Source organism: Leptodactylus fuscus, chromosome 5 (genome assembly GCF_031893055.1).
Source record: "Leptodactylus fuscus isolate aLepFus1 chromosome 5, aLepFus1.hap2, whole genome shotgun sequence".
Taxonomy (NCBI): domain Eukaryota; kingdom Metazoa; phylum Chordata; class Amphibia; order Anura; family Leptodactylidae; genus Leptodactylus; species Leptodactylus fuscus.
The window spans coordinates 10,923,826-11,049,206 of record NC_134269.1 but is presented as its reverse complement, the minus strand read 5'-3'; the positions used below and the strand labels follow the sequence as shown (position 1 = coordinate 11,049,206).

General features: G+C 41.9%; 8 protein-coding genes across 8 annotated transcripts; all 8 read left to right on the top strand.

The window, feature by feature from the left end:
- The first annotated feature begins 4,286 nt into the window (after positions 1-4,286).
- On the top strand, positions 4,287-16,319 carry LOC142204414 (extracellular calcium-sensing receptor-like). Its single transcript, XM_075275726.1, has 8 exons — positions 4,287-4,304; positions 5,553-5,827; positions 7,838-8,129; positions 8,208-9,035; positions 9,454-9,681; positions 11,709-11,826; positions 14,537-15,421; positions 16,255-16,319. The coding sequence occupies exons 1-8, from the start codon at positions 4,287-4,289 to the stop codon at positions 16,317-16,319; spliced, it is 2,709 nt and encodes a 902-aa protein (XP_075131827.1).
- Positions 16,320-17,228: 909 nt separating this feature from the next.
- On the top strand, positions 17,229-27,270 carry LOC142204412 (extracellular calcium-sensing receptor-like). The gene is made up of 8 exons (XM_075275724.1): positions 17,229-17,271; positions 19,071-19,177; positions 21,061-21,116; positions 21,674-21,965; positions 23,585-24,418; positions 24,718-24,945; positions 25,037-25,160; positions 26,360-27,270. Exons 1-8 carry the CDS (start codon positions 17,229-17,231, stop codon positions 27,268-27,270), a joined length of 2,595 nt encoding a protein of 864 aa, XP_075131825.1.
- A 309-nt stretch (positions 27,271-27,579) lies between these two features.
- Positions 27,580-38,823, top strand: LOC142204411 (extracellular calcium-sensing receptor-like). Its single transcript, XM_075275723.1, has 7 exons — positions 27,580-27,635; positions 29,333-29,525; positions 32,160-32,426; positions 33,372-34,202; positions 35,883-36,092; positions 36,700-36,823; positions 37,910-38,823. Exons 1-7 carry the CDS (start codon positions 27,580-27,582, stop codon positions 38,821-38,823), a joined length of 2,595 nt encoding a protein of 864 aa, XP_075131824.1.
- Positions 38,824-43,957: 5,134 nt separating this feature from the next.
- LOC142204410 (extracellular calcium-sensing receptor-like) lies at positions 43,958-57,696 on the top strand. The gene is made up of 7 exons (XM_075275722.1): positions 43,958-44,119; positions 49,367-49,611; positions 52,532-52,823; positions 53,501-54,331; positions 54,817-55,044; positions 55,152-55,275; positions 56,792-57,696. Exons 1-7 carry the CDS (start codon positions 43,958-43,960, stop codon positions 57,694-57,696), a joined length of 2,787 nt encoding a protein of 928 aa, XP_075131823.1.
- A 5,942-nt stretch (positions 57,697-63,638) lies between these two features.
- LOC142204409 (extracellular calcium-sensing receptor-like) lies at positions 63,639-79,232 on the top strand. The gene is made up of 7 exons (XM_075275721.1): positions 63,639-63,840; positions 68,612-68,858; positions 72,893-73,184; positions 74,032-74,859; positions 76,118-76,345; positions 76,563-76,686; positions 78,325-79,232. Exons 1-7 carry the CDS (start codon positions 63,639-63,641, stop codon positions 79,230-79,232), a joined length of 2,829 nt encoding a protein of 942 aa, XP_075131822.1.
- A 15,862-nt stretch (positions 79,233-95,094) lies between these two features.
- LOC142204408 (vomeronasal type-2 receptor 26-like) lies at positions 95,095-99,043 on the top strand. Its single transcript, XM_075275720.1, has 4 exons — positions 95,095-95,103; positions 96,054-96,281; positions 96,440-96,563; positions 98,121-99,043. Exons 1-4 carry the CDS (start codon positions 95,095-95,097, stop codon positions 99,041-99,043), a joined length of 1,284 nt encoding a protein of 427 aa, XP_075131821.1.
- Positions 99,044-104,087: 5,044 nt separating this feature from the next.
- On the top strand, positions 104,088-111,037 carry LOC142204407 (extracellular calcium-sensing receptor-like). The gene is made up of 6 exons (XM_075275719.1): positions 104,088-104,242; positions 104,588-104,879; positions 105,694-106,521; positions 107,612-107,839; positions 108,894-109,017; positions 110,115-111,037. Exons 1-6 carry the CDS (start codon positions 104,088-104,090, stop codon positions 111,035-111,037), a joined length of 2,550 nt encoding a protein of 849 aa, XP_075131820.1.
- Positions 111,038-113,710: 2,673 nt separating this feature from the next.
- LOC142204406 (extracellular calcium-sensing receptor-like) lies at positions 113,711-120,455 on the top strand. Its single transcript, XM_075275718.1, has 6 exons — positions 113,711-113,865; positions 116,126-116,417; positions 117,007-117,822; positions 118,328-118,555; positions 118,936-119,059; positions 119,548-120,455. Exons 1-6 carry the CDS (start codon positions 113,711-113,713, stop codon positions 120,453-120,455), a joined length of 2,523 nt encoding a protein of 840 aa, XP_075131819.1.
- The last annotated feature ends 4,926 nt before the right edge of the window (positions 120,456-125,381 follow it).

The window sequence follows — 125,381 nt, the reverse complement described above, 5'->3', positions numbered from 1 at the left end:
TAGGTAGTCAAGAGTCTATAGTGTTCTCTTTCCGCAGCTAATTGTTGGGGTTGTTGGATGTTGGACCCCCAAAGATCAGATATTGATGACCTATCTTATGGTTCGGTAGTCAATGGTTTTGGTCTGGACAACCCCTTTTAGAAATATTGGAAGAAAGTCATTGCTGTCTCTATAGGCCAGTGCCATAGGGGGCACCATTTGGGTGCTATACATCCTCTGTGCTATGATTTAGATTCTTATTTCCATGTTCTTGAAAAAAATTTATTACAATTAAATTCTGCATTGATGTTTTGTGAAGGAGCAGATGAGACACACAACATGGAGGAACAATTCTAAAAAACCACCAGAGAGAACTCCAGCGAATTTACAGTAGTCATCTGTTCTTTGCACTACTATGTATATATTGGATTTTGGTGCCCTCCAATGGATGTTTAACCACAATACATTTTATTATTATTATTATTATTATTATTATTATTATTATTATTATTATTTATTTATTTATATAGCACCATTAATCCCATGGTGCTCTACATTATTATATTAATCCCATGGTGCTCTACATTATTATATTAATTCCATGGTGCTCTACATTATTATATTAATTCCATGGTGCTGTACATTATTATATTAATCCCATGGTGCTGTACATTATTCTATTAATTCCATGGTGCTGTACATTATTATATTAATCCCATGGTGCTGTACATTATTATATTAATCCCATGGTGCTGTACATTATTATATTAATTCCACGGTGCTGTGCATTATTATATTAATCCCATGGTGTTGTACATTATTATATTAATCCCATGGTGCTCTACATTATTATATTAATCCCATGGTGCTGTACATTATTATATTAATTCCACGGTGCTGTGCATTATTATATTAATCCCATGGTGTTGTACATTATTATATTAATCCCATGGTGCTCTACATTATTATATTAATCCCATGGTGTTGTACATTATTATATTAATCCCATGGTGCTGTACATTATTATATTAATTCCATAGTGCTGTACATTATATTAATTCCATGGTGCTGTACATTATTATATTAATTCCATGGTGCTGTGCATTATTATATTAATTCCATGGTGCTGTACATTATTATATTAATCCCATGGTGCTGCACATTATCATATTAATCCCATGGTGCTGTACATTATTATATTAATTCCATGGTGCTGTACATTATTATATTAATTCCATGGTGCTGTACATTTGGGGGTTACATACAATACACAGAATATACAGGTAGATATAATACTAACAGTGACCGCCTGGCACAGTGGGGTAGAGGGCCCTGCCCGTGAGGGCTTACAATCTATGAGGGAAGGGGGGTAGAGACAGAATGAGAGGGGGAGACTGTACAGATGGCGGTGCGGTGATAGTGTTATTGGAGGTTGTAGGCCTTCCTGAATAGGGGAGTCTTCAGGGCCTTCTTGAAGCCTGTGATTGTGGGGGTCAGTCTTATGTGTCGTGGTAAGGAGTTCCAGAGTATGGGGGATGCACGGGAGAAGTCTTGGAGACAGTTGTGTGAGGAGCGGATGAGAGCAGAGCGGAGTAGGAGGTCATTGGAGGATCTGAGGTTACGTGTGGGCAGGTAGCGGGAGATGAGGTCAGAGATATACGGAGGGGACAGGTTGTGGATCGTTTTGTATGTTAGTGTTAGTAGCTTGAACTCAATTCGCTGGGCTATAGGTAGACAATGGAGGGACTGGCAGAGGGGAGCAGCCGATGAAGATGGGGGGGGTGAATTAAACGAGCAGCACAGTTTAAGGTGGACTGGAGGGGGGCGAGGACATTTGCTGGGAGTCCATGGAGAAGGGAGTTGAGTAGTCTAAGCGGGAGATTATGAGGGCCTGGATGAGCATCTTGGTAGTTTCAGGATTGAAGAAGGAGCGGATTCGATGGATGTTCTTGAGCTGGAGGTGGCAGGAGGTGTTGGGGGGGTTTGAACGTGTGACTTGAAGGATAGGTCAGAGACCAGAGTTATCCAAAGACATTGGGCCTGTGAGACAGGGGGAAGTGGGGTTCCGTTAACTTTGATAGTTGGGTCAGGTGGAGGGGCCATACGGGGTGGGGTGAAGATGATGAACTCCATTTTCTTCATGTTCAGTTTGAGAAAGTGGGAGGAGAGGAAGGAGGCTACGGCCGCTAAACAATCTGGAACTCTGGCCAGCAGGGAGGTAATGTTTTATTTCGTATTCTGTATTATGTAAAAGTATTGACATTCATTTTTGGAAAAATATATAAAACCCAAATCCAATTCTAATGTCAGCTATATCGTTGTATGTTGTACATCACTCTGATGTGGGTGTTTTTAGAGATTCTATGGCTTCTTCTTGCTTAAAATGTCTAAGTAATAAGTGACCAGTGTAGAATGAACCCAAAAGCCTTCAAAAAACTTTTTGTAGGTTCGATTCACCATTTTCCAGGTACAAAAAATCGTAATGATATCAATGTCACCACTCAGGCCTGTGATTGGGAGGCAACTGATCATTTTTAAATATTTTTTCTTTTTTGAATACAGGGAAATATGTTTTAAAAAAATGATTCTGGCACAGTTGGAATTTTTTCTCTAGCTGTAGCATTCTCGAGAAATCAGTGCTGTTATTTTTGGTGCCTAATATGTAGGGTTGAGTCGATCTTGAGATTTTAGGATCGATTTTAAAATCCTATTTTCGATTATTTTCCAGCCGATCCCGATCGTGAAATTGCTCGATCGCCGATCGGGATCCAATCTTTCCCGATCCCAATCGCTCAACTCTAGCCAATGCTTCTCTATGGGAAAAGTCACTTTTAGGGTTGAGCCGATCTTGAGATTTAAAAATCCGATTTCCAATCATTTTCCAGCCGATCCCAATTGCAATTGTGAAATTTGCTCAATTGCCGATCGGGATTCGATCTTTTCTGATCCTGATCACTCAACCATACTAATATCCTATTTAAGCTCTGTACTGTTAAGAGGGTGGTGTCAGGCAGAAGCAGAGAAGGGGTTTGTTTCTAAGTTCTGACATTGGCTGCCACGGATTGAAGCTCAGAATCACACCCCCTGCCTGACACCTCCCACCTCACATTACAGAGCTTAAATAACACCCAAAGGCACCAAAACTAACTACCCTTGTTTCTCAGGAATGGTAGGGGCCAAAGAGAAAATTCCAACTGTGCTGGAATCAGTGGAGATGCTGGGCCTATTAACAGATATGGAGCACTTCAACTGGGGAAAGTGGTAAAAGGTCCTTTAAGTTCTACAAAATTATTTTAGAATGATTTTCATTTGTAGGACAATGTAACATTCCCTCTTTTTCTGTTTTTGAACTAGCCCCAGTAACAGGAGAAATATAGCCTCCTTATACTTATTCTATGGCTAATCTGTGTCCCCTGGGATCCAGTAGCTTGTTACAATCAACAGGCTTGCTTAAAAAGAAACTTAAATAATCAATAGCCTGCAGAGCCCAACTGGGCCCTGAACCACAGGGCATCCTGGTGTGAACAAGGCCCGACAGTTAACTTCACTGCCGGGCTACACCACCAACTGGGTGCTCCCTGTTACCTCAAAGGGAAGCTGCCTCTGCAGGACAGAGCAGGAGCAAATGAATTCTAAAGCCTTGCAGCTACTCCACTGCAAGACAAACATAAACTATGACCGTGTGCTCCCAGTAGCTTACTGGGCCGTACCCACCACAGCCACCTGCTGTTGCAGCACCGTAGGTAGCAGACAGGCTGTTTGAACAAAGTCCTAAATAAAGAGCCTAAATTTCGGAAGGGCGACCCACTTCCATAACACATAGGACACAGATAAGAACATATATCAGTGTTGGGCCACACACAGAGCCGCAGCACCACACACAGTGTAATTAGAAATGAAACACTAACATACTAAACGTACTTTGAATTGAGGCTAGAGCACCGGGCTGCCAAACCAGCCTCCTTAAATGGAGGGAAGGCGGGCGTGATCAGCCAGCCCAGCTGTCCAAGCCAGGTGCTCATAAGCTGACACCACTCTCAATCAGAAGACGGACCATACCCACCGGGTGCAAAGGGATTAACCCCTGCTATGCTGGGCTGCCAGCAAGAAGGAGGGAATGACAGTGTGTTACGGCGCCACAACAGAGGAACGGGCTGCGACCCGACCCCTAGGCCGCATCTGAAGCACTGTCCTAATACACCTCCTAAAGTTCCCAGGACAATGTGGTTCACTTGACCACCGGGACAAGGTTCTTGCTCTTGTTCTTGCCTTTGGTGGGGTAGAAATCAGAAGCCTCTGAAAGAAAGATGCAGTGGTATCCTCAGGTGGGAACCTTGGTGACTGAAAAGAAGATATTGAAACCTTGGTATTGCCATGGGTTGCTTCCAAATCCAGGAATATTTTTTTTTTCTTGTGTAGAAGAAGGTTTACAATAAAATAGTCCTCAGATAATTTGAGATATTTTTAAACTTTAATTCTAACAAAATCTGAGAAAAAAAAATTACCAAAACAGTATTTTGATGACAAATCTAACTCTTTATATACTTATAATTTCTTGACACAATGACACATTAAGATATTAAAAAACACATGAAGTAAACTGGATAATCATCAATAGTATCATAAATGACCCTTAGAAATTCCACTGTGGTTTCTAAAGTGTTAAGAATTCCCAGTGTACAATTGTTACTGGTGACTGCCAACTGGGGAGATACCATTGAAGCTTGCGACTAGGGAATGCTCCTTGGAGACTAATTAGTTTGACCAATAAAGGGATGAAGATTGTGAATAGCATAAACCAGTATGCACAGGGTTAATATAATTTTGTAAATTTTTTTATGATGTTATATATAGAGATAGAGATTCGAACTAAGAATTGATGTGAAACCGAGGTTTACTTCAGAAGCTATGACTTAGAAGGTTTATTACCTAGATCCATCTGTCCTCAGTATTTACAGAATTTACCATTTTTGAAATTTTTGAAAAAAAAAAAAATGAAATTGAGCATTTAAAATATAATCTAGAGGATATTATATTTGAAATTCATTCTGTTTTTGGAAATGGTGAGTAGAATTGGCCCACAATTGGAATATGAAAATATATATTTACTATAAAAAAAAATATTGAAAAAAATCAACATAATTGGGATAATAAAACAAAAAATAAGGCATTTATAAGATGTAAGATGTAAGATTTCCAATTTTTTTTCAAATTTTGTTTAACGTTGGCTGTTTTTATTTTAATTTTGTATATCTTTTTCGCTAGATAGGTTATTACTGATTTGTGCTTAGATTTGGTAGTTATTTTTGGTTTAAAATCTGGTAAATTTTGTGAATTTATGTGAATGTATATATAACTGGCCTGTAGAGTGTTAGGTTTTTTTTATTTTTTGGAGTTTTGTGCATCTTGCGCTTTATTACAAAGTACCAGAAGATATTTTCTCCAGAGATGGTATTTGTGTACACCAAAGCAATGTCACACATGTCAGCTGTCTTAGAATTTTACATAACAAACATAAAAATTGTCTAATTTTCTTAATTTTTTAATTTTTTTTTTGATGATCATTTCCTTAGGATTTTGGTATCAATGTACAAAAAGCTGCAACATTAAATCATCCATCTTATGAAAGCAAGACTATAGCACGATGGTTCCTCATCTTGTTCTACCTGGTATCTACATTCTGTTCTATGGACAACAGTGAGCCAAGATGTAGCCTGGACTCCACAAACCTGCAGGGAGAGACATCGCCCGGAGACGCAATGATTGGGTTTATCTTCCCACTTTTCCTGGCCAACGTCTACCAAGAAATTTACTTTACTGAAAAACCACCAAGGGCCTTATGTACCATGTAAGGATAGAGACATTTACATAGTTCTCCTCCTAGGCTACTATATAGGAAACACATTTGGGTTGATCTCTCCATCTCTACAGATACATATATGGTGACCATAGAAATTTAATCTTCTTCTCGTTTTTCTTTAGCCTAGAATACATTGTAGACATACATTTAATTTCTGGTCTTTATCACCACCCTGTAGTTCATACGTCACATTAGCTCTTCATATTTAGCTCAATTTTGTTTTTTGGAATTGCAATACCATTGCCAACCACATGGTGTGCTGTTACTGGGCAATAAAGTTGTTAAAACCAGGGCTGGTGCCAGGTTTATGTAGGCACTTGGATGACAGATCAATATTCTTTGGGGTGCAACACAAGGTCATACGCGTCACTAGACACGTACCAGACATACTACAGTGTACAAGTCATAAAAAATGTTGCAAATTTTAGAGCAAAAATCTATGATTTTTTAATTATGTGCACTGTACGCCACTTACCCCATAGGGGACATGTCCAAGGCCATGTAATAGTGAGGCCATCAGGCCCTTTAGGAATATCGTCATTCATTTCAGCTTTTTTGCATAAATATAACCAGCAATCTATGCCAACAAGGAGCTATACAGTATTTCTCTGTTCTATCGATGCCAAGTATGCAGTAAAGCTGCATTGCCAAACAAGATGTAGTTAAAAAACACCAGGGGGCAGTAGGCACTCCTATGATCATATCTTAGCACACCTCTGCCCACTAATAGTGGGACCGCTCCAGGATCAGTGGGCCCCTGTACTAGACCAGTTATGTCATCATCTGATGCTGTCCCTACATCAAACCCAATGTACTACCTAGGCAAGTCCAAGTTACAAGTTAATTTCCCAAGAATCCACTAATCATCACAAGTCCAGCTAGTGTCAGGCCCACTTGGGGACACCCCCCCCCCCCCCCCGAACGGAATACTGAACGTATTGACAAGTGGTGAGCACTGAGAGCAAACAGACCCCATAGACTATAAATGAGTCTGTGTTTTCCAAGCGATGTCCGCACGAGTCATGTGGAGAGGAAAGTAGTTCATGAAGTATTCTTTGTCTCTGCATGTTCCATGTGGACACCGTGTGGAAAACACATGGACCCCATTATAGTCTATGGGGTCCGTGTGCTTTCATAAGCTCTCCGCTTGTCAATGTGTTCAGTATTCTGTTCGGAGGGCCCCATGCGGACTCCCCAGTTGTGAACCAGGCCTCAGCTGTGCATGAATCCAAAGGTAGTATGGCAATGCCTCATGTTCTCCATAGATGAGACCTCTTCTTTGCGGCAACTTTCCACTCTAGCTCATAGGGATAGGGTCCTCAGTAGGCATGACAGAAACGACTCTTAACGAACAAAGTTTCATACAAGTTTCTCCAAAATTTCTGGTTTGGCCAAATCCAAAATGGGGGCTTGCAACCCATAAATCGATATTGTACTCTGGAGTATAATAATTGTAGGTCCTCCTACGGCCTTCTGTGTGACATCAGGAGAGCACTGACGCCACACAGAAGGTCATAATAGGCTAGGAGATGTTGAGAGAGGAGACCAATTGCAAATGTTGCAAGGTTCACCCATCACTAGTTCCAAGTAGGTTGTTTGGGAATGGAAAGGGGTTGTCCATGTGGAACAACAACATTTAGGACATAAAATGAGAGCTACGTATAAAACAGGGCAAGATAGGTAGAACAATGTAATTTTTTGAGTAAAATACTTCAGCTATCTTGGGCTCCAAGTATGAATATAATCCTGTTGATGGAAATGCCCCATGTATGAATATTTTTGAGGACCCTTTTTGCAAGATCTCCTTTCACTTTGCAATTTACATTGTTACTTAGTACGGTTAAAAAAAAAAGACATGTCCACCAAGTTCATCCAGGGGATGGGAAAGGAAATTTGCAAAAAAAATTTGTCATTCTTAAGATGATTTCTGCAAAAATAGACAAAAATAAGTTTATTGACTTTAGATACTCTAACATTATGGTGATTTTTATTATTAAGGTTTGACTTTGAGACATATCAGATGCTGCAGACCACCGTGTTCGCTTTGGAGAAGATCAATGATGACCCCCACCTTCTACCTAATATGACCTTAGGATTACAAGCGTATAATACTTGTGATGTGCCTCATCTGGACTTACAAGGAACACTACAAGTGTTGACTGGTCTTGATTCAGCTGTACCCAATTACCGATGTCTTCTGGGGCATCCATTGACCGCAGTTCTTGGAGCCTCCTACTCAACACATTCGATAGCCATGGCTCATATTCTTGGTCTCAGTGGATACCCTCAGGTAAGATCATTGTTGTATAGTATAGAGTATAGTATGTTGGACAAAATAGTTTTAAAACCCATGGGTCTTCATTAACAGATCAGCCAGTTCTCCACCAGTCCTCTTCTAAATGACCGGACAATGTTCCCTTCCTTCTTCAGAACTGTATCTAGTGATACATTCCAGTCTATGGGGCTTGCTCATCTTGTATTATATTATGAGTGGTCTTGGGTAGGACTCTTGGCTATGGACAATGACTATGGACAATATGGAATCCAGTTGGTCAAACAAGAACTTATTAAGGCCGGGGCCTGTGTGGAGTACACCGAGAATATTCTAATGAGTCAACCAGATCACAATGCCCCACACATTATTAAGGTCATTAAGAGGTCAACTTCCAAAGTTGTGGTGGTTTTTTGCAATGATGTTGAATTGGTGCCTGTTTTAAATGAATGGTTGAAGCAAAATGTCTTGAAGAAAATCTTCATTGCCAGCGATGCGTGGTCTACAACCAACATCTTCTCTACTGAAAAATTTTCTGATCTTCTCCATGGCACCCTTGGCTTTGCCTTTTCCAGTGGCATAGTTCCAGGATTGAAGGAATTTCTCAACAAGGTTCATCCCTCGGTATCTTTTGGAGGAGATTGGACAAAAACGTTTTGGGAGCAAACCTTCTACTGTAGATATGTCCACACCAGTGACTTCACAGCTTCAAAGAACTCTACAAAAGAATGCTTAGGAACGGAGAACCTGGAAGAAATCCAGAACAGCTACAATGATGTGTCCAACTTAAGATCTTCATATAGTGTATATACTGCTGTGCATGTGGTGGCCAATGCTTTGGAGGATCTTAGAAGGTGTCATCATAGGAATGGTCCATTTTCAAAGTCGAGTTGTACAGATAAAAATAATTTCATGCCTTGGCAGGTATTGGAGTTAGATGTCACTTCTTTCTAGGGTTCCAGGTTTCCTGAGAAGGTTACCTCTCTCGATTACCCCATATATGTGCCGATCCGAATGTGTATGAGTTATTAATAGGGATAGAGGAAATATCGCTGTTGGACACCTTGTATCTGCCCAGTCCTTAACTCCCTCAACATCTGCCATCAGGGGAGAGTTTGGAGTCCCACCTACACATCAGATGGTTAGGTAATCCCACCAGTATTAGTGGCTCCAGCCAACATTTATTTGATGTGTATGGCCAGTATAAGTGGTAGTGGGTTCCAACTTAAAGGGGTTTTCCGGGCTAAATGTATTAATGACCAATCCTAAAGATTTTTTTGGGATGTGTTCGGTGTTGACCGTATTTCAATATAAAGAAATAAGTTTCCGCGTTTGCCCACAGCTCCTACACTATATGAAGAAGGTGAAATTCCAACTTAATAGCGGCAGAGAATTTTATTTCAACGAGAATGGCGAGCCACCTGCAGCTTATGACATTGTGAATTGGCAGCTGAGTCCAGAAGGCAACCTATATCAGGTGAAGGTCGGCAGTTACGACACAGCGTCCCCATCTGGTGAGATGTTCACCATCAACTCAAGCTCCATCTTGTGGTCTACAGAACATTATCAGGTCTGACTAGCTGAAGATAGGGCTGATAGATACAAAACATATCATGTAGTTTAGTAAGGTTTATGTATTTTTATCATATATACGCCTGGAGAACTGAGAAATTAACTTTATAGGGTTGTTCAGGGTTGGGGAGAGGGATATTTTACTGACACTTCATCATGGCTGACCATAGACTAAATTTGGTACTACAGCTCATCCTTAGCAAATGTGATTAAGCTGCAATACCAGATGTAGCCTGTGAACAAGAATGGCGATATTTCTGGGAAATCAGACTTTTTTCTCATTTTAGACATTAGCCTTTAGATTTCTGCCGTGTAATATGTTGAGGCAGATTTTGGTGTCTTATTACAGAGGACCTTTCACCAACTCCACCAACGCCAAATCTTTGCATTATTGAATAGGCATTGCTCCACTGATTCCGACACAGTTGGAGGTTTTCTCCACCGCCCAACATTCCCAAGCAATGATTTCCCAATGCTAATATTTTACCATATAGTCAGGTAGGTGGTCCCAGACTGTCTGATCCAGCCAAGGACCACCCACCTGATAGTCCAATTCTAACGAATGCCATCCACACATTGTGGAGAAATATGCAAAGGGGGGAAATGCTGAAAATTCCAAAACCATTGCGAATTTGGAAATGGCAGCATATCAATAATACCTACAGAAACGCCAGCGGTTTCCTTATAGGTATAATGGAAGCTGAAAGTCCGCAGAGGAGACCAGTTTCTAACATACTGTTAAGAAGTTGGCCTACTTTCTTAGTAGGAATCTCCGGCACAGACCGACAGAAATCCAAGAAAAGAGAAGATTGCCTGTTAAGCAATGGACAGTCAACTCTATTATAGTCAATAAAGTCTTTTGGGATCCGTTGCTATATGTCATTGGACTATTTTGGTTCTTCTGGTGCTGCAGTGGACCAGAAGATCAGATAGAACTTGGCAAGTGTCAATGTAGCGTTACAATGGTCTAAAATAACTAGAGGAATGGCGCTCGCTCTACCAATCCTCTTACTTCCATGATGGTGGTTCCCTTGTCCTCCATCCATCTTTATTTTCCGGGTTCCAGCATGATGGTCTTTCCCTTTCCTCCATCCATCTCTATTTTCCGGGTTCCAGCATGATGGTGGTTCCCTTGTCCTCCATCCATCTCTATTTTCCAGGTTCCAGCATGATGGTGGTTCCCTTGTCCTCCACCCATCTCTATTTTCCAAGTTCCAGCATGATGGTGGTTCCCTTGTCCTCCATCCATCTTTATTTTCCGGGTTCCAGCATGATGGTGGTTCCCTTGTCCTCCATCCATCTCTATTTTCCAGGTTCCAGCATGATGGTGGTTCCCTTGTCCGCCATCCATCTCTATTTTCCGGGTTCCAGCATGATGGTGGTTCCCTTGTCCTCCACCCATCTCTATTTTCCAAGTTCCAGCATGATGGTGGTTCCCTTGTCCGCCATCCATCTCTATTTTCTAGGTTCCAACATGATGGTGGTTCCCTTGTCCTCCACCCATCAATATTTTCCAGGTTCCAGCATGATGGTGGTTCCCTTGTCTTCCACCCATCTCTATTTTCCGGGTTCCCGCATGATGGTGGTTCCCTTGTCCTCCACCCATCTCTGTTTTCTGGTTTCCATCTATGATGCCCCATGTCAATATGCAGCAGTCACATATCTTATTAACACATCATAGAGATGACAGGTGTTTTATTACCGCACAATTTAGGCTGTATTCACACTGAGCAACGCTGGCGTTTTTTGTGCTTATTTTTGCACATAGCGCCGTGTTAACGCCGGGCAACGCCACCGCAAAATAGCGCAGCATTCACGCGGCGTTAACGCGGCGCTACGCGGCGTACACGCGGCGTTAACGCGGCACTATGTGCAAAAATAAGCACAAAAAACGCCAGCGTTACTCAGTGTGAATACAGCCTTATATTGTATTGCAAAATTTATAATAAGTATTATAGACAATTTTGGAATTTCACAACCCGAAAAGATAATTCATCCATGATATGGAATTTTCTTGCTGTCCAGATCTCACGCTGCAGTGAAAGTTGTCTACCTGGCTTCCGAAAGGCTGAAAGGATAGGACAAGCCATCTGCTGCTATGAATGTGTCCTGTGTCCTCCAGGAGAGATCTCCAACCAGACAGGTAGAGAATCTGCAACTCTCCAAATCTGCTATTATTAGACCTGGGAAGAATATGCAAATCTGTCTTCCATGATGTAATTAGGAAGTCAGCTGCTGCCTCAGTATTGCAAACCAATAGAGGGCGCTCACTGGAATGTGCAAGCCTGTCTTCCCTGATGTAGGAAGACAGAATTTCAGTGAAATAACCCAATAAAGGTTGCTCCCTTTTGCATCATGCTCGACCTTCCAATTATTAGACCTGGTAAAGGTAAAAAAAAAAAAAAAAAGGTGTGTAAAAAAATAAACCCTCGTACTCACCTTCCCTCATCTGTCCCAGGCCGAATTTTTGCATTTTGCTTTTACCGTGTATTATATGGTGCATTAAAAAGGACACGGCAACGGGTCAATACGATTACAGTGATGCCATATTCATGTTGCTTTTATCAGATTTTACCACTTTTACAACTAAATCATCACTCTGCTTCGTCCCTGCTTTACCGTATACTCAGCTCTGCTGCATCTCCATTACTGTACATTGACTTGTTTATCTACTCTTCTGCTTTGTCCCTGCTTTACCGTATACTCAGCTCTGCTACATCTCCATTACTAATCAGAGCTAAATATACGGTAAAGCAGGGACGAAGCAGAAGAGTAGATAAACAAGTCAATGTACAGTAATGCAGATGTAGCAGAGCTGAGTATACGGTAAAGCAGGGACGAAGCAAAAGAGTAGATAGACAAGTCAATGTACAGTAATGCAGATGTAGCAGAGCTGAGTATACGGTAAAGCAGGGACGAAGCAGAAGAGTAGATAGACAAGTCAATGTACAGTAATGGAGATGTAGCAGAGCTGAGTATACGGTAAAGCAGGGACGAAGCAAAAGAGTAGATAGACAAGTCAATGTACAGTAATGCAGATGTAGCAGAGCTGAGTATACGGTAAAGCAGGGACGAAGCAGAAGAGTAGATAGACAAGTCAATGTACAGTAATGGAGATGTAGCAGAGCTGAGTATACGGTAAAGCAGGGACGAAGCAGAAGAGTAGATAGACAAGTCAATGTACAGTAATGGAGATGTAGCAGAGCTGAGTTTATGGTAAAGCAGGGACGAAGCAGAAGAGTAGATAGACAAGTCAATGTACAGTAATGGAGATGTAGCAGAGCTGAGTATACGGTAAAGCAGGGACAAAGCAGAAGAGTAGATAGACAAGTCAATGTACAGTAATGGAGATGTAGCAGAGCTGAGTATACGGTAAAGCAGGGATGAAGCAGAAGAGTAGATAAACAAGTCTATGTACAGTAATGGAGATGTAGCACAGCTGAGTATACGGTAAAGCAGGGACAAAGCAGAAGAGTAGATAGACAAGTCAATGTACAGTAATGGAGATGTAGCAGAGCTGAGTATACGGTAAAGCAGGGACGAAGCAGAAGAGTAGATAGACAAGTCAATGTACAGTAATGGAGATGTAGCAGAGCTGAGTATACGGTAAAGCAGGGATGAAGCAGAAGAGTAGATAAACAAGTCTATGTACAGTAATGGAGATGTAGCACAGCTGAGTATACGGTAAAGCAGGGACAAAGCAGAAGAGTAGATAGACAAGTCAATGTACAGTAATGGAGATGTAGCAGAGCTGAATATACGGTAAAGCAGGGATGAAGCAGAAGAGTAGATAAACAAGTCTATGTACAGTAATGGAGATGTAGCAGAGCTGAGTATACGGTAAAGCAGGGACAAAGCAGAAGAGTAGATAGACAAGTCAATGTACAGTAATGGAGATGTAGCAGAGTCCAGTATATGGCACAGCAGGGAGGATACTATCTACTCTTCTGCTTCCTCCCTGCTGTGCCGTATACTAGACACTGCTACATCTCCATTACTATACATTGACTTGTGTAACTACTAGGGTAGAGCGATTGGGATCGTTCCTGATCTTTCTTAGGCAGGATCGGAACCTGATCGTGAAAGTTACTCGATCGACGATCAGGATCCGATCTTTTCCGATTCCGATTGCTCAACCCTAGAACTAAGGATCACAGAGATATGTTGGTTCAGCATGCAGTTCTTTATTTTTTGCAGTACAAGCTTTAGTTTTTATTGGTACCGATTTTTGGAATGTATGAATTTTTGATCACTTTTGCGGGACAAATAACGCCATTTTTGGATAATCCAGACTCCAGTGCAAATTAATAGATATTGGAATAATATTTTTGTTTCGAAGCAAAAGTATATCTGCCTATGATATCCTTGATGAATGATGAGGGTGCTTATAGCAATGTACTACGATAGTTATAGGGCCTCTGTATGAGAACAAGCTGACATAGGGCCTTATTCTCCTATCCTAGTTTTTTTTTTTTTTTTTTTTTTTTATTACAAATCAATTTTGCATCAATATTACCTGAAGGAACAGCTGAGACACACAAGACAATTGCTAAGAATTTCCATTGTGTATTGAGCAATTTGGACGACCTCTCGAGACTACTCCAAACACTTTACTGGAACCATCTGTTCTGTGAAATTCTGTCAATTTGTTACATTTCATTGCCCTCCATGGGGATTTAACTATTATACAGATGTGTAAATCCAAAGGTTTTATTCATAACTTTATGAAAAGACCAAGTTATTGGCAATTTTTGTAAAAAAAAAAAATTAAGTAAGGTTTTTATATTGTAATTCCCATATCCTCATTTGGTCTATGCAGTGATATTTTATTGTTATTATTTTTTATTTTGTAGATTCTGTCACTTGTATATATTGTCCATGGGATGAGTGGCCAAATATGAACAAATCTAAATGCCTTCCGAAGACCATAGAATATCTTTCCTACGAAGACTCATTGGGGACAACGCTTACTGCCATCAGTCTTGGCTCCTTCTTGGCCCCCATTACCATCATGAAGTTGTTTATACGACACAAGAGCACCCCTCTGGTCAAAGCCAATAATTACTATATCAGTTGTCTCCTCTTGGTATCTCTATCCCTGTGTTTTCTTTGTCCTCTGATGTTCATTGGCTATCCCAAACCTAAGACATGTCTCCTTCGACAGGTAGCATTTGGCATGACATTTGCTTTATGTGTTTCTTGTGTGTTGGCCAAGACCATCATTGTGATCTTCGCATTTATAGCCACTAAACCAAATCTCTATAAGTGGATTAACCCCAAGGTATCATATCTGGCCATCGTAATGTGTTCTTTATTGCAACTTCTTCTATGTGTTACTTGGTTATCCCTTACGCCTCCATTCCCACAACACAATATACAATCCAAGTCTTCTGTGATCGTGGTAGAGTGTAATGAAGGTTCTCCAGTTGCCTTCTGGACCATGTTGGGTTATCTCTTCCTCCTGGCCACCATAAGCTTTATCGTGGCCTTTCTAGCTCGAAGACTTCCCGACAGCTTCAATGAAGCCCAGTTTATTACATTCAGTATGTTGGCCTTCCTTATTGTCTGGATATTGTATATCCCAGCCTCACTCAGTGCCCAGGGCAAGTACACAGTAGCTATGGAGATCTTTGCCATCTTGGCCTCCAGTTGGGCTTTGGTCGCCTGTATGTTCTTTCCTAAATGTTACATCATATGGTTCAGACCTGAGATGAACTCCAAGGAACGTCTTACAAAACGTAATTTTATCAAGTTAATATCAAAATAATGTAGAGATGAAAATGCTTGGCGGCCTTGGCCTTGGCCTGGAGCCTTCATGGCAAGATGTGCCTGAGACTAGCTTGTATGTGTGTTGTATAGTGTTGGGATAAATCTTAATCAACTCACAACAGTTCTTCCTTTGATCCAAGATCACCTCCACCACTACCATGCAAGTTCTCTTTCGGATTTTCATGGAGACATGGACCTCCCTGCAGATGAAGACGTCAATCTGTTCTGCTTGGGTACTTCCAGCAACTTTTCTGAACTTACAGGCCCTTGGGTCCAATCACAGGTTTCAATGATGACTCAAAGGTCCATGATGTCTAAAGAAGATGCCAGAATAGACCACGAGAGCCCATGATAGAAGACCAGATGGCAAAATAGACCAAACACCCAGGAGAGATGAGAAAAGATGAGTATGAGGGATAATTTTTCTCTGTACCTCCCTCCCCGCTAATTATACTAATGAAATTTTTTCAAAAATTTGTAAGGATCCCAAATTTGTTATGAACCAGTTAACTCATCTCTAGTCCCAGAAGTCCCACTGCTAGTCAATGCACCTCATAGGTCTCAGTGGTATTAACTCTACTAGATCAGGCCTACACAAATCTTCTAACACTCTGATTAAAGTATTCCCTAAGTTCCAAGTTTCATCCATGTTTTTGTCTGTCGTATCTGTAAATGTACCATCACTCCTATTACCAGAAGGTTGTGATTTAAAAACTCATTACATTACATGTTACAAGTCTGAAAAACAACCCAACCCTGGGATTCCATAAAGACATCTTCTAGCCTGGTTCTTACATTTCAGTGACAGAAGAACAATGCTTGGCCTTTTCTACAGATGAGCTCTCCTTTGAGAAAGTGGTTGTCTAAATCTTCTCAGATTTCTTACCCAACCCGCAGTGAATAGACACCAGCTTTGAGGATGTCTAATGCAAAATACCCTACTCCGTGTCTCTTCGGGCTTGTCTGAGGATTGTGGTAGGGATTTCACCAACGCATAGACCTCCAAGACCAGGGGTAGGGAATGTATGGCTCTCCAGCTGTTGCAAAACTACAGCTCCCGGTATACATACTTGCTCTGCTGTTCTTGGAGCTCCCAAGGAAGTGAATGGAGCATGTTGGGAGTTGTAGTTTCACAACAGCTGGAGAGCCGAAGGTTCCCTACCCCTGTCCTAGATCCTGAGATACATCTCCACTGCTTGATTTGCCTTCATGCAACTGGTGTGATAGCTTTGTAACGTTCTTAAAGGGGTCGTCCAGGCAAAAATGTTATATTTTAAATAGGCTAGGGAAGTTGAAAAAAATAAAATAAAATCATTTTCACCTTCACCTTACCCTGGTGCTCCAGTACCTCCTAGCGCAGTCTGGTCCTGTTGGTCCATTGCTGTCTTCTGGTTGAAGTTCACATTGCACATGACCACTAAGGCCAATAAGCAGCTTCAGCATTAGAGATCCAGGGCATCACAGCTGGAAAGCAGTTTCACATCGAGAAGACAGCTCAACAGAAGGACTGGACCACAATGGGAGGATTGACAGTGGCAGAGGGTTCACTCTGGGTCACACAGTGGCCGTCCTGATGTAGATCTGCTTTGGGTTGCCAAACCATGATTTATAGCAGTAGCAAAAGATCAGTTATTGTCAATTGGAGCACCAACCCAGAGAATTGTAGCACAGGAATAGGTGCAAAGACTAATGGATACCATGTGCTGTACAGTTGCAAGACTACTGAGATTGGACAGAGCGAGAGACCAAATCTCTACTTGACCAATTGTTGAAATCATGACGCAAGTCCTGTGCAACAAAGTGAACCACATCCATGAAGGTAAAAAATCGGCCTGCCGCCTTCATATGTTGGAGTAGACCAATGCCAAACTCTACAAGAAGTATTGCTCTGAAACTGGAGTGTGGCCAGAGACTGGCACAGACTGATGCCATTTGACAGCCCTAGAGGGTAAGACAACTGGGACACCATGTGATGTTGTGCTCTGACTGTGCACAAGCTGTCAAGAATGTTGCCCTGTTTGAGGTTCTTTGAGTAACCACCATGTTTGTAAGACTGAGGTAACCACCAAGCTTTGTGCCTTCTCTTCAATAAATCTGTTGCAGTACATCTCCTTTGTCAGTCTAAATTATTGTGCCACCCTTGAGTTCGGCCCCAGACATACCACTCTAAGAGCCAATGGTCCTGAAAAAATGGAAGTTTTTATATAATGACATATCTTATAGGTCCATAGACAAAAAAACAACAACTCTATTTTGAGATGAAGAACCACCAGTCAAGTACACTGAGTGGCCAAAAGTCATGGGAAGGTACCAGATGCACCATTAATAGCGAGTTGCCCCTCCACGAGCCCTGATATCTGCAGCAAGACGATGAGGCCTGGACTCTACGAGGTTTTGGAAGAGTTCTGGAGGGATATTCATCTATGCAGTCTGCACTGCAGCCCACAATTAGTCCTGTGTAGTTGGTGCTGGGTCCATGGAGTGGACACTGGTATCCACAGCATCCCATAAATTCTCTTGAGGTTGAGGTCGGGCAAACGGTTAGGTCAATTGAGGGTCATGAGGTCACTGGTGTGTTCATTAAGCCAGTCCCATGCCACCAACAAGCAATGACATGTTGCATTGTCCTGTTTGTACACAGCATCCCCATCAAGGAACTCCAACACCAGAAAAGGGTGCAGATGGTTTACGATAAGTTGCATGTATCGTTGATATGTGCACCCAGACAATTGGGCCCAATTGCGACCATGTAAATATGGCCCACACCATGATGGAGCCACCTCCCACCTGGACACGTCCCTGTTGGCATGCAGGATCCATGGCTTCATGGGGCCTACTCCACACTCTCACATGCCCATCGGCTCTGTACAACTAGAACCGTGATTCATCAGACCATGCCACATGCAGCAACTCTTCCATGGTCCAATAATGATGGTCACAGGACCATGCCAGTCTTCCAACTCTGTGTTGTGGCATCAGCAAAGGGACACGGGTCAGGCATTGACTGTTGAGGCCTATGCGATGCAGTTCTCGGCGTACAGTCCAGGTGGAAATGGGGTCCTGGTGCCCCATTTTCAAATCGGTGGTGATTTGACCCACAGTAGACCATCGAGAGCCCCGTACGACTCTGCAGAGGTAACGTGACGTCTGTTTATCGAACACTCATGGTTGACCGGTGCACTGGTTTACACGGCCGCCAACATTGTCTCTGAGATATTGCATTGTCTCTGAGATACTGTTGACCTTGGAACCCTAAATTCCCAGGTAATCTCCAAAGTGCTATGCCCCATGCGTCTTGCACCGATTTTCATCCCACGTTCAAAGTCACTTAACTCACAACGTGCTACTATGTTCACAAGACACCTGTCTGCATCAGACTGCTCAGATAACCGTAGGCCGCATCGCGGCACACTGTTTGAGCGTCATATTTGACACAATGGCACTGGGACACGCCATCCCGTGACTTTTGGCCACTGAGTCAGCTGTAGTCAGCACACATGGTCAAACACTACTTAAGGGCAAATTTAAAAAATGCTGTGATCAATGTTATATATTTAAAATATTTACATTAATAAGATAATTTTTTATTATTATTTTTGTCCGATGAATTATCTGCAGCCGTAGACGGGACGTCGCACAACCACTTTGTGCCCTCTCATGACAGTCATTATGTGACTTTTTTCACCGAGAGATCACAGCTGGGAAATGAAGACATGATGGTTCAGGTAATTTAATTTCCAGGGACCTTTTCCTCGTTCCGTAGAGAATCCTTCATTCCTTAACCCTTCAGTTTGAAGAGGAATTATACATATCCATTTACAGAACTAACAATGAGGAAGGGGTAGAACTAAAGGGTTAAGGTCAAAGCTTTTAGCTCCATGTATAAAAAGAGGTGGGAAATAAACAGTCGGGAGACGAAAGGGAAGGTGTAGCAAGATACGTCCTCTTACGTTCAGTCATCTTCTAGAGGCAACTTCTTATCAGGAACTGTCTTAGCTGGAACCACTTGATCCACCACCATTAATATCATCTGTCTGAATCCTACCTTCCTATACAACCTAAAACTACCCTTCTTCTCTTCTAAACTAACCTATGTACCTATGGTCCTGTCATCAGATCATCTGAAGACCACCTAACCTACAGACGTAGCACCTAAAGTACCTATGGTATTAAATCATGTCACTTTGGCCAAAGATGATTTTATGGAACCTTAGATTCGGTAGAAGATAGGAACCCAAACTTTTAGTAATGAAGACACATGTTTCCTAGGTGATGACCTCATACTTTCTTGAAACTCAATGAAGATTTACAAAATTCCAATGTAAAAACCTCCCACCAAGTCTCGTAATTTTAGGAAACCTGTATCTTTAATGTTTGCCTCGTAGGTTTGCCTGAAGGTTTGAGAAGTTCTGGGATTATCCTAGACCAAGACTACATTTTCCTACTTGGTGTGGGTATTCAACATGTAGGGGAAAACTGCTTATGGTTCACAATATACTTGTCCCATTCTTACTCTAGAGCTACAGGAATTGGACATGCCTAATGAAAGCATGGTGGCCAGGTTTTGCAGAGCTGTAGGTCGCATGACCATGTTCTATCTTATACTAACTCTCTGCTGCAAAGGCCAGAAATGCAGACTAGATATCTCAGAGCTTCATGGATTTACACAGCCAGGGAATATAATGCTAGGAGTTGTCCTTCCTCTTCATCTGGCCACAGATTACCACCCAACATCCTTCACTGAGAGACCACCTAGGACCACCTGCTCATTGTAAGTAGACATTATGTAGACGGTCTGAAAATTGTTCCTTCTTTTTTTTTAATCTTTGCCAGATCTTTGCAATCTTTCTCCTATAGCGTGTCTACCTTTACTTGATCTCCAAAATTTGGTCAAGGGCCTCAATTTGTCTTGGAACCAGTTCATGACCTGCTAACAAAAGCCTGATATTCGCCTCCTTCGTGCTGTAGGCCCCGTCCGTGTGTGCCATTATCATGTATAAGGCTAACCTAAGAACGACCAAGCACATGGCCTTTGTTTTTTCTCAGAATTAATTTTTCAAAATTCAGATTTTTGTCTTATTCAGAAAATTTAGATTTTCTGAAATTTGACCCCAATCCAAACATAGGGCAAAAAAAAATTAGAGCCATAAATGATTATAAAATATGAGCTCCTGTACATGTCTAGTAGGTATCACCGATAGAGATCTACAGTGATGTGAAGACTGTACAGCATGTAGGTTGGGTTGAGGTCTGGGCCATGACTAGGACATGACAACACCGCCTTTTTTCTTCGCCAGCCATTCTGTTATAGATTTGCTGCTGTGCTCTGGATCATTGGCCTGTTACTTGACCCAGTTTTGGCCAAGCTTTAGCTGATAGATAGATGGCCCTGGTCAACTCAATGTAAAGTGCCTACGTCTTATGGCTACAAAACAAGCTCACCACCACCACCATGCTTGACAGTTGGTATGAGGTCTTTATGAGGTTTTGCACTATGGTCAAACATCTGCACTTTGGTCTCGCTTGTCCAAAACGTGTTGTTTGAGAAGACGTGTAGTTTGTTAAGATGTATCTTTGCAAACTTAAGCCATACTGCCATGATCATTAGAGAAAGAAGAGGATTTCTCCAGACTACGCTTCCACACAAGCCATACTTGTTCTATAGTACTGTCATGTACATGAATATTGAGCACGTGAGTCTGAAATGTAGGTCTTGTGTTTTTTGATATTTGGGTAGTTTGGTGGGACATTTACTCCAGAGAAGATTGCCAATTGTCATGAATGTTTGTAAATGGGCAGCAACAATGACTGCTCTTAGATCATTGCTGATGTCTTTCCTCCTCTGCATTGTGTTAGTATATGACTGAATGCCTAGCCCTACTGATCTATGGGTATAGTGACTATGTTCACAACATTGCTGTGTGGCATTACTACTTGGTACAAGGTAGTCACCCTACAGGAAGAAGGGAAAGTGTACCTCTAGTGCCACCAAATGGGGTAGCTAGTCTATAAGTAAATATGGATATCATTAATTTGTGGATTTTTTTCCTATGTCGACATTGTTCATTTAAAACCTAACTACAATAAGCTCGGTTGGTGTGCCATATAATGTCATGGGGCATTACTGATATTTAGAGCTTGTAGCCATATGGACATTGTTGCTCTTTTAGTTGAACACATAGTTGACTGATACAAATTCTATTATATTGCTTTTATTTTAGCTTCCACTTTGAAAGCTATCAACAGCTCCAAGCAATGATGTTTGCCATAGAGGAGATCAACAAAGACCCTGATACTCTGACCAATGTCACCCTGGGCTTCCAAGCTTACGATTCATGTGATGTTCTCCACCTGGACTTAGAAAGCTCGCTGCAAGTATTAACAGGAACCAACTCAACCATCCCCAACTACCGATGTACTCCAGACGTGCCCCTTACTGCCGTTATTGGGCCTGCAGTCTCCACACATTCAATTCTGCTTGCACATATCCTTGGGATCTACAGGTATTCTCAGGTAACGCATTCATTGGTTAATTCTGCTGCTATCATGATATCATCTGTGATCGTTAGCAGTATTATAGTAGTTATATTCTTGTTGTCAGGGTCTGGAGTTTCTAGGTGGGGTGGCATAGACACACAAGTCCAGTTTCTTAAGTCCAAAACAAAGGTAGAGTTTATTTTCACTCAAAAAGTTAGTGTAGCAACAAAAGGAAACAATACAAAAATAAATCCCTGCCCAGCTAGGCTCTAACTAAACATAGAATAGGTTACCTCACCTAGAATAACAGAAATCCAAAAGCCAGTAGAATCACTCAGGACAAAGCTCCAAAAATATGAGCTCTCTCTTTGGCTCTCCATCAAGCTCTGCCAAAGTATTGCTTGACCTGACTGACTTACCACCTTTCGTCAGGTCAGTGAGAGGAGCTGCAATAGATGCAAAGTTTAGCACAAACCTCCGGAAGTAGCCAGTAATGCCAAGAAACACTCTGACTTGCTTCTTGGTCAGTGGTCTTGGCCAGTTCTGTATTGCCTCCACCTTATTGATTTGGGGCTTTTTTACCCCTTTGCCAATGACCTGGCCCAGGTACTTGGCTTCCTCCAGCCCTAAAGCACATTTCTCAGGGTTGATAGTAAGGCCTACCTCACTTATGGAGTCCAGTACTGCCTGCACCTTACAGAATTGACTTCCTCAGTCTGGGCTATGAATGATCCACATTGTCCAGGTAAGCCGCTGCGTAGTCACAATGTGGCCCCAAAATCTGGTCCATCAACCTCTGAAAGGTAGCAGGAGCTCCATGCAAACCAAATGGCATAACCCTTTACTGGAACAGACCTTCTGCAACAACAAAGGCAGTTTTCTCTTTGGCTTCCTTAGACAAAGGTATTTGCCAATAACCTTTTGTCAGGTCCAGTGTGGTTATGTACCTGGCATTACCCAACTTCTCAATCAGCTCATCAACCCTGAACATGGGATAAGCGTCAAACTTTGAAATCTCATTTAATGCTCCCTTATCCTGGGCTTTTGGCAAGAGGTTAGAGCATTGACGGTCTTCCTTTTCCTTCAAGGGATCCCCCTAGATCCCTTTACTTATATTTTGATCCTTAGCAAAAGATTTTAATATATAGTAGATGAAATAATCTAGCCTTAAGCTTTATGTTTATTCTTCATTTATGTATATTGTGGCAGAAATTTTGAAAAATTTAAAAAGTCAGTTTTTGGTCAGTATCATGGATCTCCATATCTTAAAGGTTTAGTTACCTGAATACTCTTATAATAGAGATCCTCCACTGTTATTTATTGGGTCTTAATTGAAGCCTTACCTACACGTGACCACCAAGCAAGGCACTGTCCTGGGAAATTCTGCAACACTACCACTGTCTACCATAGTAAACTGTTATACTACAACTGTCTACTACAGTATATCCTATACTAATGTCCTAAGGTCTAGTAGAGAAGCACTGGGGCTTAATAGATAACAGAAGGTCATCTCTGACATGGTGTCATCCACTCTGTAAGGTCTTTGTAGATTTCGAGCACCAATGTATTTGGCAAAAACAATGTTTTATTTTTCTGTAGGAAACAATAACCTAATAATTCAAGTATAATTTATATTGTTTATATTTTTTTAATAGATCAGTCATTACTCAACAAGTCGTCAGCTGAGTGACCACAAACAATTTCCTTCTTTCTTCAGGACGGTTCCAAGTGATGCTTTCCAGTCTTTGGGACTAGCCAAACTGGTCTTGCATTTTGGTTGGACCTGGGTTGGTCTACTGGCAATGGATAATGATTATGGTCAACAAGGGATTCAGATGGTCAGGCAGGAGATCATAAAAGGTGGAGCCTGTGTGGCTTTTACCGAGAACATTATGATGAATAAACCAGATCGCAATGCGCCTAACATCGTGAAGGTGATACGGGAGTCTACTGTCAAAGTGATCATTGTCTTCTCCACAGATGTTGACTTTATTCCAGTGCTAGAAGAGATGTTGAGATATGACATCACAAACAAAACTTTTGTGGCTAGTGAAGCTTGGTCTACGTCTAGCTTTCACTCCATAGGGCGGTTTTCGAGCCTTCTAACAGGTACCATTGGTCTTGCCTTCTACAGTGGACATATTCCAGGACTTAGCAGGTTCCTAAAAACAGTTCATCCAAATTCATCTTTGGAAAAGAACTGGATTAAGATATTTTGGGAACAAACTTTTAATTGCAAGTTCCTCCTCGAAAAGAACTTGACAAATGTTTTGGACACCACTGTAAATAAATGTACAGGACAAGAGAACCTGGAAAACATCAAGAATACCTTTACTGATGTCTCCAGCTTACGGACAACATACAATGTGTACACGGCAGTCCATGTTGTGGCAAAAGCATTGGAAGATCTGATGGAGTGTAGACTGGCCAAAGGTCATCCATTATCACGATATGGCTGTGCAGATATTTTTCGACTGACCCCCTGGCAGGTAATATTCATTATTGAATGTATACAGTGCCCCTTAGTCTTATTAGACCTTCTATGCCGGTCAGCGACATATGGTAATGTGAAACTGGCCCCCAAAATCTGTAAAAGGCCCACCTACACCATTTATAATACTGGTGTCCTATGATGTGGCAAAGTGGTTTACTAGCTTTTCAGACACCAGGGCTTGGGTGAGACATCTATGTCTGCACCGTCTATAGATATGCCTCGCGTTATATCTATCATACATGTCATCAATCTTGGGAATCTTCTAATTTTTCTTATTTTTTCCTCACTTTGAAGCTTCTCTACTATATGAAGAAAGTGAGGTTGAAACTAAGCGGTGGAAGAGAACTTTACTTTGACGAGAATGGAGATCCTCCCGCAGTCTATGACATTGTCAACTGGCAGATGAGCCCAGAAGGAACCATACAACAAATCAAGGTTGGCAGTTATGACGCCGCAGCATCCACTGGTGGCTTCTTTACCATAAACACAAGTTTGTTGCTGTGGGCGACTGAGGATCACCAGGTAAAGTAGCTGTATCGGAAATGTAGGATCTATCTATCTATCTATCTATCTATCTATCTATCTATCTATACTATGTATGCCTATTTTCCAGGTCCCTATGTCCGTATGTACTCCAAGCTGTCCATATGGGTTTTGGAAAGCAGCCATAAGAGGAGAACCAGTCTGTTGCTTTGAGTGTGTCCCTTGCCCTCATGGAGAGATCACCAATAAAACAGGTATGTCACTTTATTGTTCTTACATGTCAGGGCATACGGCAACGATAGATGACGGAATCTTTGCAATCTCTCTTCTTGAAGATGCATATCACTCATAGTCACTGAAAATCTTGAACCTGGAAAATTGGGTCTTCCCAGATATGGCAGTGGTGGCGAACCTATGAGACAAGTATCACAGGTGATATGCCAAGACATTTTGGATGACACACTGCGGCAGCTACTTATGGTGTTATTTCAATAAGCAGCTGCTGATACTTTTTACTCATCTGTTCATGCTCCTGACCTGGCTGCCCTCTGCTGCCTCCTCTAGGCGGCGCTACAATGACATCACAACGCTGAAGAATGCCGAGACGCTACATAGTGTCCCAGTCTTGTTCAACATCGGCAACAGCGCACCCTGGAGGTGGCAGCCAAGGGCTTCCAGGTCTGGAGTGTGGACAGGTGGGTAAAAAGTATCGTCCACTACTCTGTGTGGGGGTGAGGAGATAACAGCGGGTCATATACTGTGGGGGGGGGGGGTATAAAAAGTGTCAAACTGTGTGAGGGCCATAAATAGGGTGATCATATGCTGTGTGGAGGGAAGTAAAAAAAAATGGATTGGTATACTGCAGGGGGCAGAAAATGAGGTAAAAAATGGGGTCACCTTGTGAGGGCTACAAAAGGGTGTTATATACCATGTGAATGGCCAGAAAAAGGGTTCATATACTGTGTGATGGACCAGAAAAAGGGGGTCATATATCATATGATTTGCCAGGAAAAGGGGGTCCTATACCGTGTGATGGGCCAGGAAAAGGGGGTCCTACCCCCTAAAGCAGTTGTCCAACATTTTGATTTTGGTAACCGGCCCTCATCATGGATCATCAATATTAGAAAGGTGGACGAACTGTATCATCTTGGGCCCCCCAGAGGAAACAGTTCTGGGGTCCACCCTACAACTATTCAGAACATGTGCACATTACTTTTAGCTGCATCATAGTGTTTGTTGTTAACATACAACATAGGTCCTCAATGGCGGCTAATAAATGATTATTTGTGAATGTACCCACCCATGAGACATAGACCTAGGGGGTCCTGTTTAAGCGCCCACCAGAGGATCCTCTGGTACTCTGGTGGGCCAGTCAGATTTTATCGGTGGAAACCTGGTGGAACTCATCTTGTAATTTGGCACCACCACCTATATAATCTTTATTATCTTACAGATTCTCTGGATTGTATGAAGTGTCCTCTGGACCAGTGGCCAAATATCGAAAAATCCCAATGCTTTCCCAAAGCTATAGAATACCTTTCTTTTGAAGACCCACTTGGGACGTCCTTGACTACCATCAGTATATTGTCTTCTTTGGTCCCTGATTTTATTTTGAGACTGTTTGTTCGACATAAATCCAGCCCAGTTGTTAAAGCCAACAATTACTCCCTGAGTTGTCTCCTTCTCTTGTCCTTGTCCTTCTGCTTCCTCTCCTCCACCGTGTTCATCGGTTACCCTCAGCCTGAGAAATGCTTGTTCCGTCAGGCTACATTTGGCATGGTCTTTGCTTTGTGCATCTCCTGCATTTTGGCTAAAACAGTCATGGTGGTGCTTGCATTTATGGCCACCAAACCAGGCAGCAGTCTACGGAAATGGGCAACACCTCAAGTTTCTTACATGATAGTTTCTATCGGATTCCTGTTACAGTTTGTCTTGTGCATCACTTGGTTGTCCCTTGCACCTCCATTCCCACAGTACAGCACCCACTATCAGTCTATGGTCATCATAGTTGAATGTAATGAAGGTTCCTCCATCGCCTTCTGGACCATGTTGGGTTATCTCTTCCTTTTGGCCACCATCAGTTTTGTTGTTGCCTTCCTTGCTCGAAGACTTCCCGACAGCTTCAATGAAGCCCAGTTTATCACATTCAGTATGTTGGCCTTCCTCAGTGTCTGGATATCTTATATCCCAGCCTCCCTTAGTGCTAAGGGCAAATACACAGTGGCCATGGAAATATTTGCCATATTGGCATCCAGTTGGGCTTTGACGATCTGCATGTTTTTCCCCAAATGTTTTATAATACTTTTCCGACCAAGTCTGAACTCAAAAGTTAATATCATGAGGAAAGACAGAGATCATAGCTGAAAAGAGAACTTTAAGCCTCTTTATAATTTTTTTGTTGTTGAATATATTAAAAAACAGTTTTAAAAATCATTAAATTTCATCATTTTTAATACTGATAAAGTAAAAAAAAATCAATTTAACAGTCAAAAGGTCTGATTGGGGAATCTTAGACTTAGAATAATAATATTAGATAAAGGAGGATGGTGGACCCAATGTGTCATCTAACAGGTTTGACTTTGTCCAATACTAGGGGCTCCCATAAAAGGAACTTGACTTTGCTGCAGGAAGGCTACCAGGTTGTTACCTCTTAGAGTGGTCCTGGCATAGGGAATGGCTGCCCTGGGGTCACAAAAAGTCAATGAAAAAGAAAGTAAGAGAGTGGTCAGGTATGGTCCTAGGTAAAGGCTGGCAGAATATGTGAAAATACAGAAATCAGGCAAAAAGTCAGGGCAGGCAGCACAAGTATAGGTCAAGAACTGGCAGGGTCAGACTCAGGATATCAGCAGAACAAAATAAGACTAAGTATGGGGTCAAGAAACAATTTGGGATCATTATATCATAAGTCAGACAAAACATTAGCCGAAACCCTTGCAAGAACTTATATGCTAGTAACCTATGTTACTCAGGCACAGTCGTGCACATGACAGACACTTATGTACATAAGGATAAGCAATTACATGGTTAGGGACAAAAGAAAATGCTAAGAGAACAAAAGGACCGGCACATGCATGCTATAGACAGTCAGAGGAGAATGAGTGGTTGAAGTGGACTGTACATGGCAGCGAGGAGGAGAATATTCAGCTTGAAGGGGCTTGGAGGTAACTGTTACTGGCTGTCACTGAGTAGGAGAAGCAGAACAAAGTTTAGTCAGATTCAATCAATTACAGGCAGATAGAAATCCTAGATAGGAGTGGGGGGAAATATCTGTGCTGTGTGAGTCTTAGGACTGTGCGGCAGGTGCGGCCAAGGGATTAGAGTTGCAGCCTGTTCCGCTGTTCCAGGATTTTTGTGCTCACCCAATAAACTGTAAGACACTCCCTGATAATCTGAAAAATTTACATTCATCAAGTTTATTTATTTATTTTTGTTACCCAATATACACTCAAACTACAGCTATTGTAGCAATAAAAAAGAAAATCAAGCTGACTTATACAGTTTTAGTCTAATATTAACCGACCAGGTCACCCTTTTAGTGCTTTGCTATATTTCTTGAAATAGATTTAGGTTAATAAAAGATAAACAGATTTGTTGCCAACTACAATTACAATTAAGTCGTGTGCAGTAACATGATTTTGAAAAAACTTTGTAAGGAATGGGCAAAAAGAAAGGGAGGAGGAAACATTTCTGCAATTACTAACAATAAGAATGTGGGTGGCAACAGCAACACTGCTTCTGGTTTTAGTGGCAATGCTAGTAACCACAGGCAATTACCTTTCCCTAATAAAAGGGTATGTTTTGGATAAAACCTGACCACAACCACTACATGACAACACATAGGCACAGATATGATAAAAGTTATCTTTTGCCACACTTCTAAAAATAGCTGTTGCACCTAGTCCTGTTGACTGAGGGCCCAAAAGCCCTTCTGCCACATGAGAAGACACCAGTATTATTTTAGAAGTCGGGGTGCTATGATCTATTTCTTATGGGTTGTCTGACGGTGGACTCCCAAAATATTTTTCCCTGTTGGGCCCAAGGAACCTCAGTCTGAAACTGGTATGATTCTATGGAAGTATCTGTAGTCCTAAGTACATATAACAAATATGAATAATTGTAATGGAGGCCGCATCTGCTCGGCTCATTGATATTTTCTCCAGGGAAGATCTGGAAAATTCTACCAAGTAGTTGAATTATACAATTATGTCGAGGATATATAAGGAGGTCTGCAGTGGTTGTGAGGATAATACTGACCTGTTCTACAGGATAGACGATCACAGGTGCCTGGGATATGACAAGGACGATTCTGGATATTGTAAGGAACAGGCAATATCTCACACTATCAATCATTCCTCTTCTATCACTTGGCCTCATTGACTTTCCATTGAATAATTACATTCACAGGAATCTTCTTCACTCTTGAAAGGATGACCATCACTGTACCAAAAGTCATATGGACCCTTGTCCTTTGCCAGCTCATGCCAGTCTTCCATTCTGATGATCCACGCTGCTGGTTGGAGGTGGAGCAGATGGAGGGTATATCACAAAGTGGAGATATTATATTCGGAGCCATGTTGCCTCTTCATTTGGACAAAGTTTACCAACAAATTTCTTTTCGAGTGAGACCTCCGGCGACTACCTGTACAATGTAATGATTATTGAATTTAGATTCTGCTATGTTGCATTTTGTAGACTTGCGATGCCATTTCTTACACTAAAATTTCCTCTGCTTGTGCTTTATCATCTATGTGGTCACATTTATAGCTTACACATCTCATGGGGACACAGTACAAATATAGAAGAAGAGAACGTACCCTGGCCCGCCACCATAAACATGTAGTCAATCAATTTTCCTTCAGTTCTATGAAAAAGTTCATGCCTTAATATTACAATAGGTTGGGTCTAAACACTGAATAAGGTCTCCTGTAATGTGCTGTATGTGACAATGGACAGTCTATAAATTGGTCATTATGTTGGGGTCTGAGATGGAATCCATTATGAAAGATCATTGGTTTCTCAAAGTTCCTCCATTGTTCCAAGTACTTTGGATTAGTCAGTTAACACTTCATTGGCCCCAAGTATATACTCTGCTCAAAAAATAAAGGGAACCCTCCAATAACACCTCCTAGATCTGGATGAATGAAATCTTCTCATTGAATACTTTGTTCTGTACAAAATTGAATGAGATGACAACAATATCACACAAAAATCATCAAAGGATAACAAATTTATTAACCAATGGGGGCCTGGATTTGGGGTCCTCCCCAAAATTAAAGTGGAAAAACACACTACAGGCTGATCCAACTTAGATGTAATGTTCTTAAAACCTGTCAGTATGAGGCTGAGTAGTGTGTGTGGCCTCCACGTGCCTGTATGACCTCCCTACATCACATGGGTATGCTCCTGATGAGGTTGCAGATGGTCTTCTGAGGGATCTCCTCCCAGACCTGGACTAAAGCATCTGCCAACTCCTGGACAGTCTGTGGTGCAACGTGACATTGGTGGATGGAGCGAGACATGATGTCCTAGATGTGTTCAGGTCTGGGGAAGAGGCAGGCTAGTCCATAGCTTCAATGCCTTCATCTTGCAGGAACTGCTGACACACTCCAGCCACATGAGGTCTGGCATTGTCCTGCATTAGGAGAAACCCAGGGCCAACCGCTCCAGCATATGGTCTCACAAGGCGTCTGAGGATCTCATCTCAGTACCTAATAGCAGTCAGGCTACCTCTGGTGAGCACATGGAGGGCTGTGTGGATCTCCAAAGAAATGCCACCCCACACCATTACTGACCCACTGCCAAACCGGTCATACTGAAGGATGTTGCTGGCAGCAAATCACTCTCCATGGTGTCTCCAGACTCTGTTACGTCTGTCATATGTGCTCAGTGTGAAACTGCTTTCATCTGTGAAGAGCACAGGGCGCCAGTGGCAAATATGCCAATCCTGGTGTTCTGTGGCAAATGCCAAGCATCCTGCCCCCCATCTGTGGACATTGGGCCCTCATACCATCCTCATGGAGTCGGTTTCTAACCCTTTGTGCAGACACATGCACATTTGTGGCCCGCTGGAGGTCATTTTGCAGGGTTCTGGCAGTGCTCCTCCTGTTCCTCCTTGCACAAAGGTGGAGGTAGCAATCCTGCTGCTTGGTTGTTGCCCTCCTACGGCCCCCTCCACGTCTCCTGGTATACTGGCCTGTCTCCTGGTAGCGCCTCCAGCATGTTGTAGCACAGACTGTCCAGGAGTTGGCAGATGCTTTAGTCCAAGTCTGGGAGGAGATCCCTCAGGAGACCATCCGCAACCTCATCAGGAGCATGCCCAGGCGTTGTAGGGAGGTCATACAGGCACGTGGAGGCCGCACACACTACTCAGCCTCATACTGACATGTTTTAAGGACATTACATCAAAGTTGGATCAGCCTGTAGTGTGGTTTTCCACTTTATTTTTTTTTTCTGGGGGGGAGAGGGCTCCAAATCCAGGCCTCCATTGGTTAATAAATGTGATTTCCATTGATGATTTTTTGTGATTTTGAAGTCATCACGTTCAGCTTTGTACAGAGCAAAGTATTCAATGAGAAGATTTCATTCATTCAGATCTAGGAGGTGTTATTGGAGGGTTCCCTTTATTTTTTTGAGCAGTGTATGTCTATATCTGAGATACTGAGATTAGCCGGAGCTGATTCGTGGTTGGGTCAGTTTCTGAATATAGGACTCTAGGAATGGCTAGTGCTATATAAAAAGTGAGAAATAAGTTCTTATATTAAAGGAATAGAAACTTTAATACTTGAAGCTTAAGGGATATGACTCTTTCTAGATCATTGTGGACCTCTTCTTTAATGTTGGAGTTCATGTCACATAGATACTATGATATAACTAGTTTTGACATACAGATGTGTTCACTTTTAACTTAGATCAGATTTGGTTAAGGACACCAATGTCTCAGGAAACTAAGAGAATACAATATAGTAACTCGATACCAAAAAAGTCGGATCCCACAACGCAACCACCATGTAAGATCTGTGATCTGTGCTTGCCAAGGTAATACCCTTCCCAGCAGATCTCGCTGTCTGGTTACCTCTGAGAGTGGGATTAGTGCGCTCACCGGCTGATAACTAGCCACTAGTGTGTATATACCCAGGCTATGCAATGATGATGTCATGGTCATTTGGTATTCAGTCAGTAAAGATGATCAACTTTAAGTATTGACATTTTATTAATTGTCTTTTTTAAGGTTTCATCTTGAGACTTATCAACAGATCCAGGTTCTGGCATTTGCGGTCCAGGAGATAAACAGTAACATCGATATTCTGCCAAACATAACTTTGGGTTTCCAGGTCTACGACTCTTGTAATGTTCCTCATTATGACTTGAAGGGCATCTTACAAGTACTGTCCGGAGCGGGCACTGTCATCCCCAACTATCGATGTGTTCACGATAATCTACTCTCTGGTATCATTGGACCAGCCGTCTCCACTCATTCCATACTTCTTGCTCATATCTTGGGATATAACAGATATCCTCAGGTAGGACTGAGAAAGAATTTATTCTAAGAACAAATATGGATGTATCCTTCTTCATCCTGCTAAAAAAAAATTAACAAAATTTGATCCACAAGTTTAGGGTTTTCCAAAATGGTGCAATAAAAAAGTAGAACTTGTACAAAAAACAAGCCCCACTATGGCTATGTGTTAGGATTGGGTCCCGCAGGGTTCTCTCTCAGCGCACAGCGCCACCTGTGGGTCAATCTAACTCTGGCCCTTGGCCTCGGGCAGTGAGGTGTCTGGAGTGTAAGTCCAGCTTTTGGCCTACTGAGCTTGCTCAGACATTTTGGAGCCGCTCAGAGGCTAAGTCCCGTTTTGCCCATACTGAGCATGATAGGTGACATCATGGCCACCGCCCTCTTGGGCGGGGACTAGCCTTTATATGGTTTGAGCCGACGCCCGCCCAGTGCTCACATTTTGCCTAAGTACCTTGAGACAGGAGGTTAGGGCCAGGTTCCAGTTAATGGTAGGAGCAGTCTCTAGAGATCTAGGTAGGATTCCCTAGCCCTGCCAGAGGGAATCAGTAGCCATTTAACTGTCTCCTCACTTTGTAGCTCCTAGCTGTTGCAGGAGCATGTTTTGATGCTGACCTGGGGTGACGGTTAACCCTTGGCAGCCTTGCTGTTTTAGCTGTACTGTGCACCTGTCCAATGAGGTTAACTGGCAGGGTGTTGTTGCAGCTTGTTCACATTGTGTACCACACCAGATGACTGCCAGTGCAGTTTAACTGGTAGTACACTGTTCAGACCTTACAGGCACCCCCCAGAACCGTAACACTATATTGACATTAAAATGAAAAAGTTACGGCCTCTATAATGTGACATCTGCACCCACTAATCTCTAGATGTCTCAAGTCAAGAGAGAAGGTGAGGAACACATTTGAACAAAACACTTGGGTTTGATATAAATTTATCAATTTTTTTCCAGGTCAGTCATTTCTCGACTAGTCGTCTTCTGAGCGACAGGACAAAATTTCCATCTTTCTTCAGGACAGTTCCCAGCGACGTCTTTCAATCCCAAGGACTAGCCAAGCTTGTGTTGTATTTTGGATGGACTTGGGTGGGCCTTGTGTCTGTTGATAATGACTATGGCCAGCAGGGAATACAGCTGGTCAAACAGGAGATAACCAAGGCAGGAGCTTGTGTGGCCTTCTCCGAAAATATTCTAATAAGTCAAGCTGACCGCAATGCTCCACACGTAGTGAAGACCATCAAGGAATCCACGGCGAAGGTGGTGATTCTTTTTTCCACTGATCTTGATCTGGCTCCCGTTTTGGAAGAAATGATAAAGCAGAACATTACAGGGAAAACATTTGTGGCTAGCGAAGGATGGTCCACATCCACTTTATATTCAGATAAGAAATTTTCACAGCTTCTCCCGGGTACCATTGGATTGACCTTTTTCAGTGGTATCATTCCAGGCTTTCAAGAATTTCTTTATAAGGTTCATCCATTGATGTCTTTAGGACAGAGTTGGGCAAGGTTGTTGTGGGAAGACGCCTTTGGTTGTTCTGTCATAGACAATAGACTGAATATAAGTTCTTCAGAGGCTCTCAAAAAGCAATGCAACGGGAACGAGTCTCTACGTAGTGTCCAGAACAGCTACACTGATGTTTCCAACCTTAAGACCACCAACAAAGTCTACATTGCAGTCCATGTTTTAGCCAAAGCCTTGGAAGATCTTAGGAGCTGCAGGGATAGCACGTATTTGATGAATAGAGGCATTTGCATGGACATTCGGAGTTTCAAACCATGGCAGGTAATGTAATGTCTAAAGGATAAAATGGTTGATGTTGGGGCTTAGTCACAATAAAATAGGAACAGAAAGCAGAAATACAAAAAATTGGAGCTTCTAGATTAAATTAATAAATAACGTATGGTTTGATATACCATGGAGGCTCAAGAGTCTTAGTAGACCAAGAAGAATTGAAGTTTAGAAGGTCTTGAATCTCTACTTTTATCATGATGAACTGTTAAATAGGAATCAGCATTGGCATTAGTGCATTGGCATCAGTCACATGCAAGATGCCATGAAGTGCAGAATTGTCCAATTTTGAGAAAGGGGTAATTGTGGGGTACCCCAGAAATGGTCGATCATTAAGGAACATAGCAAGCGAACTGAGTTACCCAAAATCGACAGTGGCCTATGTGATTACGAAGTGGAAATGAACAGTGATTGTCAGAATGTGCCCGAGTCGACAGACCCCCGAAACTGGTAGATACTAGAGACTGATGGGTGCTGGCCAGAGAAACCGCACCCAACCGATGGCTCACATCCACCAGGAGTTTCTGCAGGCATCTGGGAGTATTGTGTCGATCAATACCATCCATAAGGAAGCATCTGCTGAGGTCTACCAACTATTGAATAGGAATAAATGTTGTTTTTCTACTCTACCACCGGTGTCCAAATACTTATTGGTAGACAGTGTAGTAGTCACCAGTAATGTTTTATAAAGTTCTAGGCTTCCTCTCACTAAGTTGAATTGGTGGAGAACTTCTCAAGCAAATCTCACATGGTTTCTCATTAATGATCTTCAGGGCAAAGTTTGGCAAATTTGTTCAAAATTGTGTATACAATTATATTCATTTATAGGTAGTTATTTACTACAAAGTAGACACAGACCCTAGCACGAGTTTTGTTCTCTTTCATTGGTGGGTCCATATAATCCACTAGTGTTTGGCATTGTCTTCACCTAAAATGTCTAGGCTATCTACAAATGTGTCCATTAACTTTACTCCTCCATCGAGATATCGTGAGATGAAGGAAATATGATGACTAGAGATGAGCGAACAGTAAAATGTTCGAGGTTTGATATTCGTTTCGAGTAGCCCCTCAATATTCGACTACTCGAATCGAATATCGAACCCTATTATACTCTAGGGGGGGGGGGGGGAATGCTCGTTTCAGGGGTAGGCAACATTCAATCAAATTATACTACCTAGTCCACGAGTGAGGGTCAGGCTGGATCCTCCGAGCAGTCTTCTCCTTGCAGCGTCCCCGCGGCATCTTCCGGCTCTTCATTCACTCTGCCAGGCATCGGGCCTGGGCAGAGCCGACTGCGCATGCCCGCAGTACAAGCGGACATGCGCAGTCGGCTCTGCCAAGGCCCGATGCCTGGCAGAGTGAATGAAAAGCCGGAAGACGCCGCGGGGAAGCTGCACGGAGAAGACTTCTAAAGGTAGGAGAAGAACCAGCATTGATTGGCCGACTGTATAGCATTCGGCCAATCAATGCTGGTTCTGCATCAAACTTTTACATTCAAACAGCGAGTGGATTGAGTACAAGTATTTTGAATACCGTAGTATTCGATCGAATACCTACTCGATCGAGTATTACTCGCTCATCTCTAATGATGACCAGTTTTAGGGGGGGGAATTCTTTATTGGGCTTTTGTTTCAGCCATTCAGAAAATTATTGCATTTGCATTTGCTTTTGTAGCTTTTACATTATATGAAGAAGGTAAGACTGCTGCTGAACAATGGGAGAGAACTCTACTTTGACGAAAATGGAGACCCTCCTGCAGTCTATGACATTGTGAACTGGCAGCTGAGCCATGAAGGAACCTTACAGCAGCTCAGAGTTGGGAGTTATGATATGACTGCCCCAGATGGTCTCATGTTTACCATCAACTCAAGTGCCCTAGTATGGGTCACAGGGGACAACCAGGTAAGAAAGAAAGGGCCATAAGCAAAATATGAGGTTAACAGTCAGCTCTTTTTGTCTTTGCAACAAAACATATTGTGGTTCAAAAACAAGGGATCGATTACACAATTTCTGACCTCCAAAAATGATAATGATACTAGAATTTTTCAGGGTTTCTGCATTATAACATATGTGATCTCATTGAGGGTGGTGATGGTGAATTCCTTGAACAAGTTCAAAGAGGGTCTGGATGCCTTTCTTGAAGAGAACAATAATACGGGTTTTGGATTCTAGATTTTAAGGACACGTTGATCCAGGATCAAGTTATGTGCTCCCTTCTGGAGCACTGACTTCCTCTATGTTCCTTTAATGCGCACAATTGGGTTATTTTCTACCACTGCTACAAAAAATTCCAGCTCTAGCAGTAGCACATCTTGGAAGATTCATCTAGGATTAGAAGAACATATCTGCTCATTTGCAGAAACAGCACGACATGAGTCTATAGGTTGCGTGTTGTATCACAGTTTAATAGCATTCACTTCAAAAGAGCTTAACTGCAATACCAGACAGCACTCATGTTCACAATGGTTGAAGTGATATGGTCATTTTCTAGATTCCTCGATCTGCCTGCAGTGAGAGATGTCCTCCAGGATTCAGGAAAGCTCCTATGACAGGACAACCTGTTTGCTGCTTCGAATGTGTTGATTGTCCACAAGGAGAAATCTCCAATCATACAGGTGGGTTCAGGAATTTATGAACAAGTAATATTTTTCTAATTTAAGAATTTAAAGGGGTTGTCCGGGAATTAATTTCTAGGTCGGAGCAGGAGCTTTTTCATATGTCCCCAGTGCTCTGGTGTCCCAGGCTGCTGTCCAGTCCAGCGGCGCCCTGGGGTTGTTCCGGTGGAAGTCCTCACCGCATGTAACTGCTGAAGCCAATCAGCGGCCCTAGCGGCCTAAAAAAAGGAAACTGGGCATCACAGGTGATGTACATGAGCGACCTCTCGGATCCTTTCCTTAGGCCACTGATTGGCCTCAATGGTAATGTGAGGCGAAGACTTCTGGACCGGACACCACCCTGGGACACCAGAGTGATAGGGACAAGTTAGTATGTTTTGGGTTTTTTTCACCTTCCCTGGCCTCCTGGAAGAAAGCTGTGATTCTTGGACAACCCCTTTAATACCTACCTTAGCAAATTATGAATAAGATGTTTCTGCAGCTGATCCATTCCTGAAATCTCTTAGGTCCTATCCTAAGTAATAGGTAGCAATTGGTTGACAACACAGAATGAAGACAAGACAAATAACAACAGAGGAAGGTCAGCTAGCCAAAAGCAATGCAGTACAACATCGTAATCCAAGAGAATAGTCACAAGAGATGCCAGGGGTGAGAGATAAGTAATACAATAGTAGCAGACAGAGGAGCTAGCAGGGACAAGGTCTAATGACAGAGTCTTAATAGCCAGTGAGTCAGTGTGGGCGGATCTCCTGTATATAGAAAGCCCAGGACCAGCCATAGACTTGATTGGAAGACAGACTGTCAATCATACAGGCAAGACTAGAATTAACCATTTAATTAACAGAGGGAAACAAGGTTCAGGAGATGGGTGTGGTGTAAATTCAATTACTGAGATAGAGTAGTGTTTACACAGTGCAACGAAAAACACTAAGCAATGAATCAAACTGAACACGCCACCTGCGCCGCAGTGTGCGAATGGAGGGTGGTGCAGACAGCAGAATAGTCAGAGATGTTACACCTTAAAATCAAAAAATCTTAAACCGATTTCTATAACTCGCCTGATGGTTCGCCCTTAATCTCTTTCAGATGCCTTTGATTGCTTCAAGTGTCCAACAGATAAGTGGCCAAATCCTCAGAAATCTCAATGTCTTTCAAAGCCTATAGATTATCTGTCCTATGAAGATCCACTGGGAACCACCCTGATGGTTACCAGCATTGGTTCATCTGTGATCCCTAGTTTGGTTTTGAGACTCTTCATCAAACATAAAAACAGTCCCATAGTTAAAGCCAACAACTTATCCTTGAGTTGTCTTCTTCTCTTCTCTTTGTCCCTGTGCTTCCTATGTTCCTTAGTTTTCATTGGTTACCCTCTACCTATAAAATGTCTATTACGCCAAGTTGCGTTTGGCCTGGTTTTCACCCTTTGTATATCCTGCGTCTTGTCTAAAACCATTTTGGTTGTCCTTGTATTCATGGCTACCAGACCAGGCACCAGCTTGAAGAAATGGACAAATCCTCAACGATCTTACTTCATTATTGTTTTGTGTTTTTTAATTCAGTTAATATTTTGTGTTTCTTGGCTATCTATCGCACCTCCATTCCAACAATGCAGTTTCCAAGTTCAATCCATCATCATTGTTGAGTGCAATGAAGGCTCACCCATCACCTTCTGGATCATGTTGGGTTATCTCTTTCTTCTGGCCACCATAAGTTTCATTGTTGCCTTCCTGGCTCGAAGACTTCCCGACAGCTTCAATGAAGCCCAACTTATAACATTCAGTATGATGGCCTTTCTCAGTGTCTGGATATCTTACATCCCGGCTACTTTGAGTGCCCAAGGGAAATATACTGTAGCAATGGAGATCTTTGCTATCCTTGCCTCCAGTTGGGCATTGGTTATCTGTATGTTTTTTCCAAAATGCTTCATATTATTGTTTAGGCCGGAGAAGAATACTAGAGAACATCTCATGAAATCAAAATTTGTACTAAGAACTGCATAGCTTTGGTCTGGTTGGCCATTGTATATTCAGTATCTAGTGTACGATAATACAGATGTAACAGTTGTCAAGAACTGACATTTCCTTATAGCATGATGTCCTGTGCTCACAATGTGTTGACCTACTAAGGTTCTTAAAGGGGTCATCTGGAGACTGCTAATTTTTTTTACCAGTCCTGGATTATTGCAACCAGTGGATCCAGTGGTTCTAGTCACATCACAACCCCCGAGTTATGTAATTCGAAGTGACCTTGAGCCTCCGGGAGTCGCTCCATTCCACTACTTCCTCCTCTTTTGATCTTGCAGGTTCACAGATAATTACGTGAGATCGGTGGAGGATTAACCCATACACAGTGTATGTAAGAATTAAGAGCTCCATTCCAGCTCCAGCAGCCAAGTCAGTCCTTGATGACGGGTTCTTATGATGTTCCTTCTGTTCAAATCACCACTGTAGTCCATCACTGGCCACAACAACACATCATTACTGAGGCCCATCAGTGATGTGTATCAAGATACTGGCATCAGGACCAAGTGGACTAACTGGTACTGGAAAGAAGGACCTGGAAATAGCAATTCAGTTGTTGTTATTTAAATATTTACAGCCTACATGAAAACTTAATTTTTTTTCAGCAATTTTTTTTTTCATACTAACAATGGTCTCAAATAAAAGTACTTAATAAATATTTCTTACCAATCCCATGCTGCTCCAGTGCTAAAGTTTCCTTGGACTTCAATAGTGTTGATATTTCACCAGTTTAGCCAATGACTGACTGCAGTGGTCACACATCGAGACATTATTCCTGGGGTCCATTAAACGGGTTGCCCAGTGTAACAAGGGTTGTCCGGGAAAAAGGTCTTTTTTTATATATGGCAAAGGAGGGTGAAAAAAAACCCCAAAACCTACTCACTTGTTCCCTTTACTCCAGTGTCTCCCAGTGTTGTCCAGTTCTGCTGCTCCGGTGTCTTGTTGTTATGGTTCTGGGTATTTATATAAAAATAATATTTTTTAAACCGCAGAACCTCTTGGGCTGCAAGGCACTGCAGCGAGGTCCACAGGCCCTATGGGCGGCTGTATGTCAAAATGCAACAGAAAAGCGGTACAGCACAGTGTGAATTGGGAGCGACACAAGTTCACCAGTTAGACTCACTGAGTGAATGGACAGTGCAGCTCCCAATGTGAACAGGTTGGAAACAAACACAAGCTAGCTGCCCAGGGTTAACACTCACCCCAGGTCAGCGAAAAACATAATCCCCTGCAGTAACTAGGGGTGCTCCTGCACACAGCTAGGAGCTACCAACGGTGTTAGACAGGGCGGGCACGGCTAACTTGGAAACCACACCTGCTGCAGCTCCACAGGCTGGAACAATATCTATTGCTCCAGGCCTTGGTGTAGAGCTGTCAGTCCTTCAGGATTTACAGGTCTATCTACAAGCACCCTAGACTGCCACCTGCCTAAACAATGGAGACTCTCCCTGGGACTACTGTCTTTAGGACGGGTAGTATCAGATAAAGTGTGAGCGCCGGGCGGGCGTCGACTCACTCCTTTTAAAGGAAAGTCCCCGCCCAATAAGGGCGGTGGCCATGACCTCAACGCTCATGCTCAGTCAGAGAGAACTGGCACTTAGGCTGTGAGCGACTCCAAAAAGTCCGAGCATGCTCAGTCGGAGAAAACTGAGTCTTAGTCTCCAGAGACTTCACTGCATGCCGCCGGGAACGAGGGTTGGATTGGCCTGCAGGTGGCGCTGTGCGCCGGAAGGCAAATCTGCGGGACCCCATCCTAACATTACCCCCCCTCCTAGCGCCCCCCCCCCCCTCAAAAGCCGCAATAAGGTCTGGTGCGTCAACATCCTCCGCGCGCACCCAAGACCGGTCCTCCGGCCCGAAACCTGTCCAGTCGACCAGGTAGAATTTATGTCCCCGGACCTCCCTGGAATCGAGAATGGAGTCGATCTCGAAGTCGCTCTCTGCTGATTCAGGTTCCGAAGGTATAGGAGGGGAGAAGGCGTTAGTGTGCACGGGCTTCAATAGGGAGACGTGGAAAGTGTCTGCAATGCGCCAACTAGGAGGCAGTTTAAGGCGATAAGTGACCGCATTCACCTGAGCGACAATCACAAAAGGACCCACATAGCGTGGGGCGAATTTAGCTGAGGCTACCTTCAACCTAATATGTCTGGCTGAGAGCCACACTCGATCCCCAGGCTGGAAAGAGGGACCGGGACGGCGGCGAGTGTCAGCCGTGGTTCGCATCCTCTCTTTAGCAGCCGACAGAGCCTCTTGCGTGGAGTCCCATACTAATCGAGCCTCCGTGGCCCATTCCCTCACCGCGGGCAACGGGGACTCCGCAGGGAAAGGTACCGGTACCCGTGGATGTTGCCCGTTGTTTATGAGGAATGGGGTCTTCCCTGTGGCATCCGCAAGGGCATTGTTGAGAGCAAACTCTGCCCTGGGGAGCAAAGATGCCCAGTTGTCATGGTGAGCGGAGACGAAGTGGCGAAGATACGTCGCCAGTGATTGGTTGGTGCGCTCCACCAGACCATTAGTCTGTGGGTGATAAGCTGAAGAGAAACAGAGCTCGACCTCCATCAATCGGCAAAGTTCTCGCCAGAACCGTGCTGAGAACTGGGTACCCCGGTCAGTCACCACTCTGTCGGGCATGCCATGCAGGCGGAAGACATGTGTGACAAAGAGCTGTGCCAACTCCCTAGCTGTGGGCAACTTGGGTAAAGCCACTAGATGGGACATCTTGGAGAAGTGGTCCGTAATGACCAAAATGACCCTATGGCCAGATGAGAGGGGCAGGTCCACAATGAAATCCATCCCCACTGTATCCCATGGTCTATCAGGGACTGGAAGGGGCTGAAGCAGACCTGCGGGCAACTCCCTAGAGGGCTTATTACGAGCGCAGGGCACACATGCCCGCACAAACTCCCTGACATTCCGAGCCATTCCAGGCCAGAAATAGGATCTGCCCAGGAGTTCCTGCGTTCTCCTGCTACCGAAGTGTCCCCCAATACGTGAGGAGTGCGCCCAGGCGAGCATCTCCCGACGCCTATCAGATGGCACAAAAGTCTTGTCAGGCGGCCCTCGTTCTTGGGAGAGAGGAGAGACCACTTGAACCTTCTCGGAGGGAATGATGAGACGCTCCGTTTCAGTGGCCTCATCGAGAGGATCAGACGAGCGGGAGAGAGCATCCGCTCGCACATTCTTTTCCCCAGGCAAAAAATGAAGGGTGAAATTAAACCTAGAAAAGAAAAGTGACCACCTAGCCTGGCGAGGATTTAACCGCTGGGCGGTCTGGAGGTACAACAAGTTCTTGTGATCGGTATAAACCTCAAAAGGGTGTCTGGATCCCTCTAAGAGATGTCGCCATTCCTGAAAAGCCAACTTCATAGCAAGTAGCTCACGATCCCCTATCGAATAATTCCTTTCTGCGGGGGAGAATGACTTGGAAAAGAAGAAACAGGGGCGCCTTCTTCCCTGTGTGTCTTTCTGTGACAGAACCGCTCCCGCACCGACCGAGGAAGCATCCACCTCCACATAGAAGGGCTTATCCAAGTCTGGCCGGTGCAGAATAGGAGAGCGTGAAAAATGAGACTTAAGGGTGGAGAACGCGTCTGACACCTCGAGTCCAAACCTTAGGGTTCATGCCTTTACGGGTAAGAGCCACCAGCGGTGCCGCCAAAGTAGAAAAATGGGGAATAAACTGACGGTAGTAATTAATAAACCCCATAAACCGCTGGATGGCCTTCAGTGAGCGGGGTTCCGGCCATTTTTGGACTGCGGACATCTTGGAGGGGTCCATGGCCAGACCTGTGCCAGATATGATGTAACCCAGAAAAGGCAAAGAGGACTGTTCAAACAAACATTTTTCTAACTTGGCGTATAGCCGATTTGCTCGGAGGCGTTTTAGCACCTCAGCGACAGCGGCTCTATGTGTGCGGAGATCCGCAGAAAAAATAAGTATGTCGTCCAAATATACAACGACTGAGATCTGGAGTAGATCCCGGAAAATATCATTCATGAAATCTTGGAAGACAGCAGGGGCATTGCACAGGCCAAAAGGCATCACAAGATACTCGTAATGGCCGTCGCGGGTGTTAAATGCGGTCTTCCATTCGTCCCCCTTACGGATGCGGATCAGGTTATACGCCCATCTCAGATCCAATTTAGTAAAGACGGTAGCCCCACGTAACCTGTCAAACAGCTCAGAGATCAGGGGAAGAGGGTATTTATTCTTCACCGTGACAGCGTTTAGACCCCGATAGTCAATGCAGGGGCGTAGAGAGCCGTCCTTCTTGGCTACAAAGAAGAACCCGGCCCCAGCTGGTGACGCTGATTTCCTGATAAACCCCCTGGCTAGGTTATCCCTGATGTATTCTGACATAGCCTCAGTCTCAGGTACCGATAATGGATACACATGACCTCTAGGAGGTACAGCTCCAGAGATCAACTCTATGGGGCAGTCATAGGGGCGGTGAGGTGGCAGACTCTCCGCTGCCCTCTTAGAGAACACATCCGCAAAGGCAGAATATTGGGGTGGCAGACCCGAGAGGTCAGGCATCACGGGTTGGAGAGTGACCTGCTCTGATGGTAACAGGCAATGCTGGTGACAGTGCTCTCCCCAGGACAATATTTCCCCAGTGACCCAATTAATCTGCGGAGAGTGTTGGCGAAGCCACGGGAGCCCCAGGAGAAGATCATTCATACCCTCATGCAGGGACAAGAATGAAATGGTCTCCTTATGTCTAGATGGAAGGGACATGCTTAGCGGTACCGTTCGTTGTGTGATTTCAACGGGTAAGATGGAGCCATTCACGACTCGCACCTTAATTGGCTGAGGAAGAAACACCAACGGAATGCCTTTTTTGCGTGCGAACTCAGAAGACATAAACACCCCGTCTGCTCCTGAGTCTATACACGCCTTGGCAGATATCGTGCGGGTACCTTCCACTAGAAGAACAGTGAAAACTAGTTTGGTGGCCGGTATAGACATCGCTAGTGATCCCCCACCAATGGATACTAGCGGCTGGCGTTTCCCTGCCCCTTAGGACAGTGAGATGAGAGATGCCCTGGCAGGCGGCAGGAGAAACATACATAATCTCGCCTCGGACGCCTGGGCGTGGCTCTGGCGCGAGAAATGTCCATAGACTCAGGGGTACCCTCTATTGGCCGTGCGGGAGGACTGGAAGAGGGGAATATGGGAGCCAAACGGATACGGGCTCTGTTGGTCGCCACCTCCAGTTTCCGTGCGCTGTGCCGCAAGTCAATGCGGGTGGCCAGGGCGATTAGCGCTTCTAAGGTCAGGGGAACCTCCCGGGTTGCCAAAGCATCCTTGACATGGGAGGCTAATCCTTTCCAGAACACTGGCACCAAAGCCTTATCCGGCCAATCGATTTCGGATGCCAGTGTCCTAAATTGTACTGCATATGTACTAACGGGGCCCGAACCCTGGCTTAGGTCGAGTAGCTGCAGGGCCGAGTCAAAGGTGACCCGTGGACCCAGGAAGACCTGTTTCAGGGACCCTAGGAATGTTACGGCGCGTGTAGTGACAGGGTCGCCCCGCTCCCACAATGGCGTAGCCCACTCCAAGGCCCGACCTGCCAGGAGGGAGATTACAAACCCCACCTTACTTTTTTCAGTGGGGAATGCAGCCGGCTGTACCTCAAAATGGATTGTACACTGGCTTATAAAACCCCTACACTCCCTCGACTCTCCTGAGAATTTATTGGGGAGAGCCAGACGGAGGGTTGCGCCAGTAGCCGATGGTGTTTGGGCTAAGGCCTGTGCCAGCGACTGTGCAGTGAGAGGGGCGTCCCCTGTTGCTGGTGCTCGCTGCTCCAGCGACTGCAGACGAGCCTCTAATTGCTGCACATAGCGCTGCAACTGCGCACGCTCAGACATAGCAGCAAGACCTTGGCTCACACTTATGTTATGGTTCTGGGTATTTATATAAAAATAATATTTTTTAAACCGCAGAACCTCTTGGGCTGTAAGGCACTGCAGCGAGGTCCACAGGCCCTATGGGCGGCTGTATGTCAAAATGCAACAGAAAAGCGGTACAGCACAGTGTGAATTGGGAGCGACACAAATTCACCAGTTAGACTCACTGAGTGAATGGACAGTGCAGCTCCCAATGTGAACAGGTTGGAAACAAACACAAGCTAGCTGCCCAGGGTTAACACTCACCCCAGGTCAGCGAAAAACATAATCCCCTGCAGTAACTAGGGGTGCTCCTGCACACAGCTAGAAGCTACCAACGGTGTTAGACAGGGCGGGCACGGCTAACTTGGAAACCACACCTGCTGCAGCTCCACAGGCTGGAACAATGTCTATTGCTCCAGGCCTTGGTGTAGAGCTGTCAGTCCTTCAGGATTTACAGGTCTATCTACAAGCACCCTAGACTGCCACCTGCCTAAACAATGGAGACTCTCCCTGGGACTACTGTCTTTAGGACGGGTAGTATCAGATAAAGTGTGAGCGCCGGGCGGGCGTCGACTCACTCCTTTTAAAGGAAAGTCCCCGCCCAATAAGGGCGGTGGCCATGACCTCACCGCTCATGCTCAGTCAGAGAGAACTGGCACTTAGGCTGTGAGCGACTCCAAAAAGTCCGAGCATGCTCAGTCGGAGAAAACTGAGTCTTAGTCTCCAGAGACTTCACTGCACGCCGCCGGGAACGAGGGTTGGATTGGCCCGCAGGTGGCGCTGTGCGCCGGAAGGCAAATCTGCGGGACCCCATCCTAACACTTGTTTTGGTGGAAATCCCCACTGAGGCCAACCAGTGGCCTAAGGAAAGGACATAGGATTAGTGTAAAAAAAAACCTTTATCTCAGACAACCCCTTTAAGTTTTTTATGGCCTATCCTTCAATGGCCATTGAACTGCTATATAGTATATGGAGTTTTCTGTGTCTGGCCCTGTATTGTGTATAAGGCAAAAACAGCTCTGTAAAGCCCACTCAAATGTTTAAAGTTCTCAGTTTTAGTGTTCTATTTTGCTATATACGATTTCTAAATTAGAATATCTTGTATTTTTAGGCTAAATTGAACAAAAATTAACCTGAGACCAAATAATTTGATGATGTCATTGCTCCAGTGCTCACAATACTGCACTGCTACATCTCGTCATAGAAATGCCTTGACCAGCGTTGATTGGCCAAATACCATACAGAGTACAGCATTCGGCCAATCAACGCTGGTTCTGCCGGAGGAGGCGGAGTCTAAGATCGGTCCACAGCAGTCTCCATTCTGATCCGATATTGGACTCCGCCTCCTCACAGACGAACCTCCAGCAGAACCAGCGTTGATTGGCCGAATGCTGTACTCTGTATGGCATTCAGCCAATCAATGATGGTCAATGAAGGGGGCGTGTAGGAATATATTATTGGCTCCTGTCTGAGTCCGGGACGTATTTAATTCGTCATGCATGTATACCCAACTCCACCCCCGGAAGAAGGCCGTTTTTTACGTGCCGAAACGCGCGTCGGGTTGGGACTCCCACAGTCACGGATCGCAGCAGACCACCACAATAGACCATTTTGGAGATGGGTAAGATATATTCCCCTCCTTTATAGACATATTATTAGATATCAGTTATAGGTCTATGGCTGGTCTATATTTCACTTTCTCTTTATACATACAAGCACGGCTTTAACATACTTTGGTACATTTCTCTTATATGCTTTGTATACCGAGATATGTGTCTTTGCTCTTGAGTGAAACCCACACCTTTTAGTTGGGAATATATTGTATGGCCAGACCTGGGCTATACATAGATATATATATATATATATATATATATATATATATATATATATATATATATATATGTGTGTTTTTCTTCTGAGCAATTAGTAACTTTGTGATGTTTACCTACATCAGCTGTATTATGATAAGCTGACAGTGCTGGCTTCTGTCTCTGTGGGTTGTCTTTTTGTTTGTATTGTAGTGTTCTATGTGTCAAAAACATTTCATACTCTATTTATTACTTTTAATTGAGTTTCAAGAATAAAGTACAATATTTTACACTTTATGTCTACGTTGAATATTTCGGCCTTTTGTTGGGTCTGGAACCCTTTTTTTTCTCCGTTTGTATTTCTGCATAGAGGTTGAGATATGCTTCTTGATATCGGGTGGAGTTGTGAGAGTTAAATATGTTTACTTGATATATATGTTTTTGTACTCTCCTTTGCCATGCTTTTTTTGTTTCTATACGATGGTCAATGCATTCCTATGGGAAAAAATCAGTTTGCGCATATCGCAAGCTGACAGGGATCCCGACATAATACAGTGACTTGGGCATGTTAGATGCCCCCAGACATGCTTCCCCTGCTGTCCCAGTTGCATTCCAGGGTATTGGCATCATTTGCTGGGGTGTGATAGTGGACTTGGTGACCCTCCTGAGTTGAATAGTGGTTTCCCCTAAATGAGTATTTATTCCCCACAGACTATAATGGGGTTCAATGTTCGATCAAACAGTCGAGTATTGAGCGGCTACTCGAATCGAACTTTGAACTTCGAACATTTCACTGTTCGCTCATCTCTAGTAGAATCCCTTTAAGTCGATCTAGCAAAAAATAAAGGATTAAAAATAGAAATACCAAAATTAAAAATGATTCATGTCTTTAAAGGTTCAAGATGGAAGTAGACAAGCAGATAACCTCTCTATGGTAGAAGACGGCAACCCCTTTAACATGGAAGAAGTTCCTTTATAATGAAAGTAGACATTGAGACGACCATTGTAGACTATAGTGAAGGAAGACAACTACAGTGACACCGAAGCAGGCCTTAGATCATGTACTGGCAGGAGACGCCAACCAATCCCAACTGATACTGGTAGTGTATGGCAAACCAAGATAGTAGGTTCTTATTATCTGATTTTATTAAATCCATCAAGTCACAACAGTAGAGAGTCAACATTTTGTTCCCCGAGTTAGTAGAGGGCTTCCATGTCTAAGACCTTGCCAAATTTTGCTGTTGTGCTTTGATGGTTTATAAAAGTCAGGTCCAATGGAAAAAAGTTCTAGATGGTGTTCAGCGATGGGGTTCTGAACCTTCTTACACAAAGTCAGTAGGTCCGCTACAGTATTATGGAGAACCACAATGGTGATATCATGATGACTTGAGCCAAATACCCAATCCCACTGTACAATATCTAATGATTTCAGCCATATTTTCAATAGCATACCCTGCTTCACACCACGAGCCTTCAGATTAGCTAGTACCCAGATGACACAACTATCCAACTGGGAGGTCACATCTGCACAGCCATCTTAGTAATCTCCTTCTCGGAGGGTTCATTCATCTCAGGTCCATGGAGAGCCCTTCTTGAATACACACATGGGAGATTTTTCACTATAAATGCCTTGCACATATGTATTGGTATTGTATAAGACTCAATCTGGATGATACTACGACACCAGCAAACAGATGTATATGGGAAGGTGAGTATAGTAATTAGAAGTCGAGGAAGAGCAAGAAATTCATGTAAGTAGTAAGAATATGATTGTACTGAGTAATATGTCCATCACTTTAAGGCCAGTCAGGTATGACACCAAGATATTACTACATACCAGTACCAGATACCGGAACATACCAGTCATGGCTACATATGCACTCACTAAATGGCCCTCCAATCGTCCACCACATTTTAGGGTATGGTAGCTTATATGTAGGCAGTCAACTTCTCTAGATGTGTCCACACTTAACCAATGTCCAGTTTGGGTAAGGTTCCCATTGGTGTTTAAGGCAAAGTCACGATATGTTGACCGAAACCACCAAAAGGATGAAGTCCACCCTCGTCCACCAGAAGGCCACACAAATAGGATAGTTAGCCTATCACTGTGTGAAAACCGGTCATAGGACAATGTTGTGTTGAGGAAATCTTCGCAACTTGTGTTACACATATGTGGACATGTCCAACCAATAGGACATAAAAAACACAATAGACATAAGGACCATGTGCAACCTATAATGTTTTTGCCACTGCACGTACAAATCATAATATACTGAAATGTGCAGGTGCAGTACTACTGTATACCTACATAAGACATAGATAGGAAGAACTTAAAGGGATTTTCCCATAAGCATAACAATATTTAAATTTTTTGACAAAAAGTTGAATATTTTTGAAAATATAAAAAAATTAACAGAGTTTTTAAGATTAACTCTAACCATCTTAGTGGTGACTTTCCAATGTTGTTAGACGGTGATAACTCACAGTATACGGATGGTGTAGTGTTTTGAGGCAGCATGGGCTCATTCTTTTCAATGGACATTTGGATGTCATCTCATCTACAATTTATCTATAGAGATCCATGGAAAATCAGAATAGCCAAGATGATTTATGTGTAGGAAAAACATCTATAGCCAATTCCATCTACTCTCTAACCACTGCTAAATTTCTGAGAGATCGCTGTTTTCGGAGTATCGTACAGTATAGTATAGTATAGTTTAGTATAGTATAGGAGTATAGTACAACATGTACACACAGTACAGGAATAAACTCATTTATCTCACACTTCATTGACATCAATTGTCTTCTGTTTACAGGAAAACCGCAGGACAATCTCTACTATGAACAGCCCAGATAATATACTCATGGCTCTGCTCCTGCTCCAGCTCATTCCACATACTCATTGTCTGAATTCAAGTTGCAAACTATCATCCAGTTCAGAGCAGGACGGGTTATATTTACCAGGAGATATCATGTTAGGGGCAGTGGTGCCGCTACATATGGATAAAGTTTACCAAACAATTACATTCAATAAGAGACCCCCACAGACAATATGTTCAGTGTAAGTGGGAGTCATTGTAATGTATTGTAAACTGTGTACAAACACATAACTACTATAATACTGCTCCTATGTACAAGAATATAACTTCTATAATACTGCTCCTATGTACAAGAATATAACTACTATAATACTACTCCTATGTACAAGAATATAACTACTATAATACTACCTCCTATGAACAAGAAAATAACTACTATAATACTACCTCCTATGTACAAGAATATAACTACTATAATACTACTCCTATGTACAAGAATATAACTACTATAATACTACTCCTATGTACAAGAATATAACTACTATAATACTACCTCCTATGAACAAGAAAATAACTACTATAATACTACTCCTATGTACAAGAATATAACTACTATAATACTACTCCTATGTACAAGAATATAACTACTATAATACTACCTCCTATGTACAAGAATATAACTACTATAATACTCCCTCCTATGTACAAGAATATAACTACTATAATACTCCCTCCTATGTACAAAAATATAACTACTATAATACTACCTCCTATGTACAAGAATATAACTACTATAATACTACCTCCTATGTACAAGAATATAACTACTATAATACTACCTCCTATGTACAAGAATATAACTACTATAATACTACCTCCTATGTACAAGAATATAACTACTATAATACTACCTCCTATGTACAAGAATATAACTACTATAATACTACCTCCTATGTACAAGAATATAACTACTATAATACTACCTCCTATGAACAAGAAAATAACTACTATAATACGACTCCTATGTACAAGAATATAACTACTATAATACTGCTCCTATGTACAAGAATATAACTACTATAATACTACCTCCTATGTACAAGAATATAACTACTATAATACTCCCTCCTATGTACAAGAATATAACTATTATAATACTCCCTCCTATGTACAAAAATATAACTACTATAATACTACCTCCTATGTACAAGAATATAACTACTATAATACTGCTCCTATGTACAAGAATATAACTACTATAATACTGCTCCTATGTACAAGAATATAACTACTATAATACTACCTCCTATGTACAAGAATATAACTACTATAATACTATTCCTATGTACAAGAATATAACTACTATAATACTACCTCCTATGTACAAGAATATAACTACTATAATACTATTCCTATGTACAAGAATATAACTACTATAATACTACCTCCTATGTACAAGAATATAACTACTATAATACTATTCCTATGTACAAGAATATAACTACTATAATACTACCTCCTATGTACAAGAATATAACTACTATAATACTACCTCCTATGTACAAGAATATAACTACTATAATACTACTCCTATGTACAAGAATATAACTACTATAATACTACCTCCTATGTACAAGAATATAACTACTATAATACTACTCCTATGTACAAGAATATAACTACTATAATACTGCTCCTATGTACAAGAATATAACTACTATAATACTACCTCCTATGTACAAGAATATAACTACTATAATACTACTCCTATGTACAAGAATATACCTACTATAATACTACTCCTATGTACAAGAATATAACTACTATAATACTACTCCTATGTACAAGAATATAACTACTATAATACTGCTCCTATGTACAAGAATATAACTACTATAATACTACCTCCTATATACAAGAATATAACTACTATAATACTGCTCCTATGTACAAGAATATAACTACTATAATACTACTCCTATGTACAGAATATAACTACTATAATACTACTCCTATGTACAAGAATATAACTACTATAATACTGCTCCTATGTACAAGAATATAACTACTATAATACTACTCCTATGTACAGAATATAACTACTATAATACTACTCCTATGTACAAGAATATAACTACTATAATACTACTCCTATGTACAAGAATATAACTACTATAATACTGCTCCTATGTACAAGAATATATCTACTATAATACTATCTCCTATGAACAAGAATATAACTACTATAATACTACCTCCTATGTACAAGAATAATACTACTATAATACTACTCCTATGTACAAGAATATAACTACTATAATACTAGTCCTATGTACAAGAATATAACTACTATAATACTACTCCTATGTACAAGAATATAACTACTATAATACTATCTCCTATGTACAAGAATATAACTACTATAATACTACTCCTATGTACAAGAATATAACTACTATAATACTGCTCCTATATACAAGAATATAACTACTATAATACTACTCCTATGTACAAGAATATAACTACTATAATACTGCTCCTATATACAAGAATATAACTACTATAATACTGCTCCTATGTACAAGAATATAACTACTATAATACTACCTCCTATGTACAAGAATATAACTACTATAATACTGCTCCTATGTACAAGAATATAACTACTATAATACTGCTCCTATATACAAGAATATAACTACTATAATACTACTCCTATGTACAAGAATATAACTACTATAATACTGCTCCTATATACAAGAATATAACTACTATAATACTGCTCCTATGTACAAGAATATAACTACTATAATACTACCTCCTATGTACAAGAATATAACTACTATAATACTACTCCTATGTATATGAATATAACTACTATAATACTACCTCCTATGTACAAGAATATAACTACTATAATACTACTCCTATGTACAAGAATATAACTACTATAATACTGCCTCCTATGTACAAGAATATAACTACTATAATACTACCTCCTATGTACAAGAATATAACTACTATAATACTGCCCCTATGTACAAGACTATAACTACTATAACACATGCAAAAACATAAAGTTTATCAGACTAAATATTTTCTTGTCCGCATTCCTCTCTGTATATTGGTGTATAATTTTATTATCTTCATTTTATGTGTCAGGTTCAATTTTGAGAATTATCAGCATTTTCAGGCCTTGTCTTTTGCGGTAGAAGAGATTAACAAGAATCCCAACATCCTCCCCAATGTCACGCTGGGATTACAGGCCTACGACTCCTGTGATGTTCCCCATTTGGACTTAGCAGGATCACTGCAAGTTCTAAGTGGATCAGACACAGCGATCCCCAACTACAGATGTCTATCCGATGTCCCTCTTACTGCAGTGATCGGGGCCGCAGTCTCCACTCACTCGATTCTCCTGGCTAATATCCTCGGCCTCTACAGGTATCCTCAGGTATGGTCATTGATCTATCGTGTAGAATAAACATGGGGTTTAATTCGGAGTTTCAGTAACTTGAGATTTACCGAAAATTAGTCCATGTTCTCCTAGTGATCTTTGTTATTCCACCTTCATTATTCCTAGTTGTAGGCTTTCCTGGTTTTCATGGTTCCTTTTGAAGACCTTGAGGTTGACTAGCCTAGTAGGTTGAGGAGGTTAGTTCTAGAGCTTAATGGATGCATCAGAGAAAACTTGGACATAGCTGTTTGAAGATAGGATAGGAGGAGAACAAGGAGGTCTCCTGAGAATCTAATATTGCATGTGGGAAGCTTTCCGGAGATTGGGTCAGATTTATGGAGGACATAAGTCTTGTATGGTCATTGTTAATGTTTTGAGCCGTATTTGTTGGTCAATGGGCCGCCAGTAAGGAATTGGGAAAGACAGAGAAGTAGCAATGGGAGAGTTGTATTAACCTCGTCGACCTAAGGGTGGATTGGCCACTGATGAGGGCAAGTTCTAGCATCTATGATCATTCAAAGTTGGATTAGAGTGAATTCATGAATAGCTGAATTCAGACATAGCCAATAATAAAATATGTCGCCATGTCTGCTTAGGAACCCTTAATATTTCATTCACACTGAGTATATAGAAATATAAAATATTCTTACCGAAGACTCTATTTTTTTTAAAAGATCAGTCATCTATCGACAAGTCGACTTCTCAGTGACCGCAAAAAGTTTCCCTCCTTCTTCAGGACCGTTCCAAGTGATGCCTTCCAGTCTCTCGGACTAGCTAAACTGGTGCTACATTTTGGTTGGACTTGGGTTGGACTACTCGCTATGGATAATGATTATGGTCAACAAGGAATCCAACTGGTCAAGCAAGAGATAATAAAAGGTGGAGCATGTGTGGCTTTCAGCGAGAACATAGCCTTGAATCATCCAGATCGCAATGCGCCACACATTGTCAAGGTGATTAGAGAGTCAACAGCAAAAGTTGTGGTTGTCTTCTCCATAGATGTTCATCTAGTGCCAGTTCTGAGTGAAATGTTGAGGCAAAATGTCACAGACAAGATATTTGTTGCCAGTGAAGCTTGGTCTACGTCTAAACTACACCTCATGAGTCAATTTGCAAAACTTTTATCAGGCACCATTGGTTTGGCTCTGTATAGTGGAACAATTCCAGGATTTGATATGTTCCTGAGTAAGGTCCACCCATCCATGATCTTGGGAGGAAATTGGGCGAAAATGTTTTGGCAAGAAGCCTTTGGCTGCACGTTTCTAAAGGATGTAAATTTGACCAAGTTTTTAGGCCTACCATTAAAGGAATGCACCGGGCTGGAGGATCTACAAAGTATCCATAACAGTTTCACAGATGTCTCCAATTTCAGGACAACATATAACATCTACATGGCTGTTCATATTGTGGCCAGAGCATTGGAAGATCTGAGCAAATGTTTCGATGCACTCGGATCTGTGCCACTTACCCACTGTGGGGACATCCACCATTTCAAGCCCTGGCAGGTAATATTACTCATGTCATACTCAAAATAAAACTTAGTGTTATAAATGGGAGAAAGATCGGGAAGCTCTTGACTATTGTCAACCTAAATAGGGGTACAACATAACTCCTAAGGCTTTATTGGGATTAGATCAATAGTCTTTTTTATGGTTCCTTCAACTTGGAGCTTGTGTGGAGCTATAATATGCCCACACGTACTGGTGTAACTACTGGGGTTGCAGTGGTCTCACCTGTCTGGGCCCAATGCCGAGGAACTCACAGGCCAGCCTCAACACTCTAGGGCTGGTTAAACATCTTTGACCTCCTTTGAAATCAGGTCTTAGGCTAAATTCACATGAGGGAAGTGCAAAATGGCCATGAAAAACATCCATTTTTCACAGCCATCTTGCACCCAAGGGCCATCTATTTCACCAATCCTCCATACTCTTGAGTGTACAGAAGGATCAACGAAAAGAGCTAAAACTCTTTGTCACTCCTCATCTGACAGCTCTTGCGCTATATGAAGAAGATAAGAGTAAAGTTGAATGGGGGGCGAGAAATTTACTTTGATGAAAATGGAGATCCACCTGCAGTCTATGACATAGTCAACTGGCAGCTGGACCTAAAAGGAACCATCCAACATGTCAAGGTCGGCAGCTATGACACTTCAGCTTCTCCAGGTCAAGTCTTCACCATCAACTCAAGCATACTTCTATGGGATAATGAGAACATTCAGGTAAAAAATATGAGAAATTAGATGAATATTGACAGCTCTGGTGGTGGAGTTGAGTTGCTTCTCCTTTTGGGTATTGTCAACTATAAATTTTCCAAACTTTTTTCTAGGTTCCTTTATCAATTTGCAGCCAGGATTGTCCTCCAGGTTTCTGGCAGGCAGCTCAAGAAGGGAAACCTGCCTGCTGCTTCGAGTGCATCCCATGTTCTCTTGGAGAAATCAGCAATGACACAGGTAGGCGATGGGTCCTAAGGATTGATTTATGTCTTTTTGGGATTGGATAGAGAAGAATCATAACGGGGGGGTTTCCTTGTTAAGCATATACAGTATGGCCAGTATGGCAATATTAGGGATGGACCAACAGGCTCATGATGAGCCAAATTCATCACGAGTTTTCCAAAAATTTGGGGCTTAGCCAAACCCAACATTTTTGGGTTTGTCACTCACAAATCATTTTTACACTTTAGGATCTCTTCAGACCACAATGACCACAGCCCTGGTGAGAGCCTCAAGTCCCTGTAAGACAAATCTTGCAAGGATCGCCCAACACTATTAAAGCTATAAGCCAAACTTAGAAACTAAACAAAATGTGAACTGGAATTTTTTACTCAATTTTTTTTTTTTTTATTTGAAAGAAACAATGCAACGACATATTTTTTTTTCTCCACTTGGAATGTATACATTCATCGGGTTCAACAGACTGTAGCAAGGACTTAATATACTAGACCTAACCAGTATATTAAGTCCTTGCTTCAGTCTGTTGAACCCGATGAATGTATACATTCCAAGTGGGGAAAAAAATATGTCGTTGCATTGTTTCTTTCAAATAAAAAAAAAAAATTGAGTAAAAAATGTGAGAAATTTGAGATAAATATAGGTCATATAGGTCATATCCTATTTTTAATTGTTTTTGTGGATCCCTCTCTACTAGGGTTGAGCCGATCTTGAAATTTCAGGATCGTTTTTAAAATCCGATTTTCGATCATTTTCCAACCGATCCCGATCATGAAATTTACTCGATCGCCGATCAGGATCTTTCCCGATCACTCAACCCTATTAATGATATATAAATGAATAGGGTTGAGCCAATCTTGAGATAGCCTCCAACCTCGATCCCGCCGGAAAAGATCAGGATCGGAATTCCGATCGCGATAGTGAAATTTACTCAATTGACGATCGGATTCCGATCTTTTCCAATCCCGATCGCTCAACCCTACTCTCTACACTCAAATGTATGGGGGATTTATGAAAACAGATGCTCCTTGGGTGCAAGATGGCTGTGAAAAATGGATGTTTTTCATGGCCATTTTGCGATTCACTCACATGAATTTGGCCAAAAACCTGATTTCTAAGGAAACCAGAAAGGAGATCAATGATGTTTAACCTACCTTAGGGTGTTGAGGCTGACCTATGAGTTCCCTGGCTTTTGGGCCCAGTCATAGTTATGACCACACTCATGTCGTTACACCATAACGTGTGGACATATTGTAGCTCCACACAAGGTCCAAGTTGAAAGGAACCATAAAAAAAGACCCTGTTTAGGTTGACAATGGTAAAGTGTTTCCCGAATTTTCTCTCATTTATCTCATGTTGCATTGCATTTGAGTAAAAAATTTGAGATAAAAAGACAAATGCCAAGATTCACGACTCTGTATTAATGAAAATTACCTACAGATACTTGATAGACTTTGCAGAATTTTGCCCTTGTTAGTTTGACCTCTTTCTATTGTTGACTATTCCTTCCTTACAGGTTCTTTCAACTGTTTTAAATGTCCATGGGATCAGTGGCCAAATTCTGAGAAATCCCAATGCCTTCCCAAAGACATGGAGTATCTCCGCTACAATGACCCACTGGGAACAACTTTGGCTGTAGTCAGCGTCTTATCTTCATTGACTCCGGACATCATTCTGAGACTCTTCATTATGCGAAAGTCCACTCCTGTTGTGAAGGCCAACAATTACTCTTTGAGCTGTCTTCTCCTCCTATCTCTGTCCTTGTGTTTCCTTTGCTCTCTGACTTTCATCGGCTACCCACAGTCTAAGAACTGCTTGCTTCGTCAGGCCATCTTCGGCATGGTTTTTGGTCTTTGCATCTCCTGCATTTTAGCCAAAACCATCATAGTGGTCATTGCATTTATGGCTACAAAACCAAGTAGCAATCTCCGGAAATGGACCAAACCATGGGTGTCCTACATGATAGTCTTTTGTGGATTCATGGTACAGTTCCTATTGTGTACCATTTGGCTATCTCTAACCCCTCCGTTTCCTCAATATAATGCTGAGACAAAGCCTGGCCTCATTATTGTGGAGTGTAATGAAGGATCACCCATAGCTTTTTGGATCATGCTTGGTTACCTTTTTCTTCTGGCCACCATTAGTTTTATCGTTGCCTTCCTGGCTCGGAAGCTTCCGGACAGCTTCAATGAAGCCCAGTTTATTACATTCAGCATGTTGGCTTTCCTTAGTGTTTGGATATCTTATATCCCAGCCTCGCTCAGTGCTCAGGGCAAGTACACAGTGGCTATGGAAGTTTTTGCCATCTTGGTTTCAAGTTGGGCTCTTGTGATCTGCATGTTTTTTCCTAAATGTTTTATTATAGTTTTCAGACCTTCCTTGAACACTAAAGGAAATATCATGCGCAAAGACAAAGGCTGAAATATTCATAGTAAATATACAATATGTTGGGGTTACCTTTAGTCACCACTAGGGGAGCTGCAAAGCATTGAACTCTACAGTCATGGCCAAAAGTTTTAAGAATGATACAAATATTAATTGTTACAAAGTCTACTGCTTCAGTTTTCCTAATGGCAATTTGCATATACTCCAGAAAGTTATAACGAGTGATCAGCTTAACAGCAATTACTTGCAAAGTCAATATTTGCCTAGAAAATGAACTTTATCCCCCAAAACACATTTCAACATCATTGCAGCCCTGCCTTAAAAGGACCAGCTAACATCGTTTCAGTGATTGCTCCATTAACACAGGTGTGGGTGTTGATGAGGACAGGGCTGGAGATCAATCTGTCATGATTAAGTAAGAATGACACCACTGGACACTTTAAAGGAGGTTGGTGCTTGGCATCATTTTTTCTCTTCTGTTAACCATGGTTATCTCTAAAGAAACACGTGCAGTCATCATTGCACTGCACAAAAATGGCCTAACAGGGAAGAGTATCACAGATAGAAAGATTGCACCTCAGTCAACAATCTATCGCATCATCAAGAACTTCAAGGAGACAGGTTCCATTGTTGGCAAAAAGGCTCCAGGGTGCCCAAGAAAGACCAGCAAGCACCAGGACCGTCTCTTAAAAGTGTTTCAGCTGCGGGATCGGGCTACCAGCAGTGCAGAGCTTGCTCAGGAATGGCAGCAGGCAGGTGTGAGTGCATCTGCACGCACTGTGAGGCGGAGACTCTTGGAGCAAGGCCTGGTCTCAAGGAGGTCAACAAAGAAGCCACTTTTCTCCAGAAAAAACATCAGGGACAGATTGATATTCTGCAAAAGGTACAGGGAGTGGACTGCTGAGGACTGGGGTAAAGTCATTTTCTCTGATGAATCCCCTTTTCGATTGTTTGGGACATCTGGAAAACAGCTTATTCGGAGAAGACGAGGTGAGCGCTACCACCAGTCTTGTCTCATGCCAACTGTAAAGCATCCTGAAACCATTCATGTGTGGGGTTGCTTCTCAGCCAAGGGAATCGGCTCTCTCACAGTCTTACCTAAAAACACAGCCATGAATAAAGAATGGAACCAGAATGTCCTCCAAGATCAACTTCTCCCAACCGTCCAAGAGCAGTTTGGCCATCAACAATGCCTTTTCCAGCATGATGGAGCACCTTGCCATAATGCAAAGGTGAGAACTAAATGGTCTAGGGAACAAAACATAGAGATTTCGGGTCCATGGCCTGGAAACTCCCCAGATCTTAATCCCATTGAGAACTTGTGGTCAATCATCAAGAGACGGGTGGACAAACAAAAACCTACAAATTCTGACAAAATGCAAGCATTAATTGTGCAAGAATGGACTGCTATCAGTCAGGATTTGGTCCAGAAGTTGATTGAGAGCATGCCAGGGAGAATTGCAGAGGTCCTGAAGAAGAAGGGGCAACACTGCAAATATTGCAACGCTGCATTAACTCATTCTAACTGTCACTATAAGCTTTTGTTACTCATAATATGATTGCAATTCTATTTCTGTATGTGATAAAAACATCTCACAAACACACAGAAAAACCAGAGGGCAGCAGATCATGTGACAATAGAAGAGTTGTGTCATTCTCAAAACTTTTGGCCATGACTGTATAATAGAACAGTATGCAGAACACTCCTTGGATCCTGCTAGTCGTTGCTGCTATAAAGATATGGACATTCACTTGCAAAGGTTTTTTACATATCATTTAATACTTTAATTCTTGAAGGAATCTGACCATGACCACTATGAAAACAAGGAGATGTTCACCATCAGGCAACTTTAACTTATTTACTCCAACAGTTTTGAGACAATTTGCTTCCTTTTACACAAATTGTGAATTTTAAAGTTTTTAAAAAATATTACACTCCCATGAGTATGTATTTTCTAAACGTAGTCACTTGAAATATTTAAAAAAATGTTGCCTAATCCCTTACACACATGAGCACCTTCATGCAATTTTGCATTAAAACTTTAATGTTTTGTTAAAAAAAAAAAAAAAAAAAACACATAGAAAGTTATGTTTTTGGCTAAATGTCTGACCAAGAAACACATATATACATGCCATATCTACATGGATGTGCAGTACTGTGCAAAAGTTTTGGGCATGTGTTGGGGAGAATGCTGCGCAGTAAGAATTCTTCCAGAAATAAAAGGGTTAACAGATTATTTTTGGCACTTAACAAAGTGAAGTGAATGCAGAAAAGAGAAATGTAAAGTCTATCAATATTTGGTGTGACCTTTGCCCTTTGGAGGAGGAGTCCTGGAAGTGATGATTCGGCCCCCACAGATATAGCACTGATCTCATCATCGTTCAGTCTGTCTGGGATGACATGAAGAGACAGAAGGATTGGACAAGCAATATCCACAGAAGATCTGGGCTTAGTTCTTCAAGGTGGCGGCCGGAACAACCTCCCTGCCCAGTTCTGCCAAAAACTCTCTGCAAGTACTGAGAAGAACTGATGGAAGGCAAAGGGCAAAGGTCACACCCAATATTGATGGGATTTACATTTCTCTTTCCTTCTTTCTCTTTGATAAAAACAAACTATTAACCCTTCTACTCCTGAATGCATTTTAAGCTTTTGGGGTCACTGGAGACAGGACAAGGAAGATGTTATAGAAACATGATGTAGATGGTAAGGACGGGAATGACATGAAGACAAGTTCCTGGATCTGTTTTGGTCTTCCTAGAGGCAGTATAAGGAAGAGGTGATCAGTAAAGATGAGCGAGTAGTATTCGATCGAATAGGTATTCAATCGAATACTACGGTAGTCGAAATACTCGTACTCGATTGAGTACCACTCGCTATTTGAGTGGAAAAATTTGATGCAGAACCAGCATTGATTGGCCGAATGCTATACAGTTGGCCAACCAAGTCTTCTCCGTGCAGCATCCCCGCGGCATCTTCCGGCTCTGAATTCACTCTGCCAGACATCGGGCCTGGGCAGAGCCGACTGCGCATGCCCGCGCTACAAGAAAATGGCCGCTTTGACTGTAAGCGGCCATTTTCGTGTAGTGCGGATATGCGCAGTCGGCTCTGCCCAGGCCCGGTGCCTGCAGAGTGAATGAAGAGCCGGAAGACGCCGCGGGGACGCTGCACGGAGAAGACTTCTCGGAGAATCCAGCCAGACCCTCACTCGTGGACTTGGTAAGTTCTATTTGATCAAATGTTGCCTACCCCTGAAACTGTCACGTTCGTGTCTGAGTCCAGACCCAGATTCCGGACTGCAGATTGCACCGCTAAGGAAACAGGGGAAGGAGACTATCCCTAGCACTACGGGGGCTAGCTAGGCCCTGCCTACGGGTGGTGGTCAGCTGCCCCCAAGCTAGCCTTGGCCCCGACAACTCCTGGCTCTCTAGCACGAAGACCTAGCCGACAGATAGGGCAAGAGCTACAAGAGAGGCTAGGGACTGGGGATTCTAAGGTGGTGACCCCTACAGAAATCAAGGTGCAGCTGCAGACAAACAAACAGGACGGGATGTGCTCTATAACGGACACGCAGAACAACACAATACAAAACAAGAGAAATGAGGAGAGGGACGGGGGGGGAGTTAGGAAAGGGTAAACACAGGACTGGGGCAAAATGAACTGGAACCCACCTCAAACAACCAGATAGTGCCAAGCACTATCCCCCTCCCCCCCACAAATTTTAGGTTGGGACCACAATAATATCGAATATCGAACATTTTACTGTTCGCTCATCTCTAGTGATCGGTAACAATCAGTGATTAGTAAACAAGGGGGGTCACATGAAGAAGATTTATATAAAGCTTAGAAGACTGGTAAAGGTGGAAATATAAATACTGTATACCTCCAGTGATACTAGTGTATGCTCTGAACTCCCCCTCTATACCCCATTAAAGGTTAGGGTTTGATGTTGGGAGGTGCCGAGCAGATTGGGCAATCACATGGCCATTTGGTTGAATGTCAATCTGCAAAGCTTCAACTCTGAGATGGGATTTTAGATTTGTGCAGAAAATTATATAGAATTGAATATATGCAGAGTAATTGAATTAATTATTTTTTAAATAAAATGTCATTTATATCACTAGAAGGGGTGAAAGAGACATAAACCATGATACTCTACAGCTAAATGGAAATATTACTGATCAAATCCACCAAGAAGGTGAAGGTTGTAAGAACTCTGCAATAAACAAAACCCAGCAATTTCCATGGCACCCGGGTGGAGACCACATCATGGCAGCTCCCATTGCTGTATTCTGTACATTGTTCTCATTGGTCTGTAGAGGGCCTGGTATTCCATTCTGAGGCCTAGGGTTGGCCTATTCCTTGAACCAAGTGTTCTTTACCCAGAATCAGTGGCTACATCTTGGTTTCTGTTCCTCTCCGCACTACCTGTCTTGGATTTTTCTGTAAGATCAGGTGTTTGCGATCTGTATGTCTTAACCTTTTCCTAAATCAATATTTTAGTACTACTTCCAGTCTTGAACACCTTTTATTTGTAATCTCTACACCTGTAGTCCTGATTTTAGTCTTTATTCATGATGGGTTTCTTTGATTTTTTTTGGTACTTGGTCCATCACCTGTCACCAACACCCGGACCACTTGGAGAGGTAGTGACATGGTGGTTCCCTTTTAACAAAGACAATGCTCTTAAAGAGGACCTTTCATCAGATCGGGCACAAGCAGTTCTATATACTGCTGGAAAGCCGACAGTGCGCTGAATTCAGTAAAGCGCTACAGTACTGTGCCCTGGGTAAAGTGCTATGGGTCCCAGTACTGTAGCGCTTTACAGTCAGAAGGGCGTTTCTGACAGTCAGTAAGAAACGTCCTTCTCCACAGCAGCCCCTATAATGCTTTACAGTGTGAGAGGGGAGAAACGCCCCCCTCCCCTCCTGATAATACTCGTCTATGGATGAGCACTGTGAGCAGAGGGAGGGGGCGTTCCTCCCCGCTCACACTGTACAGCGATATAGGTGCTGCTGTGGAGAAGGACGTTCCTGACTGACTGTCAGAAATGCCCTTGTGACTGTAAAGCACTATGGTGGATTGAGACTCTAACCAGCAGAGTTGGGGGGAATCAGGGTGGATTGAGACTCTAACCAGCAGAGTTCAACAGGAAGCTAGGAAGATCTATGGCAGCAATAAAAGCTACCCGGGTAATATGATCCCTGATAACCAGTCAAAGGAGTTGTCCATGTTACAACTCCAAAAGGTGAGCAGAATTGTGTAATTCCCCCCTATGATGCTTCAAATGTCTGATATGTACCCTGTCTTCAGTTATCTTCCATCTGAAATAAGTTGACCATCTGCAATTGTTGACCTATCACTATAGTTCTTGTATATATTCTATTACATTTTTGCATTGACGTTTTCGTACAAAAATATGTTTTCAATGCTGCATTCTTGTTGACTCCTAAGCCAATATATTAAACTATAAAAAAATAAAATTATATTTTAGAACTGCTTCAGATGTCCATGAGACCAATGGCCAAATCATGAAAAATTGAGATGTCTTTTAAAAGCCATTGACTTCCTGTCTTATGAGGATATAGTAGGATCTTCTTTAGCAGCAACCAGCCTGATGTCCTCAATTGTCCCAACACTTATTTGGGTTTTATTCTTCCACCATAACAATACACCACTTGTGAAAGCCAGCAATTACTCCCTTAGTTGTCTTCTACTGATGTCCCTCAGTCTTTGCTTCTTCAGCTCTTTGGGACTTATTGGTTACCCTGATCAAGGTAAATGTCTCCTACGTCAGGCGTCTTTCGGTCTGGCCTTCACTCTCTGCGTTGCATGTATTTTGGCCAAAACCATCATGGTGGTTTTTGCTTTCATGGCCACTCAACCAGGAAGCAGCCTGAGAAAATGGACAACCCTAAGAGTCTCCTACTCCATTATTTGTATCTGTCTCCTTCTACAATTACTATTGTGTATCACTTGGATGTCACTGGCTCCTCCATCACCACAATACAACACAGAAGATAAACCAGATCTCATCATTGTGGACTGTAATGACAGGTCACACATGGCCTTCTGGGTCATGCTTGGTTATCTCTTTCTTCTGGCCACCATTAGTTTCATAGTGGCCTTCTTGGCCAGAAAACTTCCAGACAGTTTTAATGAAACCCAGTTTATCACATTTAGTATGTTGGCCTATCTCTGATGTAGCAGTGCTGGTCGTGCGCTGAGCTTGACTGCATCTTTGGAGTAAACGGGCTGAGTGCACGGCCAGCTCTGCTACATCTCGGCATAGGAATGCATTAACCAGCATTGATTGGCCAAATGCCATACAGAGTACAGCATTCGGCCAATCAACGCTGGTTCTGCCGGTGGAGGTGGAGTCTAAGATCGGTCCACAGCAGTCTCCATTCTGGTCCGATATTAGATTCCGCCTACACACAGACGAGCCTCCGGCAGAACCAGCGTTGATTGGCCGAATGCTGTACTCTGTATGGCATTCGGCCAATCAACGCTGGTCAATGCATTCCTATGGGAAAAAGTCAGTTCCCGCATATCGCAAGCTGACAGGGATCCCGACATAATAAAGTGACTTGGCCTTGTTAGATGCCCCCAGACATGCTTCCGCTGCTGTCCCAGTTGCATTCCAGAGGTGTTGGCATCATTTCCTGGGGTGTGATAGTGGACTTGGTGACTCTCCTGAGTCGTATGGTGGGATCCCCTGAAACTAAGCATTTTTCCCCATAGACCATAATGGGGTTCGATATTCGTTTGAATAGTCGAATATTGAGCGGCTATTCAAAAAGAATATCAAATATCGAATATTTTACTGTTCGCTCATCTCTACTAATGACCTATCCATAGGACAAGTTTGGGGTCTGGCTTTTACACCTCCAATGATTGGATAATAAGGAACAAGGTCACTAATATAAAATAGAATGTTTGGGGCCAGAAAAACTCCTTAAGGCCGGGTTCACACAGAGTATTTTGGACAGGAATTTGCCGCACTGCGATCCGAATTAAGCCCAAATGAATGGGCCTAGTCGGGAGTGTCTTCAGTGGGATTCATGAGGCGCAATCCGCCTGAAGAATGAGCATGTCCATTCTTTTTTCCGGGAGCCAGAACAAACGGCTCCTGGAAAAAAGAAGTCGGCCTCAAAATCCTGACCAAAAAACTCCATGTGAACTCAGCCTAAGAGGATGTAGTGTATGGCACTATTATTTTCATGGATCAGTGTGTTTGGCACTATTATTGGCACTGTGTGGGACAATATTATATATACAGTACAGGGAACAGTACGAGACATCAATATTTTAAGATGCACAGTATAGGGCAGTATAAGCTTTAGGAGGCACGGTGCTGTCAATGGAGGTATACAGTCCTATGAAAAAGTTTGGGCACCCCTATTAATCTTAATCATTTTTAGTTCTAAATATTTTGGTATTTGCAACAGCCATTTCAGTTTGATATATCTAATAACTGATGGACACAGTAATATTTCAGGATTGAAATGAGGTTTATTGTACTAACAGAAAATGTGCAATATGCATTAAACCAAAATTTGACCGGTGCAAAAGTATGGGCACCTCAACAGAAAAGTGACATTAATATTTAGTAGATCCTCCTTTTGCAAAGATAACAGCCTCTAGTCGCTTCCTGTAGCTTTTAATCAGTTCCTGGATCCTGGATAAAGGTATTTTGGACAAACAATTCAAGTTCAGTTAAGTTAGATGGTCGCCGAGCATGGACAGCCCGCTTCAAATCATCCCACAGATGTTCAATGATATTCAGGTCTAGGGACTGGGATGGCCATTCCAGAACATTGTAATTGTTCCTCTGCATGAATGCCTGAGGATTTGGAGCGGTGTTTTGGATCATTGTCTTGCTGAAATATCCATCCCCGGCGTAACTTCAACTTCGTCACTGATTCTTGAACATTATTCTCAAGAATCTGCTGATACTGAGTGGAATCCATGCGACTCTCAACTTTAACAAGATTCCCGATGCCGGCATTGGCCACACAGCCCCAAAGCATGATGGAACCTCCACCAAATTTTACAGTGGGTAGCATGTGTTTTTCTTGGAATGCTGTTTCTTTTTGGACGCCATGCATAACGCCTTTTTTTATAACCAAACAACTCAATTTTTGTTTCCAAAATGAAGCTGCCTTGTCCAAATGTGCTTTTGCATACCTCAGGCAACTCTATTTGTGGCGTACGTGCAGAAACGGCTTCTTTCTCATCACTCTCCCATACAGCTTCTATTTGTGCAAAGTGCGCTGTATAGTTGACCGATGCACAGTGACACCATCTGCAGCAAGATGATGCTGCAGCTCTTTGGAGGTGGTCTGTGGATTGTCCTTGACTGTTCTCACCATTCTTCTTCTCTGCCTTTCTGATATTTTTCTTGGCCTGCCACTTCTGGGCTTAACAAGAACTGTCCCTGTGGTCTTCCATTTCCTTACTATGTTCCTCACAGTGGAAACTGACAGGTTAAATCTCTGAGACAACGTTTTGTATCCTTCCCCTGAACAACTATGTTGAACAATCTTTGTTTTCAGATCATTTGAGAGCGGGCTGTCCATGTTCGGCGACCATCAAACTTAACTGAACTTGAATTGTTTTGTAGAAAGAAATGGTCCAAAATCCCTTCATCCAGGATCCAGGAACTGATTAAAAGCTACAGGAAGCGACTAGAGGCTGTTATCTTTGCAAAAGGAGGATGTACTAAATATTAATGTCACTTTTCTGTTGAGGTGCCCATATTTTTGCACCGGTCAAATTTTGGTTTAATGCATATTGCGCATTTTCTGTTAGTACAATAAACCTTATTTCAATCCTGAAATATTACTGTGTCCATCAGTTATTAGATATATCAAACTGAAATGGCTGTTGCAAACACCAAAATATTTAGAACTAAAAATGATTAAGATTAATAGGGGTGCCCAAACTTTTTCATGGGACTGTATATGTATAAAATTGTTTTCATAGTCTAGTTGTTCCAAATAATTCTAAACTGGGGTGAATATCAAAGTATATTATTGAAATTTACTTAAATTTTTTTGTGTTTTTAAAAATTATACATTTGATTAATACAGAATTTTTTTAAAAATTTTTTTATATTATTTTATGAATTTTAGTTTGTAAAGTACGCAAGGACTAGAGAGGAGAAGTAACATCTGCTCTTGTGTCACCTAATTGTCACCCAGGGAAATGTCTACAATTCCATTGCCATAATTATCAGCGTAAGAAATTATTCACACTGTGCCCTTATGGGGCTACAGATATGAGTGTTCTCCAGTATATAAGACACTTCAGACTATTACACATTGGATAAACCGATACTGGTGAAGTCTGAAGTACCCGGGGAATTGTAAGTAGAAGATATACAATATATTCTTAGGAAGTCCATGATACAAATACTTACATACACAGACTGTATTAGTGAGATCATAAATGTATTTCTATTATTACAAGTCACCTATGGAACATTCTAGTCCATAAATAGAAAAATATTCAACTTATTTGCAAATTAGAGTAAATCAAAATGTCAGGAGGAACGTATGAAGCCTTTAATTTCAACTATAACATCTTCAAAAATTTACAAATTTTTGTGCAAAAATGGGTGACTACTCTCTTCCTCTATATCAGGTCATAGCTGGTGTAGATGTAATTCTCTGACACAGATGTGGATCGTAATAAATTGTTAACATCTTAATCCAATTACTGATCAATACATAAAACCGAATGATTTTATTTCTGAAATTTTAGTTCTGATTTTTTAATAAATGTAATATTTTTAATATTTTTTAATATTTTTGAAATAATTCAGATGCTAATTTCTTTATTATAGTGATAAAGTTAAAATTAATATACTAGAAATTTTTCCTGATAAATTCTACATCTTTCAACTTAAAATCTGATTTTATAAACATTCGAAAACATGAGAAAGGGGTGAGACTAAATAAGACTAACATTTGTAATAAATCTAAAAATTAAAAGCAAAATCATAGTACAGAAATAAGTTTTATGGCGCCGTTTTGATGTCCTTTTAACACATACAAATTTCCTGTTCTATTTTTTATCATTTTAACTACACTGTAAGTCCACAAAAAATTCCAAAATTAAGAGGCAACATGGTGGCTCCGTGGTGAGTCCTGGATTCAAATCCCACCAGGAACAACATCTGCAAGGAGTTTGTATGGTCTCCCCGTCCTTGCGTGGATTTCCTCCCATACTCCAAAGACATACTGATAGGGGAAAAAAATACATTGTGTTATGGTCAGCAGGGTTTATTAAAAAAAAACTAAACAAGTGAAAACCCTGCGGAGCCCTCTGGGCTTCTGAACTGCCAACACCTAGTGTGAACACCGTCTGATAGTTGGTGTCACTGCCAGCTAAATTAAACTACCAGGTTTGCTCTGTTACCAATCACAGAGTCCTGTGCAGTCAGAGCAGCCACCCAAATAAACTAACTGGCTAGCCAGAACTCCTGGACTAGCCAGAAACCAACTAAACCCTGTGTGTTGCTGTTCCACCCAACCACCAAGGCAACTACTGCCAAGCCCACTCCCAGTGACCCCAGACTGAGAAGAGATGCTAGCTAAAGCCACTGAGTACTATCACACAACATTGTAAGTTTACATTAGATCAAAAAATTACAAATCACTTACATAGTTTCCACTTAAGTTTTACTTTTGGTAAAATTTTGTACTACAGTATTGACTTTTTTAACGCACAATTATATAAATTAAAAATGAAATTGAATATATTTTCTGTAACTAAATTTTGATTTTGGCTATTAAAACTTCTTCAAATATAACACCCAATGTTAGTTGTTTATTGTTGTATTTTTAGTTCTTATTTTTTTAGAAATATAATTTTCATATTCCAATTTATTATAGTGATAAAGATAACATTTCTACAAATTTTTTACAATACATTTTCTACTTACAGCTAAACCAATTGATGACGACTATAACATGGTTCGTACGTATATGGAATTTATCGAGATCCTTCTCTTACACCCAATGATAGTTTTTCACTCCATGGCTCAGATGTGTAAATTGCCACCTACGTCCGACCTGGAAGGGATAAGACAATCTGGAGATATTATGATTGGAGGTTTATTACCTGTCAATACTGACAAGATCTACCAAAAACTTACCTTCAACATCCGACCTCCCAAGACCAACTGCACATTGTAAGTCCGTCTTAGATTGTTGTTGATACGCTGTGCACATATTGTAGAGGAAAATCATTCCCGTTGCTTTCCATGTACATAGAAATATTATAAAAAAAGCTGAAAATTGTTTCTAATTTCTTGGAGTACCGAGGCCTGGGATCAAGCTACCTACTGGTTCATGAGTCAGTTCTTATGTTATTAAAATTATGAGAAACATTTTGCAGTTATATCACTAAAATGTAATAAAACGTAGTTGAGCTTTTATCTATAGCCATATCTTTGGCTGGATTTAACCCTTTGCCCACATATTGTTGAATGGAGCTAATTTACACTCATTCACCGGTGGGGTCATAGTGGTCACAGCCACATCGGGAGGCCCCACAGGTCGCCTTCAATGTACTAGGCCTGATTAAGCTTCTTTGATCTCGTTTCTGATTTCCTTGGATGGTTGGAAGTCTGTGCATTGTAAATTTATGACCCCTGTCCTTTATTTATACCAATTTGGGAAATTTATATTGCTTTGTTTGCTTTTTAGCTTTAAATAGGGGGTAGACCCCACCTCCGCAACTCTAATTCTGACTCCACAGCCCTGATACAGGGTATCAACATATGGCTGGTCTTCATTAGGGATTAGGTTCATTTTGGGTTACACCCGATCCTGTTGGCTAATGTTACATGCCCCGGGGTGACTGCTAAGGTCCTATCATGTGGGGCATGTCTATGTCATGACATGGGTGAAAGGGAGACTGGAGACCCAAACTTACCAAAGGGAAAATCTTGCAAATATTTATCAAAACAAATCTTGTGAGTTTCGCCCATCTCTAGTCCTGATATAGAGGATAAGTTATTGCTTCAAGATTAGAGATGAGCGAACACTAAAATGTTCGAGGTTCGAAATTCGATTCGAACAGCCGCTCACTGTTCGAGTGTTCGAATGGGTTTCGAACCCCATTATAGTCTATGGGGAACATAAACTCGTTAAGGGGGAAACCCAAATTCGTGTCTGGAGGGTCACCAAGTCCACTATGACACCCCAGGAAATGATACCAACACCCTGGAATGACACTGGGACAGCAGGGGAAGCATGTCTGGGGGCATAAAAGTCACTTTATTTCATGGAAATCCCTGTCAGTTTGCGATTTTCGCAAGCTAACTTTTCCCCATAGAAATGCATTGGCCAGTGCTGATTGGCCAGAGTACGGAACTCGACCAATCAGCGCTGGCTCTGCTGGAGGAGGCGGAGTCTAAGATCGCTCCACACCAGTCTCCATTCAGGTCCGACCTTAGACTCCGCCTCCTCCGGCAGAGCCAGCGCTGATTGGCCGAAGGCTGGCCAATGCATTCCTATGCGAATGCAGAGACTTAGCAGTGCTGAGTCAGTTTTGCTCAACTACACATCTGATGCACACTCGGCACTGCTACATCAGATGTAGCAATCTGATGTAGCAGAGCCTAGGGTGCACTAGAACCCCTGTGCAAACTCAGTTCACGCTAATAGAATGCATTGGCCAGCGCTGATTGGCCAATGCATTCTATTAGCCCGATGAAGTAGAGCTGAATGTGTGTGCTAAGCACACACATTCAGCACTGCTTCATCACGACAATACAATGCATTAGCCAGTGCTGATTGGCCAGAGTACGGAATTCGGCCAATCAGCGCTGGCTCTGCTGGAGGAGGCGGAGTCTAAGGTCGGACCTGAATGGAGACTGGTGTGGAGCGATCTTAGACTCCGCCTCCTCCAGCAGAGCCAGCGCTGATTGGTCGAGTTCCGTACTCTGGCCAATCAGCGCTGGCTAATGCATTCTATTAGCCCGATGAAGTAGAGCTGAATGTGTGTGCTTAGCACACACATTCAGCTCTACTTCATCGGGCTAATAGAATGCATTGGCCAATCAGCGCTGGCCAATGCATTCTATTAGCTTGATGAAGCAGAGTGTGCACAAGGGTTCAAGCGCACCCTCGGCTCTGATGTAGCAGAGCCGAGGGTGCGCTTGAACCCTTGTGCAGCCTCGGCTCTGCTACATCAGAGCCGAGGGTGCGCTTGAACCCTTGTGCACACTCTGCTTCATCAAGCTAATAGAATGCATTGGCCAGCGCTGATTGGCCAATGCATTCTATTAGCCCGATGAAGTAGAGCTGAATGTGTGTGCTAAGCACACACATTCAGCACTGCTTCATCACGACAATACAATGCATTAGCCAGTGCTGATTGGCCAGAGTACGGAATTCGGCCAATCAGCGCTGGCTCTGCTGGAGGAGGCGGAGTCTAAGATCGCTCCACACCAGTCTCCATTCAGGTCCGACCTTAGACTCCGCCTCCTCCAGCAGAGCCAGCGCTGATTGGCCGAATTCCGTACTCTGGCCAATCAGCACTGGCTAATGCATTGTATTGTCGTGATGAAGCAGTGCTGAATGTGTGTGCTTAGCACACACATTCAGCTCTACTTCATCGGGCTAATAGAATGCATTGGCCAATCAGCGCTGGCCAATGCATTCTATTAGCGTGAACTGAGTTTGCACAGGGGTTCTAGTGCACCCTCGGCTCTGCTACATCAGATTGCTACATCTGATGTAGCAGTGCCGAGTGTGCATCAGATGTGTAGTTGAGCAAAACTGACTCAGCACTGCTAAGTCTCTGCATTCGTATAGGAATGCATTGGCCAGCCTTCGGCCAATCAGCGCTGGCTCTGCTGGAGGAGGCGGAGTCTAAGGTCGGACCTGAATGGAGACTGGTGTGGAGCGATCTTAGACTCCGCCTCCTCCAGCAGAGCCAGCGCTGATTGGTCGAGTTCCGTACTCTGGCCAATCAGCGCTGGCCAATGCATTCTATTAGCCCGATGAAGTAGAGCTGAATGTGTGTGCTTAGCACACACATTCAGCTCTACTTCATCGGGCTAATAGAATGCATTGGCCAATCAGCGCTGGCCAATGCATTCTATTAGCTTGATGAAGCAGAGTGTGCACAAGGGTTCAAGCGCACCCTCGGCTCTGATGTAGCAGAGCCGAGGCTGCACAAGGGTTCAAGCGCACCCTCGGCTCTGCTACATCAGAGCCGAGGGTGCGCTTGAACCCTTGTGCACACTCTGCTTCATCAAGCTAATAGAATGCATTGGCCAGCGCTGATTGGCCAATGCATTCTATTAGCCCGATGAAGTAGAGCTGAATGTGTGTGCTAAGCACACACATTCAGCACTGCTTCATCACGCCAATACAATGCATTAGCCAGTGCTGATTGGCCAGAGTACGGAATTCGGCCAATCAGCGCTGGCTCTGATGGAGGAGGCGGAGTCTAAGGTCGGACCTGAATGGAGACTGGTGTGGAGCGCTCTTAGACTCCGCCTCCTCCAGCAGAGCCAGCGCTGATTGGTCGAGTTCCGTACTCTGGCCAATCAGCGCTGGCCAATGCATCCCTATGGGAAAAAGTTTATCTCACAAAAATCACAATTACACACACGATAGAGCCCCAAAAAGTTATTTTTAATAACATTCCCCCCTAAATAAAGGTTATCCCTAGCTATCCCTGCCTGTACAGCTATCCCTGTCTCATAGTCACAAAGTTCACATTCTCATATGACCCGGATTTGAAATCCACTATTCGTCTAAAATGGAGGTCACCTGATTTCGGCAGCCAATGACTTTTTCCAATTTTTTTCAATGCCCCCGGTGTCGTAGTTCCTGTCCCACCTCCCCTGCGCTGTTATTGGTGCAAAAAAGGCGCCAGGGAAGGTGGGAGGGGAATCGAATTTTGGCGCACTTTACCACGCGGTGTTCGATTCGATTCGAACATGGCGAACACCCTGATATCCGATCGAACATGTGTTCGATAGAACACTGTTCGCTCATCTCTATTCAAGATCATAACAATGGAGGATGGGCATGACAAGGTTTACTAAGAGTAACACAATGGAGGCTGGGGTCGTAATTTTTCTTCTTCAATGACTATAAACTGAAATTCTACTAAGTTGTGAAAAAATCAATAACAAGAAATAGTCATATAAAAGAATTCAAACTAAATGTTGAATATTTTTCTTCCACTTTTTGGGTTTTGAAGGTTCAGCCTGGAATATTACCACCGGATCCAGTCTTTCCTGTTTTCAATTGAGGAAATCAACCAAGATCCCAATATTCTACCGAACATGACTTTAGGATTCCAGATGTATGACCCGTGTAATATACCTCACTATGATTTACAAGGGGCTTTACAGTTCCTGACTGACTCTAGGAAAGAAATCACCGACAAACAGTGTAGTTCTAGACCTCTCTTCACTGTTACTTTTGGGGCCACAATTTCACCCAATTCAATCATCTTGGCTCATGTTTTGGGGACCATCAAATATCCACAGGTAAGAAGCTTTAGAGAACAGGACATCATGACATAGTCAATAACATTAGGACCCCTTTCAATTAGTAAAATTAAGGATGATGGAAGCCAGTGCCCTGTATATTACCCCAAACTCTCTGAATTTTTTCCAGTCCAGTAACCCATCTCATCAGAGTTGTAGGGCTCTGCATCACCTAGGTACTTCTGATCATAATTCAAAAGATATGTGGAGTACGCAGAGACCTAGCTGCCTGTTTATGGGTATATCAATATATGGAGGACTATGTGGTCCACAATGACAACAGATGAGTTCCAACCCTGTTACATCAGCAACTTATTCCCTAACCAAAGGAGAGAAAATAAGTTGGATCCAACTGATGGGACCTTCCCTGATCACAAGAATGGGGTTGTTTTGCTCACCATTCTAAATGGAACAGTCGTGGGAAAGGGGAGCCCCAACAATTCATTTGAATGGAACCATTGGAGATAGCCCAAGTACCGCACTCTTATATTTTCGGCAGTTCTATTAAAATGAATGGAGCAGAGTCATGACCACGTTTGAAACTCCTGATGCTGTCAATGCAGGACTATGTTATCTGTGTGATTATTCTGACCCTCAACTCGCCTTACAAACAGTCCCATCGGAAGTTATGGTCTGCTTGGTGTTGCGCCCCCCCCCCCCCCGATTTTTTGACAGTCCCTCAAAAATACAGACATGTGAATAGACCTATTGAATAGTGATGAACGACACAAAAACAGCCGTCACACCACCGTTTCTCACCTTTAATACAGCCTAAATCTACCCAAAATTTGTATTCATTTCTATATCACCATATTACATATGCATTTCATTTCTTTTATATTTTAAGGTCAGTTCATCTTCCGGTATTTCCCTCTTAAGCAACAAGAAAATGTTTCCATCCTTCTTCAGGACTATCCCGAGCGACGTGGTCCAGTCTAAAGCACTGGCTCAGCTTATTCTCAGCTTTGGTTGGACCTGGATTGGTCTTGTGGCTCTTGACAATGATTACGGCCTTCAGGGAATTCAGCCAATAAAGGAAGAAATAGTCAAGGCCGGAGCTTGTGTGGCCTTCATGGAATATATTATCCTTGGCCAACCAGATCGCAATGCCCCACGTATAGTACAGGCCATAAAAGAGTCCACAGCTACAGTTATAGTTGTTTTTTCTATTGAAGCTGACTTAGTTCCTATTTTGAATGAGCTGGTGAAGCAGAATATCACCGGGAAGATCTTTATTGCCAATGCCGGTTGGTCCAGATCAGCGTTATTGTCCATTACAAATTATCTTCTAGTTTTATCGGGTAGTCTTGGATTATTTGTTGAAGATTATGTTGTCCCAGGATTAAGTCAGTTCCTTGCCAAGATCCATCCATCTACGTCTAGAACTGCAAGGTGGACCAGGATGTATTGGGAGAAAGTGTTCGCCTGCCAATTTCTTTCTCAGAACCAAACGGCTTCTTTGGAGAATCCAGTGAAGATATGCACGGGATCAGAACGTATAGAAGATGTCAGGAACAATTCCAACTATATCTCCAGCCTGAAGACGACTTATGCTATTTATTCTGCAGTCCATCTTGTATCCAAAGCTTTAGAAGATATGAAGAGCTGCAAAGTAGGAGAGGGGCCATTCACTAATGGGACCTGTGTGGATATTGGGAACTTCAAACCATGGCAGGTAATAATAATATATTATACTGCATTTGCGGTGCCTAGGCCTGGCCTGGGATATGTAAGAAAAGAAAATGTTAAAACCAATTAAAATGTGTACATATGGAGTTAACCACACGATGGAGTAGTCGTGAAGAACAGACTTTAACAAAAAACTTGGTCAAGTTCCAATTTTATACTGAATTTAGATTAGTAGTAGTATATTGATTATATTTCTTGGCATCAATAAAAATGTCAGGTATTGCCACAAAAAAATAAGCCCCTACACAATCTTGTTGACAAAAAATTATTTATGGTTCTTGGAAAGTGGTGAAACTTATTTTATTTTTACTTATTTTCTGTAGCCCCCACCGTTCCTGAGTAAAAAGCTCAGTTAGTTTTGGTGCCTGATGTGCTATTTAAGCTTGGTAATGTCAGACATCATAGTGCCAGTGCCTCCTCAACAAAGTATAATGTCCCATAGTGGTCCCTCTGCACAGTATAATGTCCCATAGTGGCCCCTCCACAGAGCATAATGTCCCATAGTGGCCCCTCTGCACAGTATAATGTCCCATAGTGGCCCCCGCACACAGTATTATGTCCCATAGTGGCCCCTCCACAGAGCATAATGTCCCATAGTGGCCCCTTCTGCACAGTATAATGTCCCATAGTGGCCCCTCCACAGAGCATAATGTCCCATAGTGGCCCCTCTGCACAGTATAATGTCCCATAGTGGTCCCTCTGCACAGTATAATGTCCCATGGTGGCCCCTCCACAGAGCATAATGTCCCATAGTGGCCCCTCTGCACAGTATAATGTCCCATAGTGGCCCCCGCACACAGTATTATGTCCCATAGTGGCCCCTCCACAGAGCATAATGTCCTATAGTGGTCCCTCTGCACAGTATAATGTCCCATAGTGGTCCCTCCGCACAATATAATGTCCAATAGTGACTCCTCCAAAAACTATAATGTCCTATAGTAGCCCATTTGGATTTCTTTAAAAATTATCAAAAAATATTGGGTTATGGAAGAACCCCAAATGTTTGTGACTCAACAACTGCAAACCATTATAATCTACAGTAAATTGATGGTAGCATAACTCAGATGACATTACGATAGAGTCACATTCTGCCAAGACGTCAACATGACCGCTGAGGCACAATTACATTCATGACGTCTCTACAGCCAAGCAGAGAATACTGCTTTAATATCTACAACAGAATCAGGATATTTCTTTGTTAACCTTATTGATATTTTTCCACTAAATCTTCTTTCCCGCTTTAGCTCACTTACTATATTCAGAGGGCTCGGCCTAAGATTAAAGTGGACAATGCACCTTATTTTAACGAGAATGGAGATGCTCCCGGAGTCTACAACATCATCAATTGGCAGATGAAGCCCGACAGAGCCTTGGCACATGTCAAGATAGGCCTCTACAATAACACAGCTCCTCCTCATCAGACTCTGACCATGAACACAAGTCAGATCATGTGGAACCTGGGGAGTAAACAGGTGGGAAGAAATAGAAATATTATTGATAATAATTCAAAAATTTGGCTGTGGATACTTTTGGTAGTTGGAATTGGAACATGTTTAGCAATGGCCACCCTTATGGGCAAAGGAAAATGATGACCTTCCTAGCTTGCTTTACTCTTCTGCTGCACTGCTTCCAGGCCTACCATGAGGAGCAGAGGCCTTTGTTATAACACAAAGTTTTTCATATTTCCAGGTCCCATCCTCACGCTGTAGTAATACTTGTACCCTGGGATTCAGGAAGGCCGTTCTGAAGGGAAAACCACCATGTTGCTATGACTGTCTCCCGTGTCTACAAGGAGAGATCTCAAATCAAACAGGTGATATTCAGCTATTCCTAAAAAAGAGAATGTGTCCCTGAGGCCAAATTCCCTTAACACCTTCACGCCCTATAATAGTAGGTCACCTCATGTATATAGCTTACACTCAGCTCAGTACTATTATGGTGCTGTAATGACCTGCTTCATTACATACTGCTCTCAGCTGTATTACACAACCCAGGGCTGGGACCACCCACTGGAGTCAGAAGATACTCCGACTCTGACGGATTAACCCCCTGGATGCTGTGATCAATAGCGATTACAGCATCCAGGGGATCTGGAGGCAAGATTCACCCCTGCCACTCTCCGGACCACCCACGATGAGATTGTGGATTCCGAGTGGATGCCATGGCAGCCAGGAGGTCGGGCCATGGCCTCCTGACTGCCTATGCATAGTTCCCATAGGAACTACTTTGCGATGTTCTGCAGTACAGGGAATTTGAAATGCCAGTTTCAAATCTCCTTGTGGAACATATAAAAAGTGGGGAAAAAACCCCCCACAGAAACACATTGTAAAATGACACAAAAATAAATAAAAAGTAAAAAAAAAAAAACACTTTTATGTACAAAAAATATATAAGGCAAACAAAAATAAATAAGCAGACATGTTAGGTATCCCCATGTGTGTATAAGCCCGCAATACCCCAAAATAATGCTATTTATCCCGTACGGGGAACGCCGTAAAAAAATATATAGAGAGCAATATGCAAATTAATGTATTTTGGTCACTTTGTTTTCCCCAAAAAATCTCCAAAAGGACAGTCTATGCACTTCTATCTACTTCTGACTAGCTTCTTGTGTTATTGTTGATGGGATGCTAGTTGTAGAGAGTGTGTTACTTTCCTTAATGTGCTCAGATTTCTCTGTTTGTAAGGTTTTTAGCAGTATCATAATCTGGTTTCGCAGTCCATTGTCCTTGGATCTCCTGTATTATGGTCAATTGGGCTTTACTTAATTATTTGGTATTTTACAGTTACTCCTGGCAGAATTACGTGTAAACAAACCAATCGTAGTTGTAATGGATAGTGGAGAGCTACTAGAAGCAGAAAACTGATATGTATGAAGCTTAGGCTTCGTTCACATTTGCGTCAGAGTCCATAAGAGACCCCGTCATAGATTCTGCCGAAAATCAGTGGGTAGAAAAGCCATGCACAGACTGTTTTATAGTCTACGAGGTCTGCAGGTAACTACCATTTTAGTGGGCGGGCTCTCTGTTGTTCGGGTCTCATGGTAGATATAAACGATAGAGAGCATGGCTCAAGAGTGAACCAGCCTTATAAAGCCGAAGAGGAGACTGCCCAGGAAGACCCTGCACATATTTCACCTTTTGATGAAAACTTGGGTAATTTTTACATATTTGCATTGACTTTTTTGGCTCCTTTTTATTCTCTGATAATTCAAACATGTTGAATTATCAAAATCTAGTTATATGGAGGTTAAATGAGCCCAACCTAAAAGCAGCTGAACGTTACAGTGATACATCCTACATGTCTGAGGCCATACACAGTAACCAGTCGGGTTTTCCCTCACCATTGTCCTTTGTTGCTTTATCTAACATCCCAAAATCAGCCATGATGAAATATATTTAAAGCAGTATAAAAATAACAGAAACGTTTTTTGTTTTTTTTTTGTCTATAGATTCCTTGAACTGCTTCAGATGTCCATGGGACCAATGGCCAAATCCAGAAAAATCGATGTGTCTCCCAAAACCCATTGAGTTCCTATCTTATGAAGATATATTAGGAGTCTCCTTAGCTGCAACCAGCGTGATATCCTCAATAGTGCCAGCTCTTCTCTGGGCATTTTTCCTCCACCATAAATATACTCCACTTGTGAAAGCCAGCAATTACTCCCTTAGTTGTCTTCTACTGATGTCCCTCAGTCTTTGCTTCTTCAGCTCTTTGGGATTTATTGGTTACCCTGATCATGGTAAATGTCTCCTACGTCAGGTGTCTTTCGGTCTGATCTTCACTCTCTGCGTTGCATGTATACTGGCCAAGACCATCATGGTGGTTTTTGCTTTCATGGCCACTCGTCCAGGAAGCAGTCTGAGAAAATGGACAACCCTAAGAGTCTCCTACTCCATTATTTGTATCTGTCTCCTTCTACAATTACTATTGTGTATCACTTGGACGTCACTGGCTCCTCCATCACCACAATACAACACAGAAGATAAACCAGATCTCATCATTGTGGACTGTAATGACAGGTCACACATGGCCTTCTGGGTCATGCTTGGTTATCTCTTTCTTCTGGCCACCATTAGTTTCATAGTGGCCTTCTTGGCCAGAAAACTTCCAGACAGTTTTAATGAAGCCCAGTTTATCACATTTAGTATGTTGGCCTTTCTTAGTGTTTGGATATCTTTCATCCCATCCTCTCTTAGTGCCCGGGGCAAATATACAGTCGCCATGGAGGTATTTGCCATCCTGGGGTCTAGTTGGGCGTTACTGATCTGTATGTTTTTTCCAAAATGTTTCATTTTACTCTTCAGACCAGAGATGAATTCTAAGGAATATCTTATGATCAGAACTATAAGTAGATAATAGACAGAATAAATCTTCACAATTCTAGTATATTGTTGTAGAAAATACGTTCTGATGTTCTAAAATTCAGATTTTATCTGAAATATCTCAATGTCTATTTTGACTTTTGTAAGATAAATTCTGAATTTTAGAACATCAAATATCATATATATGTTACTTTGTTTCTCACTGTCCTTAGAGTACACAAAAAAATAGAGCCAAGGCTAAAAAATAAAAATAAAATAAAATAAATAAATGCAAAAAATTACAGTATAAATCCAGGTAAAATTCAGGTATATCATGGACAATTAGTAATATATAGATTGTATAGAACCTAAGAAGACATGTCAGGGGTGACCCCACTGGGGAAGAGCAAATCTATTCATCTCGAAAGAAAATTTGGTCTACAATTCAAGCAAATCCAAAAACTTTGGATGAATATCTCACATCTTGGTTGCCAGAACAATATAGTGGAGGATCAGATGACCTTGGGTTGTATTTATGTGCCTGTCTGTCTCTAGGTGATATGTAACAAGACTATCTTACTCTAGGTGGTGGCACCATGTTGTTAACAATTGTAATCGTAATAAAGCATATGCCGTTATTGCTTCCAAAAATTGATTTTTTTTTCTGCCACAAGCTAGTAGTTTTGGAGGATTTTTAGGACTCTATACATATATATGTTCCCATGTATACATGATCCTAAAAATCCAAAAATCCACCAGTTCTTAACCTGAGCCTAATATTTTTGTGCCTAGTGTATCAATATATCTATATACTAATAAAATATGAAATTTGTTACAGGAATTGTCCCGACCTTGATATTCATGACCTGTCCTTTGGGTCCAGCACCTGGTATCCCCACTGATTAGCTGATTGAAGCAACTGCAGTGTTGGATAGGTACTGCAGCCTATTCCAACCACAGCGCTGTACATGGTATAGTGGTTGTGAATGGTATTGCAGCTGATCCCTCTTTTAATTACTACAATTAAACTACAGCCATACCATGGGCCCAATGGATGTGACATAACTGGTCTGAGAAGAGGAAGTAGAGCTCACCCAAGTGCCACAAGTTCTCCAAACAGTAGATTGGTGGCAGTCTGGGGTGTTAGACTATACTGGTAAAATTTTGGCTGGGGGTCCATGCTGACTCAGGGGAAAATTCACCCAGTGTGTGTGTGTGTGGGGGGGGGGATTAGTCTTTTTTCTCACATTGCACAAGTACACTGTGGTCGAATGGAAACCTCTAAATAAATGGAAATGGTGGCTGGGAATGACATCCAGTGTATGGTATGCTGCTAAGAGGTAGAGGCCAAATCTGTATGAGTAGATGTCCAATCCTGTGGACATTTTGAAAGCTACCATCTTGGAACCAAGTAGATTTTTTTTTCAAATGGAAAGGGGTGCATGTGACATATCCATCTGATAGAGAATTTGACGAGGAACCCAAATGTGATGTAAATTTCTTACTGTTATTTGAAGTTTTGTATTTGTTACTGGCATATATTTGCCTGTGAGATTAATATGTGTGGAAAGGACTGAGATTGTGTTGAGTACAGTACCCAAGTACAGATTTCAATTCTCAGCACCCTAACAGGTCACCCTCCTACCATGGCACAGTTGACAAATTGCTTGCCAAATTTCGTTAGGTTCTGTGCTGGACCTGCCAAGAAGTGGACATAACATGGATGAAGCAACAACAATGGTCATCTTGGTGCCCTTTCAGAAAGAAGTCATTTTCATGAAGCTCCTTAGATGTATGACCATGTCCTTCACATGTGGGAAGAAAGGTCACAGTTTTTGAAACATCTTTTGGCTGTCTGTAGAGTAGCTGCCACCATGAGGGAGACTGATAGAGGAACCACTTAATACAAAGGCTGAATTAGTTGCTTTAGAGAAATGAGTAGCCTGTTGTGGCTTCCCATTACTGCACGTGATTTTCGATAATTTTCCAGCCGATCCTGATCGTGAAATTTGCTCGATCGTCGATCGGGATCCGATCTTTTCGGATTCTGATTGCTCAACCCTATATATGAGTTCTTTGTGAAGGATGTAATGAAAGGAACAGAATTATGGTCTTATGGAGGTAGCCATAGTCCAGGGAGTTATATTGTGGCAACTGTATAGGGTAGTTAGTGGTAGATAGGGTTAGAAGGCAGTGCCTTGTCATTGGGCCCCATAATCACAGAATCTGTTGTTAACATCTAAACATGGAGACTTAACCATGGCCAAAATGTACCCTGCATTTCACCAAGAGGGGTTGAAAACTAGGCGTTGGTGGAAAGGATGAACAGCAATAACCACCAATGATGTAAGTGAATTGTGCGTCCATGTTGTTGAATGATTATTACAAAATAAACTGATCCTTGAGTTTCTGTTTTAACCACCAAACATCAAGGGCACCCAAACACCTCAGTGTGTCCACCTCATCACTTTGCCAAAAGCCACTGTGAACAGCAAGGCCACCATCACGGGCCTTCTCATAACTGCACCATCTCCACCCTATGGCGCGATGAACGATGTTCCTTCACATTGTACAGTAAATAGAGGGTGGTACCTACTAAATTTTGAGGATGACGATTCCCAATGTTGTTGCTGCAGTGACTGTGTATTATCAGTCATTCTGTGACCTTTTTAGATATAGGAGGTCACTAGGGTTCAGCCTATCTTGAGATTTCAGGATCCGATTTCCAATCATTTTCTATCCGAACCCGATCCCAATTCCAACCCTAATGCAAGTCAATGGGATTTTTTTAATAATCGAAAATCAGATTTTAAAAATGATCCTATTCACTACACAGTGTGGAGTCCAAAAATTGAAGGCTTCAATTTTTGGGCTCCATGTTGTGCAGTGATTAAAAAAGCATCAGTAACACTAGCCTAGGAAGGTGGGGCATGTATGGCGCTTTGCCAGTGTCTGAATGAGAAAGGAGAGGACAGAGAACAACGGCCCGGAGTTCTGGGATGCGGCAGTGGTTCTGTACAGGTAACTAGGGTTGAGCGATCGGGATCGGAATTCCGTTCCCGATCTTTTTTAGGCGGGTTTGGAACCTGATCGTGAAATTTACTTGATTGCCGATCGGGATCCAATCTTTTCCAATCCCGATCACTCAACCCTAGAGGTCACATCTGCATCACATAATTATCATCCTGAGCATCTTGTGAAAGTATCCAAGGTCTCAGCGACTATTACAATGATATTCTAATCACAATAATGTACTCCTGCAATGCCCTGGGGTTAGCCTGACATGAGGTTCTTGGGTATATAAAATAGGAAGATGGTTACTTAGAGGAAGGGGAAGACAGGAAGATTGTGGGAATCGTAAGCACAAGACTAATACTCTTTGTAAGTCGATCACTCAGCTATGTAAATAATGGACTGTAGGAATATAATTTTATACAAGGTGCTGCTGTCACTACTCACCCGTTCTATACGTCCATACCTATCAGAAATGAGCAGACTTTTTTTTATGTAGATTGTGAGCCCCACATAGAGCTCACAATGTACATTTTTCTCCCCTATCAGTATGTCTTTTTTGGGAATATGGGATGTAAATCCATGCAAACATGGGGAGAACATACAAACTCCTTGCAGATGGTTTTTTGCCCTTGGTGGGATTTGAACACCAGGACCCAGCGCTGCGAGGCTGCATTGCTAACCACTGAGCCACACGGTGGTTCAGTGGTCAGCACTGCAGCCTCACAGCACTGGAGTCCTGGTCTTCAAATCCTGCCAAGGGCATACAGTAAAACCATCTGCAAGGAGTTTGTATGTTCTCCCTGTGTTTGCATAGATTTCCATCCCATGTTCCAAAAAGACATACTGATAGGGAAAAATGTACATTGTGGGACTCACAATCTGCATTTAAAAAAAAAAAAAATAGCTAAAAAAAACCTTAGGTGCCCAACACATGACCAAGCTCACCCGCCAATCTACAATGAAATCGCTGAAAATCCAGATCTCAACCCAATTGAAATGTTGAGCTGTGCAGAAACAAATGCCCACAAATGTCAATGACCTCGAGCAATGTTGTAGAGTGGCCAAAATTCCCCCAGATCGCGCAGCTGGATTTGAATTTTTGGGCATGCCCAGTTCTGCTCCATTCAGAGTGGTACTGTGTATGTTAGAGCGCCATTTTGGTGTGGGGGCTGCTCAGAGGTCCTAGGGAATGGCCAGGGTGCTCGGGGAGCTCATTTACATAAAGTAGTTAACCAGGATTACAACAGAACGGTGTGGAGAATAGAAAAAAAGAAGGTAGTAGTAGGCTAGCCAGGAATGTCTACATCAAAACCACTGACACCAATGATAGACTCCCTTTAAATCTGTTATACTCACTGCAGAAAACCTATATGGTCACAGTAGTTTGACCTCCAGCGCAGGAAGAAGATGCGTGAAGAGGCCGTTCCTGAAGAAGATGGAGGCAGCGTTGGAGAGTTCTTTCACAGCATTCGGGACACCCCCAGTGCTGCGAGAGAACTCATTTGCATACCGACTAAAACCGGGATTTATTCAGAACGGCGGCGCAGAGAAGACATCTAAAGGTAGGAGAAGAATAGCCTTTCCTAAGGCTATTCCTACGTGTCAACAAGAAAAATTGTGTTTTAATGATAGAATCCCTTTAACAATACAGTATGTTTTTTGGTTGAACAAGTCACCCTTTGAATGTAAATTACATTTCTTTCAGCATTTTTTCTGCTATAGAATCTTTTGAAAAAAAAAAAAAAAAGAAAATTATACAGTGTCAGAACTGCCGTCACTTAAAATGATGTAGTCTGTGCAGTAAAATTACTGGAAAAAGACAGGGAAGGGATAAAAAAAAAAAAGAGAGGAGAAACACTTGTTCTACTGTCATGTCATTCACCACTGCAAGTACTAACAATAAGTATGTGGTAGTGTTAGGATTGTGCAGTAACTGCGGCCATGATATGGGCGTCGCTCTTTGATCTCATTCAAAACCTGAATTGATGTGTGTTGTGTGTGCTTGGGTTCCTGCCTGAAATATTCTTAGAATTGCCCTAGTTAGCAAAAGACCCCTGAGCTAGCAATGCCACTGGTAGTCAGGCAGCATGCTGCCTTGTATGTGTGGTACAACTCTGTAGGGGCAGCTAGCAATACTTCCCAGACAGGGTGACTGGGAGTGGGCTTGGCAGTAGTTGCCTGGGGGGTTGGGTGGAACTGCACACAGGGTTTACTTGGTCTCTGGCTAGTCCTGGAGTTCAGGCTAGCCAGTTTGTTTATTTGTGCGGCTGCTCTGACTGCACAGGGCTCTGTGAATTGCAACAGAGCGCACATGGTCATTTAATTTAGCTGCAGTGACAGGAACTGTTAGTCTGTATTCACACCAGGTTGGTTAGTAGTCAGTGGCCCAGAGGGCTCCGTGGGGTTTTCATTTAAGTTTTTTTTAATAAACCCTGCTGACCATAACAGGTAGCAACAGCAACACAGGTCATCTATTTTATAGAAAAGAAAAGGGCAGCGATTGGCTGCTTGATGTAGGTAGAAGGGGGTTGAGACTCATTATAAGGGTGTGAAGCGGCAGGGCAACTCGCCACTGATTATCAGAGCCGACCTGCCACCGGTCAGTTCATATCAATGTTCAACCACCTTGTCTGGAATAGCAGTCTTCACAGCTCATTCAGCCCCTGATGACTCTATATAATAGATGAAACGGATTGAACGGATGAACACTTAGTGGGTGTTGGATGGCGCTTACATTTTGGATGGTTTTTAGTATACATTTGGTGTGGTGATCACTTCCCTCTACCCCTGTTGGCGTGGCACTAAACCAGTAGCCTCAGGGGAGGGGGAGTTTGTCTCACACACACAGCATTGTCTGATTGGATCCTTTAGGGTTTTACGTGCCCAGCCTGCAAGCACATATCCTCACCTTGCTATTCTGATTGAGGGAATGGGGTTTTACACCTGTTAAGAGAAAGTTTAATACAGGCAGTTTTCTACCATTCCCACTATTACATTTTTGGAGTTGCTATTCTAGGTGCAGTTTTGATGGCCACGGTGATTGTATTTTTTAGCATTCACAGTTTCAGTATTTGAATTTTAATATATCACAAGTTTTATAAGAAGTGACATCAGTGGTTCCCAAGTGGGTTTCTTTCTCTCTCTGTGTATAAACATATAGTGACCCAGTGGCAGAGTATGAAGGTTGCAGCAGCGTGAGGAGGCCATACAGTCACCCAGTGGCAGAGTGGGGAGGCATAAGTAGCATGAGGAGGCCATACAGGGACCCAGTGACAGAGTGTGGTGAGGCAGCATGGATCATTTAATCTGCTTCATCAGGCATTGGTAGGTGAAAATCCTGGCTGATCCATGCCTGATTCATTTTCACAAAGATGAGTCTCTACAAATTTTGGGTGGACAGGCCAGTTCTACTTGGTGTAACTATGGCTCCTGCCGCACTAAACACCTGCTCTGATGCCACACTACTGGCCAAGCAGGACAGCTTTTCCAGGTCAAACTCAGCCAGTTGCAGCCACAAATCCAGTTTGGCTGATCAGAAGTGCAGTGGATTTTCCATGACAGGTGGCAGGGTACAATCTAAGTATGCCACCACTTGCTGGTGGTTCAAGTTCTGCTCTGTGTCTAGCTGCTGATGAGAATCTTCTTCACTATTCAGGTTAAGAAAACTGCTCATCAACAACTCTAGGCTCAGGCTGCTGTTGATGGAGCCCATACTGCTCCTGCCACCCCAACTCCCTCCCACAGCTACCATGCAGTGCAAGTTGAGCACTCAGGGCTGCCCTGGACAGACATGCGAGAGGATGGATGATGGTGCAGATAGGCAGTGGCCAACTTGCTACATAGCATGTCTCTTTTGTCCTCCCTCTCAAGGGGTGTAAAAAAGGCCCCCATTTTCCCCCGGTAGTGAAGGTCTAACATGTGGAGAGCCAGTAGTCATTCCAATTGCGATTGGCTACATCATCAATCAATAATGTCTGCAGGTCACTGATGTCCTCCTCAATGGTCTCTAAGCCAGGAGCCTGACTGCTCGCAACACCAGCTGCCACGTCACTCTCCTCATCAGTACTACCAGAGGAAGCTGCAGAAGTCTCCTCTAGATCTTGGGTGGACACTAGCTGCTGACTGTCCAGTAGTATCTCATCCTCACAATATAGTGGATCTGAGTCCACAACATAGAGTAACTCTCTAGCTGAGGGAACAGAAAAGAACAGAGGCAGGTTCAGGACACCTGGCGGCACATGGCCTGCTCCCAGGCTATGCCACCTAAGGGTTGTGTCTGACGAACCCACCAGCTCTTGGCTTGGGGTGTCTGATGTGACTTAGGATGAATTGGATGACTGAGTCAACCAATCTACAACCATTGAGTCACTGGTCAAAACACGACCGCGACTTGACACTGGGAGTTCAGGCCTCAGTAAGTGACCATGCTGCCACACCCCCTTACTCTGCTTCGAGGTATGAGTAATGAGCAGCAGTATAGCGGCAGTGAGCACTGCAATGTGTATTAAGTTTCTCTCTGTCAATGAGGCTGCAACCTCCCCAAATTCTTCTTTCATTTCCTCCCTATAATTCCTCTTTACTAGCAATCCTTTTTCCCTGAACTTCTATCCGTTTTCTATCACTGTCCCGAGCTCCTGATGATGTCTGTCCCTGCAGTAAGAGCGATGTGAAATGACTGTACCTAAAATGGCCGCTGCTTTTTATAGGGCTGTGACATCACCGGGGCGGCTGGCTGCTGATTAGCTGCACGCTTGACTTTGTGGGTGATCCCGTGTTCTCAGCGTTCCCTGCTCCTTGTACTAACATGTGCAGCAGCCATTTTGATAAAAAAAATGTGATTTGATACATCGAAGAATGAATAAATCCGGATTCTTGGTGAATCAAAGATTTCCTGAAATTTAGATCAAACTTCCACTTCTGTAGAACCAATTCTACCCTCTTGTACCTTGTGCACATTTTGGTTAGAGAACTTGGATGAAGCGAGAGATTTTTTTTTTTACTTTTTATATTATATACAATTTTTTAGAATCATCAGTCATTTTATGAGTTTTACAGCTTGTACAGTACGCAAGAACTAGAGAAGTAACATCTGATCTTGTGTCACCTAATTGTCATCCAGGGAAATGCCTATAATTCCATCACCATAATTATCAGTGTCAGAAATGATTCACACCGTGCCCTTATGGGGCTACGGATATGAGTGTTCTCCAGTATATAAGACACTTCAGACTATTACACATTGGATAAACCGATACTGGTGAAGTGGGAAGTACCCGGGGAATTGTAAGAAGATATACAGAATACTCCTAGTAAGTCCTTCATACACCTACTGCATACAGAGACTGTGACCATAAATGTGATTCTACTCTTACTAGTCACCCATGGTAGATTGTAGTCCATAAACAGAAAAATATTCAACCTTTTGTAAATTACAGTAAATCAAAATATTAAAATTTCAGAAGCAATCGATCAAGCCTTGAGCGCCAACTTTACCAACTTCTAAAACTCGCAAATTCTTGCGTAAGCCAAGTTTTGTAAAAAAAAAAATATCTAACTTTTTGATTATCTAAAAAATAAATAAGCAAAAATTTACATCAGCCCATAGCTCTTGTGGATGTAATTTTCTGACACTCCGATGTGCATCTTAACAAATTTTGGTTATCTTAATCCAACTGACTAACATGTGAAATACCAGTCAATGCTCAAAACTAAATGATTTCATAAATTTGAGCTCAAATTTTTTATAAATGTTGTATTCATTATTGTAATTTACAGATTTCTTTATTCAAGTGATAAAGATGAAATTGAAATACTGCAAATTATTCCTGATGAATTCCACATTTTGTAACTTAAAATATGATTAAATAAACATTTAAAAATTACAGTTTGAGGCCCCACGTTGTGGAAACGCAGCTTTTTTTGTTGCAGATTTTGTTGCGGTTTTTTGAGCCAAAACCAAGAGTGGATGGAGCAGAAGATAGAAGTATAAGTACTTACTATTTATTTCCGATTCCTTTTGTAGCTGTTCTTAGCTTTGGCTCAAAAACCATTAAAAAAAGCTGTGTTTCTGCAACGTGGGGCCTCAGCCTAAGTAACATTTTGTTTATAAATATAAAAATTAAGTTAGGAGGCCGAAACAAATTACATTCTAATTTTAATAGTATCATTTTGATGTAATTTTAACATTTTGAAGTTATTTTAAAAATTTCATATTCTACATTTTCTTAATCTGCCAAATCCTTATAACTATACTGTAAGTTGACAGAAAAATATCGAAATTATTTTTTAATTTTTAATAATATAAAACTTTGGAAAAAGCAAAAAAATGTACTAATATATGTAAAATTTCTAAAAGCATTTCAAAGTTTACAGTGGTAATACACCTGAAAATTAAAATCACATAGTTTTTAGCTAAAATTTCTATTCTGTAGGATACTACAGATTTGACTTTTAAAATATAACCTGGTATTAAAACATTACCTAATGCTGACCTATGGTATCATGCACTGTAGTTGATAATAGCTAATCAATAGATAACTGGTAACAGAGTTCACAAGTATTCAGAATTTTTGAGATGCTTCTCTTAACACCCAATGTTGTTTTTTAATTTTTAGTACTTATTTTTTCATAATTTCAAAAAGTTTTATTGCAATAATTGAAATATTTAAATAGTTATTATAGTGATAAAGTTGAAATAAAATTCTACAAATTCTTTAATTCCATTTTTGAATCTGATATTAAATTTTTTTTTAAAAAATAAGAATTTAAAATTCTAGAGATTTTATTTGTCAAATCCTTATAATTATACTGTAGGTGAATAGAAAAAAATACTTGACTTATTTCATAATTTTTAACTATAACAAATGTCTAAAATACCAAACAAAATCTGTCTAAAATTTATTAAGACATACATAATTGTGGCTAACATCTAAAAGTAGTTGTAACGTCTCTGCCTGTTCGGGTCACTACGCCACCCTTCCACCACACCCTTCTTCTGCCCTTGTTTGCCTCTGTTCATTAAGTGGTTAATTTTAGCCTTGCTCTGTGATTGACAGCCGGTCCACCTATCAACTCCAGGGTGGGTTCTTCCTCCCTATTTATTCTTGGCTCACATTCACATTGGTGCTTGCTATTGCCTTGTGTGTGCTGGCTTTTCTCTTGCTGTTTATTCTTGTATTCTGATTCTTGACCTCTGGCTTTCCCTATTGACTACGCTTTTGGATAGCGATTTTGACACTGCATTGCTCGACTGTTACTGACCCCTGGCTAGCTGACCTCCCTTGTTATTGTTTATCTTGTCCGCGTTTTGTGTGTCACGTATTTAGGAAGGGTATTGTCGTCCAGTTGTCACCTATTACCTAGGATAGGACCGGCAAGTAGGAAGGGACAGTGGGGGGTTTTCAGACCAGGGCTCACTGTCTTTTGTGCCCCTTTCCCGGGGTTCATCTACAGCACTGGGGAACTGCTGTCTGGCACTTCCCTAACAGTAGATACTTGGGTATAGCATACCTAAAAATTATAAGTCACTTATTATACATTCTCCTCTTAAAATCCACTTCTATATTACAATATTGACTGTAAATTTTTCACTTAAGTTTCACAATTACATAAATTAAAATCAAAGTGAAATGTAATATATTTTTTGGATTAAATTCTTATTTTGGCTATTGAAACTTGTAACAATGTATGTGATATACAAATAAAATGTTACCTAATGTGGACCTATGGTATAATGTACAGTAGGTGATCATGTATGGAGTTTTATTACCTATCAACACTGAGAAGATCTACCAAAAACTTACCTTCAACGTCCGGCCTCCCAAGACCAACTGCACATTGTAAGTCAGTCTTAGATTGTTGCTGATATGCTGTACACATATTGTAGAGGAAAATCATTCCCGCTGCTTTCCATATTCATAGAAATACAATGGAAAAGCCGAAAAGAATTTCAAATTTCTATCTTTCTCAGAGAATTGGGGTCCGGGTTTAATCTACTTATTGGCTCAAATCTTGTTGTTATATCACTAAAATTTAATAAAATGTTGTAGCTAAGCATTTATCTATATCCATAGCTTTGGCAGATTTTAACCCATGGTTCACGTATTGTTGAATGGAGCTATTTTACACTGGGTTACTGGTTGGGTCTTAGTGTTCACAGCCATATTGGGAGGCCCCACAGGTCCCCTTCAACAGACTAAGTCCAATTAAGCTTCTTTGGTCTATGATTTCTTTTGATGGCTAGAAGTTTATGCATTGTAAATGTATGACCCCTGTCCTTTGGTGCGCTAGAGTGAGAAGATTAAATTTCTTCGGACTGTAGCCATTCTTTGTGTGGGTCATGTTCATCTTTTTTTCCAAATCCTCTAAATTGAAGGCTTGAAGGGTAAGGATACAGGTAGTAGCTGAAACTATGTAATGATTATAGACCTTGTTTATACATTCACTGTTGCTTTTTTCAATGTATGTTTTCTTTTAAGGATCTCTCTTAGTGACTATGTGTTAGGACAGTGCAGCAGCTGCGGCCAAGGGGTCGGGTCGCAGCCCGCTTGTTATGGTTCTGGGTATATATATAAAAATAATATTTTTAAAACTGCAGAACCTCTTGGGCTGCAAAGGCACTGCAGCGAGCTCCACAGGCCCTATGGGCGGCTGTATATCTGTATGCAACAGTACGGCGGTACCGCACAGTGTGGACTGGGAGCAACACAAGTTCACCAGTTAATCTCACTGAGTGAAAGACAGTGCAGCTCCCAATGTGAACAGGCTGGAAACAAAACACAAGACAGCTGCCCAGGATTAACACTCACCCCAGGTCAGCGACAAACATAATCCCCGGCAATGCTAGGGGTGCTCCTGCACTCAACTAGGAGTGGTCAAACACCTAGGACCCTGCAGTAGCTAGGAGAGCTCCTGCACACAGCTATGAGCTTCCAATGATGTTAGACAGGGCAAGCACGGCTATCTGGGAAACCAAACCTGCTGCAGCTCCACAGGCCGGAATAATGTCTATTGCTCCAGGCCTTGGTGTAGAGCTGTCAGTATATTCAGGATTTACTGGTCTATCTAATAGCACCCTATACTGCAACCTGCCTGACCACTGGAGACTCTCCCTGGGACTACTGTCATTAGGACTAGTAATTTTCAGATAAAGTGTGAGCGCCGGGTGGGCGTCGACTCACTCTTTTTAAAGGGAAGTCCCCGCCCAATAGGGGCAGTGGCCATGACCTCACCGCTCATGCTCAGTCGGGGAGAACTGGCACTTAGGCTGTGAGCGGCTCCAAAAAGTCCGAGCATGCTCAGTCGGAGAAAACTGAGTCTTAGTCTCCAGAGACTTCACTGCACGCCGCCGGGAGCGAGGGTTGGATTGGCCAGCAGGTGGCGCTGTGCGCCGGAAGGCAAATCTGCGGGACCCCATCCTAACACCGCTCCTCTGTTGTTGTGTCTGTCACCCTCTCTTACTTGATACAATCAAAGGACCAACAAACCGGATTCCAGATGAATCCGGCAAAAAGGAACTGCGCTCTTCTTAATTGGAAAATATAGATTTATTGGCATCAAACTCACACACAACGCGTTTCGTGTGAGTTTGATGCCAATAAATCTATATTTTCCAATTACGAAGAGCGCAGTTCCTTTTTGCCGGATTCATCTGGAATCCGGTTTGTTGGTCCTTTGATTGTACGATTATACACCCATGAGGTGTTAGGAACATGCTGCCCCAATTTGAAGAGAAACCCTTTGGTCATCTCAGATTGTGATTTCAGAGTTGTGACTTGGGCTCACAACCCTTTAAGGTGAGCGTCATTCCTCTGTTTAATTTTTCCAACGTCTATAAGACTACTACACTACGGTCTGCTCGGTGTCCATATTCCCTTTTGTTTTTGAGACTCTCTTACTTGATGGCAGCCCCGCTTAGCAGGGGTTAACTTCCTTGCAGCAGCTGGGCGTGGTTGGTGGCCTGTCTGAAAAGGGTGTCAGCCAATGTGCGCCCAGCGTGGGCAGCTGGGCTGGTTGGTTGGTTGGGACCGCTTTTCCCCTATTTAACGAGGCAGGTGGCTCAGCCCGCTGCCCTAGCCTCATTCCAGATCCTCGTTCATTCATGTGTGTGTATGGGTTTCAGTGTGGTTACTCCTTAGTTAGCCTTAGCTAGAATTTACCCCTGAGTTAGAATTGCACTGTTAGTTGGGCAGCAAGCTGCCTTGTTCAGATTGCACTGGTAGCACACACTCTGAATTGGTCTCTGTCTAGTTCAGAGGTACTGACTAGACTGGTATTTCTTTAGCAGCTGCACTGAGCTGCAGAGGGTAGTTGGGATCCGCAGGTTATTGTTTTAGGTTTTTTTAGTTAACCTGCAGACCATAACACTATGATAAAGGATTGAGATGGTCAAATGTCAAAACGCCCTATGAATTATGCAATTTCCACATTAATTACTTTGTGGTGATCTATAAAATTATCAATAAAACCCAGCTCTCCTCCGAATATGAAATTTACAATATTGATAATTGTATAATATAATTAAAAATAATTAAACATTTTATTCTGAAGCTGGAGGCAGAGTGACTCCACAGCCCTGACGCAGGGTATCAACATAAGACTATCATTGATTAGGGATGAGTGCACCATTTCAGATCGAACCAAATTCAAACTGAATTCGGTAAAAGCTTTGGGTTACATCCGAACCCGCTGGCTGAGGTGACATGCCCCGGTGATTGGGCCTCAGTGGTCATGTGGGACACGTCTGTGTCATGACGTGGGTAAAAGGGACCCAAATTTGCCAAAGTGAAAAGCTCACAAATATTCATCAGCACAAGTCTTTTGAGGTTCGCCCATCTCTAGTCCTGATATAGAGGATGTGTTATTGCTTCAAGATCATAACACTAAAGGACAGGCATCCAAAGGTTTAGTAAGAGTAAAACAATGGAGGCTGGGGTCCCAATTTTCTAAAAGTTCTTCAATGACTGAACTGAAAACTGAAACTCTACTAAGTTACAAAAAAGAGAAAACAATAACAAGATATATATAAAAGAAATAAAATTAAATGTTGAATATTTTTTTCCCCTTTGTGGTTTTTGAAGGTTCAGCTTGGAATATTACCACCGGATCCAGTCATTCCTGTTTACAATTGAAGAAATCAACAAAGATCCCAATATTCTGCCAAATATAACACTAGGATTCCAGATGTATGATCTGTGTAATATACCTCACTATGATTTACAAGGGGCTTTACAGTTCCTGACTGACTCTAGGAAAGCAATCAACGACCACCAATGCAATTCTAGACCACTCTTCACTGTTACATTTGGGGCCACTATTTCATCCAATTCAATCATCTTGGCTCATGTTTTGGGAACTGTCAAGTATCCACAGGTAAGAAGCTTTGAAGTAAAAGCTTTAGAGAGCAGGACGTGATGACACATGACATGGTAAATGACGTTAGGACTCCCTTCAATTAGTACAAATTAAGGATGATGGAAGCCAAATCCCTGTATATCACCCCAACCTCTCAGAATTTTTCCCAGTCCAGCCACCCATCTCATTTGTACAGCAACCTCTGATCATACTTAAAAAGATATGTGGAGTAAGCAATAGACCCATTCACTGCCATTGTTATTAATCGGACATTTGACAGCCAGCACAAAAACAGCCATAACGCCACCGTTTCTCACTTTTACGTAAATATGGACAAAATCTACCCAAATTTTTTATTAATGTCTATATCACTATATTACATATGCATTTAATGTATTTTATGTTTGCAGATCAGTTCATCTTCTGGTATTTCCCTCTTAAGTAACAAGAGAATATTTCCATCCTTCTTCAGGACTATCCCGAGTGACACGGTCCAGTCTAAAGGACTGGCTCAGCTTATTCTCACCTTTGGTTGGACCTGGATTGGTCTTGTGGCTCTTGACAATGATTACGGCCTTCAGGGAATCCAACCACTAAAGGAAGAAATAGTCAAGGCTGGAGCTTGTGTGGCCTTCATGGAATATATTCGGCTTGGCCAACCAGATCGCAATGCCCCACGTATAGTACAGGCCATAAAAGAGTCCACAGCTACGGTTATAGTCATTTACGCTATTGAATCTGAATTTGTTCCTATTTTGAATGAGATGGTGAAGCAGAATATCACCGGGAAGATCTTTATTGCCAATGCTGGTTGGGCCAGGTCTGTGTTGTTGTCCATTACAAATTATCTTCTAGTTTTATCGGGTAGTCTTGGACTATTTGTTGAAGATTATGTTGTCCCAGGACTAAGTCAGTTCCTGGCCAAGATCCATCCATCTACGTCTAGAACTGCAAAGTGGACCAGAATGTATTGGGAGAAAGTGTTCACCTGCCAATTTCTTTCTCAGAACCAAACAGCTTCTTTGGAGAACCCAGGGAAGAAATGCACGGGATCGGAACGTATAGAAGATGTTAGGAACAATTCCAACTATATCTCCAGCCTGAAAACAACTTATGCTATTTATTCTGCAGTCCATCTTGTATCCAAAGCTTTAGAAGAAAAGCTGCAAAGTAGGTGAGGGACCGTTCTCCAATGGGACCTGTGCAGATATTGGGAACTTCAAACCATGGCAGGTAATAATAATATATTATACTGCATGTGCTGTACTCAATATAATCCCCCTGGACCTTAAGACAATTTAAGCTATTTGGCCCCCACCATTCCCGAGCAGTTAGTTTTGGTGCCTGATGTGATATTTAAGCTCGGTAATGTCTGATGGGCAGGGTCAGGCGGGGGGGGGGGCTGATTCTGAGCTCCAATCAGTGTCACTAAGTGTAAGAGCTCAGAATCACATCCCTTTTCTACTCATGCCTGACCCCACCCTCCTGACAGTACAGAGCCGAAATCGTATATATCAAGCACCAAAACTAATAGTATTAGTTGCTCAGGAATGGCGAAGGTAAGAGAAAAAATCTATCTGTGTTGGAATTAGTGGAGTGGATGTTAAGAAGTGGAGTTGATGGAGGTGGTGAAAGGTCCTCTTTAAGTTGCATGGTGACTGGTGTCAAATTTATAGCATAAAATGGGAACTGCGTCAAAAATCTCATCAAAAACCATGTAAAAAAACTTGTATTTTTTCCACTTCCCAATGATTTCAATGGGTTTTTCAAGGCGGAATATGCCTGAAGACAGGTCATTTTGCTTTTTTGAATGAATGGATTTTGCCTCAAAATCAGCCTGCAAAGAAACTCCATGTGGATATACCCTTAGACGGGGAAAATAGAAAAAATAATAATTTTGAACAACCTTTTAAGAATAATGTCCTATAGTGTACTCAGTATAATGTCCTATAGTGGCCTCTACATGTCCCATAGTCATCACCCAAACCTTACTGTGTCTACTGGAGAAAAAGAGTTCCCAGCTGTGACTAATGGAGGAACTTGGGATTGGGATATAGCAAATGACTAGCAGGTTAAGGGAAACACGGCTTTGACTAATAGAAACATAAGAGAAAGCATTGGGTCATGTTTACTAGGTAAAGGGTGGTTGCCATTGGTTTGTTCCACCAAGCTAAATCCGTGAAGGTCAGCATAGGAGGTATCAAAAAGACAGTCACATAATTGTCCATAGTTGTAACTTTGCCCACCAATCTCCAATATTTTAAGGGAAAGAGTGAGTAGTAAATAGCTTTCAATATAGAAAAAAGATGGTGGATACTGTTGTAATCATAGATGGAACATTGGTGCAATTACCTTTGAGGAAACATACCATTGATGACTTTTTGAGTGTACTGTGTCTACAGGGGGTAAGAGAGTGAATACTGCTGCTTTAATATCTAAAAACAGAACAGAGATGTTTATATGTTATCTTTATTGATTCTTTTCTGATAAATCTTCTTCCCCACTTTAGCTCACTTACTATATCCGTAGGGCTCGGCCTAACATTAAAGTGGACAATGCACCTTATTTTGATGAGAATGGAAATGCTCCCGGAGTCTACGTCATTATCAACTGGCAGATGAAGCCCGACAGGACCTTGACACATGTCAAGATTGGCCACTATAATGATACAGCTCCTCCATATCGGACTCTGACCATGAACTCAAGTCAGATCATGTGGAACCTGGGGAGTAAGCAGGTGGGAAGAAATAGAAATATATATGATAAGAATTCAAAATTTTGGTTGTGGATAATTTTGGTAGTTGGAATTGGACCAGCTATTTGTATATTGGACCAGCCATTCACTATTGTGCACATGAGGTCCTTATCATAACATAATTTTTTTCATATTTCCAGGTCCCATCCTCACGCTGTAGTAATACTTGTACCCTGGGATTCAGGAAGGCCGTTCTGCAAGGCAAACCACCATGTTGCTATGCCTGTGTCCCATGTCTACAAGGAGAGATCTCGAATCAAAAAGGTGATATTCCAGATATTCTAAAAAAAAAAAAAAAAGAGAGAATGTCTCCCTGAACCCAAACTCCCTTAAAGGAATTTTCCATGGACAGAAGCTTATTTCAATCTGCAGACACTTAAAAGTGAAAAAAAATTGTAAATTGAAAAAATTTAAACTTTTTGAAATTAAAGATTTTTCTTTATCCATCCTGGTAACTTTTTTTTGTCTTGATTAGTTGACAATTTACATGACCATGAATGTAGGAAATTTTTATAGTCAGTGATCCAGCCATGATCTCCTTATTGTGGACAGGTTATCAGGCAAGGATTAGGTTTTGTGACAGGTCCCAGACTATAGAAATGTCCTGCATTCAGGGTTGTATCTGTTGACAACCGATTAAGACAAAAGATTGTCACTATTGAAAAGGAGAAATGTATCCATTAAATAACAGTGATCACTATTAAATGGTCACAGCTCAGTCTCATTTTAATAGAGCATGTGATTCTGAACCAAAATGTAATTCACTTTATTTAAAAATGTTGCTGTTTTTTGCCTGAAAAACCTCCATAATGTTGCTGACACGAGGTATCCCACTTCTTGCTTATTTGCTGTTCACTCCCTGTTACTAGGGAAGGTCTGTCTTAAGAAACCATTAGGCTCCAGATGGGAATACAGGGAGTGTAGGGGGAGGTGTAGGTCTCTTCACAGCCTATGCATGTTTTCTCAAAGCTTGTGCTGCTTGTACACTGCTCATTGAGGAGTCTGCAGCTTTACACAGTTGTCAACGAATGTACGGACCGTCTATGTACTTATATGTACTTCTGACTAGCTGCTTGTGTTATTACTGATGGGATTGTAGTTGTAAAGATCGAGTAGCTTTCCTTATTGCGCTCATATTTTCTCTGTCAGGAAGTATTTTACCAGTATCATAATCAGGATTTGCAGTCCATTTTCCCTGGATCTCCTGTACTATGGTCACTTGGGCTTTACTCAGCTTTTTGTTGTTTTATAGTTTCTCGTAGCAGAATTATATGTAAATAAACCAGTTGTAGTAGTATTGGATACAGGAGAGCAACGAGCAGCAGAAAACTGCAGGACACCATATGTGAAGGTTTATACAACCAGAGAGCAGAATGCCCAGGAAGACCTTGCACATATTTCATCTTTTGATGAAAACTCTGGAACTTTTTAAAAGTTGCGGTGCATTTTTTTTAGCTTCTCTCACCATAAACCTCCTCTCATGTTTTTCCGTGGTAACTCAGGAGTTAATACCACTCCAACCAGAGGTGTCAAAGTACAGTATCAGCCATTACATATAACTGACACCCGCAAATCAGGGTGCGCACACAGATTCTATGTGTGCAACATGCTTCTGTCATGGTTTGAGGAAAGTCCTTCCTGGCTGCACCGTACTATTAGGGCAAATGTCAGAAAGGGGTTTACGGGATTTGCTGTGAATTAATTTGGATCAAATCGTTAAGTAAAATTTGGCAAATCAGCCGAATTGAATTTTTAAAAAATTTTACTCATCTCTAAATCTAATATAAGTATAAAAATAACAGTATTTTTTTCTGTCTATAGATTCCCTGAACTGCTTCAGATGTCCATGGGACCAATGGCCAAATCCAGAAAAATCAAGGTGTCTCCTCAAACCCATAGAGTTCCTGTCTTATGAAGATATATTAGGAGTCTCCTTAGCTGTAAGCAGCATAATCTCCTCAATCATTCCAGTTCTTCTCTGGGTTCTTTTCCTCCACCATAAATATACTCCACTTGTGAAAGCCAGCAATTACTCCCTTAGTTGTCTTCTACTGATGTCCCTCAGTCTTTGCTTCTTCAGCTCTTTGGGATTTATTGGTTACCCTGATCGTGGCAAATGTCTTCTACGTCAGGTGTCCTTTGGTCTGATCTTCACTCTCTGTGTTGCATGTATTTTGGCCAAGACCATCATGGTGGTTTTTGCTTTCATGGCCACTAGACCAGGAAGCAGCCTGAGAAAATGGACAACCCTAAGAGTCTCCTACTCCATTATTTGTATCTGTCTCCTTCTACAATTACTATTGTGTATCACTTGGATGTCACTGGCTCCTCCATCACCACAATACAACACAGAAGATAAACCAGATCTCATCATTGTGGACTGTAATGATAGGTCACACATGGCCTTCTGGGTTATGCTTGGTTATCTCTTTCTTCTGGCCACCATTAGTTTCATAGTGGCCTTCTTGGCCAGAAAACTTCCAGACAGTTTTAATGAAGCCCAGTTTATCACATTTAGTATGTTGGCCTTTCTTAGTGTTTGGATATCTTTTATTCCATCATCTCTTAGTGCCCGGGGAAAATATACAGTCGCCATGGAGGTATTTGCCATCCTGGGGTCTAGTTGGGCGTTACTGATCTGTATGTTTTTTCCTAAATGTTTCATTTTACTCTTCAGACCAGAGATGAACTCTAAGGAATATCTTATGATGAGAAATAAGAATAAAGGTGCAACAAGCAGATAATAGACAGAATAAATCTTCATGAATATCAGATATTGTCTATTGTGCTTAGAGGAGCTAACAAAGTAAATATTTCTACTCTAAAATTCAGAATTACATTACACAAAAAAGCCAAGAGAACTAAAGTCAACCAGTAAAAGAAAGAAGGATATCATTTCTAACCCCGGGACAGTGCAAAAAATTCAAGTAAAACTCTACAGATATAAAGATCGAGCTTAGCCGAGATCGTCCCGGACACAAAAACAGCAACTTTTTCACCGTAGGAAGTAAATGACCTATTGGACCAAATCAAATGACAACACTGTAATAGTCAGTGAAAAGATAATATTAGTTATAGCTATCAGGGTAAACAATATACACACTGTATAGAAACAGAGACATGTCAGGGGTGTCCCAACCAAACAGGAGCAAAGCTATTCAGCTCCAAAAAAATTTGGTCTACAATTCAAGAAAATCCAAAAACTTGGATGAATATCTCATATATTGATTGTCAGAATATTATAGAGAAAAATGAGGATCACATAACCTTCAGCATGTGGGCTCCCCTATACCAGTGATGGCCAACATTTTGAACTTGGTGTGTCCAAATTTGTAAAAAAAAAAAAAAAAAAAAAAAAAAAAAAAGAGCATCACTTAGGTGGTGTGTCACTTCTAGAAAAATCCATCATTTTGTGATAGTTGTAGATCGAAACGAAAAGTTATATTTTTCATATGCACTGTATGTATTAATAAAGCAAAAACAGATAATTCTTTACCTTACCGCTTAGTGACTTATTTATGAGCGAGCTTCAATCATCTCACCCCCATGTCCTCATCCTGGTGTTGGGAGACTTCAACCATGTCTCTCCATCATCGACTCTACCGGGCTTCACACAGTATGTAACCTGCCACACAAGAGACAACAAAACGCTGGGCTTGCTCTTTGCCAATGTAAGGGATGTATATAACTCATCTGCCCTACCGCCCCTAGGCAGATTGGATCACAACTTTGTACATCTGCGACCCACTGTTAGGATGGGTTCCCGCAGGTTTGCCTTCAGGCGCACAGCGCCACCTGCGGGCCAACCCCTCTCTCGCCCTCGACGTCAGACAGTGAGGCGACTGGAGTATAGGTCCAGGTCTTTCCCTACTGAGCATGCTCAGACATTTCAGAGTCGCTCAGAAGTTAAGTCCCATCGTGGCCCTACTGAGCATGACCCGCCCGGTGCTCACACTTTATCCTAAAACACTAGAGACTAGGTTATGACAGTAGCTCCAGCTTGCTTCCAGTAGTTAGGCAGGTTGCTAGGCTAGGCCTCTGTGTGAGGTTACCTTAGCTTCCATCTGGCACTGTTAGTAATACCTGTAAGTCCTGAACTGGCAGCTCCACACTACGGCTCGGTGCAGTGGACTCTGTACCAGCCGGTGGACTGGCAGCAGCCTTGGTCTCTTAGCTAGGCTATCTGTCACTGTCTACGTGTGTTATAGCTCCAAGCTGTGCGGAGCCATTTGTGTTGCTGACAGGGGTGACGTTTAAGCATTGGCAGTCTTGCTGCAGCCATTTACCCAGTGCAGTCAACTGGTGTAAAACCTGATTGCAGCCTGTTCACACTGAAGCTGTACAAAGCTATTTACCCAGTGAGGTTAACTGGAGTAAATCTCCATTTGCCGCCTGTTCACACTGACGCTGCACAACACGGTTACTCAGTGAAGTCAACTGGTACAACCTTGCCACAGCCTGTTCACACTGTAGCTGCTCTAACGCATTCAACCAGTGGAGTTAACTGGTGCATGTGTGTTACTCCCTGTTCAGACATACTGCTGCCTGGTACTGGCACACGGCCGCCCATCTGGGTCTGTGGACCTACCTGCAGTGTCCTGCAGTCCAGCGGTTCTGTAGTTGAAAAAAAAACAAAACATTATTTTTATATAAACAAACAGAATCGTAACACCCACATACACTCCACTAGTGCGCAGAGAACCGGCGGTTACCCATACAGTGAAAATTTGGTCAGAGAAAAGTGTCTAGATTCTGAGGGACTGTTTTAATATAACATTATGGGAAGTGTTTCAAGACTCATTGCCAGATAACATTGAGGGACTCACAAACTGCATAACGGACTACATTAATTTCTTTGTGGACAACACGGTATCAACTAGAAAGATGAGGTGTTTCTCCAATAACAAACCATGGATCAACTCTAAAATTAAAACTCTTCTCAAGGAAAAAAAGAGAATCTTTAGGTCTGGGGACAAAAATGGCCTGGGGGAGGTGCAAAAACAGCTGACAGCTCCTGTAGTTCTATGGAGTACAGGGCGTACTGCGCCTGCTTGCATAAGCGGCCAAAAAAAAATTGTCTGCCTGCATGTGAAGTCGGCTCTGCCCCAGGCCCGCTGGCAGAGCCGACTTGCACATGCGTTGAATTTTGATCCCCCGTGTGCCGAAAGAAGTCGTGTGAAGAGGCCGTTGCTGAAGAAGATGGAGGCGGTGCTGGAGAGAGTTCTCTCACTGGGGATGCACCAAGTGCTGTTTGAGTGCTGAGACCCGCCACCAGTTCTGCGAGAGAATTCATTTGCATACCGATGAAGACCGGGATTTCAAGCAAATGGCGGCGAAGAGAAGACATTGAAAGGTAGGAGAAGAATAGCCTTTCTTAAGGCTATTCCAATGTGTTAGTGAGAGAAAAAAGAGAGTTTTAATGATAGGATCCCTTTAAAGCTGACATGCAGCAGTGAAGAAAAATGGCTTGGTTGTTATCTAAACCTGGAGTAAAGCTGTGTGCATGTGAAGACTATGCACCTGAGAGCTTCTATTGGCTGATAAGGGACATGTGACCATGTCTATGGCAGTTTGAATATAAGTGAAAGACTTGCAGGCTTGTATTGGTTAATGCAGGCCATTTTTTTGGAATACCGTATCTCAGGAATGGTACAGTCTAGGGAGCTGAGATCCAGTCTAAAACTTTCCTGGAGACCTAATGTACTTGAGTGCCCAATTTGGTGAGGATGGGTCCAGTCGTTTGGTCGCACATAAAGAACAGACAGACAGAAACTCATTTATATATATATATATATATATATATATATATATATATATATATATATGGGAGATTATTGTTAGTTTACATATTTATGTATCTGTAGTTATTAAACTATAACTATTTGACTTGATTTTCAAAGTAGAATATTTTATTGTGGTGCTACCAGCCTGGCACCTCACACAGATTTTGGACAGCTCACCTATTATAGTACTTTCTATATTATGCTACATATTTTACAACCACCAGTCATAGGGTAACATCTGCTTATTTATCACATAATTGTCATCCAGAGAATTACTTACAATTTCATTGTCATAATTATCATCGTCATAAAGTTAATATGACTCTGCCCTTATGGGGCCACTGATATGAGTGTTCTCCAGTATATAAGACACTTCAGACTACAGATTAGATACACGGCTACAGATGAAGTTTGAGGTACCCGGAGGAATTGTAAGTAGAAGACACTCGGTATACTCTTATTGGGTTCCTTGTAATTCTACTGTTATTTTTCGTCCATCGTAAATTTTATTCTCTAAACAGCAAATTGTTCATCCTTCTGCCAAGTAAGTAAAAATTCAAAAATTTGGAAACAAATTTATTAAGTCTTTAGAGTCAAATTCAGTGTCTTCAGAAAGCTGCAAATTTTTGGACAAACCAAATTTGGCTATAAAAAAAATGGTGTGAGACAAAACCAAAAATTTATACCACTTCATAGCTGTTGTAGATTTAATTTTCTTGCACAGAGACTGAGAAACGCAACAAATGTATTGTTGTATTAATAAGTTTGTCTTAACTTAATATATCAAACTAAGGGTAAGTTCACACGGAGTATCTTGGTCAGGATTTGGAGGCCGTAACCGACTCAAAATCCTGACCAAAAAGACGGCTCCCATTGAAATCAATTGGAGCCGCTCAGGCTCCTGGAAAAAGAAGCGAGATGTTCATTCTTCAGGCCGTTCCGCCTCGCGATTCGGCCTGAAGACACTCCCTCCTCCCGACCAGGCCCATTCATTGGGCCTAAACCGGAGCAGAGTGCGTGGCTGGATGCAGGTGCAGTACATCGGCATTCAGTTGCAGCTGCCCGTATTTTGGTGCCCTCAGGTTCCGGACCAAAAAACTCCATGTGAACTTACCCTAACAGATGGCGAGCCAGTTATTACACAAAATAAAGCCATTTCATTGTCTATTTTTAGAGTTTTTTTTATTGTAAATAAAATATCCATTATTGCAACACCGTGCCTACTATAATATTCTATCCTAGTGATGAAGATAAAATACAATTTCTGCAAACTCTACCTAATTTGCTTAAAATTCGATATTACTAAAACTGTACAAAAATGTAAGAAAAATAGAAAACATAATAGAAAAAATAATAATTCTCGCATTCCTATTTTGCGCTAAATATAAAAATTGAAATTCAGATAACTAATCAAAATAGTGTAAAGTATATATTAGAATTAGAGAATTCCTAAATTCTCATTTTTGCTGTTATTGTTACAAATAGCTTAGAAACGATACTGAAAGTGCAGAAAAAAAAGCTGAATAATTTACAAATTTTGAATTAATGCGAAACTTTTGAAACAATAAACAAAATTTGTAATAGATATAAAATATCTAAAGACGTATAGAATTGTATTGCAAATTTAAATATTACGTATATACATGTAAATGTTAAAATGATGAATCACCTAATATAGATTTTTCACTTAACGGACGTCTTTTGACATTATAATATTGACTAAATTAGAATATATATATATATATATATATATATATATATATATATATATATATGTTTGAAAATAAAAGAAATTTGATAGATTTTTTTTAAATAAATTCTGATTTTGACAATTGAAGTTTACCTAAATATAACTGATATCAGTAAGTCATTATGGTATAATGTGCAGTAGGTAATATGTTTTCTATCCACAGCTAAACCAATGGATAACTACGGGAACATGGTCCATCTGTATATGGCAGTTATCGAGATCCTTCTCTTACACCCAGTGTTAGTTTTTCACTCCATGGGTCAGATGTGTAACTTGACATCTACGTCCAACCTAGAGGGGATAAGACAACTTGGAGATATCATGGTTGGGGTTTTATTACCTATCAACACTGATAAGATCTACCAAAAACTTACCTTCAACATCCGGCCTCCCAAGACCAACTGCACATTGTAAGTCTGTGTTGCCCTGCTGTATAATAGGTTGCTGCTGATACAATATACACATAGCATTCTCTTTGCTCCCTATGTATAGAGATATACGATAAGAAAAAAGTTGATCAGAATTTGCAATTTTTTTACTTATTTCTTTGTTGGAGAGCTGGAGTTGTGGGAATAGGTTACTCATTTGGTTCTCGAGCTGAAGGAGGTTGGGTTCCAAAATTTTTCAAAAATATCTTTAATCCAATATTAATTAGAACTTTACTAAGTCATTAAAAAAATCCAAGGACAATAAATAGTTTTAGAAAAAAAAAAATAGATGGTAAATATTTTTCTTCCCCTTTTTGGTTTTTGAAGGTTCAGCTTGGAATATTATCATCGGCTTATGGCTTTACTGTTCGCAATTGAGGAAATCAACAAAGATCCCAATATTCTGCCGAACATGACATTAGGATTCCAGATGTATGACACGTGTAATATTCCTCACTACGATTTACAAGGAGCTTTACAGGTCCTGACTGACTCTAGGAAATCTATCACCGACAACCAATGTAATTCTAGACTACTCTTCATTGCTGCTTTTGGGGCCACTATTTCGTCCAATTCAATCATCTTGGCCCATGTTTTGGGAACCTTCAGATATCCACAGGTAAGAATATTTTAAGTGCAAGTTGTAGAAAGTAGAAAACTATGACACACAAGATAGTATATACTACTAGGATCCTGCTCCATTAGTAAAGTGAAGGACAAAGGAGCTGAGAGCTCTATAGACCACCCCAAATACCACCCCAGATACTAGAATTAACTGCATGGAATGATCTAAAATGGTGGGTGTAGTCACACTCAACTGGAGGTTTTTTCTGCTGTTAGGATCTTCCATTTGGTGTTCCATTTCTGGTTGTTGTGGCCACTTGCCAGTGTAGAGCGTTCATGTCGGTCCAGGATTGAAGCTCAAAAACTTATTTTAATGTTCTGCTTCCACAATTTTAGAAGGTTACTTGGCCAACCAGAAGAACGAGAATGCTAATTCTGGCTGTCTCCAATCCAGTGCTTTTAACTTTGCATTTCAAATAAAGAACTGGTGAAACCAGAACAGTTAGTGAGTATGTGCTTTCTTCACCCAACTTAGGAAGCACCAGAGGGAGCAGGAACTCAGCTGCCTCATCTGTGTAGGCCAGTGTATGGAAGGAACTAAATGCTGATAATGTTACTATACGGTGGCATCAACAGTGTCAAACAAGTACTTTATATTACCAGTATCTTCTGTTTTCTGTCTTAGAACCTGACCGACTGGCTACATTACCGGTCTTCCCACCATACCAAATTTTCCATGTTTAAGTTTCTGTCCTCTAAACTGATCATTGTTCAACGTTGATATCCTTTAAATTTGCCCAACAAATGAAAATTTTTGAATTCCTATCTCACGATGTCATATTTTCATTCAATTTCTTTTAAATTTTCAGATCAGTCCAGCTTCCAGTATTTCCATGTTAGGTAACCGGAAAATGTTTCCATCCTTCTTCAGGACTGTCCCGAGTGATGCACTCCTGTCTAAAGCACTGGCTGAGCTTATTCTCAGCTTTGGTTGGACCTGGATTGGTCTTGTGGCTCTTGACAATGATTATGGCCTTCAGGGAATTCAACCAATAAAGGAAGAAATAGCCAAGGCTGGAGCTTGTGTGGCCTTCATGGAATATATTCGGCTTGGTCAACCAGATCGCAACGCCCCACGTATAGTACAGGTCATAAAGGAGTCCACAGCTACGGTTATAGTTATGTTTTCTATTGAAGCTGACTTAGTTCCTATTTTGAATGAGCTGGTGAAGCAGAATATCACCGGGAAGATCTTTATTGCCAATGCCGGTTGGTCCAGATCAGTGTTATTGTCCATTACAAATTATCTTCCAGTTTTATCTGGAACTCTTGGAGTTGTCAATAAAGACTATGTTGTTCCTGGATTAAATCAATTCCTGGCCAAGATCTGTCCATCTACGTCCAGAACAGCAACGTGGACCAGGATGTATTGGGAGAAAGTCTTCACCTGCCAATTTCTTCTTGAGAACCATACAACTTCTTCAAAAAACCCAGTGAAGATATGCACAGGATCGGAACGTATAGAAGACGTCAGGAACAATACTAACTATATCTCTAGCCTGAAATCGACTTATGCTGTGTTTGCTGCAGTTTATCTTGTATCCAAAGCCTTTGAAGATATGAAAAACTGCGAATTAGGAGAGGGGCCATTCACCAATGGAACCTGTGCAGATATTGGGAGCTTCAAACCATGGCAGGTATAATATATTATATTGTATGTTATGAACTTAATATAATCCTGGACCTGGGATATGGAAAGGTCTCAAAGCTACAATATTAAGATGGGTCAACCTATTGACAATGAACACAGGATGAAGTAATTTTGAAGAATAGGTTTACTCAAAAAAACTCATGTCAATTTAACCTTAATACTCGGCGGAGCCACAATAGTGGACATACATTATACAGACTCACAAATTTAAAGGTAAAGGTCTATGGATTTGGTACTTTTGAACAATTAATGTTCACTATTTACATCGTACAGGATCTGCTTTATAGTGACCTTGCAATATTTTTACGGCCTGTACTAATATCACGTTTACTATAAAACAGATACTGTGTGATATAAATAGTGAAGGAACCCCACACAGTACAATCTGCCCCACAGTGGACCCCACACAGTATTATATGTTCCACTTTGGGCCCCCAGACAGTATTATATGCTCCACAGTAGAGCCCTCACACAGTATTATATGCTCCACAGTAGAGCCCCCACACAGTATTATATGCTCCACAGTAGAGCCCCCACACAGTATTATATGCTCCACAATAGAGCCCCCACACAGTATTATATGCTCCACAGTAGAGACCCCACACAGAATTATATGCTCCACAATAGCCCCCCTTCCCACACGGTATTATATGCTCCACAGTAGCCCTCCTCCCCACACAGTATTAAATGCTCCACAGTTAGCCCCCCCTCCCCACACAGTATTAAATGCTTCACAGTAGGCCAACACAAACCCTCTATGTCCCAGCAGTTCCTGTAGTTAGTGGAACACTTACATGAGTGCCGGGTTGAAAGGGAAGCCGTATCATGGTTCATACACAGCAATCAGGAAAGGAATAAGCTGTAATAAATCTTCTCTGCCTTCTCTATGGGATGTCCAACTATTGTAACCTTCCTGTTTGATCTCATGTAGCTTCGTACCTCTGCATGTATATAGTTGTTGGGTGGTCATTCTGAAATGTTCACAGTCTTCTATAAGTTCCAGACGTGATTCTGTCCAGTCTTATCTAGAATAACTTAATTGATACTTCTCCATTAAATCTTCTTTCCCGCATTAGCTCACTTACTATATCCGTAGGGCGCGGCCTAACATTAAAGGGGAGAGTGAAGCATTTTTTGATGAGAATGGAGAAGTTTCCGGACTCTACTTCATTATCAACTGGCAGATGAAGCCTGACGGGACCATGACCCATGTCAAGATAGGCCACTATAATAGTTCAGCTCCCCCTCATCGGACTCTCACCATGAACTCAAGTCAGATCATGTGGAACCTGGGGAGTAAACAGGTGGGAGGAAAATAGAAATATATTACAAAATTTGGCTCTGGAAAATATTGATGTTAGTGGATTTGGATCACAATTAGCAATGGTCTCCATTACTGGTAAAGAAAAGTATAGTTTTCCCAGCATGCTTTACTCTTCTGCTGTTCTGCTTCCAAGCCTATTGTGAAGTGCTAAGGCACAGGATATAGCAATGGCATATGGATAGGATAGGAAGTTGTGGACCCAATGTCCTACCAAAACTCTTTTGGACTGGAGCACCTCTTAGGCTCCGTTCCCACGCAGTAACGCACTGCGCATTCAGACACATATACACGTGTCAGAGTGTGAGCGCTCAAAACAGATCCCATTCACTTCAATGAGTGCCGTCTTACGGGCGCTACACATTGAAATCAATGGGAGGCTTTTTAACCCATTGATTTCAATGGGTAGTACGCGTAAGCCGGCACACATTGAAGTGAATGGGCTCTGACTTGAGTGCTCACACTGTGACACATGTATACGTGTCTGAATGCGCAACACGTTACTCCGTGGGAACGGAGCCTTACAGTGTTGTCTTAGCAGCTGCCCAATTATTCACACTTTAACCCCGCATAAGGTCTGTTCATTGCTGTGGGGAGACTGACAGGTCACAACATGCTAAAATGGTCTTGTTAGAGGTAGCAGCTGGTCCAGCGGGCCAAGAAACTTCAATGTCAAGCACCAACGGCCCGGGCAAGATAATTTCCAGGTTAACGCCATTGGTCAGGACAGATGGCTATGGTTTAGAAGTCAGGTACAAGCGAGTGGTCAGGACAGGCTGAAAGGGTTCAGAGGTCAGGTACAAGCCAATGATAAGAAATGAGTATCAAGCAAAACAGGAACAGTAGACAGAACATAGGCAGTAGGTCAATAAACTGATCAGGACAGGCAAAATAAACCTAAGGGTGGGTTCACACCAGCGCCCGATCTCCGTTTGAGAGTAATAGCTTTTAAAAACCTCCATATGAGAGTCATTCCAAAAACATCATCCTATACAGGAATCCTTAAAGTCATAAAACAAAATGGTTGATGTTCCTAGGTGCCGTCTTCAAGCTGCAGTGACAGTTGCACCATTGGATTCAGGAAGGCCGTTCTGCAAGGAAAACCACCATGTTGCTATGCCTGTGTCTCGTGTCTACAAGGAGAGATCTCAAACCAGACAGGTGATATTCCAAAAAAGGAAAACTTCTCCCTGAACCCAAACTCTCTTAAAGAAAGTTTCCCATGAGCCTAACCATATACCAATACAGAACTCTAGGGTATCATTCCACTGCTGGAAAATGAAGAGGAATGTGAGGTGGACATCCATCTTGGATTCCTCTTCATTCCCCACCTTCATCAGGATTCGGTTGTAGCTTTCTACATTACGGAGTATTGGGCCACAGACTTTGTGGCTGAATCAGCTGTGGAATCCAGGGCAAGATCAAGCAGAACACTTATTTTTTCAGTGTCTTAGGTTAGTTGGAGACGACAGTGTGTATTTTGTGGTTGGCAAATTAATAATTAGTCTTCAATTTTTGTGGACTATGTGTCTTCAGTGTGTCTACAGTTTCTTCAGTATCAGTGAAGTACGTCTTCGGTGTGCCATGAGTGTGTGATCCTAGTTTGTGGATCCACCATATAAAAACACAAGTGACATCTCTATATATCCCTAGCTTGTCCATAAAAATGGACAGCACACTGATGACACAATGAGTACATCAATGTGCCATCCTAGGTTTTAAGTCTCCCATAGGCTTCTATGGCCAAGTCCGTTCCACAAAAACTGAACAGACTAGAACCTGTTGTATCTGATGCAGGGTTCTATCTGACTCGCAGACTTATCAGTGAAAAACTAGGATCGCACACGGATATCATCCACAGTCCAGTCCATACGACACTCACCAACCAGATTTTCCTCTACTATTGTCCTTTGTTTCCATCACGTCGTTCTCAGGTCACTGCGCCTCCCTCTGCTTACATGCTGCAGCGCAGAAGTTGTGTTCAGTTATGATTCCATGCTTTGGGTTCTTCTTGTACCAACTGAACACTGTCCCATTCCCTCACCTCTGTAATTGATTTTCCACCATACCCATCTCCTTCACCTTGGTTTCACCTTAGCCTCACCTCTGCGATTTACAGCCTATCTTCCTATCAAGTCTGGGATGGATTCTGGACTTCTGTTGATTGTTTTATTAACTCTTTTGCTGCTCAATGTGATGTTTCATGGTCTACATACCACAGTATTAAAAAAAAAAAAAATATTTTCTTCTGTCTATAGATTCCTTGAATTGCTTCAGATGTCCATGGGACCAATGGCCGAATCTTGAAAAATCGATGTGTCTTCTAAAACCCATTGAGTTCTTGTCTTATGAAGATATATTAGGAGCCTCCTTAGCTGCAACCAGCATGATGTCCTCAATTGTCCCAGTTGTTATTTGGGTTCTTTTCCTCCACCATAAATATACTCCACTTGTGAAAGCCAGCAATTACTCTCTTAGTTGTCTTCTACTGATGTCCCTCAGTCTTTGCTTCTTCAGCTCTTTGGGCTTTATTGGTTATCCTGATCGTGGTAAATGTCTCCTACGTCAGGTGTCTTTTGGTCTGGTCTTCACTCTCTGCGTTGCATGTATACTGGCCAAGACCATCATGGTGGTTTTTGCTTTCATGGCCACTCGACCAGGAAGCAGCCTGAGAAAATGGACAACTCTAAGAGTCTCCTACTCCATTATTTGTATCTGTCTCCTTCTACAATTAATATTGTGTATCACTTGGATGTCACTGGCTCCTCCATCACCACAATACAACACAGAAGATAAACCAGATCTCATCATTGTGGACTGTAATGATAGGTCACACATGGCCTTCTGGGTCATGCTTGGTTATCTCTTTCTTCTGGCCACCATTAGTTTCATAGTGGCCTTCTTGGCCAGAAAACTTCCAGACAGTTTTAATGAAGCCCAGTTTATCACATTTAGTATGTTGGCCTTTCTTAGTGTTTGGATATCTTTCATTCCATCCTCTCTTAGTGCACGGGGCAAATATACAGTCGCCATGGAGGTATTTGCCATCCTGGGGTCTAGTTGGGCGTTACTGATCTGTATGTTTTTTCCTAAATGTTTCATTTTACTCTTCAGACCAGAGATGAACTCTAAGGAATATCTTATGATGAGAAATAAGAATAAAGGTGCAACAAGCAGATAATAGAATAAATCTTCACCAATGTAGTATATTGTCTATTGTGCTTAGAAGAGCTAAATCTTAATGTTCTGAAACTGTCTAAGAAAGTTGATGGGGCAAATTTTCCAGAATACAAATGGTACTTTGTTTCTGAGGGTCCCTACACTTCAATTGGTAGATAAAGATTGGGACCATATCAAATGACAATGTTACTTCGACATATAACATATCTAATCAGGCAACAATGTCTGATACAGTGAAGTCTTCTTGAGATGACCAAATTTGCACAGAACAATGGTCCTCTCAAAAACAACGTACAGAGCGCAAGTCAGCAAGCATAAATACCCCCACCCCCATTCTGAAAGGACTAAAAAAAAAGTTAAATACTACGAGGGGTCAAATTTTTAAAATGGGGCGTTTCTAACATAGTAGTCTCTCAAAGCCAATTCAGAATTTAATTTGTTGATAAAAAATTGTTCAAAAAATGTGGAAATTGTCTTAAAAAAGTTAAAATTTGCTGCTAATTGTAACAGTCTTCTAATGTCCTAGAAAAAAAATATGTTTAAAAAATGGTGCAACGATAATGTGACATATAACGTGTTAAATATTAACAAATGTGTGTGATCTATCTGTGTTTACATAAGGCAGAGCTAATAAAATTTTGAAAATATTTTAACATTTCTGTAAATTTTGGAATTTTTTTTAAATATAATATATGAGCTATAAACATAAAATAGATCATTTACTAAAGGTATAAAGTGCAATGTGATTGAAGACAAAATAATTTATTATGCCTAGGCAGAGTGAATTCCAGCCGGAAGATGCCGCAGGGACGCTGCACAGAGGAGACTTCTAAAGGTAAGAGAAGAACCAGCGTTGATTGGCAGAATGTATAGCATTCTGCCAATCAACGCTGGTTCTGCATCGAACCTTAAACTTCGAACAGCTAGTAGTGTTCAATTGAGTACGAGTATTTCGAATACCGTAGTATTCGATCGAACACCTACTCGATCGAACACTACTTGCTCATCTCTAGTGGACATCTCAGAAAAAGTAGTTATGGATAGGATGATCAGTCATCTGAATATAATACTACAATATTTATACTTCAGTTGGATTTAGAAGCAATTTATACAAAGAAAGATGGAAGAATTAGATCTTGCTCTTATGGTGGGCCATGGCTAAGCTGCTTCCTTCCTTTTCACATAGAAGGACTGACCAACCACTCCACTGCACTCAGCAGTCGATCATCTCACGCGATAACACAGTGATGCAGTCTCTTCCACCCTAGTGGTGGACACCATGATTTTGTGGAGGTGCAGTCTCATAAAGGATTCTATTCTAGGGGCACAGTTTTTGGTGTTATTATATTCGGGCGGTTGGTGGATAGGGTTGATATAGAATGTTTGGATATCTGCCCAGGGCCCATGGGTCACTCAAGTCCCTCACCAAATTTATCAAGAATATGTCACTTAGAAGTGGCCTATGGTGGCTATACAATATTACATGTTCCTGTAAATACACACTCGGTTACTGGTCTTTCCATAAGAAAGGGGGCAGCCTCATAGTGTAGGCTGTGTTTATTAGCTTAGTTTTACTTTATTCATTAAGATTCCACATTAATGTATGTGAATTTAGAAAGTTATAATTGTATGAAAATATTTGGACAGCTCCAAACCTCTGGCACCTCACACCCATAGGGAATCTGATGTTAAAAATTTACCACTCACCCCTGGATCAGTTACTAAAGAAATCTTTTTTTTTTTTTTCACTTTGTATATGATATAAAATAATTCAGAGCCATCAGTCGACAATACAGGTAACATCTGCTCATTTACCTGATTGTCATCCAGGGAAATACTTACCAGCCCGCCATCATAATTATCATTAAAAAAAATGATTCATACAGTGCCCTTATGGGGCTCCTCCGAAATGACTGCTCTCCAGTATATAAGACACCTCCATCTATTACAGATTAGATACATAGATACAGGCGAAGGCTGAAGTATCCGGGGAATTGTAAGTAGAAGACACACAGAATACGCCTAGTAAGTCCGTCATACACCTGCTGCATACACAGACTGTATTAGTGGGATCATATACGTAATTCTACTGTTACTACTCACCCATAACATGTTATATCCGGAAAAAGCAAATTATTCAGTATTTAGAAAATTAAGTCAAAATGTGGAAATATTGGGAAAAAATGTATCAAGTCTTTAGAGCCAACTATAGGGTCTTCAGTCTGAAATTTTTGTCCGATCACACCACTGTAAGAAGAAAATTGCCCGAGATTATCCCAAAAATTTCCATCAACTCATGGCTGGAGTAGATGTGATTTCCTGATTGAGACAAGTTCATCTTAATAAATTTGACAAATTTGAATCTAAATGACATGAAATGCCGGGAAATTCATGATCAAATTTCAAAAAATAAAATTTCAGAAATATAATATTTGATTTTGCAAAAATTTACTTGTACGTATTCCAACATCTTTATTATAGTGATAAAGGCGACATGAAAATAACATACTAATAAGACATTACCTAATGCGGACATATGGTATAACGTACAGGAGGTGATATTACATGTTTTCCATTCACAGCCAAACCAATGGATAACTACCGGAACATTGTCCATCTGTATATGGCATTTATTGTGATACTTTTTTCACACCCAAGGTCAGTTTTTCACTCCATGAGTCCGATGTGTAAATTACCTTCTATGTCCGACCTGGAAGGGATAAGACAATCTGGAGATATCATGGTCGGAGTTTTATTACCTATTAACACCGACAAGATCTACCAAAAACTTTCCTTCAACGTCCGGCCTCCCAAGACCAACTGCACATTGTAAGTCAGTCTTGTACTACTGTATGTTTGTTGTTGATAGATCATATTATTCCGTTCACTCTCCATGTAGAGAGATATACTATAGAAAATTTGATCTGAATTTTTTTCTTTCTTGGAGAGCTGGGGTCATGGGTGCAAGTTTCAAATTTTGGTTCATGATCCGAAGGAGCCACAGATGAGTCAAATGGTTCAGTTATTGTAAGAAACGGTCAAGAATATTTATAGCAAATGGTCAGGGCGAAAAGGTCCTTGAAAATGTTCTAGTGGTGGGCAAAGATCCTAAAAATGTTCTAGTAGTTCTCTTTAGATGTTCTCCACTGAGATCTTTTACAGATTGCCTCCTCAACTCTCTCCCAAAATTCTCACATTACTGTTGTTGAAATTCTTGCAGTTATTTTGCTAAAATTTTAGCTCCTAACACAATGTTGTTGTAGTTGGACGTTTACCAATATTTGTATCTCCTCTAAATATTTTTGAATATATTATAATATAGATTTTAATATTGTTCCCAATGGTGCATTGTGGTCATAGTGTTGAGTGGTCTTTAAACAAACTAGGGGAAAAAGGCCCCGTAAAATGTTGATGCCCATATTGGGCGGTCGTAGGGTCTACTTTGCTCCTTTTCTCTGAACCTCATTTTTTGGCGAGTCTCTTGCTGGAGTCATTCATCTTAGTTTAGATTAAAGAGGTCTACAAGGCATTGTCATTTTATGTTTTTTTTTTGGGGGGGGTGTCTTCCATGATCATTCTATGGATCCATCTATCTTAGGTGACATTCACACTTGCGCCCAGTGTCCGTCCTGCACCATTCCACCGGGTTTTCATCCTCAGCCCCGAGGAACTGGACAGGGAACGTCTTCCCGACAGTCAGCTTTAAAACCCATTCATTTGAACGGGCTGTTAAAGGTAACTGCCGGTGTCCGCCTTTCCCGCGAGGAAACCGTTTCGGCCGGACACAAAGTCCTGCATGTCCGACTTTGTGTCCAGCCAAAAAAATTGTTTTCCCTGCGGAGAGGCCTGGCCTTGCATGGCCTTTTGACTCATCATGGTTTTTGTATGTCTTCTCCTTTAGTCCTTGTTGTTAGTGGGCCTCAATAACAACTCATATTTCCCACTTTCCTACGGTTACTGGTTCTGTGTCTCTTGGTATCTCATGTACCTGACTCTATTGTTTTCTGTATGTAAAACATCATAAAAATTACAAATAAAATACACTAGAGATCAGTGCCCATGGCTTCTATGACTTATTACGTACTCATATAAGTGAACTCATGTGATCTATAAACTACACATAAGAATTAGAGGATTTGTAATATTGCCGTAGTAGCTTGCCCCTGTTCACAATGGGATGTGCCAACTAAATTTTCTATATGTTATATAAATAAATGTAGCTATAAAATGTAAGAAAAAACTGTATATAGAGAGCCGACATGGATTATTGTCCACCGCATGATTTTTCCTGAAACTATGACTATATGGTGGTCTTGCCTTCATGTCCATATAATCCTGTAGATTTGGCATAAACGCTAAAAGTTACGACAAGGTCAAAGTTTTCCCAAGGACTTTTATATTCTAATGTACTTAGTAACCTGAAGGCCACTCATTTCTTCTTTTTACATGTTCGTGATGTGAACATTCGGTCAGTCTAGTAGTGAGAACTAAATAGGATAGGTTTATGATAACCTCCAGAAATCTAGGGCAGAGAAAGGATCAATTTTAGACATTGTATGCCATTGTATGGCACTATTATTACATTACATTATGTATGATGATGTTATTTGGTCATTGGTTATTGGTTATTTCTGTGTATGGCAGTGAATATGAGCGAAAGACTTGCAGGCTTGTATTGGTTAATGTAGGTCATTTTTTTGGGAAAGCTGTATCTCAGGAACGGTACGTCCGTGAGAGTTAAGGCCTGGTCTATAACCTTCTCTGACACCTGATGTATTTGTGAGCCAAATCTGGTGAAGCTCGGTCCAGTCGTTTGGCTGCGCATAGAGAACAGACAGAAACACAGAAACTCATTTTTATATATAGAACAGATGATTTTGTAAGAAGATCCTAATACAGGACTCACAGGAATCCAAAAGGAAAACATGGAGGTTGGGGTCCCAGTTTTTTTTATTTTTTTTATTACTATTAATGACCTTTAATTGCAACTCTACTAAGTTCTAAAAAAAAAAAAAAAAAACAAGAAATAATGATATAAAAAATCTAACAAATTGGTAACTATGTTTCTTCCCTTTTCTGTTGTATGTAGGTTCAGCCTGGAATATTATCACCGGGTCCAAACATTTCTGTTTACAATTGAGGAAATCAACAAAGATCCCAATATTCTACCAAACATGACATTAGGATTCCAGATGTATGACCCGTGTAATATACCTCACTACGATTTACAAGGGGCTTTACAGTTCCTGACTGACTCTAGTACGACTATCACCAACAACCAATGTAATTCTAGACCACTCTTCACTGCTGTTATGGGGGCCACAGTTTCCTCCAATTCAATCATCTTGGCTCATGTTCTGGGGACCATCAAATACCCGCAGGTAAGAAGCTTTTAAGTGATAACCACTCTATAGGGGGCACCATAGATCCATCTCATAGATCATAGTTTACACATCCCCTGATGCCACATTAATGTAAATGTGTAATGACTTTTTGTTCACACCATTCTCTTGATATTTTTGGAAGCCCACCCAATAATCCTGATGCATCTAATGGATCTGGCCACCTCCATACAGTGAAGTATCTCCACAAGGTCCTGTATTTTTGTCTATCCTTGCTGAGTTCTTGGGTGGGCATAATATTTGAGCATGTATTGCATCTCCTGACCCAGTCACCTCTGATAGGAATAGGAGTTGAATAGGAACAATCAGTTTTGAATCATGATGACTTTGACAATGTCTATCACTGAAAGGCTAGACGATGTTGGGAAAGTCACCAGATTTATTTCACGAATATTTGCAATGTTCAGTGGCCAGAGGTGCCATTATTATACTCTATAGTTTCTTCTGACCCCAGACTAGAATAAGAAGAGGCCCAAAGGAGGTGAAGAAAAATTATAAATACTCAATTTTTTTTTTAATTCCTATCACAATTTATTACATTTTTATTTAATTTCTTTTAAATTTTCAGATCAGTCCATTTTCCAGTGTTCCCCTCTTAAGTAACCGGAAAATGTTTCCATCCTTCTTCAGGACTCTCTCGAGCGACGCGGTCCAGTCGAAAGGACTGGCTCAGCTTATTCTCAGCTTTGGTTGGACCTGGATTGGTCTTTTGGCTCCTGACAATGATTATGGCCTTCAGGGAATTCAACCAATAAAGGAAGAAATAGACAAGGCCGGAGCTTGTGTGGCCTTCATGGAATATATTCGGCTTGGCCAACCAGATCGCAACGCCCCACGTATAGTACAAACCATGAAAGAGTCCACAGCTACGGTGATAGTTGTTTTTTCTATTGAAGCTGAGTTTGTTCCTATTTTGAATGAGCTGGTGAAGCAGAATATCACCGGGAAGATCTTTATTGCCAATGCCGGTTGGTCCAGATCAGTGTTATTGTCCATTACAAATTATCTTCCAGTTTTATCTGGTACTCTTGGACTTGTCAGTGAAGATTATGATGTCCCAGGATTAAGTCAATTCTTGGCCAAGATCCATCCAACAGCAACTTTGACAAAGATGTATTGGGAGAAAGTCTTCACCTGCCAATTTCTTCCTAAGAACCAAACAGCTTTGTTACAAAGCCCAGTGAAGATATGCACGGGATCGGAACGTATAGAAGACGTCAGGAACAATTCCAATTATATCTCCAGCCTGAGATCGACTTATAAAATGTTTGCTGCAGTCCATCTTGTATCCAAACCTTTAGATGATATGAAAAGTTGCAAAGTAGGTGATGGACCATTTGCCAATGGGACCTGTGCAGATATTGGGAACTTCAAACCATGGCAGGTAATAATATATTATACTGATTAATAGAAAAGTGGGGGGAGCAGTTCCATGGCCAACTAGAGGACTGGCACATGCTCAATGGGTAAAGGGAGTCACCGTTGTCAGAGGTAGGACAAGCTCCATTTGTATCTGTGCCAATGGTTTCAGGACTTCTCCCACCAACGTCAATGAACATAGTAGATGTCAGAAAGACAATCGCATAATAGTCCAACTTTTCCTACCAATCACTAATATTATAAGGGAAAGGGTATTACTAATATCATAGTTCTTGAAAAATACTGCGCTTCAAGAGGATCTGTCACCAACTCCATAACTAGAGTTTATTGCATCCTCCGATAGTTGGCCCTGGCCAATCTGGTTGTCATGTATCAGAGAATTTGCCATGTTTAGAATATTTTTGAAGAAAGATGTTCCCGTTCTCCTATAGGCTCTTGAGATTCTGCCCATTGATATTATGTTGACTTCTTATTGACATTTTTCCATTAAATCTTCTTTCCCGCTTTAGCTCACTTACTATATTCGGAGGGCTCGGCCTAACATTAAAGTGGATAATTCACCATATTTTGATGAGAACGGGGATCCTCCGGGGGTCTACGCCATTATCAACTGGCAGATGAAGCCCGACAAGACTATAACCCATGTTAAGATAGGCTACTATAATCATACAGCTCCTCCTTATCGGACTCTGACCATGAACTCAAGTCAGATCATGTGGAACCTGGGGAGTAAACAGGTGGGAGGAATAGAAATTTTTATTTGGCTATGGATAATTTTGATTTTGGTGCTTTGTACAAGAGGAAAATAATGTAAAACTTACAACAATTGCAACAGGTCTGATGTAAAACCACAACCTTTTGGATGTTTTTGCTGTAACACACTGCTGCTGCATGAGACTTTGTCATACAAGACTCCACATATACCTGTAGCTGGCCCCGATAGCCAGTATTTGCCCTCTAGTAAAGCTTGAAACAAGTCAACACAAATTTTTGGCCAAATTTTTGGAACAGTTGTGCACCCCTTAGGCCAGCCATGAATTTTACTTCTCCGGTGTCTAAGTGTTTATATTGAATGATATCACTTAAACTCATAAAACTAAGTTTTTAATGTTTCTAGGTGCCAACCTCAAGTTGCAGTGACACCTGCACCATTGGGTTCAGGAAGGCCGTTCTGCAAGGAAAACCACCATGTTGCTATGCCTGTGTCCCGTGTCTGCAAGGAGAGATCTCAAATCACACAGGTGATATTCCAAAAAGAACATTTGTCTCTTAACACAAACTCCCTTTATGTCCATTTACATAGGGTTCACAAGAAGGGTGTTTTTCCTTAGGATAGGCCATACGTATCTAATCATTGGGGTCATAACAGCTGCCTCCTGCATTCTATATAATGTATTAAGCCAGAAGTTCAGCTCCAAAGTCAATGGGTGACCCCACCATCATTATGGAGGGACTATAAGTCCCAAGCAATCCCTTCCCAATATCAACCATGTTGACCCATATATACCTATGATACAAGGTCATTTCAGGGCAGCATCCAGGCTTCCACTTTGATTCCAGCTGTAATCACCTGTCTCCCTATGTTGCTTCTAAGTGTCTACATACCTTGTGGGGTTTTTTAAAACTTTTTTTCTTCTCAGTGTAATGTATCATGTAATGTATCATGGTCATTATCTAACACAGTATAAAAATAAAAAACTAAACAAATATTTTTTTTTTCTGTCTATAGATTCCTTGAACTGCTTCAGATGTCCATGGGACCAATGGCCAAATCCAGAAAAAGCAAGATGCCTTCCAAAACCCATTGAGTTCTTGTCTTATGAAGATAGTTTAGGAGTCTCCTTAGCTGCAACCAGCATAATGTCCTCGATTGTCCCAGCTCTTGTCTTAGGGCTTTTCTTCCACCATAACAATACACCACTTGTGAAAGCCAGCAATTACTCCCTTAGTTGTCTTCTACTGATGTCCCTCAGTCTTTGCTTCTTCAGCTCTTTGGGATTTATTGGTTATCCTGATCATGGTAAATGTCTCCTACGTCAGGTGTCTTTCGGTCTGATCTTCACTCTCTGCGTTGCATGTATACTGGCCAAGACCATCATGGTGGTTTTTGCTTTCATGGCCACTCGACCAGGAAGCAGTCTGAGAAAATGGACAACCCTAAGAGTGTCCTACTCCATTATTTGTATCTGTCTCCTTCTACAATTACTATTGTGTATCACTTGGACGTCACTGGCTCCTCCATCACCACAATACAACACAGAAGATAAACCAGATCTCATCATTGTGGACTGTAATGACAGGTCACACATGGCCTTCTGGGTCATGCTTGGTTATCTCTTTCTTCTGGCCACCATTAGTTTCATAGTGGCCTTCTTGGCCAGAAAACTTCCAGACAGTTTTAATGAAGCCCAGTTTATCACATTTAGTATGTTGGCCTTTCTTAGTGTTTGGATATCTTTCATCCCATCCTCTCTTAGTGCCCGGGGCAAATATACAGTCGCCATGGAGGTATTTGCCATCCTGGGGTCTAGTTGGGCGTTACTGATCTGCATGTTTTTTCCTAAATGTTTCATTTTACTCTTCAGACCAGAGGTGAACTCTAAGGAATATCTTATGATCAGAACTATAAGTAGATAATAGACAGAATAAGTCTTCACCAATGTAGTATATTGTCTATTGTGCTTAGAGGAGCTAAATCTTAACGTTCTGAAACTGTCTAAGGAAGTCGATGGGGCAAATTTTCCAGAATACAAATGGTACTTTGTTTCTGAGGGTTCCTACACTTCAATTGGTAGATAAAGAGTAGAACCAAAAGAAATAGTCAGCTTCAGGTACTGAAATTTTACCAATTTTCAACATGCCTGAAAAATTTAATTTGTCGCAAACAACAACAGCTATGAAGGTAGCTAGAAGTCATGCAGTTCTTCTCAAGCGGAGCCGAGGGGGCTCATAGATGCCAACAACACACTCATTATATGGCATCCCTGCGAGCTGCTGAGATACCAGAACAATCATGGGCACAGTTCGAGGAATGAGTTCAACAGCAGGCCAGCTTGACAGCTGCCAAAAAACCGCAGCAGACGGATCATCAACACAAACAACATGCTCACTATATGACGTTCCAGTGCTGAGATGCCGAACAATAACAGGCACAGTGTAAGAAACAAGTTCAGCAGTAGGCCAAGTTGAGAGCTGCCAAAATGCTGGAGTATGCAGATCATCAACGCCAACAACACGCTCTTTATATGGCGTCCCAGTGAGCTGCTGAGATGCCGGAACAATCACAGGCACAGTGCAAGGAACCAGTTCAGCAGCAGGCCAGGTTGACAGTTGTTGAAACGCCGTAGCAGGTGGATCATTAACACCAACAACATGCTAATTATATGACGAGATGAGATGCCGGATGCCGGAACAATCACAGGCACGTTGTGAGGAACAAGGTCAGCAGCAGGACAGCTTGTGAGCTGCCAAAGTGCTGGAGCAGGCAAACCATCGACAGCAGCAATTTGCTGAATATAGGCAGATCGTCAACGCCAACAACCCGCAGACGAAGTTGCGGATAGAAGCTAGTATAAAATAAATGTTTTCTAAAGTTATAAAGTGCAAAGACAAAGTCTCATAATCACTTGATAAATAAAAGGTTTCCAAAGTTATTACTATGTGCTATGTAATTAATCTCAGATTTAAAAAAAAAAATGTGCTGCGTCATTAAAAAAAAACAAAAAAAACAATACAAATAAATAAAAATTTGTAAAAATCTTAGTGGTTTGGAAATTCTGTAGAGCAAAGGAGATATGTTGCAGATAGAGATGAGCGAACAGTGAAATATTCGATGTTCGTTATTCATTTCGAATAGCCCCTTAATATTCCACTTTTCAAACAAATATCGAACCCCATTATAGTCTATGGGGGAAAACCGTTAGTTTCAGGGAAAACCTCAATTCGACTCAGGAGGGTCACCAAGTCCACTATGACACCCCAGGAAATGATGACAACACCTCTGGAATGACACTGGGACAGCAGGGGAAGCATGTCTGGGGGCATCTAACACACCAAAGACCCTCTATTACCCCAACATCACAGCCTAACAACTACACACTTTACACATTCAAAAAAACCTCTATCAAAGTGGAAAAATACCTGGAAACCTTCTTTCCTCCCAAAATGAACAGAAACCCAAATTTTAAGGTAAAGAAACATTAACAACCACCCCTTTAAATCACGTTGCCCATGACAACCACAGATGGAATAGGCAATGGGAAGTCCAACAGTCCCCACCCTGAACTGTCATTGTGTGTGTGTGTGTGTGTGTGTGTGTGTGTGTGTGTGTGTGTGTGTGTGTGTGTGTGTGTGTGATGTGGTAAGACCTTCCAAAATTCACTTTTCTGGCCCTTAACGTGAGCCCTTCCAAATTAAGTTACAGGCCCTTAAGCTGAGCTACCAGCAGAGAATGAGGCCCTTCAGGTGACTTCAGCCTTTTACCAGCAGAGTGTTAGCCCCTTTAAAATTCTTAGCCCAATTTTCATTGTGTTGGATTGATGCAGTGGATTGGACTGAGGACCCAGACATTGACCTTGATTTGGATTTGGAAATTGATAACATTTTGGCATCAAGTCCTGAGGGTAACTTTTATTTAGAGGACCGCAAAGGGGGAGAATTGGCTGCAATCACTACTAGCGGTAATGGTCCTCTAATATCGGACTCTACATTACCTCTACAGGGTTCTGATCAGGTGTTAATAGTCCAAACAACATGCTCCAGTACTTTACATGTAGATCAGAAACCACTTTCCCTTCCGACACCAGATTTAACCAAGCTTCATCATTATCATCCTGCTGAGATGGAGCCACTAAAGGAAACCTTGCCTTCAAAGGCATGTCCTGGAGCTGCGACTGAGCCAAATCTAAACACAGAGTCCTTTGGAACTGAACAAAATTCACCAGCAGTGTTTATGGCCCTTGAGGTTAGTAGAGCCTTGCACCAGCAGTGTTTTTGGCCCTTGGGGTTAGTTAAGCCTTGCACCAGTAGTGTTTTTGGCCCTTGGAGTGAGTAGAGCCTTGCACCAGCAGTGTTTTTGGCCCTTGGAATAAGTAGAGCCTTGCACCAGCAGTGTTTTTGGCCCTTGGGGTTAGTTAAGCCTTGCACCAGTAGTGTTTTTGACCCTTGGAGTGAGTAGAGCCTTGCACCAGCAGTGTTTTTGGCCCTTGGAGTGAGTAGAGCCTTGCACCAGCAGTTTTTTTGGCCCTTGGGGTGAGTAGAGCCTTGCACCAGCAGTGTTTTTGGCCCTTGGAATAAGTAGAGCCTTGCACCAGCAGTTTTTTTTGGCCCTTGGGGTGAGTAGAGCCTTGCACCAGCAGTGTTTTTGGCCCTTGGAATAAGTAGAGCCTTGCACCAGCAGTGTTTTTGGCCCTTGAGGTTAGTTGAGCCTTGCACCAGCAGTGTTTTTGGCCCTTGGGGTTAGTTAAGCCTTGCACCAGTAGTGTTTTTGGCCCTTGGAGCGAATAGAGTCTTGCACCAGCAGTGTTTTTGGCCCTTGGAGTGAGTAGAGCCTTGCACCAGTAGTGTTTTGGCCCTTGGAGTGAGTAGAGCCTTGCACCAGCAGTGTTTTTGGCCCTTGGAGTGAGTAAGGCCTTGCACCAGCAGTGTTTTTGGCACTTGGAGTGAGTAGAGCCTTGCACCAGAAGTGTTTTTGGCCCTTGGAATGAGTAGAGCCTTGCACCAGCAGTGCTTTTGGCCCTTGAGTTTAGTTGAGCCTTGCACCAGCAGCGTTTTTGGCCCTTGGAGTGAGTAGAGCCTTGCACCAGCAGTGTTTTTGGCCCTTGGAGTGAGTAGAGCCTTGCACCAGCAGTGTTTTTGGCCCTTGGAATGAGTAGAGCCTTGCACCAGCAGTGTTTTTGGTTCTTGGGGTTAGTTGAGCCTTGCACCAGCAGTGTTTTTGGCCCTTGGGGTTAGTTGAGCCTTGCACCAGCAGTGTTTTTGGCCCTTGGTGTTAGTTGAGCCTTGCACCAGCAGTGTTTTTGGCCCTTGGTGTTAGTTGAGCCTTGCACCAGCAGTGTTTTTGGCCCTTGGGGTTAGTTGAGCCTTGCACCAGCAGTGTTTTTGGCCCTTGGGGTTAGTTGAGCCTTGCACCAGAAGTGTTTTTGGCCCTTGGAATGAGTAGAGCCTTGCACCAGCAGTGTTTTTGGCCCTTGAGTTTAGTTAAGCCTTGCACCAGCAGTGTTTTTGGCCCTTGGAGTGAGTAGAGCCTTGCACCAGCAGTGTTTTTGGCCCTTGGAGTGAGTAGAGCTTTGCACCAGCAGTGTTTTTGGCCCTTGGAGTGAGTAGAGCCTTGCACCAGCAGTGTTTTTGGTTCTTGGGGTTAGTTGAGCCTTGCACCAGCAGTGTTTTTGGCCCTTGGGGTTAGTTGAGCCTTGCACCAGCAGTGTTTTTGGCCCTTGGTGTTAGTTGAGCCTTGCACCAGCAGTGTTTTTGGCCCTTGGGGTTAGTTGAGCCTTGCACCAGCAGTGTTTTTGGCCCTTGGGGTTAGTTGAGCCTTGCACCAGCAGTGTTTTTGGCCCTTGGGGTTAGTTGAGCCTTGCACCAGCAGTGTTTTTGGCCCTTGGAATAAGTAGAGCCTTGCACCAGCAGTGTTTTTGGCCCTTGAGGTTAGTTGAGCCTTGCACCAGCAGTGTTTTTGGCCCTTGGAGTGAGTAGAGCCTTGCACCAGCAGTGTTTTTGGCCCTTGAGGTTAGTTGAGCCTTGCACCAGCAGTGTTTTTGGCCCTTGGGGTTAGTTAAGCCTTGCACCAGTAGTGTTTTTGGCCCTTGGAGCGAGTAGAGTCTTGCACCAGCAGTGTTTTTGGCCCTTGGAGTGAGTAGAGCCTTGCACCAGTAGTGTTTTTGGCCCTTGGAGTGAGTAGAGCCTTGCACCAGCAGTGTTTTTGGCCCTTGGAGTGAGTAAGGCCTTGCACCAGCAGTGTTTTTGGCACTTGGAGTGAGTAGATCCTTGCACCAGAAGTGTTTTTGGCCCTTGGAATGAGTAGAGCCTTGCACCAGCAGTGCTTTTGGCCCTTGAGTTTAGTTGAGCCTTGCACCAGCAGTGTTTTTGGCCCTTGGAGTGAGTAGAGCCTTGCACCAGCAGTGTTTTTGGCCCTTGGAATGAGTAGAGCCTTGCACCAGCAGTGTTTTTGGTTCTTGGGGTTAGTTGAGCCTTGCACCAGCAGTGTTTTTGGCCCTTGGGGTTAGTTGAGCCTTGCACCAGCAGTGTTTTTGGCCCTTGGTGTTAGTTGAGCCTTGCACCAGCAGTGTTTTTGGCCCTTGGGGTTAGTTGAGCCTTGCACCAGCAGTGTTTTTGGCCCTTGGGGTTAGTTGAGCCTTGCACCAGAAGTGTTTTTGGCCCTTGGAATGAGTAGAGCCTTGCACCAGCAGTGTTTTTGGCCCTTGAGTTTAGTTGAGCCTTGCACCAGCAGTGTTTTTGGCCCTTGGAGTGAGTAGAGCCTTGCACCAGCAGTGTTTTTGGCCCTTGGAGTGAGTAGAGCCTTGCACCAGCAGTGTTTTTGGCCCTTGGAGTGAGTAGAGCCTTGCA

What these genes read in the sequence shown, in the direction of transcription:
- LOC142204409 (XM_075275721.1), top strand. Translation starts at nt 63,639, where the DNA reads ATGTCACTGGCTCCTCCATCACCACAATACAACACAGAAGATAAACCA. An exon ending in GGAACCTGGGGAGTAAACAG is followed by an intron (nt 76,346 to 76,562) that starts GTGGGAAGAAAT and finishes TCATATTTCCAG; the next exon opens with GTCCCATCCTCACGCTGTAG. An exon ending in AGAGATCTCAAATCAAACAG is followed by an intron (nt 76,687 to 78,324) that starts GTGATATTCAGC and finishes TTTTGTCTATAG; the next exon opens with ATTCCTTGAACTGCTTCAGA.
- LOC142204406 (XM_075275718.1), top strand. Translation starts at nt 113,711, where the DNA reads ATGAGTCCGATGTGTAAATTACCTTCTATGTCCGACCTGGAAGGGATA. An exon ending in CCCAAGACCAACTGCACATT is followed by an intron (nt 113,866 to 116,125) that starts GTAAGTCAGTCT and finishes TGTTGTATGTAG; the next exon opens with GTTCAGCCTGGAATATTATC. An exon ending in GGACCATCAAATACCCGCAG is followed by an intron (nt 116,418 to 117,006) that starts GTAAGAAGCTTT and finishes TTAAATTTTCAG; the next exon opens with ATCAGTCCATTTTCCAGTGT.
- LOC142204410 (XM_075275722.1), top strand. Translation starts at nt 43,958, where the DNA reads ATGTCCATAGACTCAGGGGTACCCTCTATTGGCCGTGCGGGAGGACTG. An exon ending in CCACAGACAATATGTTCAGT is followed by an intron (nt 49,612 to 52,531) that starts GTAAGTGGGAGT and finishes TTTATGTGTCAG; the next exon opens with GTTCAATTTTGAGAATTATC. An exon ending in ACCATTTCAAGCCCTGGCAG is followed by an intron (nt 54,332 to 54,816) that starts GTAATATTACTC and finishes CTCATCTGACAG; the next exon opens with CTCTTGCGCTATATGAAGAA.
- LOC142204414 (XM_075275726.1), top strand. An exon ending in ATAATTTCATGCCTTGGCAG is followed by an intron (nt 9,036 to 9,453) that starts GTATTGGAGTTA and finishes GTTTGCCCACAG; the next exon opens with CTCCTACACTATATGAAGAA. An exon ending in CAAGGAACGTCTTACAAAAC is followed by an intron (nt 15,422 to 16,254) that starts GTAATTTTATCA and finishes CTTACATTTCAG; the next exon opens with TGACAGAAGAACAATGCTTG.
- LOC142204412 (XM_075275724.1), top strand. Translation starts at nt 17,229, where the DNA reads ATGACGCAAGTCCTGTGCAACAAAGTGAACCACATCCATGAAG. An exon ending in ATGAAGACATGATGGTTCAG is followed by an intron (nt 19,178 to 21,060) that starts GTAATTTAATTT and finishes CATGATCATTAG; the next exon opens with AGAAAGAAGAGGATTTCTCC. An exon ending in GGGCGACTGAGGATCACCAG is followed by an intron (nt 24,946 to 25,036) that starts GTAAAGTAGCTG and finishes CCTATTTTCCAG; the next exon opens with GTCCCTATGTCCGTATGTAC.
- LOC142204411 (XM_075275723.1), top strand. Translation starts at nt 27,580, where the DNA reads ATGGCTGCCCTGGGGTCACAAAAAGTCAATGAAAAAGAAAGTAAGAGA. An exon ending in GAAAGTAAGAGAGTGGTCAG is followed by an intron (nt 27,636 to 29,332) that starts GTATGGTCCTAG and finishes CACTCTTGAAAG; the next exon opens with GATGACCATCACTGTACCAA. An exon ending in GGAGTTTCAAACCATGGCAG is followed by an intron (nt 34,203 to 35,882) that starts GTAATGTAATGT and finishes TTGCTTTTGTAG; the next exon opens with CTTTTACATTATATGAAGAA.
- LOC142204407 (XM_075275719.1), top strand. Translation starts at nt 104,088, where the DNA reads ATGGGTCAGATGTGTAACTTGACATCTACGTCCAACCTAGAGGGGATA. An exon ending in GAACCTTCAGATATCCACAG is followed by an intron (nt 104,880 to 105,693) that starts GTAAGAATATTT and finishes TTAAATTTTCAG; the next exon opens with ATCAGTCCAGCTTCCAGTAT. An exon ending in AGAGATCTCAAACCAGACAG is followed by an intron (nt 109,018 to 110,114) that starts GTGATATTCCAA and finishes TTCTGTCTATAG; the next exon opens with ATTCCTTGAATTGCTTCAGA.
- LOC142204408 (XM_075275720.1), top strand. An exon ending in GGAACCTGGGGAGTAAGCAG is followed by an intron (nt 96,282 to 96,439) that starts GTGGGAAGAAAT and finishes TCATATTTCCAG; the next exon opens with GTCCCATCCTCACGCTGTAG. An exon ending in AGAGATCTCGAATCAAAAAG is followed by an intron (nt 96,564 to 98,120) that starts GTGATATTCCAG and finishes TTCTGTCTATAG; the next exon opens with ATTCCCTGAACTGCTTCAGA.